The sequence below is a fragment of the Heloderma suspectum genome, chromosome 2 (assembly GCF_057233095.1).
Source record: "Heloderma suspectum isolate Gila_16-S chromosome 2, 16-S_ref, whole genome shotgun sequence".
NCBI lineage: Eukaryota > Metazoa > Chordata > Lepidosauria > Squamata > Helodermatidae > Heloderma > Heloderma suspectum.
This window is the reverse complement of record NC_139459.1, coordinates 66,406,597-66,550,775: the sequence shown is the minus strand read 5'-3', so window position 1 is coordinate 66,550,775 and position 144,179 is coordinate 66,406,597. Positions and strand designations below refer to the sequence as shown.

Genomic DNA, 144,179 nt, shown 5'->3' with positions numbered 1-144,179 from the left:
GGTCCGTCTAATCAAAGCTATGGTTTTCCCAGTAGTAATGTATGGCTGTGAGAGCTGGACTATAAGGAAGGCTGAGCGCCAAAGAATTGATGCTTTCGAACTGTGGTGCTGGAGAAGACTCTTACGAGTCCCCTGGACTGCAAGGAGGTCAAATCAGTCAATCCTAAAGGAAATCAACCCTGAGTGCTCATTGGAAGGACAGATAATGAAGCTGAAGCTCCAATATTTTGGCCTCCTAGTGCGAAGAGAAAACTCCCTGGAAAAGACCCTGATGCTGGGAAAGACTGAAGGCAAAAGGAGAAGGGGACGGCAGAGGATGAGATGGCTAGATAGCATCACGGATGCAATGAATATGAACTTGAGCACGCTCCGGGAGAGAGCGCAGGACAGGAAGGCCTGGCGTGCTATGGTCCACGGGGTCACGAAGAGTCGGACACGACTGAACAACAACAACAACACCTTGCAAGATCTTGAGCATTACCTTACTGTCATGTGAAATAAGTGCCACTGTTCAATAGTTTGAACATTCTTTAGTGTTTCCCTTTTTTGGTATGGGGATATAAGTTGATTTTTTCCAATCTGTTGGCCATTCTTGTGTTTTCCAAATTTGCTGGCATATGGCATGCAACACCTTGACAGCATCATCTTGCAAGATTTTAAACAGTTCAGCTGGGATACCGTCATCTCTTGCTGCCTTATTATTAGAAATGCTTTTTAAGGCCCATTCAACCTCACTCTTCAGGGTGTCTGCCTCTAACTCACTGACCACACAGTCAAATCTATCCCCGATATTATTATCCTTCCTATACAGATCTTCCGTATATTCTTGCCACCTTTTCTTGATCTCTTCTGCTTCTGTTAGGTCCTTGCCATCTTTGTTTTTGATCATACCCATTTTTGCCTGGAATTTACCTCCAATGTTTCTAATTTTCTGGAAGAGGTCTCTTGTCCTTCCTATTGTATTATCTTATTCTGCTTCTGCGCATTGCTTGTTTAAAAATATTTCCTTATCTCTTCTGGCTAACCTCTGGAATTTTGCCTTTAATTGGGCATCTCTCCCCCTATCACTGTTGACTTTTGCTTTCCTTCTTTCTTGGGCTACTTCCAAGAAGTCTCAGCAGACAGAGACAGCCATCTTGCCTTCTTGGTTTTCTTTTTCTTGGGGACGTTTTTTGTTGCCGTCTCCTGAACAATGTTGCAAACGTCTGTCCATAGTTCTTCCAGGACCCAATCTGCTAAATCTTGTCCCTTAAATCTGTTCTTCACCTCCACTGCATATTCCTTAGCAATATTAGTGAGCTCATATCTAACTGATCTGTGGGTCTTCCCTATTCTCTTTAGTCTGATTCTAAATTGTGCAATAAGAACTTCGTGATCTGAACTACAATCAGCTCCAGGTCTTGTTTTTACCAACTGTATAGATGCCCACCACCTTTGGCTACAAAGGATGTAGTCAATCTGATTTCGGTGTCGACCATCTGGTGAAGTCCATGTATAAAGTCGTCTTTTAGGTTGTTGGAAGAGAATGTTTGTTATGCACGGTGAGTCGTCTTGGCAAAATTCTATCAGCCTTTGCCCCGCTTCATTTTGTTCTCCCAGACCATGCTTGCCTGTAATTCCAGGTGTCATTTGACTACCCACCTTAGCATTCCAGTCTCCTGTAATGAAAATAACATCTCTTTTTGGCATATTATCCAGTAGGTGCTGCAGATCCTCATAGAACTCATCTACTTCTGCTTCTTCAGCATCTGTGGTTGGGGCGTATATTTGGATCACTGTGATGTTAAATGGCTTACCCTGAATTCGAATTGAGATCATTCTGTCATTTTTTGGATTGTATCCAAGCACTGCTTTAGCCACTTTATTATTAAGGCTACTCCATTTCTTCTGTGGTCCTCTTGTCCACAGTAGTAGAACTGGTGATCATCTGATGTGAAGTGGCCCATTCCAGTCCATTTCAGTTCACTGACACCCAAAATGTCTATATTTAATCATGACATCTCCCCAATAACCACATCCAATTTGCCCTGGCTCGTAGATCTTACACTCCAGGTTCCTATGGTGTGTTGATCTTTACAATATCAGATTCGTCATTCACCACCAGCACCGTCAGCTGCTAGCGGCCCTTTCGGCTTTGAGCTAGCTGCGTCATCACATCTGGGGCTAGTTGAACTTATCCTCTGTTCCTCCCCAGTAGCATTTTGACCATCTTCCAACCTGGGAGTCCCATCTTCCGATGGTATACCGACATATCTCTGGTTGTACTGATCCATTTAGTTTTCATGGCAAGAATACTGGGGTGGGTTGCCGTTACCTTCCCTAGGGATCATATTTAGTCTGACCTCTCTGCCATGACCTTTCCCTCTTGGGTATCCCTTCACTGTTTAGCTCATGGCGTCATTGAGGTGCTCAAGCTCCAGCACCATGACAAGGTAACAATCTGTTGGAGCATCTAAAGGTTTGTTGTGTTCAGTCGTTCAGTCATGTCCTACTCTTTGTGACCCCATGGACCATAGCACGCCAGGCCTTCCTGTCCTGCGCTCTCTCCCGGAGCGTGCTCAAGTCCATATTCATTGCATCGGTGATGCTATCTAGCCATCTCATCCTCTGCCATCCCCTTCTCCTTTTGCCTTCAATCTTTCCCAACATCAGTTACGTAGCATAAAAGCAGGAAAGGAAACACTCCTCGTATAGTGTCCAGATCTCAATTCTGCGCTGAAATGAAAGTAGATGCAGTGGATTAACAACCTCATGTAAAAAAGCCCTGAGAGCACTCTGGAAGCATCCTTACTCTAAAAAAAAAGAAAAAAAGAAGAAGTTTGAAATAGTTGTAAGCTTGGTTTATACATCAAAGTTTATGGCCTCGTAGGCCCCTTCCAACCCTACTATTCTATGATCAAACAGAATTAGGTAGGAATGAGGAGGTAGGTGATATAATGGACTGTGCAACTTCAGACTGCTTCGACATATACAACCCAAACCAAAACTTAATACAAGTATAACATTAGCAGAACAGGGAATGAGCTGGGATCTTTCATTTCTCCCTAATATGGTAAGGGTCAAACATGAAAACAAAACCCTTGGGGAGGTTTTTTTGTTTAAGTAAGGGAGCATTAAAAATATGATTCACCTATACTCTGAAGTAGTACAGTCTACTCCTCAGGAGAAAACCCCATAATTGTGCTGCAGGTATAGACTTTATGTAAGCTGTTGGGTGCTGTTTTTATTCTTTTAGGGCGCAATCCTACCGGGATGGGCAGCCGTCTCTGAACTCGGAGGCAACCGCCTATCCAATGCAGGGCAGGAGCAATGCGGAGGGGATCATTCCCTCTGTGCTTCAGCCGCCCTGCATTCATGGCTAGACATGGGAAGGTGGAGCGGGGGGGGGAGCGGATGCCGGCCGACGCATAGGAAGCATTGGAATAGCACTTTCGCCCTTCCTGCCCTGGCATGCCCCCCAAAACGCTCCATTTTCGCTGCTCTGCACTCCTCTTCCGAGCGCAGAGTGTGGGGCAGTTCCATGCTGCTTATGAGGTAGGGATGGGCAGAGTCCTTACCCTTCATTCCGGCCGGGAATCTGCCCTTGGGGGGAGGCGATCCATCCCTCCCCCTGGAATCCTAGCCAGCCGGCTACACTCCGCAGCGATTCCGCGGAGCCACTGGCCAGATCCATATCACTGGCTGAGGCTGACTGTCTCCAGACACAAATGGTGTCTGCTATGCCATTTGTAGCCATAAAGCCCTTAGTTTAAGCTAAATGCATTCATTTGCATCCAGAGACATTCAGCCTCAGCCAGCGATATGGCAATGGCAGCCGTATTGCTGGTGCTCCGGAGCCGGTGGCAGGGAGGATCCGGCCAGCAACGACTTTGCAGGGAGGCGAAGGTAAGCAATCTGTTCCTCCACAGACTCCGGAGGCCGGATTCTTTTGAATCCGGCCTCAGTGGGGTCCATGGAAGAATTCTCCCCCATCCCCACTATGAGCCAGTGCGGGAGGGGGTGGAGGTCAGTTCCTGGGAACTGACCTATCCTATGTCTGTCTAGCTGCTGGCTAGCAGCCATAGGATTCCCCCTTACTGTTGTGCTTTTTAATTGTGTTTTTAATGTATTTGTTTTATGATTGTTTTAATTGTGTTTTTATCTTAAATTTTGGCTTTTATTGTTGTTAGCAGCCATGAGCACCGTTTTCTGGTAGAAAGGCCAGGTATAAAATAAATAAATAAATATTTGCTGATACTTCCGCTTCTTCGAAAACATTGCTTCTCCTGTTCAAATCAACGTATAGATTTATTGCTGTCATCTGTGCAGCACCCCTTTAAATAGTTCTCTTCCAGTATTCGTTAAAAGCCTATGCTGGGTTTCCTTTTCCTAAACTATTTTGCCCCCCTCCATTGGAAGCAGAGTGGAAATGTATTCATCACGTCTGTGAGACTGGAGTCTCCAAGTAGGGATGTCAGAGAATTCCGTGATGGATCTCGGTGAGGCCGAATGCCAGTGCATTCGCCCCCCCCCCGAAATCCATTGTGGAACGAAGCCCCCGCCCCCCCAACCCATGAAAGGCATGCGAAACGAAGCACTTACCTGCTCCCATCCACGCTGCTTTGTGAATGGCCATCCTGCGGCTGCCATTCGCTTCCTCTTCATAGCCGTGATAGGCTATGTAAATACTTACGTAGCCTATCACGGCTAACGCAGGGATGCCATTTGCGTACCTGCAGAGGCCGTGATAGGCTATGTAAGTATTTACGTAGCCTATCACAGCAGGGGGGAAAAAACCCAGCGTACGCAAATGGCAGCGGCTACTGCCATTTGCGTATGCTGGTTTTTTTCCCCCCTGCCATGATAGGCTATGTAAATACTTACATAGCCTATCACGGCAGGGAGAAAAAAACCCAGCGTACACAAATGGCGGTGGCTACCGCCATTTGTGTATGCTGGGTTTTTTCCCCCCTGCCGTGATAGGCTATGTAAATATTTATGTAGCCTATCACAGCTAAATACAGGGACTCAAATGGCAGCGGCTACGACAGCCACCATTTGTGTCCCTGCAGGGCTGTCCAGTGGCCAGATGTTCGGCTGTGGGCGGCCGGAGCCGGCCGGCGGCTCTGCGGCTTGTCCGCGGAGCGGAGCTGGCCAGGCAGGATTCCGGGGGGGGAGGACCGGATCGCCTCCCCCCCCTGTCGAGAATTCCGGGGGGAGGGACGGAGCGCCTCCCCCCCAGCGGAAACAGAACAGAACGGAAGGTAAGTGTTCCATCCATCCCTATCTCCAAGACTTATTAAGAATTAATAATGTGGTGCCATCCTGTGGTGAGTGATGGAAATTCAAGCATCTGTGTTTATGATGGCAGCACCCTTGCTTCACACCAATTTGTACTTAAAAGAAAAACTGAGGTGCTGTAAATACCAAACAACAAGAAAAGCCTAAATTGCTTCCTTTCCCCTAAAAGGAAGCTGGCCCCTTTCTCACTGGAGAAGGCAAGTAGCAAAGGTCTGCCCTCACCACCAGCCATTCCAGTTTGCTCCCACTTGGGAAATTACCGCTGGGACACTGGTCACAGTTCTTTGACTTAGGGATGCTTACGTGACATAGTTAGAAAACCCCTACTCTAGACTGGCACAGATGATTTTTATAAAGTCAAGCAGGAACATTAGAGACCTAAAGATCTTGCACTGAAGAAAGGTGATTTTATAGCACCTGAAACTGGGACTTTATTCTCCTGCTGCAACGTAAAACTACCCAGTTTGGCTTCTATTGACTTAAAAATAAATAAATCTAGCACACCATCTAAAAGCATCTCCAGCTTTGTTTGTATAAAAGCCTAGATTCTGTCTTTGTTTAGATAAAAGCTGCCTTGTTTCTGTTTTCTATTGTCAAGGAACACATGCATTTTGCTGAATTATTCACTGGACAGGGTTGCACTGCCTCTGAAGGAACAGGTATGTAGTTTGGGGGTGCTCTTGGATCCCTCCTTGTCAATGGAGGCCCACGAGACCTCAGAGCTCTTCAGAGGAGGCCTTATTGGCTGTTCTGCAACCAACACAATGTCACCTGGTAATACCTTGAATGTGGTTCTTCTCAGTAGTGGTACCCACCCTCTAGAATTCTCTCCCAGATGTGGCTTGACAGGCAGAAACTGTGGCAAGTTTCAACTGCTCTTTGAAAACCTATCTATTTACACAGACTTTAGCTAGCTTACAATGGACTATGACACTCCCTTTAGAGGGAAGCTTCCAATCTTGGAGGCTTCCAAGCATCTAGTACCCTGCCAGCCTGTTGCCAGAAGGGCAGGAGGAGGACAGAGGCAATTTTTGCCTCTCCATCCTCCTTTTTACATTTTGCTTTCTAGACAGGCCTTTGAGGAGGCATGCTGCCAGGGGCTGCTGGAGAGACCACATGATTACTTATGTCCTCCTGGCCTCCCCTCTCCTCTCCTCTCCCCTACCCCTGGAACATGGCATGGCATGGTTCTTTCCACGGTGGCTGCGAGGGGGCAGGGGAGGGGGATCAGAACTCAAGAGTCCCCCTCTCAAGGTCGTAGCAGTGTCTAGAACCTTGGGATTGCTCTCTTCACTGTTTTACATTTATTGTTTTTGCTCTAACGGGTTTTAAAGTTATTTATTTTGTTAATATTGTTTTATATTGTATTATATATGTATTCTAATGTAAGCCATTTAAAGATTTTATTACATTAAATTGCATGTAATAGATAATAAGGATTGAGATAGTTCTGAGTAACAGCTGGATTTTACATTTTCAAAAATGGGGGAAATTAACCATTGTTTATGTCTTCTTCCTTGTAACTTATAGGAAAGTCCCAGGTGCAACCTGACACCATCTCAGTAACTGGTAGAGTCTCATTTGAATGTTTGTAGCCTCCTCCGATTTTCCATCTCAAGAGTGTAACCAGAGGCAAACTCCATGACTTGAACTTCAGCCATGGTCACTGAGGAATCGGATGCGTGTAAGCAAAGAGCCCAGAATTGCAGAGATGGTGCCAGGAAGGCTAAAGCTCAGAATGAACTGAGGTTGGCAAGGGATGCTAAGAATGACAAAAGGGGTTTCTTCAGATATGTTCAAAGTAAAAGGATGGCAAAAGTAATGGTAGATGAGCAGCTCAGCAATGATGGCAAAATGCTGGCAGGTGTCAAAGAAGAAGTGGAACTGCTCATGTCCTATTTTGGCTGAGTCTTCTCCCAAAAGAGGCTGTCTGTCCCATGCGGCATATGCGACAAAACAGGCTGAAGGGGGAGGAGCACAGCCTGAGGTTGACAGAGAGATGGTCAGGGATCTAAGCACCTTAAATGGGTTCATGTCCTCAGGTCCAGATGAACTGCATCCCAGAGTGTTGAAGGAGGTGAGCAGATGGACTCTTGGACCAATTTATCTATTATCTTTGAGAAATCCTGGAGAACGGGTGAAGTACTGGAGGAGGGCATGTGTTGTCTCTATCTTCAACAAGAGCAAAAAAGAAGATTTGAGTAATTATAGACCAGTCAGTCTGACATCAATACATGGGAACATTCTAGAGCAGATTATAAAGCACTCAGTGGCCCGATTCACATGACAAGATGGTGGTTAATGAGCCATGCACTGTTGTAGGGTTGCTGGGTGCTTTGTTACCACTGTCAGGGTTGGATCGGAGCCTAGAGAGCCCCAAAGCAGTTCTGATTCTGAGGAAGAGATAGAAACCACGGGAGAGGAACCCGCACGCTGTTCAGAGGAGCAGCCGGGGGAGAGCCCCTCCCGGTTCACATTCCTGAGAGCGATAGTGACCCTGGCAGGGAGAGGGAGGTGCAACAGCAGTTTCTGGATGCTAGGCACCGGTGCAGCGTCAAGCAGGAGATGGCGGGCACTGAGAGGAGGCGCTCAGCCCGCTTGGCACAACGGCAACAGTGGCGCCCCGATGCCCCACAGGAAAAGGGTGGACTCTCTCCTCCTAGCCCATAAATACAGACATTTCCCGCCTTCCCCTCCAAATGGAGATCAACTGATACCTAAGCTTAGAACCCCCGAGTAGGCAGCTCTCTTAAGTCTCACTCGTAGGATCAAGCAATTAGCATCTGTAAGCGTCATTAGGTTGAATGGGAATAAAGCCTTTGAAAAGAACCCTATTGTCTGCATGTTGATTCTGGCTACTTGAGGATTTCAGAAGGCAGCAGGAGCTAGCAAATGGAGATCAAACTGTTGGGAGGTTGCCCCTGCTACCTTCTGAAATCCTCAGGTAGCCAGAATCAACACGCAGACAATAGGGTTTGTCTGTGCTTCCAAGGGCCCAATTGTGAGGAAGAGAAATGGTAAAAGAGAGAATGGGACATGGTTGACTTTACCAATCTGGCAAGCTTGGGATTTTGCACTGCTGCCTGAATACTAGCAGGAACTGCTGCCCCCTACAGTGTTTCAGAGAGGGGGAAGATTGGGTGGGAGCCAAGCTAGGATTGTGGGTGCTGTACCAATGACTGAAAATTTGGCTAAGAGTCATGGCAGGATGCAGAACTCAGATGACCACCACAATATGATGGCTGACATCATTAACTGCTGGAAGCTTGCACCGGTCTTTGGTGGTCATGTACGCATGGTGGCGCAGTCCAATCTTGCTCTTCAGTCACTTGAAAGAAACAAGAGCCCACCCCTTCCTTTGGCACCTATGAATCGGGTGTAGTGGTAAATTCTGAAGTGCAGACACTCATCATGACGGTCCCCATAGCCATGACCCCAAGCAGAATCCTCAAAGTCAGGCAGCTGAATCCTCAAAGTCAGGCAGCTGTGTCCATATCAACAAATCAGTTCTAGCTGTTTTCATTTCCACCAGAAGGAGTTGGTTTTTGGGGGAGTAAAGCTAAAGAGTCATCAATGACCCATTCCAGATGAAGCCACCACCAAATACTTCACATTACAACAGCAAACGATACACTGTTGCTAGAAAAATCTATTTCCCATATCAACTGTACAGATTGCAGCTAAGCTCAGTAGGAAGTGGAACAGAAATCCTGACGGGTGGTGGCGGCAGATGACATCAGCATCCCTGATAATCAGAAAGTGATGCTCCTGTGTCCTTGCAAGGCTTGGTCCTGTTATACCACTGGAGTCAGGTTAAAGGGGTGGGCATGTGCATGCTACATTGTGGGACCAAGCTTGCATAGTTATGGCTGAAAAACATACAGTTAGGTAGGGATGTATGAATCCCTTACCTTGTTCCGGTCTGGGGCAACCGTGGTGGTGGGGAGATGATCCGTCCCTCCCCTTGGAATCCTCCCCAGCTGGCTCCACTCCACGGCAAAGCTGCGGAGCCGCCGGCCGGGGCCGGCTGCAGCCAGACTTCTGGCCACTGCCGGGCTGCTGCAGCTGCAAATGGCATCCTTGCATTAAGCCATAAATACTTACGTAGCCTATCACGGCAAAAGACAGGGACGCAAATGGTGGCTGCTATGCCATTTGTGTCCCTGCCTTTTGCCGTGATAGGCTACGTAAATACTTACGTAGCCAAATACGGCAAAGAGCAGGGGCGCAAATGGCGTAGCGGCCGCCATTTGCTCCCCTGCTCTTTGCTGTGATAGGCTGCATAAGTATTTATGTAGCCTATCATGGCCTAATGCAGGCATGCAAATGGCGGCCGCTACGACGGCTGCCATTTGTGGCCACAGCAGCCCGGCATCAGCCGGAAGACGATCCAGAGACGCGACTGCATCTGCCGCCTCCGCCGCCAGGTAGGTTTGTGCCGAGGGGGGGGTTTCGGGGGGTGGCAGGGGGAAGGCCATTCCGCCACAGACTCCAGGGAGCCGGATTCTAAAGAATCCGGCCTCACTGGAGTCCGTGGCGGAATTCTCCAACATCCCTACAGTTAGGGGAAGTAAGAGCTTTAAGCTAAAATATGCTGGTGCTTTAGGGTCTGCTCTTTTTCCATTTGGCCCTGTTCATTTCTGGAATGCAGTCCCTGGGAGGGTGGGCAGCGATGGACAAGGCGGTGGTGGAGAAGGCGATGGCTGTGGTGGTGGCGGAGGAGGCGGCCCAGGTAAAAAGCTGGGGGGTTGTGCGGGGCCCCCGAAGCGGGTTTGCCATCCGAATCCCGCTTCAGGTTTGGGGCTGAGTTGGGTCACCCCCCCAATCTGCCTGAGCTGAATTGGCCCTGCCTCGGAAGCCGCAAAGCGGCTTCTGAGTTGGATCGGGGGTGTGTGTGTCCCTGCACAGCCCTACTGTAAATCTATTCTGGGTTGTGATCAGACCCAGCCAGAATTCTAAAGGAGATATCCAAGGTGCTGAACCTATTTTATGGAGAGGGTTCAGCAACTTGGACAGCTCCTTTAGAGTTCTGGCTGGTTCTGGCTGACACCCACAACAGATCACAGCGCCACTGAAAGCGGAGCCCCCAGCCTCCACTGCCTCAGGATGAAAGAGGTTCTGCACCCCTGGTGTAGGACAATACTGAACTAGACAAACCAATCATCTGACTTGATATAGGGCAACCTCTTGTGTTGCTTTAGTTAACCATTCTGTAAGGAGTTTTATTAGAAACATCAACTTAAAAATCTAATCTAATAGATAGATGCACCCTTCCCCCTTTATCCAAACCTCTATTATTCAATTTCACTAGGTGCTGCTCATATTACTTTAATGTAAATAATGCTTCTGATTATCCAAATGTTTGACTCCTAGTACAGTCAGCTACATCAGGACAAGCTACATACGTTTAATTAAAATTTGAGGTTTGTAGTTATTAATTGTATGGTTTATATGTTGTTTTGCAACTCAGGCTACAATCCTAAACACACTAGTGAGCAAGGGCTCCTTCACACTGGGCTTTTATCCTGCGATTGAGATGGCTCCTTCAAGGAAGTTTGCGGCCTTTTTACATGACGCCGTGATCATTCAAGGTGTCTCCTGCACTAAATGCCCTCTGTTCCATTTTTAAATAGATCGCAGGTAATGAGCTATCAAATTACCCCGTTGTGTTCCGCTTCAGTTTCCTCGGTCAAAAGAGTTAAAGCGGCAAGAAGGGGAGCGAGATCAATGACGGATAATGGAAGACTCGGATAAGGGGGCGGGGAGGAGGGGGAAAGGGGAAGGGAAAAAGGAAGCACATGTAAAGGGAGTCAGTGGTGATCCTGCATTTAAAACGGAAGCAGAAAGCCCCATTTTAAATGCAGGATTTTAGGCTGGTGTAGAAATGGCTTGAGTCTCATTGCATTCATAGGGACTTACTTCTGAGCAGACATGCTAAGATTGCAGTGCTAATTATTAGTGCATACCATGATGTTCTCCCGAGGCCTGCAAATTGCACGTACAGTTAAACTGATCCGCTTGGATAAAAACAGCAAAGTAAGCCCCTAGACAAGACATGCTACTACCTCTGGGTGTTAGCATAAACAAACAAAAAAACCCACTGACACATGCAAATACTCATAGGGGGTATATATTGTGAGCTAAGAAGAATGGAAATAACAGAACAAGAAAGCACAAATAATCACAAAACAATGGCCTTGTGGGCTTTTTCTATCAGTAACTTCTGTGTCTTGTCATGGGCTGTGGAATTTAATAAGTCATGACAGTATCAGTCTGGATTTATAAGTACAAGCCACAGTACAGGAGACTGTGTTTCTGGTGCCACTGCATCAGTGAACCGGCAATTTAATTAGATCTTGGAGCACTGGTTCTGCCATCCTGTAGCTTGAGAAACCTAATTAATATTATCTGTTACACACACATAACGCATTTGAAAACACAAGCCGGAAAAAATACTAACCTGGAAAACCCAGGTGTTGTTGTTGTTCATTCGTGTCCGACTCTTCGTGACCCCATGGACCATAGCATGCCAGGCCTTCCTGTTCTGCGCTCTCTCCCGGAGCGTGCTCAAGTCCATATTCATTGCATCGGTGATGCTATCTAGCCATCTCATCCTCTGCTGTCCCCTTGTCCTTTTGCCTTCAATCTTTCCCAGCATCATGGTCTTTTCCAGGGAGTTTTCTCTTCACATTAGGTGGCCAAAATAGTTGAACTTCAGCTTCAGGATCTGTCCTTCCAATGAGCACTCAGGGTTGATTTCCTTTAGGATGGACTGATCTGGCCTCCTTGCAGTCCAGGGGACTCGTAAGGGTCTTCTCCAGCACCACAGTTTGAAAGCATCAATTCTTCGGTGCTCAGCCTTCCTTATAGTCCAGCTCTCACAGCCATACATTACTACTGGGAGGAAAACCCAGGTGTCTATATCTAAATTAGGGTTGTACGAAAGGTACTTACCTTTCGGGGATTATGCTGATGGTGCGGGGGGAGGTGTTCCGTCCCTCCCCCCAGAATCCTTGCCGGGGGGGGGAGGCGCTCCGTTCCTCCCCCCCCCGGAATCCTGGCCGGCTGGCTGTGCTCCACAGTGATTCTGCGGAGCCACCAGCCGGCTCCACCAGCAGCCGGACATCTGGCCACTGGCTAGTAGGGATGAAAATGGCAGTGGCCGTAGCCGCCACCGTTTGCGTCCCTGCAGTCAGCCGTGATAGGCTACGTAAATCTTTACGTAGCCTATCACGGCTGATTAAAAAACACACACACGCATGTACGCAAATGGCGGCGGCCACGGCCGCCGCCATATGCGTCCCTTATTTTGGCACGTCTTAGTCTACGTAAACATTTACGTAGACTAAGATTGCAAAAATAAGGGGAACGCAAATAGCGTAGCATCTATGATACTTTTAGGAAGTATCAACATCTATTTGCTTACGTGCATTTTTTTTTTAAAGTTGCTGTGATAGGCTACGTAAAGATTTACGTAGCCTATCACGGTGTTTTTTTAAAAATCTAGCTGTGATAGGCTACGTAAATCTTTATGTAGCCTATCACTTTTTTGTTGTTGTTATTTGATAAACCTAGAAATGGCAGCGGTGGCAGCCGGTCGGAAGACCAGCCGCCGCTGCCACCGCCGCCACCGCCACTGCACTGCCAGCGGAGCTGCCGGCAGAGCCGCCGCCACCAGGAAGATCCGCCCCAGGTAAGTCCCGTCGCGGGGGGGTTGCGGGGGGGTGGCGGGCCATTCCGCCACCGATTTCGGGGGGCTGAATGCGCTGCCATTTGGCCTCCCTGAGATTCATGGCAGAACTTTCGTACATCCCTAAAAATATAGCAGAAAGGTAGGATGAATCCAGAAAATCATGAGAAAATAGTGCCTTCAGTTAGGGGTGGACGAAAGTCACTTACCTGTCGTCGAAGGCCGTTCGCTGTGGGGGGGAGCGCTTCGCTGCTCCCCCCGCGAAGTTCAGGCCGGGGGGCGAGGCTTCCCGCCTCGCCCGGCCGAAATTCAGGCCGGGGAGAAGGCGCCTCGCCTCGCCCGGCCGCGAACGCGAAAGTAAAAAAAAACACCTATCTATTACGTAGACTACGGCGAAAATAAGGGCAACGCAAATAGCGTTGCCCTTATTTTCGCCGTAGTCTGCATAAACATTTACGTAGACTACAGCAACCAAATAAGGAACGGGAATGGCGGCTCCCTATGGGGGCCGCCCTTATCCGTACACTCTTTTTTTTTTTTTTTAAGTCACCCGTGATAGGCTACGTGACGATTGACGTAGCCTATCACAGCTGACTTTGCAAATCTAGCCGTGATAGGCTACGTGAATCATCACGTAGCCTATCAGGGGGCGTTTTTTTTTTTTTTTTCCTTTCATAGCAATGGCGGCGGCGGCAGCTCGAACACCCGCCGAACTGCCAGCCGGACCAGCCACCGGGAGGGACATTCGGTGAAGGTAAGTCCCGTCCCAGGGGGGGTGCGGGGTGCGGGGGGGTGCGGAGGATTTCTCCACGAAACTTGTTCAGGGGGCCGAACACGTTGGCGCTCGGCCCCCCGAAGTTTCGGGGAGAAATTCTCCGCCATCCCTACCTTCAGTAACTTTCTGTCTCTGTGTACTTGGTGGTACTGGAATAGTCTCATATATCATTAAAACATCTGCTAAACAAGATAAAGCAATGCGAAAGAACAGACATTTTCTTCAGTGCCTGTATCAAATGTGTTTGAATATAACTAGGGATGGTGGAGAAATTCTTTCTCGGGGAGAAATTCTCCGCCCCCCCGCCCCCCCCGGGACGGGACTTACCTTTGCCAAATGTCCCTCCCGGCGGCGGGTCCAGCCGGCGGTTCGGCGGGTGTTCGTGCGGGGCGGGAGCGGCAGCCGGTCTTTCGACCAGCTGCTGCCCCCGCCATTCCAATAAAAGAAAAAAAAAACGCCCCCGTGATTGCCTACGTGACGATTAATGTAGCCTATCACGGCTAGATCTGCAAAGTCAGCCGTGATAGGCTATGTTAATCGTCACGTAGCCTATCACGGGTGACTTTAAAAAAAAAAAAGCGCGTACGGATAATGGCGGCCCCCATAGGGAGCCGCCATTCCCATTCCTTATTTGGTCGCCGTAGTCTACGTAAATCTTTACGTAGACTACAGCGACCAAATAAGGAACGCAAATGGCGGCTCCCTATGGGGGCCGCCATTTGCGTACGCGCTTTTTTTTTTTTTAAAGTCACCTGTGATAGGCTACGTGACGATTAACGTAGCCTATCATGGCTGACTTTGCAGATCTAGCCGTGATAGGCTACGTTAATCATCACGTAGCCTATCACGGGGGCGTTTGTTTTTTTTTAAAACTTTGGAGGTCGCGGCTGGGCGAGGCGAGGCACCTCCTCCCCGGCCTGAATTTCGGCCGGGCGAGGCGGGAAGCCTTCCCCCCTGGCCTGAACTTCACGGGGGGAGCAGCGAAGCGCCTCCCCCCCACCGCAAACAAGCTTCGAGGACAGGTAAGTGACTTTCGTCCACCCCTAAATATAACATCTGACTGAAAAGAGAAATTATTTTGTTGTTTTCTTTCTTTTAGGAAGTATCAACATCTATTGCATTCTTTTATAAGGTGATCCTATTGTTGGAAGGAAAATAATTAAACTTGCCCTACAAAATGAATTAAAACCAGATAATCAAAATAATATTTTTTGCCTGCAGTTAAAAAGAGTCATTCTTTCCCCCTATTGTGCATGTACAATATGGGTATGATTGTCGAGGATGGGTGTTTTATGCCATCAAATGAAAGCATCAAATTCCTACTTACTACGGTGACAAATCTAACCTGATAGGACAATTTCTGCTAGAGGTTGGATAATGCCACATTTCATTAGGAACTTAACACAAAGGGGAAAGTGGGACCTTTACAAGCATGGTATAAAGTCTGGGATCAAGAAATTTAAAGTCAAAGAGTCTAAAATCAAATAGTTCCTCAGGGAAAAGTGCAACTGACTAGGGAAGTAAAGCTGCATTTGTCAGAACATCTAGAAATTACAGCACTGTTTAGATGACATACCCATGTATAGGGATGTCAGAGAATTTCGCCACGAATCTCGGGGAGGCTGAATGCCAGAAACGGTCTGCCCCCCTGCCCCCCCCGGGACAGGACTTACCTTGTGCGAATGTCCCTGGCGGCGGCGGCTCCGGCGGCAGTTTGGCGGCGGCGGCTGTGGCGGCCGGTCTTCCGACCGGCTGCCGCTGCCGCCATTTCCAAGTTAAAAAAACAAAACAAAAACGTGATAGGCTACGTAAACATTTACGTAGCCTATCACGGCTAGATTTTTAAAAAATACCATGATAGGCTACCTAAATGTTTACGTAGCCTATCACGGCTAAGTTTAAAAAACAACAACAACAACAACCGTACGTACGCAAATGGCGGCGCCCATGGGCGCCGCCATTTGCATTCCTTATTTTGGCACGTGTAGTCTACGTAAACATTTACGTAGACTATGGCGAAAATAAGGGGAACGCAAATAGCGTAGCGTCTACGCTATTTGCGTTCCCCTTATTTTTGCCGTAGTCTACGTAAATGTTTACATAGACTACATGTGCCAAAATAAGGAATGCAAATGGCGGCGCCCATGGGCGCCGCCATTTGCGTACGCACGGGTTGTTTTTTTTAACGCAGCCATGATAGGCCGATAGGCCACGGACACGGCCACCATTCGCAAAGCAGCGCGAATGGCAGCAGGTAGGTGTCCTGTTTCGCATGCCTTTTGCGCAGCGGTGGGGCTTCGTTCCGCCACAGATTTTGGTGGGCTGAATGCACTGGCATTCGGCCTCACCGAGATCCGTGGCGGAATACTCTGACATCCCTAAACCATCCATATATGTATGGAGCGTATGAACCTACAGTTCATATGTATCTAGGATTGGTGTTCTGATGCCCAGCTGAAGGCATGTAAATCAGGGGCGGTGCCTGCCACCGTGACCTCACTCCCCCCATTTATGCCCATTCAGAGCATCTCTACACCAGCCTAAAATCCCACATTTAAAATTGGGCTTTCTGCTTCCATTTTAAACGCAGGATCATGACGGACTCCCTTTACATGTGCTTCCTTATCCCCCCACCCCTTTCCACCTTATCTGAGTCTTCTATATGTTTCATTATACAGCCACTAGATGGTGCTATGGTGTGGCTCCTCTTATTTATTTATTATTAAATTTATTAATCACCCATCTGAATGGTCACCCAGCCACTCTGGGTGATGTACAATAATAAAAACAGTTTAAAACAATAAAATTCTACATTAAAAACATCATATTTCTAAAAATACCCTAACCCACCCCAAATGCCTGCAGGCTTTCCAATTTTCACAGAGGGAACTCAAGCAGAACTCAATCGCTGTAATTTGATAGTTCATTATCTCTGATCTTTTCCAGAATGGAATAAAGGTCATTTAGTGTGGGAGACAACCTGGAGGTTAACAACGTTATGTAAAGGACCCACAAACTTCTGTGAGTAACCAATCTCAATAGCAGGATAAAAGATCCCTGTGAAGAAGCCCTCAGTGGTACATGTAGGGATGTACGAAAGTCCCTTACTTTGACGAAAGTTGATTCACGGTGGGGGGGGAGGGGCTCCATCCCTCCCCCCGAAATTCTGGCCAGGGGGGAGGCGCCCCATCCCTCCCGCTGCGAAACTTGTCCTGCCGGGACTGCAAATGGTGGTGGCCGTAGCCGCTGCTGTTTGCGTCCCTGCAGTCAGCCGTGATAGGCTATGTAAATGTTTACATAGCCTATCACGGCTGAGTTAAAAAAAAAAACCCGCGCGTATGCAAATGTACGCGCCACCATAACTGTGCCACCATAACTGTGGTCACGGGCAGGGGGAGGTATGGCGTTGGGGGATTAACAAGCCAGCTGAGGAGAAGAGGGGCTAGACACCTTACAGCTGTCCCCTCTTCTGGTTCTTCCCCCAACCTGATGGTTCCTGGCAGCCTTACCAGTCTGCCCTCGGGTCTGGTGCTGCTGCTGCTGAATGCCAGGTAGGCCCAAAATAAAATCTCCCTCATCCATGATTTGATTGTGGATGAGGGGGCTGACCTGGCATGCATTACTGAGACCTGGGTGGGGGAACTGGGAGGGGTCACTCTCTCCCAGCTGTGCCCTCCTGGGTACTCGGTGCAGCACCAACACCGACTTGAGGGTCGGGGAGGGGGGGTTGGCGTGGTCTATAGGAATTCAATCTCCCTCTCCAGGCTTCCTGCTCATTCGAGTGCAGATCTTGAGTGTTTGTACCTTGTGTTGGGTACCCGGGACAGATTAGGGATTCTGTTGGTGTACCGCCCACCCCGCTGCCCATCAGACTCCCTGCCTGAGCTGACGGAGGTGGTCTCGGACTTGGTGTTGAGGACCCCTAGGATGATGGTCCTGGGGGATCTCAACTTCCATGCCGAGGCCGCTGTATCCGGGGCGGCTCAGGACTTCATGGCCACCATGACAACCATGGGGCTGTCCCAACATGTTATTGGCCCAACGCATATAAAAGGACACACGCTTGATCTGGTTTTCTCGACTGGGCAGGAGGATGGTGATCTGAAAGTGGAGGAATTAACATCTGTCCCTTTGTCATGGTCAGATCACTTCCTGCTGAGGTTTAGACTTCTGGCGGCCTTTCCCCTCTGCAAGGGTGGGGGACCTATTAAAATGGTCTGCCCCTGGAGATTAATGGATTCCGATGGATTCCAGAGGGCTCTGGGGGATTTTCCTGCTGGTATGGCTGGTGCTCCTGTCGAAGCCCAGGTCACTCTGTGGAATGCAGAGATGACTCAGGCGGTTGACACGATCGCGCCCAAGCGCCCTCTCCCTCTGAGCAGAGCCCGGCCAGCTCCTTGGTATACACCTGAGCTGAGGGCAATGAAGCAAGAGGGGAGATGGCTAGAACGCAGGTGGAGGAAAACTTGTGCTGAGTCTGACCGGACACAGGTAAGAGCCCACTATTGAGCCTACTCTGTGGCGGTGAGGGTGGCAAAGAGAGAGTTCTTTTCCACCAGCATTGCATCTTCTCAGTGTCGTCCAGCGGAGCTTTTCTGAATGGTTTGCGGCCTGTTACATTCTGGGCCAGGGAGAGAGATGGTGGAACCCTCGGTAGCACGCTGTGACAAATTTGCACAGCACTTTGAGGATAAAGTCGCTCAGATTCGTCATGAATTGGACACCACCATTAATGCAGTTCCATTGGTAGAGGCGTTCAGAGCACCGTCTGGTCCAGTTTTATTGGATGAGTTTCAGTTACTGAGGCCTGAGGATGCGGACAAGGTGCTTGGCCAAGTCCGATCGACCACTTGTGTGCTTGACCCTTGCCCTTCATGGCTTATTAAATCAAACAAGGAGAGGTTGTCCGGCTGGGTCTAGGAGGTTGTAAATTCCTCCTTGAGAGAGGGAGTGGTGCCTGCCGCTTTAAAAGAGGCAGTAATTAGACCACTCCTGAAAAAGCCTAACCTGGACCCAGAGGATGTTAACAATTATAGGCCAGTGGCCAACATCCCCTTCCTGGGCAAGGTGCTTGAGCGGGTGGTTGTAGGACAGCTCCAGGCACTGTTGAAACGTTAGACTGTTATCTAGATCCATTTCAATCGGGCTTCAGGCTCGTTTTGGAATGGAAACTGCCTTAGTCGCCCTGTGGGATGACCTCTGCTGGGACAGGGACAGGGGGAGTGCGACCCTGTTGATTCTCCTGGACCTCTCAGCGGTTTTCGATACCATCGACCATGGTATCCTTCTGGATAGGTTGTCTGGGTTAGGAGTTGGAGGCACTGAATTACAGTGGTTCCGCTCCTACTTGGATGGCCGATTCCAGAAGGTGGTACTGGGGGATTATTGCTCTGTGCCATGGCAATTGTGCCATGGGGTTCCACAGGGCTCTATTTTATCCCCCATGCTGTTTAACATCTACATGAAACCGCTGGGGGAGGTTATCCGGAGGTGTGGGCTGAGGTGCCATCAATATGCAGATGACACCCAGCTCTACCTCTCTTTCTCATCAAAACCAGGTGAGGCAGTGGCTGTTCTGAATCAGTGCCTGGGCACAGTAATGGACTGGATGAGGGCCAATAAACTGAAACTCAATCCAGACAAGACAGAGGTACTGTTAGTGGGTGGTTCGTCTGCCCGGCTAGGTGATATTCAGCCTGTTCTGGAGGGGGTTGCACCCCCCCAAAGGATCAGGTTCGTAGTTTGGGGGTGCTCTTGGATCCAGAACTGTCACTTGAGGCACAGGTGAACTCAGTGGCACGGAGCACTTTTTATCAGCTTAGGCTGGTATACCAACTATGCCCTTATCTGGACAGAGATAGCCTAGCTACAGTTATCCATGCTCTGATAACTTCTCGTCTGGATTACTGCAATGCGTTATACATGGGGCTGCCTTTGAAAACGGTCCGGAAACTTCAGCTGGTCCAAAATAGGGCAGCAAGATTGTTAACAGGGACTGGCCTGTGAGCTCATATTACGCCAGTACTTTTCCAGCTGCACTGGCTGCCAGTCCATTTCCGGGCCCGATTCAAAGTGCTGGTGTTAACATTCAAAGCCCTTAACGGCTTGGGACCAGGTTATCTGAAGGATCGCCTCCTCCCATATGTGCCTGCCCAGACCTTAAGATCATCATCAGCGGCCCTTCTCCGTGAGCCCCTGCCAAAGGAAGTGAGGCGGGTGGCTACTAGGAGGAGGGCTTTTTCTGCTGTGGCACCCCGGCTCTGGAATGAGCTCCCTAGTGAGGTTCGCCTGGCGCCTACATTGTATTCCTTTCGGCGCCAGGTGAAGACCTTTTTATTTTCCCAGGCATTTTAGCTTTCTAAATTTTTATCTTTGCTGTTTTAAATCTGTATTTTAAACTCCTGCACTGCTGCTAGGTTTTACTGTGGTTGTATTGTTATATTGTGGTTTTAATGTTCTATATATTTTAAATTGTTTTATTGTGTGTTTGGTTTTAATTTTTGTGAACCGCCCAGAGAGCTTCGGCTATTGGGCGGTATAGAAATGAAATAAATAAATAAATAAAATGGCGGCACCCATGGGTGCCGCCATTTGCGTTCCTTATTTTGGCACGTGTAGTCTACATAAACATTTACGAAGACTACGGCAAAAATAAGGGGAACACAAATAGTGTAGACGGCAAAATACAGGGACGTAAATGGCGGTGGCTACGGCCGCCGCCATTTGCGTCCCTGCAGGCTGCCCAGCGGCCAGATGTCTGGCTGTGGGCGGCCCTGGCCAGCGGCTCCGTGGAATCGCCGCGGAGTAGAGCTGGCCAGAGAGAATTTCGGGGGGAGGGACGGAGCGCCTCCCCCCCCGCGAATGTCACCCTTTGAAAAGGTAAGTGACTTTCATACATCCCTAATGCAGTTGTGGATGGGAGCCCTGCAAAGAGTAGGGTTGGGACAAAACACAGCTAGTTCATCAAGCATAAACAGTTAAAAAGAACTAGTTTAAATCAATGGCCTTCTAGTTCCTGACTCCAGAAAAATAATAATAAAAACATTTAGCATAGGCAGGAAGGAAAATGTTGGCAGTGTTATAATGATGTGTAAACATCATTGTGTTGTGCACATGCCCCATTATCAAACCATACTTGGGAAAGTTGCCATGCAGAAGGGGTGTCTAATTAGACAAACACAGGTTTGCACTGTCAAAAGATTAAAGAGGTGGGGTAGGAGGGAATACCCAGAGGTATATAAATAGGGTAACATTTGATTATAGTGCCACACGCTTCTAATGATCACTGTCAAATGGAAAATGGAAAGGAGGGCTACGTTTACAGTTTTGTTCTTAATATTTGTTTCCTATAGGGACTATTTCAGTATCGTATTACTAAATATTGCTGCAGATACTGAAATGTGAAGTACATTATTTTGTTATACTGTGTTAATGCTGTGAAGATCATATGTATATATTAGTCACTGAAAATTAATTTTAGCCAAGACCCTCCCCTATCTGAAACAAACCTGTGTACCCCCCCCCTCTCACACACACTTGATATTTATTGGAATCATGAGCCCCCTTGGCATTACACACATGAAGTGATCCTTCATGCAATTGCTAGGAAGCAGTTCTAAACAATTAGTGTCTGGGTGTTCTGACTGCTTGGTTGCTTCTATTGTTTTAGTCTTGGACAAATCACTTGCTTTAATATTATTATTATTATTACTATTATTATTATTAAATACATCAGTAATTAATGAAGAAGCAACTCTACTGACAAGTTAACAATATTGTGTTGTGTACTATAGTGGATTGGCTACCAGTAAACAAACAAACATATGACATATGGTATTGTTGAGAAAAGGCAGATCTAATTGCCACATGGCTTTATCAGTCATGTTGTTGATGGGAGTTCACCTATCACATGTCATGGCTCAGTACACACAAAATATTGCAGTTCACAGTACTACCAACTAGGACAGCTGAGTATGAACTTTTATTCCCCTCTCCCTCATGCAGCATAAACCTGTGACACGTTTAGGGATGTACGAAAATTCCGCCACGGATCTTGGGGAGGCCGAATGCCAGCTCATTCTTAACTTGGGCGGATCTTCCTGGCGGTGGCGGCAGCTGCGGCGGCGGTTCGGCGGCGGCGGTGGCTGCGGCGGCTGGTCTTCCGACCGGCTGCCGGCACCACCATTTCCAGTTAAAAAAAAAAAAAAAGTGATAGGCTATGTAAATGTTTATGTAGCCTATCACAGCTGACTTAAAAAAACAAAACAACAACGCGCGTACGCAAATGGCGGCAGCCATGGCCGCCACCATTTCCGTTCCTTATTTTGGCACGTCTTAGTCTACGTAAACATTTATGTAGACTAAGATGGCGAAAATAAGGGGAACGCAAATAGCTACGCTATTTTGCGTTCCCCTTATTTTCGCCATCTTAGTCTACGTAAATGTTTACGTAGACTAAGACGTGCCAAAATAAGGAACGCAAATGGCGGCGGCCATGGCCGCCGCCATTTGCATATGCGCGTTGTTTTTTTAAGTCAGCCGGGATAGGCTACGTAAACATTTACGTAGCCTATCACGGCTGACTGCAGGGATGCAAACGGCGGCGGCTACGGCCGCCGCCATTTGTGTCCCTGCTAGCCAGTGGCCAGATGTCCGGCTGCTGGCGAAGGTAGCCGGCGGCTCTGCAGAATCCCTGCAGAGCACAGCCGTCTGGCCAGGATTCTGGGGGGGGGGAGGAACGGACCACCTCCCCCCCCAGCGAGGATTCCGGGGGGAGGGACAGAACGCCTCCCCCCCAACCATAAACATAATCCACGAAAGGTAAGTGCCTTTTGTACATCACTAGACACGTGCAGCTTTTGGTGCAGAAACATTTTTAAATTAGGTGTTGACTCCTTCCTCTGTGCAAAGTGCAGATGAGACTGGACTTGACTGTTGCTGTTTTAATTAAATGAGGTGTTTTCAAAACACACAATCTTCTTCCCTTTCATCTGCCTATTATTCATCTGAGCACCCATGCTGTTGTTGTTGTTGCTAGATGGTTATTTTCTAGATGGGAAGCTAACTATGCCTCATTGTTGTGATGTCTCCGGCATTCACTTCATTTACACTAATATTCTCCTGGTGATAACATCTACTGTCTCTAGAAATGGAGCATTTGTTTAATTCCTTGTGGCAAGATATTAAAGAGCTGTTTCCAATCTTCTCATCATCAGCAAACTATTTGGTAATTTGAGTCGTAACTGGGAAGGTTCAGATAGTGTATGCGTTTACTTAGAGTAGAAGCTAACACATCCTGAATAAATGGTGTTCTGTTACTGCTTATAAACATTCTAAGCTTTGCTGTTTAGCTTCCACATGCTTACATCTGCCCACATATTAGCTCTATGATTCATCACCTCGCTGCTTATTTTGCACCCACTTCTTTTTCTGTTATGGCGGTAGACATGGTGAGATTGTGACCTTCAAAGAGCAATAATACATCGAACCAGTTATCCTGGCTCATAATAGTTCTGAATCAATTTTGAAACAGTGAGAAGCAATTGATGTTGGCAAGCAAAACTGTTTCGTATCTTCACTCTTGACGTATAAATGATGCGGGGACAAAAGTGTCTCCTTATATTGTCTGTAGCTCCATGCCCTAGACCAGGGGTGCAGAACCTCTTCCAGCCCAATGGCTGAATCCTATTTTGGAGAAACATTCAAGGACTGCATTCCAATGATGGTGGGGGCAGAAGGCAAAGGGACAAAAACCAAAAGGGGCAGGGTCAAAATGCCAGGATATTTTAGCTTAAAGCTCCTACTGCCAGGAACTAAGCCTTAGGAGGGGCATTTCAGCCTTTTCAAAAGGTGGAAAAAACTCCACAAAAACCAGGAATCCACCAAACAATTGGTGGTTGGGAGAAGGGGGTGTGGCCAGGGGAAGGGGGTGTGGCCATCTGGGGAACCCCAGAGAGTCAGATTGGGACCCCAGGTAAGTCAGATTTGGCCCCCATTCCTAAGGTACTGCACTCCTAGACACACACTCCCATGACAGCAGAGCAGAAATGAGAAGATGTTTCAGAAGTTGAGGCTTTGTGGCTGTGGCGCTCTGGCCCTTATTCCTTTTTGGGGAAACCACAGCCTTTGGTGAAGTTGTACCTGGCTCCCAGCATGGTGATCCAGCATAGAATGCTGACAGGCTGTTGAGGGGAAAATTGAAAACCAGGGAGAGGGAATTGGAATGGAGTGTCCTGGAAAAGGACATGGCTGTGTATCAATGTATGTGGAACCAGGCAGGTTTTTTTTTTTTTGAAACTGTATAGTTAGCTGTAAAAAAAAGTTTTCTTTATTAAAGATATAAAAGGAAAAAAAAAAACCCCAATGTATCTGGAACTAGGTAGGAGAGTTGGGTAGCAGACAAGAAGAACAACCCAGAGAGCAATCCTATGGTCCCTTGGTGAGTATCCCAGGGACAATAGGATGGCTTGGAAAACCCCTCTGATGTTGGAGACAACGCTCTGACCTCAGAACCCTGGAAATCCAACCCCAGACCCCTCCCCATCTCAGCTGGTGGGGAGAGAACTGCACTGGCTGCCTCTTTGACTCCAAAAACCAACCTTGGAGGAGGAGGAAAGGGGTGGGCGGTTAGGGGAGGAGACTGGAGAGGCCAGGATATGAGATATCCTGAGCCTCCTCCAGGCTCCTTCCCTCCCACTTTGAAGCACCCTTGCTAGACAGGCCAAGAAGCCCATGTAGCAAAAGTCACCCAGGACGGAGGACAGGAAGGAGATCTTCCCCTCGGCTGCTCCTCCCATTCTGCCAGCTTCAGCCCAGCAGGGCAGAGGAAACTCGGAAGTTCAGAGGCTTCTGAGCAGCATGGGCACAATTGATAAGGATCGTGCCCTCAGTGACACAGAGGGAAAGCTTGAGGGAACTGCCAGGAAGTGACTCAGCACTGGCAGTACAGAGACAGAACAGGAGGGACACGGAGAGTGGCGAGTTAGAAACATGCTTGTTACGTAAAGAAGTTAATTTACATAACTCCTGCCTGATTCTTAAGTAGTTGCAAACACTGCTTGAAACAGGCTGGATGGTTGAGACCCTGAACAGAAGACCTCCCCACCACAGCATTTTTTGCAGGTCCTACTGGTACACCATTAATACCAATATTGTAATATATTCTAAGAACACACGGCCTTGTGCGTTTTTCCTTACAAGAATGATGAGCAAATAGCAGCTCTATGTTGCATCCCTTAACTGCGCTAGCATTTCACACCCCCAGTGACAGTATAATGCACTGAACCGCCAACATAATTCAGCAGATACTGCTCGAATAGTATTACTGCCAATCCCGTGGGACAAAAGATGGCTTTCCACCAATGGTAGGGAGGATATTTGTTCCGTTCCCACTGCCAATGTCATGGTAGGAAGCCAGGCACTTCATTCACTTGGGAATGACTGTCGACGACCTTTTCAGCAGAAAATATTTCCTGAAAGTTTACCATCACAGCCCTCTCTCCCCGCCTGTCTAATATTGCCCTGTTGCGTGGACACTGTTTATTTTAAAATGTGTACACCAGGTCAGGGTCCATGCTCAGGCTATCATGTCTGTTCTCTTCATGAAGATTCTTATACATAAAACATCCTCTCAAAAATCAACCCCTTTGCCTTGCAAAATACTAGAGGGAAAAATATCCCGTAACAAAACATCCCAAATACCTGGGATGCACGGGTGGGGCGGGGGACCTTGAGAATCAAAATCCTGTGATTATGTAAAAAAAATATAACTGTGCTTGCAGATTAATCCTGAACCCTAGATCTGCTGGCTGGCATGGTTTAGGATGAGGCAGAGGTGCTCCTCCACTGGTGGAGACCCCAATTACACCCACAGAAAGCTCTGCAGGCATAAAACCTGCATAAATTCTACCAGTGGTAGGCCCTGAAATGGGGCTCTACAACACACAGCGTCTCTGGTTCCAAGGTGTCTCTGTCCCCCATGTGACCCTAGAATGCAGCTCCTTGCCTACATCAGCCTCTGGCTGGCATAGGCATTTTCACACACATTGAAATCAAAGGGTGGGGGGAACAACCCCAACACAGAGATGTGAGAAGGTAAATCCCCCCTCTGCCTGCCCTGGCTGGCACAAAACAGCAGGGCTTTGGAAGTGGAGAAGATCTGCCACTTCACTCCCCCACCCACCCCACCCACTTTTAAAGCCAAAACAGACATAACTTTAAACCCATATCTAGCAGCTAAGTCTCTCCCCCCATTTTTACTCTAGTGTAGGCACAGAGGGCCCAATACGGATCAGGACCCTAGCATGAGCAGCAGGGTGCTTTAAAGGTCTGGAATGGGCCCCCTGTGCCTATTCTAGAGTAAAAACAGGTGAAAAGACATAACTGCTAGCTGTGGATTTAAAGCAATGTTTGCTTTCGCCCTTAGGATTGTGCTGTTAGGGTGGAATGCTGTGCATAATTTCTTGGAAGAAACACCCACTGAAATACATGCAATTGACCTTTGAGTAAACATGCTTAGGGACAGGCCATAAGTCTGTATAATTGGGAGCCCAATCCTATTCCGTGCTAGCACTGTTGCAGAACAAACTCAAACTTCTGCTACAAAAAGCTACAGCGGCATCTCAGCAGTGGATGAGACTTTGATTATTTGTTGGCTGCCTACTCTGAGAAAGGAAGAGTATGTTAAACAAGCACATGCACACAGCCACACATGTAAGAATAGCATGGATGAAGATGTTATAATCCCACTTTCATCCAAACCTGGCCAACCAACTTCAGACAACATTCTTAGTAAGTGAGCCAACACAAAACACTGGTCTAGCTCTGCTCTGTCTATATAAGCCCTCTCCTGTCCCCTTGTACTCTAATTTGTCAGTGCACATTCACACCAGTACAAAGGGAATGCTCATGTACCTCAATAGTGATGAGATAATTGACAACTGCTATATGAACAACAGATATGGCATTCTGCTTGTGACAGTGAAGCCACTGACCACAGCTGGCTCCAGGTTTGAGGGGCAAAGTGCCTTCTGTTGGGCCCCTTCCTATGCCAATGGCTCCCGGTGGGCTACTTGGCAGTGCTGGCAGTGGCAGCAGGAGTCGCTGGTGGGCAGCACCACGACTGGTGCTCTGACTCAGCTGCCATTTAAATTTCCCACATCTCCTCAGAGTGCTGCTATGTCAGAGGCATTGTGGGAAATTAAAATGGAGGCTCCCAGTCATCCAGCGCTGATTTAGAAGGCTGGGGAAAAATGAAGGGGGGGGGATAGGGCAGGCATCAGTAGTGGGCTTTGCTGGGGTGCTGGTTCCCTGGCACAGGGTGGCCATGTCTCCTCTTTTACAGAGGACACTCCTCAATTTGAGGGGCTGCCAAAGGACCATCCTTTATATGAAGGCATTATCTGTTTGAAAAAACTATCCAGTCCAAGAGCTTCTCTACATTAAGCAAAAAACCCACATTCTTTCTGCTTTCAGTTTCTTTGCAGGATTACAATAGGGAATGGGCTCCTTTACACAGTGGACACATAGTTTGAATTGAGGGAAGTCCTTGCTTGGCAAGTTCTATATGTATCTTGGAGTTTCAATTTACAGCCACTAGATGGCTGTCATTATAGCTCTATGCTGGCATTTCATACAGTTGATAGATTAGAGTAACGTCTGTGTTTGCATTATCTCTGATCTTTTTGAAAGCAGAATAAATGGGGAAAACTGTGGGAGACGAAGTCATGTAAATGACCTGCCAACTTCCATGAGTTACCAGTCATGAGCGTGCAATAAATCCCTTGTATAGAGAAGCTCCAAGTCTCATCTAAAATAAAGAACCATAAGCACAGTTGCCCAACAACAGTTAACACCTGGACAGATTAAACAAGCACACACAGGTCACCTGGACACCATCTTCCACATTATGGTGAGATGTACTGTATTTCTATTTAAATAATAATAATTATTATTACTTCATCAATTAGCATGTACACATTTTATGCAGATCATGCTCCTCTTTTTTTGGTGATTCGTAAGTGGCCGCTGTCCTCCTGCCCAAACATCCCATGTGCTGATACTGGGCCTGCCTCTTACATTACCTTGTCAAGACATTCATTTTTGTACCCATGGAGGCACTGATCAGGATGGCGCTTGTCAGCTTTGCCCTGAGATCCACCTGCTGCTTGCATACAGATTTGTTTCTGTTTTAGCTCAGGAAGGACAGGCAGTCAGAGAATGAGTTTGCTATTAGCATGTACAGTACTGTTTATTTCTGAGATGCCACAGAACAGTGGTTCTTGTATTACTGTTGGTGGTTAAGGCTTTGTTGGAAGACTATTCAACTGGCCAGCCATAAAGCCATTGGGATATGCATTGAGCAGGTGAATACCAGCTTGGTCACCAGTCAGCTTTTTCTAAGAATATCTATTGAGATATCTATTGATATATAGATATCATATCTATAGTGTCTTGATATGGCTCACAGTCTATATACTGTTGGTGCCTGCACTGGTTTCCTATTTGTATTGATGCATTTTGGAATTTTATTTCCCTTTTCTGTGCTCAGCTATGTTTAGAAGAACTATAATGAAAATGGTAAATTTTGGGCTTATAGCCTCCTTATATATCATCCAGGGGGAACAAGGGTGATGAGAATTCAGCCTAAAATTAGACACATGGTTATCATGAAATATTCTGCATCTTAATTGAAAATGATTATTCCAGATGGCTGGCGTGATCCAAGCTAGCCAATACATGCAATTCCTTTTTGTATCCTAGCAGCCAAGATCCCAGGGGAACAGCACAGGCCAAGATTGCTGGGTCAGTAGCAGTTCTGCTATCTAATGCATTGCTGAATCACATGTCTGCATTTTAAAAGCTATTGTTCATCACAAATAGAACCTCTACCAGCTGTGATATTTTAATACAAACAAAAAAGTATTGTATTTATTGCTGACAACCGGGGCCAGCCTTCCCCTTAGGCAGAGAGAGGCAGCACCTGTCCTGCTCAGGCTGGGTCAGGTTTGACATGAAGACCGGTCAATAAACAGGCAAAGGTCAAAGGCAGTTTTACCAGGCAAGGAGGTAGCTTCCAGAAGAGAGGCCTGAGGCACAGCCAAGCTCAAAATCCAGGAGATCAGTCAAGTAGAAACAGCATCCAAAATTAGAGTCAGGCAAGAATCCAGGGGGATCAGTAGCACAGAGGTCTGAATGCTAGGCAACATCAAGAAAACAAGCATACACAGCACTAGAAGCTGAAGTAAGGTATTGGTTCCAACAGCTCTCAAGTTGCGACTGAGAGCTGCTATAGACAGACCTTCCAGAGCCCCACCCAGGGCTCAGCTGAAGCTCTTCACAGGCCTCTGTGAAAAAGCCCTCCTCAGGAGTAGTCTGGTTGCTGTGGTTCTTAAGATGTGTGCTTCAGCTTCACGTGGTGGTCTGTGCCTTTACTTTCTGGTGGCAGTGTGTCCTAGGGCTAGGCAGATGTTCAGCCTCCTCCTCCAATTCTATGGCAGATGGATGGTCCTCTGGGGCCTTGTCCAAGGATTCCACAGTGTCCCCCAGTACTGGAGGATCTGGTATAGCTACCCTGGAGGTGCTAGGAGTGCCAGTGTCAGGATGATGCAGAGTTGTTGGACTCTGCAGTCCCAGAATCATCATCTGATGAGTCATCCTGGCCTAGGGCAGGCAGCCAGGACCCTGACACCACCTCAGGCAGCGGATGTTTGGATTGGGTGTGTGTGCCTGGAGGCATGATGTTGGAGGACACATGGCTTTCCCTGTGCCCCCCTGAGCAAAGCTGAGCACCTCTCCACTGCTGAGTTCTGGAAGCAGCATGCCAGTTGGTGTGCTCCCCACCTTTCCCCAGTGCTAATAACAGTGGGTTAATGGGGAGGGGAAAAGCAATGGGATCTCAATGCATGGGAGGAGAAACATCTCCATCTATGTGCACTGGTGGGAAGAGTGTGTGCGAGTCACAGAAAGAGTGAGTGGGGGAAGGCTCTGTGTGTGTGAGAGAGAGTGAGAGTGTCTCACAAAGCTGTATGTGTGTGTTTGTGTGTGAATAAGAGGGGGGGGATTGTGTGTGTGTGTGTGTGTAAGAAAGAAAGAAAGGGGGGAACCCAGGCCCCAGCCACCACTGGTGCTGGCCCCGGCCACCTCCTTCACATAGCCCTCAGGGCAAAGATGTTGCCTACTCCTGGTGTAGAGAAGGAAACTATAAACAATAAAGTCCAGTGGAAATGAAGTTTTAAGTACATAATACACTAATTTCTGTTATCAACTATGCATTTCATCATCGAAACGACAACAATATCAGCGCATAACAGTTTATTGAAGATGCTAGGAACTTACAGCTTTTCAATACAGAAATTAAACTGCACACAAAATTAAGGGAGTCATATTATTTATTTATTACACTTCTATATTGCCCCATAGCCAAAGCTCTCTGGGCGGTTTACAAAGGAGTAAACAAAAGTTAAAATATTAAAATACAATATACAAAGTTTAAAAACCATTTACATAAAGCATATACAAACAACATATAACTAAAAACAACTTTGAACTAAAAACATTTTTTTTAAAAATCCAACAATAAAACAATGCAGCTTAAAAACAGTACACAAAAGTCAGCAGAAGGAACAAGAGTTCTAAAAAGGGAAGGCCTGCAGGAAAAATAGAGTCTTTAATGCCTGCTTAAAAACCTTTGAAGAGGTCAGCAGGTGCGTTTCAACTGGTGGGTCATTCCACAACTGAAAGGCAGCAAAGGAAAAGGTCCTCTTGCATGTGGCTGCCAATCTCACATTAGGCAGCCGCAGCAGATGGCCCTTAGGTGGTGGACTGGGATGTAGGGCAGAAGGCGCTCCCTAAGGTACCTTGAAGGTAAGAACCAGCACTTTATATTTTGCTCAGAAACAAATTGGCAGCCAGTGTAAAGATTTTAAAACTGGTGTAATATGGTCTCCGCGGGACGTCCCAGAGACCAGCCTAGCTGATTCAATTATTGTTCAATGGCACTTCTGAGTATATACATTTATTCATCTTTCTGGTTTGGTGGCAGCAGGAGCCAATATTTGTTCGAATTTTGCTCGTTAGCATTACAATGCAATCCTAGCATCTACTCAGAAGTTAAGTCCTGCTGAGATCGGTAAGTGTGCATAGGTTTGTAGCCTGAGCCTCACTTTTCTTTTTAACAATTATCTTTGAGAAACGGGTTACAGCCTAACCACACGGACTTTGAAAATAACAGGTACTGACAAGTGGGTCTTAATCCTCATTAAATGTTTCCAAGAACCCTCAAGACAAAAACAACTGACAGAAAGGTTAAGAGGGCTGCTTTGCTAGGCAGAAAGTACAGATGGAGAGAAGGCACTGGAAGGACTTGCTCAATTTAGTAAAAGGGGAGGTTTTTAGATGGTAAAGGCAGAGATGTTCTGACAGATAGAACTACATAGTTCGAAGAGCGGGGGGAAGTAGGCACTGACAGTAGAGACAAGTTCTGGGTTTTGGTGAAGTCATCTCTCTTATATGCCTATGGTTAGGAATGTTGTAATCACAAACATAAGAAAAATGCTATGTGTTTGACTGTAATGTTGCAAAATGAAGCATATTTAGCAGAAGGAAATAAGACCATTTGCTGTAAATATAAAAGTACATTTTCTAATTTCAGTAGTATTCTGAGTGAGAAGTTGAAGATTTGCATAAACTACACAGGGTGGATAATTTCAGGGAACCATTTGATTCAATAAAGCCATTGTGAAATAGTCTCTGAGTGTGAAGAAACTGGACCTTGGGATAATAGTTTCATATATTTGGTATGGTGTGCTTCATCTCAGATTTCATAAGTATTCCATGGTGTTATAAATTCCCATCTTGCCATCCATGCCAAAGTAGGTGAATGAGCACCTTTTCCCCACTCCAACATGTACAAAATTCTAGGGGAATTCCCTTCATTGGCTCTATTACCACACCAGACTGGTATGTGGAATGACTTTTCTCTTCTCCTTTTTTAAATGCAGGCTGCCGCAGCTTGGCAAAACTACACGTACTTGGAAACATAAAAAAGTTTAATCATTTCCAGTACTAAAATTTACTTTCGTTTTTTCCCCTGCACTGATTTAATTGGTACTAGCTGGAAATTCCACTTTTATCACATCGTAGCACAGAAAACTATGGCTCCAATACTATTGCCACTTGAATTCAGTAGGGTTTGCTTCTGTGCAGATATGGATAGGATTGCATTGTAAAGCTCCCTAAACGATTTGGCTTTTCAGATTTGGAAGTGACATTTTGATCAACTTAATACTTGTGTTACAACCTATGGAATTAATTCTGATTGGTTTCAGATATACTGAACTGCAGTGTCAAAAATTCAGGATAGTTTCAGTAGGCCTCAGTCAATAGCCCAATTAAAATAGAGAGCATTCTCATAGACCTTAAAATATTTCTGTACCACCCTTCATCCAGTTTGGATTTCAGGGTTGTGTCCAACAAAGCATAAACAATACATTATTTATACCATAATACAATATAATTGTATTATACTGTATTATGGTATAAATAATACAGTATTTTTACTGTATTATTTATACCATAATACAGTATAAATGTATTTATACTGCATTATGGTATAAATAGCATAATAAAAGACAGCAGATAAATTAATAGCAATAATAGCAATAATAAAAGACAGCAGACAAAAAAAAACTTAAAGCAGACTGAGGAGATAACTCAGATTAAAATGCTTGGGCAAAGAAGAATGCCTTAACCTGGCACTGAAATGATTGCAATGTAAGACCAGGTGTGTTTGATTTTGATTTTTTTTTTTTAACAAGGTCCCTCTTTCTTTTGTTGTTCATGTAGCCTTTTGTGAAGTAAGCTGGTACTTGGAAGAGAGATATATGACATTCTGCGCAGTAAGATGCCAGAAGCTATCTGAGACTTTGTGTGGCATCTATGAAGAGGTCACTTCTCTGTAGACAGAAAATTCAATTCAGTTTAGCAGGCAGAGAAACACAAAAATGAACACTATGTGCTGTTAGAGAAATAAGAATGAATGTTATTTCTATTTAAATAACAAAATCCTCACTCAGTTCTGTTCTAATCACTACATAGGATCACTCTCTCTCTTTTGACCTCTCTCTCTCTCTCTCTCTCTCTCTCAAATGGGCAGAATTTATTAGTGATAAAACTAGGTTAAGAAAATAATATATTTTATAGAGTAGTGTCCTATTTGCCAAAGTCTAGTCACTAGTCAGAGCGAAGGAGAGCAGTATCCAGAATCTCTTCCTGGTCTTCTTTTATACCCCAAAGGTACTGGGGGAAGGAAGATAAGATACAACATGTATCTAAGATGATACAACTTACACAGCTGAAGAAAGTATTTAAACATTATTAGAAAATTTATCTACATGTTAATATTTATGTTTAGAAAATAGCTTTTCATTCTGTTGATCTAATATTTTACTGAAGGGGATTTTAGGTTTAGTATTGAATGGTGTCTTTCAAAGGTTGCCTTTGATATTAGTTTTTTTGGGCTGTATTCTATGGTGTCCTTACACCAATGGAATGGACATTGCTGGCAGATTGAATTCCTCCTCCCTACTGCAACCCCTTCATGCCCCCCAGATCTGCTCCAAAGGATTGGGTGACCCTCTGGAGCAGTTTTGGGGGGCATGCAGGGGCTGCAGTGGGGGAGGGAAACTCTTGATGCATGAGTGGAAGTCCGATTGCATAAAGTTGGATTTAAAATATTTCAGGCAAAATCATATTGGGCAGTATCCAATGCAGCACCAGCGCTAATGTAAATTACATGGCATTAGCGTAAGTGACCTCTAGTGCAATGGCAAGAGCGTTTCCCCAGAAAAACCTGTGGCACCAGCAAACACTACTGCTGTTGTGCTAGAGGTCACTTGCACTAGTGCAACATAATTTACGTGAGCCTTAGTGCCAAATTGGATTCTGCCAATTGTCCAGTATAAGATGTGGCATATGTTGACTTTCATGTCTCATCCCAAATCTATTACGAATAGGTAGCTGCAAGAGGTTTACAGAGTGGATTGCACAAACATATGTATAGCAGCTCCCAGTTCTTATGTTTCGCAAATAGGACACATTTGTCCTGCTACTGCTGTATGTCAGCTTGAAATCCCATCGTGAAATGTGTGTGTGTGTGTGTGTGTGTCTCACTAAATGTTAAGTGTGTCAAGATGAGTCAGAGTAGGTGGTTCTAGTTACCCGTTGATGGTTGCATAAAAAGTCACCTCTAATATTTCCTTCACCATAGCGCTTCCAAATCTCTGCTGGCTTTGTGAAATGCCACTCTGCTGCATCTAGAATGGGGAGGAGACAACATGGGGCCCCTGCTGCTGCCCAGTGTGGTCCCCCCACCTCCCCCACACCCTGAAAGAATACACACACACCTGCCCATAGCACTACAGAGTACCCAAAAGGTCAAATCTAGCTTGTGCTCTGGACACCATTTTTTGGGTAATATGTATATAGTCATTTTCCAGGAGACTGCAGCCCATGGTGGTGGTGGGATGTCTGGGGGGCGGGGGGAATGGCCCTTGTACCTCCTGAAGTTCCCCACCCCTGATCTAGAATGTCGCTGGTATAACAGTGCCAGTCTGCAGGACAGTGAGCATGCTTATGGAGTAGTTGTGCTGTATACACCTCAAACAGTTATTTATCAACATAGCAGCACATGGGACTAGGATTTAAAAAAAGTTAACAATGGGTGCCAGTTTTTCATCTCATATAAACTTTTATTCAAAACAAGCTTGCATTAATTTGTAGGCAGTAGAGGCAGTCCTTCTTTTAAATGTGCTTGCCTAAATGATCAAAACGAGCAATATAGCTACTCAGTCAACAGCTCAGTTAACATAGCCTGGGAATAAGTCCCAATGAACTCAGTGGGGCTTTTTTCTGAGCAGACATGCACAGGATTGCCTTGTAAGTCCAATTGGCTTGCAGCTAAAGTCTGTATACCTCAGTTTAACTAGATAATGGACTGTCCCGTTTTTAGGTTTATTCTTTATACACTTTTTTTGGAGAGCTTTTTGTATTTCCTGCTTTAAAAAAAAAAGTGGGTTTATCTAGAATCATCAACTTGCAGCTTAAGGGGTTGAATTCAGGCTAAACTAGTTGTGCTTTATTCCTACTGAAAACAATGATGGAAGTTATTCGCAACTAACTTCAGTTCCATTGGCTAACTTAGTCTGGATCCAACCCTGTATCTATTCTACTGCCTTTTAAATGAAGATATAATTTAAAAGATTCAAATAAATGTCTTATCATAAGTAGTAAAAGAGAGATCTAAAGCAGACCCCTGCCAGACTAAACACAATGTTATGCATTAACAAGTTTATTTGTATACCACAAGTCCTTTACAATTGTAGTCATTTGTATTTATTATTAGTATCCCTGTGACCAGGTAAATAGGGATGTCAGAGAATTTCACCACGAACCTCGGGGAGGCCAAATGCCAGCGCATTCAGGCCCCCAAAATTGGTGGCGAAATGGTCTGCCCCCCTGCCCCCCCCAGGACGGGACTTACCTTGGGCGAATTCTCCTGGCGGCGGCGGCTCCGTCGGCGGTTCGGCAGTGGTTCGGTGGTGGCGGCTGCGGTGGCCGGTCGTCCGACTGTCTGCTACTGCCGCCATTTCCAGTAAAAACAAAAAAAACAAACACGTGGTAGGCTACGTAAAGATTTACGTAGCCTATCACGGCTAGATTTTTAAAAAATACCGTGATAGGCTACGTAAATGTTTACGTAGCCTATCACGGCTGATTTAAAAGGAAAAAAAAGCGTGTACGCAAATGGCGGCACCCATGGGCGCCACCATTTGCGTTCCTTATTTTGACATGTCTTAGTCTACGTAAACATTTACGTAGACTAAGACGGCGAAAATCAGGGGAACGCAAATAGTGTAGATGCTACGCTATTTGCGTTCCCCTTATTTTCACCGTAGTCTACGTAAATGTTTACGTAGACTAAGACATGCCAAAATAAGGAACGCAAATGGCGGCTCCCATGGGCACTGCCATTTGCGTATGTGCATTTTTTTTCTTTTAAATCAGCCGTGATAGGCTACGTAAACATTTACGTAGCCTATCACGGCTGACTGCAGGGACTCAAACGGCCGGCCAGGATTCGGGGGGGGGGGAGGGACGGAGCGCCTCCCCCTGCCTGAATTTCAGGGGGGAGAGATGGAGCGCCTCCCGCCCACCTCAAATCAAATTTCGTTAAAGGTAAGTCACTTTCGTACATCCCTAGGTAAGTAGCATTCTACTAATTTCATAGATGCTGGAAACTTATAGCTGTTGATAAATTCCATTCTAAATTGCACATCTACGCTTAAATCTAGGGATGTCCGAGAATTCCTCCACGGATCTCAGTGAGGCTGAATGCCAGTGCATTCGGCCTAGGGATGTACGAAACTCACCTTTTCGTGGAACCTTTCGCGGTGGGGGGGGATGGGGGGGAGGCAATCCAGTCCTTACCCCCAGAATCCTCGATGGCTGGCTCCACTCTACGGCCAGGCTGCGGAGCAGCCGGCCAGGGCCTTCCGCAGCCAGATTTCCAGCCGTGGATGGGCTGCTGCGGATGCAAATGGCAGTCGCCATAGCGGCCGCCATTTGTGTCCAGGCAGGAAGCCGTGATAGGCTATGTAAGAATTTACGTAGCCTATCATGGCTACCCCCCCAAAAAAACCCTAGCGTACGCAAATGGCGGCGGCTATGACGGCCGCCATTTGCGTTCCCTATTTTTCGCCGATTTATCTTACGTAAATATTTACATAAGATAAAACGGCAAAAAAAGGGGAACGCAAATAGCGTAGTGGGCGCTATTTGCGTCCCTTTATTTTTCGCCGTTCTAGGCTAGAATGGTGAAAAATAAAGGAATGCAAATAGCGCCCACTACACTATTTGCATTCCCCTTTTTTTCGCCGTTTTATCTTACGTAAATATTTACGTAAGATAAATCGGTGAAAATAGTGAATGCAAATGGCGGCTGCCGTAGCCGCCATTTGCGTACACTGGGTTTTTTTGGGGGGGGTTAGCTGTGATAGGCTATGTAAATTCTTATGTAGCCTATCACAGCTGCAAGGATGGCAATGGCGGTGGCAGCAGCCCAGCTGCGGCTGGACAGGAGACCAGCCACCGGAGCCGCCGCCACTGGAGCTGCTGCCGCAACCACCGCCGCCACATCCACCACATCCGCCCCAGGTAAGTGCCGTCCCAGGGGGAATCCACAGGGGGGTGGGGGGGCCGTTCCGCCATGGATTTCGGGGGGCCAAATGCCAGTGCATTTGGCCTCACTGAAATCTGTGGTGGAATTCTCCACCATCCCTAATTCGGCCCCCCGAAATCCGTGGCGGAACAAAGCCCCTGCCCCACCACCCCGCGAAAGGTGCGTGAAACGGAGCACTTACCTGGTGCCGTTCATGCTGCTTTGCGAATGTCGGCCGCGTCTGCGGCCGCCATTTGCTTCCCCATTTTTGCCATGATAGGATACGTAAATACTTACATAGCCTATCATGGCTAATGCAGGGATGCCATTTGCGTCCTTGCGGAGGCCATGATAGGCTACGTAAATATTTATGTAGCCTATCATGGAGAAAGACAGGGGCGCAAATGGTTGCTGCCGTAGCTGCCGCCATTTGCATCTGCAGGCTCCGCGCGCCTGCAAATGCACCCGGCTGGCGGCTCTGTGTAGTTGCCGCAGAGTGGAGCCGGCTGGGTTAGGATTTCTGGTGGAGGCGCAGAGCGCCTCCCCCCACCATGAATCACCCCCTTCAAAAAGGTAAGTGACTTTCACACATCCCTACTTAAATCCTTTTCTCCGGTCACAGGGCTTTATCGAAACTGGATAGGCTTTCACCAAAGTCGTATTAGTATTTTATTTCAATAGTTACTATAATGTGCATTTGATGATGTGATACTAATATACCTTTAAAATGATTCAAATAATTTTGTTCGGTGCATGAAACATAAAAAACAATATACATGATAGGGAAGACTCAAGGGATTAACTTAGATACACATCCATACGGAATTCTCCTGTAAGGGAAACAACCATTTTGTCAAATGGATTGTAAATGTGACCTTCTGGGATTTTTTTTTTTTTAAAGCTAGGCTTTTCTAGAAAATTAACATTCTCATGCACATTGATATAGATCTAATGTCTTGGCAGATGGGCGGGATTATATCAGGTGACCTGCACTGCTTACCTATTTGCCCTTCTTGCTATCCAGCTGGGTGATTTCAGCTGCATCCTTAATTTATGTCAAGCAGAGTGCCAGTGTAATGCCTGCCCCTAAGGCCTTGGAATGTGATTTGTGTAAACTGGGTGGAGCATGAAATGGAGGGAGTATAAACTGCCCGTTAGAAAGGAAAGGCGGTTGGTGAGAGAAGAGGAGGAGGGAGCATGAGAGGGAAAGAGGAGGGCTGAGGAGGAAATTCAGGGAAACCAGCAGTGTGGTGAAGAAGAAACAGATAAAGCAGCCTTTAGCTAGAAGAAGAGTGAACCTCCACAACAGAGGTTGGCAATGAAAGACTAAGGGCGCAATCCTACCAGGACAGGTAGCTGCCTTTGAACTCGGAGGTGACCGCTATCCAATGCAGGGCAGGAGCAGCGCTTCAGCCACCCTGCATTCATGGCTAGACAGCCGATTTCGGCTGTCTAGCCATGGGGAGTTGGAGCGGGGGGAGGGGCATATGCCAGACGATGCATAAGAAGTGTCGGAAAGGCACGTCCGCCTTCCCTGCCCTGCCCTGCCCCCAGGAATGCCCTGTTTTTGCTGCTCCGCGCTCCTCTTACGAGCACGGACCACGGGGCCAATCCGTGCTGCTATGAGGCAGTGTGGGAGGGGGTGGAGGTTGGTTCTCAGGGAACTGACCTATCCTATGGCCGTCTAGCGGCTGACTAGCAGCCATAGGATTGCACCCTAAAGGAACTGGGACAAACAACCGTTGTTGGCCTAGCAATGGTGATACTGCACTTTACAATGAACTGTGGCCTAAGGTTCGAGGTATTCCATGGCTGAATCTACACATAGCAGTTATACTGTTATCATACAGCAGTGATAACTATTGGTGGCCATTGGTGTCATGCGCAACTATAGTTATCCTTGCAGTATGATAACGGTATGATAACAAACACTCTCTTCCAACAACCTAAGAGACGACTTTATACATGGACTTCACCAGACGGTCGACACCGAAATCAGATTGACTACATCCTTTGTAGCGAAAGGTGGCGGACATCTATGTAGGGATGTACGAAAGTCACTTACCTTGAACGAAATTTGATTTGCAGTGGGGGGGAGGCGCTCCGTTCCTCCCCCCGAAATTCTGGCGGGGGGGAGGCGCTCCGTCCCTCCACCCCCAAATCCTGGCCGGCCAGGCCGCAAATGGCGGCGGCTGTAGCTGCCGCCATTTGCGTCCCTGCGGTCAGCCGTGATAGGCTATGTAAATGTTTACATAGCCTATCATGACTGAGTAAAAAAACAAAAACAAAACCGCGCGTATGCAAATGGCGGCGCCCGTGGGCCCCGCCATTTGCGTTCCTTATTTTGGCATGTCTAGTCTACTTAAACATTTACGTACACTACGGCGAAAATAAGGGGAAAGCAAATAGCGTAGCGTGCCAAAATAAGGAACGCAAATGGCGGTGGCCATGGGCGCCGCCATTTGCGTATGCGCGGTTTTTTTTTTTTAACTCAGCCGTGATAGGCTATGTAAACATTTACGTAGCCTATAATGGTATTTTTTAAAAATCTAGCCATGATACGCTACGTAAATCTTTACGTAGCCTATCGCTTTTTTTTTTTACTGGAAGTGGCGGCGGTGGCAGCCGGTCGGAAGACCGGCTGCCGCAGCTGCCACCGCCGAACCACCGCTGAACCGCCGCCACCACAGCCGCTGCCGCCAGGAGGATTTGCCCAAGGTAAGTCCCGTCCCGGGGGGGGGGGTGGTAGGGGGTGGCAGACCATTTCGCCACCAATTTCGGGGGCCCGAATGTGCTGGCATCCGGCCTCCCCGAGATTCGTGGCGAAATTCTCTGACATCCCTACATCTATGCAGTCGGTAAAAACAAGACCTGGAGTTGATCGTAGTTCAGATCACGAACTTCTTATTGCACAATTTAGAATCAGACTAAAGAGAATAGGGAAGACCCACAGATCAGTTAGATATGAGCTCACTAATATTCCTCATGAATATGCAGTGGAGGTGAAGAATAGATTTAAGAGACTAGATTTAGTACATAGGGTCCCGGAAGAACTATGGACAGATGTTCGCGACATTGTTCAGGAGGCGGGAACAAAAAATGTCCCAAAGAAAAAGAAAACCAAGAAGGCAAGATGGCTGTCTGCTGATACACTAGAAGCAGCCCAAGAAAGAAGGAAAGCAAAAGGCAACAGTGATAGGGGGAGATATGCCCAATTAAATGCAACATTCCAGAGGTTAGCCAGAAGAGATAAGGAATTATTTTTAAACAAGCAATGCGCGGAAGGGGAAGAAGATAATAGAATAGGAAGGACAAGAGACCTCTTCCAGAAAATTAGAAACATCAGAGGTAAATTCCAGGCAAAAATGGGTATGATCAAAAACAAAGATGGCAAGGACCTAACAGAAGCAGAAGTGATCAAGAAAAGGTGGCAAGAATATACAGAAGATCTGTATAGGAAGGATAATAGCATCGGGGATAGATTTGACTGTGTGGTCAGTGAGTTAGAGCCAGACATCTTGAAGAGTGAGGTTGAATGGGCCTTAAGAAGCATTTCTAATAATAAGGCAGCAAGAGACGAATGTATCCCAGCTGAACTGTTTAAAATCTTGCAAGATGATGCTGTCAAGGTGATGCATGCCATATGCCAGCAAATTTGGAAAACAGAAGAATGGCCAACAGATTGGAAAAAATCAACTTATATCCCCATACCAAAAAAGGGAAGCACCAAAGAATGTTCAAACTATTGAACAGTGGCACTTATTTCACAAGCCAGTAAGGTAATGCTCAAGATCTTGCAAGGTAGACTCCAGCAATTCATGGACCGAGAATTGCCAGATGTACAAGCTGGGTTTCGAAAAGGCAGAGGAACTAGAGAGCAAATTGCCAATATCTGCTGGATAATGGAGAAAGCCAGGGAGTTTCAGAAAAACATCTATTTCTGTTTTATTGACTATTCTAAAGGCTTTGACTGTGTGGATCATAACAAATTTGGCATGTTCTTGGTGGGATGGGGACACCGAGTCATATTGTCCGCCTCCTGAGGAATCTGTATAATGACCAAGTAGCAACGGTAAGAACAGACCACGGAACCACAGACTGGTTTAAGATTGGGAAAGGAGTATGGCAGGGTTGTATACTCTCACCCTACCTATTCAACCTGTTCGCAGAACACATCATGCGACGTGCTGGGCTTGATGTATCCAAGGCTGGAGTTAAAATTGCTGGAAGAAACATTAACAGTCTCAGATATGCAGATGATACCACTTTGATGGCTGAAAGCGAGGAGGAGCTGAGGAACCTCATGACGAAGGTGAAAGAAGAAAGTGCAAAAGCTGAGTTGCAGTTAAACCTCAAAAAAACCAAGATTATGGCAACCAGCTTGATTGAGAACTGGCAGATAGAGGGAGAAAACGTGGAGGCAGTGACAGACTTTGTCTTTCTAGGCACAAAGAATACTGCAGACGCTGACTGCAGCCAGGAAATCAGAAGACGTTTACTTCTTGGGAGGAGAGCAGTGACAAATCTTGATAAAATAGTTAAGAGCAGAGACATCACACTGACAACAAAGGTCCGCATAGTTAAAGCAATGGTATTCCCCATAGTAACCTATGGCTGCAAGAGATGGAACATAAGGAAGGCTGAGCAAAAGAAGATAGATGCTTTTGAACTGTGGTGCTGGAGGAAAATTCTGAGAGTGCCTTGGAATGCAAGAAGATCAAACCAGTCCATACTCCAGGAAATAAAGCCAGACTGCTCACTTGAGGGAATGATAAAGGCGAAACTGAAGTACTTTGGCCACATCATGAGAAGACAGGATACCCTGGAGAAGATGCTGATGCTAGGGGAAGTGGAAAGCAAAAGGAGGAGGAGCCGACCAAGGGCTAGATGGATGGATGATATTCTGGAGGTGACGAACTCGACCTTGGGGGAGCTGGGGGTGGCGAAGGCCGACAGGAAGCTCTGGCGTGGGCTGGTCCATGAAGTCACGAAGAGTCGGAAGTGACTGACCGAATAAACAACAACAACAACAATGATAACAGTAAAACTGTTATATGTAGATTCAGCCCATATTTGATTTATAGTTCTGTTAATCATTTTCTTAATATTGTTATTTACCAAAGTTAAGTAAATACTGTTAAATATCTATTTTGTTTGTCTCTGGAGTGATTGCAAACTGTCCCTCCTCATCCTATTTATAGAAACTGGAAACATTATATTAGTACATGAAACATAGACACATCATTTGTCCCTGGAGAGGCAGGCATGTTGGATTGGATCCAGAGACTCAGTGGTTGCTCTTAGGTCCCTCTGAAATCAATGGGACAAGTTAGTTATGATTTTACCTACATCCTATTGATTCCCATGGAACTAAATTCAACTCACTTTGTCTGGATCCAACCCATGGAATACAAAGCCATGCAACAAGTTTGCTCGATCACTCTTCTTGATCTTGGCATTTTCCTGTGCTAATGTCAGTGGGCGCTTTACTTTTGACAGAAAGAGCAACATCATTTGTGGCTAACGCTCAATCCGAATTAGTTTTTAAAAAGATGTAACAATGGTTTTTTCAAATCTTTTCTTCATATACTTTATAGATATACGGAGTCCAGAGCCTCTGTCTTATCACCACGGGGCAAGAGTGCTTCCTGTATCTCCATACAATTTTGAAGAATCTACACCTGAGGGCCCCATATGGTGCCTGTGGGCACCACTGTGTCGCAAAATACCTCTCTTGGCACCTGTCAGTCTCTCTGCCACTTCTCGTTTTCAATACTACTACTACAACGGGAAGGTTGGCATGCTCCAGGACTTTATTTCCAAGGACGCCTTTGGGCATCATAGGGTGGGGGGCTGTAGTCCAGTGCATTCTTTCTGAAGTGCATGCAGATGCCCAGACAAAAGCAAAAGATAAGCTAGGCAGAGCATCCTAGGGAGCTAGGGATTGTGGAGAGCATCCTGGGGGGCTAGTGGGTGGGATGTAGGGAGTAAGGGATGTGTGTTTTGTCTGTGTCAGACCCCACATCTGCTCTCTCTCTCTCTCCCTCTCTCTCTCTCTCTGTGTGTGTGTGTGTGTTTGTACAGTGCCTTTGTTTTTCTTTTTGTTTGGTGTGTGTGTGTGTGTGTGCTTATTTTGCCTGTGTTTTGCCTGAGCACCACCAGTGTGATTTCTGTGATATGGGAATGCTGTGCTTTGTGGGGGCAAATATGTGATTTGGCATTTGGGGCTCAGACCCTATCTCTTTTATTTATTATTACATTTATATTGTGCTTCCCCCCTTTTGCAAGGAACCCAAGGTGGCTTGCATGGTCCTTCTTCTCTCCATTTTATCCTCTGCTGTGTTGTATTCAACTTCTTGGGCAAGTTACTTGACTCTGAGCCCTTTCAGTTTGCCTTGGATGAAATGGGTGTTGCAGCAGCAGAAAACAGTGGGTTCTAAAAGGTGGTTTTGTGGTCTGGGGCTCACACCCCAGCTGTGCCTTGTTTTCAGGTTCTTGGGCAAATTACTTTTCTTTTAGCCTCACCAGTTTGCCATTTGGGATATGGGTATTTTGTGACTGGCCACACCCACAATGGCAGCCATTTTGTGAGAATGTCTACAACAGTCTTCCAAAATTCCAGATGTGCCCTCTGCCCCCAAAAGTTTGAAGACCCTTGATTTACACTTTGCTACCTACCCCTGCATTGAATATTTTGGTTTAGGGCAAAATCCTCTGGATTGTACTGGATTTTCTTGCACAAGTCTCATTAAAGTGAATGGATTTGTGTCAGAGCAGATCCAAGGACAGGAAGGCCTGGCGTGCTATGGTCCATGGGGTCACGAAGAGTCGGACACGACTGAACGACTGAACAACAACAACAACAACAACAGATCCAAGCACCCATGGTTAGGACCAGTGTGTTTGCTGTGTACATGTAGAAGTTTTGTCATATACAGATTGTTGATGTACTGCAGCTGAATTACTGCAACCTTGAACTGGTAAAAATATGGCCATTTTTTATACTGGGGAAAAAAGAATTTCTAAAAAGTAACATTCCTACATCTGGACACTGGAAAATTAGCAGAAATGTTTTCCTTCTTTCAGTGAGAGTACAAATTGCACCATGTCGCATTTCTGGGAATGTCCACGAGCTATTTTTATTCATGTCCTCCACCCTGCATCATTTTTAATTATGTTTTCCACTCTGTGACTTAGACTGTGAATAGATGTGACATTTTCAGTGTAGTATAAAAGTGCCATAATTGCTGGCAGCAGTACATATTTTTCTTTTCTTTTAAAAAAACCCATCTTGCTATTGTCTTTGGTCAAACTAGTTTTTGTAGTTTTCCAGCATGCTTCAAACTTTGGCTGAGAAATTCTGATTCATCTTTTCCAAAGGGAGGTGAATGAAGATCTTACAGAAGTTGCAGGTGCCTCTTGGCTAGTGCCTGTGACATCACTGGGGTGAAGAAAATGACTCCCCTCACCCAGCCATCCATAGAGGAGATTCCGAACCAGTTTATTTCTTTTTAAAGCTTGATTTTTTTTTAGTAAAACTAATAATGAGCACATATGCAGTATGAGTAGTACAAACCTTATATGTCATGACATTTCAAGATCCTTCTTTATTTTTTAAATACTGTGCTGTGTTTCTCTTTTCTTAGAAGGATAATCATGGAACAACAAGTTCTTTTAAATCCTGCAGCTGGGCTATCTGTTTCCCATTTCCTCTCTTATGTTTGCATAGTTATTCAGATACCAAAGCAGAATTGGGGCTAGAGCCCCAATAGAAATTAGATGGAAATGATTCTAACAATGTTTTGTCCATGGACCACACAAGTTTTCCCTGGAAAGCAGTGATAGGTTCAGTTTGCATCTTGTAAAGTTATCTGGCAACATTGTTTATATCTACAGAGAGATTCAGCTCTGGAGCAGTATAGAAATGATGATGATGATGATGATAGTATTATTATTATTATTATTATTATTATTATTATCTTTAAAATGCAATACAGGGCAGATTCACATGACATGCTAAGCTACCCTGCAAATAAGCTACGTAGTGTTATTCACGGGACAACCCATGGTGCACCTGACAAGACCATCGGGCTTACCATGGCTTGTTCTCCCCCTCCTTCCCCCTTAGTTCTCTAGCTGGTATCCCAGTGTCCTTTGAGGTTGAACCCATCTTGTCTTCCCATCATGTCCTTCTCCCTACTCCGATACAACCCCTTTTCATTCCCAGCTTCTTCTTTTTTGGCCCCAGAAATTTGCACAAATGGGGTAATAAATTATTATTATTAGTAGTAGTATTAGCGAAGGAAGATAGATGCTTTTGAACTGTGGTGCTGGAGGAAAATTCTGAGAGTGCCTTGGACTGCAAGAAGATCAAACCAGTCCATACTCCAGGAAATCAAGCCAGACTGCTCACTTGAGGGAATGATATTAAAGGCAAATCTGAAGTACTTTGGCCACATCATGAAAAGACAGGATACCCTGGAGAAGAAAGTGGAATGCTAGGGAAAGTGGAAGGCAAAAGGAAGAGGGGCTGACCAAGGGCAAGATGGATGGATGATATTCTGGAGGTGACGGACTCGACCTTGGGGGAGCTGGGGGTGGCGACGGTTGACAGGAAGCTCTGGTGTGGGCTGGTCCATGAAGTCATGAAGAGTCGGAAGCGACTGAACGAATAAACAACAACAACAAGTAGTAGCATTATTGTCAGTCTTTCACAAGTGCACAAGTGCAGACTTATGTCTGTCCAATATTATAGCCTTGTCTTGTCAATGACCTTGTAAGTTTCAGCTGTCACAGAAAGCAAAGTGCAGTAGGGAACATTAAAGGAAATTGAGAAGGTGAAACGGCATATAAGCCCGCCATTTGCACACTTGCCACTGACTGCTCCAAAAAAGAAGGAAAGATTGAGAGAAGTAGGTACACCAAAAAAAGGGGGGGCAGGATTGGCCACTTGGCTCCTCCCTTTTTGTGGCTCCCAGTTGGAGCAGTTACTGCTGCGGTTACTGCGAAAGGAAGCTGTGAAAAGGGGCGGGGAGGCAAGATCTCCCCTTTCTCGAGGAGCAGGAGACTCGGGGAAGTGTTGAATGGAAGCAGGATCAGTTCAACATTTAAAACCCAGAGGATCACCATGACAAGTTGGTGATCTTTGTGCAGAGCTGCACAAAGACCTGGCCAAAGGCAACTACTTTACATGTGAGGGACACTGAAGCTGGGAGACATGTGATGAACACAAGGCCGTCTATGGCAGGGATTTCTTTTTGTTTGGATTTTTACTTGCTGTAATTAAACTACTGAAAGCCAGAAACTCTGGTGATCTACTGCAAATTACTCAGAGATCTATCAGTAGTTCGCAAGGGATCTTCTGCCCACCCCTGATCAGTGCTATAGTGTGGAGCCAGGGCTCACAGGAACACACTGCTGGCACTTTTTTTAATTAGAAAGGATGGTGGCATCATCTGCCAAATTCAGAATTCCCTGTCCCCCCCTGAGCTTACCTGCAATTCTCACAGTAGCTGGAGGGAAATAAATTTTCCCAGCAACAACATATTGTTCCTTTCTGTAATGCAAAGATGTTTGTTGTAGCTTGATCTGGAATGGGCAGTTAAGGGTACAATTCTATGCACAGCCAGCATGGCTGTCTGGGGAATGCTGGGAGTTATAGGACGTTTTTCTGTCTAAACATGCATAGGATTGCACCCTTAAGACCCTTAGCTTTACCAAAACCTGCTCCTGGTGGAGATGAAAACTGCTAGAACTGGTTTGTTGATATGGAACAACATGACTGGCTGAATTTTTGGGCTCTCCTTGGGGGCACAGCTATGGGGAGTGTCATGATGATTACCTGCCTTTCAAAATTTACCACCACACCATTTACCACCTGGTGCAGTGTCTGTTCCAAAGTGACAAATTGCGGCAAGAGGAAATTGCATTAAATGTAATATACTTTCTGGACTACCCATATTCTCTGCTAGGTGCTCCATGTTCTTGGCAGAAGGGCAGGGGACAGAGGGCAGCTGTATCCACCCATTCTCCAGCCAACATTTTTCTATTATCTGTCTCAAACTCTCTCCTTCCTCCTACTGGGCGGGTGCATGCCATGTTCATGGGAAGTGTACACTGCCACATGTGCAAGGCAATAAATGACAGCATTTCTGTATCAATCCTACTTTGTTGTGTTTGTTTAGAATTTGTTTGGTTTTACTCCATATAAATGTAATTTCTCAAATATGTATATATTGTAGATTCTGTAGAATTCAAATCTATTTTTTCTGGTGCATTCAAATTGTTAGCCAAGTATACTGTGGAAAATATTATAGATATACACATATGAAGGATAGAAAGACTTCCATATTTTATATTATTTTATACTACACTTTGTGGTTTTAATTTTTGTGAACTGCCCAGAGAGCTTCGGCTATTGGGCAGCATAGAAATGAAATTAAATAAATAAATAAATAAATAAGTAAGACTAACAACAGAGTATTCAAAAATATATTTAAGCTAAACATTTTGGCTTCCGCCCCCATCAGTAGCTGTGCTGTTAATTCAATATGTTCTAAATATCAGTACTACCTCAATAATGTATGACTGGCAAACATATTTAATGTTGTGTCATTTCACATTTGCTGTGAAATTTGTCAACTACAATAAAGTCCAAATACAATTTAGCCTTTGGAGGCTTGCTAGCAATTTCTGTCACTTCAAATATTGAAGAGAAGCAATATTATTTTTGTTTTTAACAAACCCGAAAATCCTTCTCCTCCATTGATGCAAACTGGTTTTGCATGCTCCTGCGGCTGCTCATCCTTCCATTTTGTTGGGACATTTTCTGCTTTAGCATTTCAAAGAAGGAAAGAATTCATGTCACTGCCACCCACTGAACTGGTTCGTGCTCCCCATGCCTCTCCTCCTCCAACACAGTTGCGAGGAGAGATAACAAACTTTCAGTTCAGTTTTCAATTAACAGTAGTTTAGCTTTATGTTAAAACCTGAAACTGTGGTTAATCTTAATATTATTTAGGGATATAATGTATCTTCATCATCCAAAGTTTGACGGTGACTTCAAGGGGTTCCCGTAGTGGCACAGGCGATCTCTACAGTCACCACACCCACAAATGGAATGACTCCTCCACAGCGAGGCGTTTTGGCCTGGTGGGCTCTTTGGAGAGTTGTGCCAGCTGTTTTCCCACTGCAACATCTGCTACAGCAGGGAAGTGGCTGGTGTGGCTTCTGAGAGAGCTTGCCCTGTATCTGACCCTGAGGGGTCCTCACAGCTGGGCACTAGGTGGCTGGCACTCTGGAGAACCACTCAGTGTTTTCCAAGAGCCTACCAGGCCCAAATACCTCACTCTGAGGGGGTCTTTCTGAGGGGGCTCTCCAGAGTGATCTCCCACCCTATGCCTTATGCCAGCTACCTTAGCCTGGTCCTGGTGGTGGCAGCGGGGGGCGGGCAGCCCTCCTGGTGATGGTGGTGGAGCAAATATGATCTGCTTTCCTTCCAGATCTGCAGCCTGAGGGAGAGGATTCACCCCACCTCATGGAAGGGCCAACTCTGTTCCTTACACAGCATCTTTAATATTTGTACTAGTGCACAAGCTTGTATCTATGTTGATTTTTTGACTAATTGGAATGTGGAAGCTTAATTCAGCATGCCCTGTCTGATATTTTCTCTCTCGAAGAAGGAATGAATCTTTCAGTTTGGAAAGAGTTGGATGATTCACAGCTCTGTATAATGACACTGATCAACTATTCAAGCCCTATTCAGGTGTTCCTCCCACACACAATTTGAATTCCATGGTGGTAGGGAGAGCAGGGGTGTGCTCCCTGGTCCTACCCCTTGATTACCTCCCAGTCACCAGCCCTGCAGACCTCTGTGTATTGGGGGCTAAACCTCTGCAGCAAGGATCTTTTTCCCTACTCATGCAAGATTCCCATGCATTTTAGAATCCTGATCTTCCAGGGTTCTGAGTCATGCAGGGAACCTATACAAAAACAGCAGGCTCACCACTGGAGACATTCAGCTCCTCACCCATGGAGGGCTGCAGGGCTAGTGACGAGGATGCAATGCAGGGGGGCAGGGCATGCAGTCCTGCTCTTCCTCTCAGACAACTGGAATCCTGTGAGGAGGGAATGTCTGAAGCGGGCTTCAGAGACACCATTATACTGTTTTGTTACCAAGTTGTGAAGTCTTGACTTCTTGGTTTCCTTTGTCTAGAAAAGACTGGAGGTGCTATTGCACTCATGTCCTACTAGTGGGCTTCCCACAGGCAACTGGTTGGCCACTTTGTGAACAGACTGCTGGACTAGATGGGCATGGCTGGCTGGGAAATTGCTGGGAGCTGTAGGACTTTTTTCTGTTAACACATGCGTAGGATTGCACCTTAGTCACTTAATTGCTTCATCCTGCCTTATTTCAGCTGCCTTTTCCACTCATTTTTGGCCACCATCAGTACTTGTTGACATATACTGTGCACTGATCTTTCTTGAAAACATTTGTAGGTCTTGCTTTTGTCATTCTACTTCCAGCTTCTCTATGCATTTCACTTCTTATTACTTCCCAAATGGCTGAAGCTAGACCCTCTGAATAGCCTCCTTTTCTTGAGGTCTTACACTTCCTCTAAAGGAACAAAAATCTTCCCTTGTAGAGGTCCTTAATGGAGCTACATGGAGCACTCATTGTATACTCAGACAACTTTCTGGGATGATTTGGAGAGACAGCATTTTTTTTTTTTTTTACCTATAGAGGTAGGTTAAGCCAAAAGATGGTGATTGACTGAAGAGCACCTGGTGAGCTTCATAGCTGAAGAGGGATTTGAACCCATATCTTCCTTCTCCGAATCCAGCATTCTATCCACTACAACATATTGGCAGTAATAGTGGCTAGGAATAGTTCCTCTACCCATCTTGACTACAGAAACCTATAATTTGCTACCAAAACGAACTTTCTACATGCACTCATTCATGAGTTATTGCATATCTACATTCTCATGTCAGTCATCTTGGAAAATGACAGCTATAGCATTAATGACACAGAACAGCATACCTACATGGCCCTGAAACACATACAGACTTCAAGGTGCTCTGTACATCTGTTTTCTTATAGGGTTCTATGGCAGATTCTAAACTACTACATTCTGTAGATCTTCTCCAGCCTGCTCACACTTCGGATCCCAGCCAAAGAGTTGAAATGCAGGCACATTTCAATGAATGTGAAATGCGGGCATATCCCTATTGTTTCTGTGTGGTCTTCTGATGATCACACATTTAACATGCCCTTTGGCATGGAAGAATAGAGCAGTTAGCAGGGTTATAATCTTCTTCCTGATAGAGGGACTGTTCCTCTGACTGTTGCAATAAGAGGCAGGAATTCTTCAAGTTCATGGGCTTTTATTTTTTGTTTTACTGGAGTCTATGGCAAATCCAGGACTATAGGATCAGTTTTGCAAAATACATCTGCTGAGTCTGCAGAAGCAACTCATCTGCACAGACTAAGAGGCTTTCTGAGGGAACCACATTTATATGGGTACTGTCTCTGTGACAGGTTGTCTTAATTAGTCATTCCAGGGAGAACCAAGATGGCCTGAAACAGCCTGTTAACTGCCCTTGACAGTGTGCTTGGGTATGCCCTAGCAGTATCAGGTTTAGAAATTGTGGCTTTTGACATGTGTACGATCAATGACTCAATGTGATCAGTGACTCAAAAAGATTCCCTTGGAAAACTTGTTACAAACTACGTTTTTGGCTGGAAAAAAACTGGAGAAGTCAGAAACTAGCAGCTTTATTCAATATTGGGGAAATCCCTCTAAATATAAAATATTGGGAAATCCCTGTAAAATGCCAGCATATTATCCAACTTCACAATTTAAAAGTGTCTCATTTACTTTATTAAACTTGTCTTGGAGATGAGGCTGAACTCTTCGAATGCTAGAAATTATTAAGGGAAGAATCCTCTTATTTGTGAAAGAAGTTTCAGGTAAACTTGACTGAACAGGAAATGTATTTTCTTAAATTCTAAATCAGGAGAGGGCAACTTGTAGCCCTCCAGATATTTTGGCCTACGACTCTCACCATTGGCTATAGTGACTAGGGCTGATCAGTTGTGGATCAAAACATCTGGAAGGTGGCAAGTTGCCCACCCCTGCTTTAAATAAAGATAGTAGCACATTTGTCTGGCCATAATACAGTGTGGAATTAATGTGTATGTAAGCTCTGTGTTTTTAATGGGACATGAGCATGCATAACTTTACAAAAGTTTGCTCTTTGTTTCTAGCTAAACTCAGTCATAATTGTTGAATGCTGTATGACTTAGGGCTACAATCCTGAGCAGAACTTATTTCTGCATAAACATGCTTATGCTTGCCCTATACATTAGTCATGCTACTTTTATTCATTGGGACTGATGAATAAGATGTGACCCGATCTTATGCATGTAAGAAAGTTCAACTAAATTAATGGGACTTACTCCTGAGCATTTGAGGTTAAGATTCCATTATCAGTCATGAATGACTTCAGCTGAACAGGGGCTATTGTATTTTTTTATTTAGTTCAATGTTGATCTGAATGCATGTCTATTTGCTAGTAATTATGCAGCAGATGTATATTGTTACAGAAGTTATTTTGACTATTTTGATTGAACAAAATACAGTGACTTGGTTTGTACGATCACTGCAGCCCATAATGGCTTATCATCCACAGTGGGTTGCAGTGCCCGTGGGCCCAGGTTGCTGAACAAAGCCCCCATTGTAGTGGCTTCTTGCTTCATCCAAAGCTGGTAAGGGTGGTTAACAAACCACTCCATAACCCTCCAATAAGCCCTGGGTTAACTACCCCAACAAGCCAGTCTCACTGAGTTTGGATGACATGAGAAGCTGCACCTGGTGAGCCAGCATGCACAGGGTGGTTAACAAGCCACTGTGGCTTGTTAACCACCCTGCGATCATGCAATTCACGCCAGTAGTGCTAGGTATCCAAGAAGTAAGACACCTCATAACCTGCTTCTTACTAGATCATGTGTGTGTGTGTGTGCCGAATTGTCATAGAAATGTCTACTTCCAATCCCCCCCCCCCCCCGCTGGAATATAGGACAGTAAGATACAGAAAAAGTGTTTTAAGACATGTGGTTCCTGGTTTTTAAAGTATTACGATAAACATGTTTTTGCATCGCGTTCTGCTTGATAATTTTCCTTACTGGAAATGTCATCCAAACTCAGTGAGGAAAATTATCAAGCAGATTTTGGCAAAGCATAACATTCCATAGCAGGGATAGTTATTGCCCATAGATATTGGGCACCTGTAGATGTCATTTACAGAGCTGATAATGAATTGTAACAAAGTGGTTTCAAAGCTCAGCTGCTCTTTGATCAGTTTACTAAAGCAGAGTCCAAATACCATCCAACTCTGTCCATGAACTTGGACTATATAATAAAACAGAAACATACATGCAGTCAATGTTTTCTCTCTTCCAGAAGTATTGGCTGGTACATTAAAACAACAGGAAAGTAAAATGTTTGCCCTCATCCAAGTTCTTCATACTCAACAGTTATCTTCTTTCCTAGAACATGTACATTTCTCTTTCCCGCTCTTATCTTATGGAGAAGATTTGAGAGACAGCAGAAACATGGATAGGATGAACCTGTGGTTGATATTTATTCTAAGATTTATTAGTCCTCTGATAGTTAATAGTAGGGATGTCAGAGAAATCTGCAACAGAATCAAGCGAGTTTGGATGTCTATGAATCTAACCTGCAGATTCCTCACTGGACCAGCTTTTCCCGAGTCGCATGGATTCCATGTACTTCTGGACTGTTTTTTTTTTTTTTTAAACAAACAAAAAAAACTTTCCAGCATTTTACACAAATTTAGTCATATAAAAATACGTAAGTTTTTAAAAACCCAGCAAAAAATGTGCAATTCCCCCATAGGCTAAACTATGAAAATACACATGGGGTTGGGCGTGGGGATTTGTGCCATGGGGAGTGTGTGTCTGCATTTTTGCAAGTGTGAATTTGCACAAATTTGGGACATTGGAAAAAATCAGATTCTGTCAATGATCAGACAATGGAACAAAAGGCACCTGACAATCTGTGCAATGCAGATAGAACAGATTTTACAAAATCCATACGTTCCTATTAATAGATCTCAGAATGACATACAGTGAACTACTGAAAACATTGAAAATGGTTGTTGTGTCCATACATAGTTAAAACAGTTCAGACCTCAAGTAGATTAAGGTCCTCATCTCTTTGAGGATACCCGAATTTGGATCAGACTATGTCAACTGGGTAAGAGATATGAGGCAAAACGTTGGATGATAATTTATAACTTTTCTATTTCTAGAGATCAGTTGTGATATTTTCTTTTTTTTCCCCAGAGAAGTATTTTAAGTAATAAATATTAGATTATTTTAGAAGTTAATTCTTGGTTTTACAGATAATACATACTGATACCTTCCTAAACAGGACACACACCCACTTTTAAGTAACGGAGAATAGTGAACATATAATTCATCTGAACAAAATGAGGTGTAGATGCAGGCAACTTTAGATTAAAGGAAAAATAGAGGAGTTTTACACACACACACACACACACACACACAGCTATAGAACTAGGTATTATTTATCATTAGGATTTTATATTTGGCGTACATATAAAGAGAACAGCTAACCAATTAACACTGTGCTATGCCAAATGCTATATGGACATGTCTAGACAAGTTGAGAGACAAAGGTAGTAGAGAAACAGTTGTGTGCCAACATTTTGACAACTTATTTTAACATTAATTCTATTTACATATAACAGAAGTATGTTTAGAGCACAATCCTATCTTTGTGTCAGAGCATTCTGAGGTCAGAGCACTCCAGTGTTTCCAAAGCCCTGATGGAATACTCCTGACAGGGTGGCATTGAAGGATGAGAAGTGTTGTTTGCTGCTCTTCTGCCATATTTTTTAACCATTTCCAGCTCTAGTCTAAATGTATCCCTATGCTGGCTGTATAGTTCAGGGTGTCCTGTTTCTAGAGTCTGAGCCTAGCAGTTACAGGTTCAAGGGTCCAAGACGGTCAGCACAAGCAGGGATCAGGCAAAAGGCAACATCTCAACAGTCCAGATCACAGGCAACAACATCCCAAGACAACACAACAGACACAAGGGGCAGGGAGAAGGAGAATCTGAGTTCAGTTCAGAAATACTCATGCCAGGAATCAGTCAAGGGAAGGGATGCTGGATTCAGGAAGGCCTGGTCAACCTTGTTTCCAACAACTCTCTTAACATAGGGATGTTGGAGAATTTTGCCACGGATTCCAGGGAAGCCGAATGCCAGTGCATTCAGCCCCCCAGAATCCATGGCAGAACGAAGCCACCCACCCCACCACCCCGTGAAATGGGCCCAGAATGAAGCCTACCTTTGTCGGCCATTCTGGTGCTCCTCGAATGGCGGCCGCATCTGTGGCCGCCATTCGCCTCCTTTCGAATGGCCGTGATAGGCTACGTAAGTATTTACGTAGCCTATCACGGCTAACGCAGGGACGCCATTTGCATCCGTGCGGAGGCTGTGATAGGCTACATAAATATATACGTAACCTATCATGGCAATAGGCAGGAACGCAAATGGCGGCCGCTGTAGCCGCCGCCATTTGCGTCCCTGTCTTTTCCGTGATAGGCTATGTAAATATATACATAGCCTATCATGGCAAAAGACAGGGACGCAAATGGCAGAGGCTATGGCGGCCGCCATTTGCGTCCCTGCGCAACCCAGCAGCCGGATGGCTGGCTTCAGGCAGCCCCAGCCGGTGGCTCCGCAGAATCGCCATGGAGTGGAGCTGGCCGGGGAGAATTTCAGGGGGAGAAACGGAGTGCCTCCCCCACACTGTGAATGACCCCGGATGAAACGGTGAGTCAATTTCGCACATCCCTATCTTAGCCATACACTGCTGTTTTTAAGGAAAGGCTTTCAGAGCCACACCCAAGCCTCAGATGTGCTCTGTTAGTAACTGAAGCTGAAAAAGTCCTCCTTGTGAGCAAGCATCCTATGCAAGTAGACTTTTCCTCACAAAGAGGCCTCTGGCTCAGTCTAGCGCTCCTTTTGAGTTCCTGTCTTTTCAGTAGGGGTGTACGAAACCCACTTACCAGTCCACTGAAGGGGTCTGCGGGGGGGGGAGGTGATCCGTCCCTCCCTCCCCTCAGAATCCTCCCTGGCCGGCTCCGCTCCGTGGCCAGTCTGTGGAGCTGCCGGCTGGGCCCATCCACAGACAGATTTCTTTCTGCTGCCACGCAAATGGCATCTGGCATAGCGCACACCATTTGCATCTCTGCCCTTGACCGTGATAGGCTATGTAAATATTTATGTAGCCTATCACGGCCAAGGGCAGGGACGCAAATGGCATCCCCTATGCCGGACGCCATTTGCATTCGCAGCCCGGCAGCAAATGGCTGCAGACTGAAGATGACGGACCCGGACCAGCTGGTGCCAGGTAGGGTCTGTCCTGACTGGACTTTGCGGGATGGCGGGGGGGAGCAGTCTGTTCCGCCATGGACTCTGAGGGGCTGGATGGCGAATTCTAAAGAATCTGGCCTCATTGGAGTCCGTGGCGGATTTCTCCACCATCCCTACTTTTCAGGCATCATCTCCCATGAGGGCTTGGGTGTTTCTCTGCCTCCATCTCTGAGGCAGAGTCTTTGTTCTCCACAGGTGATGCCCTCATGGCAGTAGGGATGTCAGAGAATTCTGCCACGGACTCCAATGAGGTTGGATTATTTAGAATCTGGCCCCTTGGAGTCTGTGGCAGAATGGCCTCCCCCCCGCCACCCCGCGGAATCCCCCCGGGACGGACCTACCTGGTGGCAGATGCAGTGGCAGCGGATGAAGTGGTGGATGAAGCGGCGGATGAAGTGGCAGCGGTGGCTCTGCCCGCTGCCGGGCTGCTGTGGCCACAAATGGTGGCCATCATAGCAGCCGCCATTTGCATCCCTACGCTAGCCCGTGATAAGCTACGTATATATTTACGTAGCCTATCACAGCTAAAGCAGGGACTCAAATGGCATCCCCTATGCCATCTGCGTCCCTGCTTTAGCCATGATAGGCTATGTAAATATTTTCATAGCCTATCATGGCCTAGTGTAGGGACGCAAATGGCGGCCCCTATGCAAGACGCCATTTGCATCTGCAGCAGCCCGGCAGCGGATGGAGGCCCCACTGTGGATCGGCCTTGCTGGCGGCTCCACGGACTGGCCACAGAGCAGAGCTGGCTGGGCAGGATCTGGGGGGGAGGAACGGATCGCCTCCCCCCCATCGAGGATTCTGGGGTGAGGAACGGATCGCCTCCTCCCACCTGTGGACCCCAGCGGAGCCAGGTAAGTGGGGTTTCGTACACCCCTACAATGGCAGTCACCCCTGAGGGCCTGGGGTTAGGGATGTACAGACTGTGTAAAATGCGCTCCATCTGCCTTTCGTGGATTGTCAGGTGCCTTTTGTTCTGTCGTCTGATGGATGTGCATTATTTTTGTCATGCAGAAAAATACGCAGATAATTACGTAAGAGGTTTCATAACAATTTACATAATTTACCTTATTATGTAATGTTTAGTGTATTGTCCCCCATTCCATTCAACTTTTCCTCAGCAGAAACATGCATATTTTCCTATGAATCAGTATGTGTAAATTTCAGGAAAGTAAAAACAAAAACAAACCCCCCAACGTCCACGGACTCCACGTGGCCTGAGGAGGTTGGTCAGCAGCAGATTCCACAGGCTGGATTCTTAGAAATCTGAGCTCATTTTAGTCCATCCCAAATTTCTCCAGCATCCCTACCTCAGGTCTACTGGTGGCAGATCCTGGGCAGGCCTGGTGGTGGGTCATTCCTGGTCCTCCAGATCTCCCTCTGAGGAGGAGTCTTCTAGTGGGGGCTGGGAAGTCTTTGGATCCTTTAGATCCAGAGCCTCCCCCACTCCACCCACACACCCCGAACCTCTCCCTTTTCCTCCTCTCCAATGATGGAGCTCAGATGTCAGAAAGGTGAGGGGCATGGATTTATGGAAGCAGTGGTGGGATTTGAGAGCAGATCTCCTCCTCCAAGATGGGAGTGTTCTCTCCAACCTCAGAGGGGATTTCTGATCTATCCTATGGCCCCTGGAATAGCAAGACGATAGGATTGCTTTGTTAGGGAAGCTTCCTTGGAAGAGAGATTTTTCAGCAGAAGAAAAAAAAAACTGGACTGGGAAGTGTTAAGATGCCTGGTGAATCTTGCAGTAGAGATTGCAGCTTCCCCATGGCTTCATTTTGTAAAAGAACAACTAGAGGCACAGCATGCCAACTCAGCATCGTGTGTAGTTTGGCCTTGAGTCTCTAGAGATGGAGCTTGGAAATGTCTTCCTCTTATTTCCATCTTACGGATGCTGAATTTTCTTAGGACAGGAGTGACAGAGCCTTGCTTGTAGGAAATTGATTCCCCCCCCCCCCATCGATAAGGAAAGTGGTTGTGGTGAATTTGCTTCTTAAACTTCACTGGACTGTTTTTTGTTTCTGTTTTACAAAGAGCTTTGTAGTAATGTGAAGCAGGACAGGAGGCAAAGCGCTCATATCATGAGTCAAAAGGCTCCTTCACATGGAGCTTTTATCCTGCTATTGAGATTACCCACTCATAGAAGTTTACAGGTCCTTTTCAGAGGTATTTCCTGATTATTCCATCTCAAAAAGATCTGGAAATAATGAACTATTTATTTTAAGTTGGATTGTTATGCTATTAAAACAGCCACTAGATGGCACTGTTTCAATGAGTTCTATGGAGCCTTCCCCTCTGAGCAATCATGTGCTTGCTGTCTGGGAGCCTGCTGTAAATGCGGAAAGGCTCCACAACGGAAGGACTGCGGGTTTTTACTTTAATGTAAAGGCGGCCATAGACTGATTGTATCTTAGGAGCTATACTGTTCTCTTGTATTGGTGTCTTGTTGGGACTGAACACAAACCTTGTAAATAGGGTAACTATGTTCCATGTGAAATATCACCATGCCTCTGAGATGTGCAGTGCCATAGCAACTTCTGTGATAGGAGAGGAGGACACATTAGGAGACAAAGAGAGCCTGCAGGATCAGACCAAAGGTCCATCTTGCCCAGCAGGCTGTTTCTCACTGTGGACAGCCAGATGCTTTCAGGAAACCCACAAGCAGCACACCATTCTAGCTTTCTGGTAGCTCTTTTAGGCAACTCCTTAGCAGTTGGGAATAATAGATATTCAGGGACAGAGCCATCTTGGTGGTGGCCCTCTTGTTGAGGAACTCTCTGTCACTTAACATTCACTTCAATTTTGGCATTCAAGAAGAATGTAAAAATATAACTTTTTACAGCTGCATTTCCTTGAGTGAACTGTGAGATCTAAAGCAGCTTTTTCATATGCATCTATTTTGCTGTGACCACTTTACACTTAAACATTCAGCCCCATGTTCCATTTTGTTTCTTTTTTTTTATTGTATGTTGCTTTGTGAGGGCTTGGCCCTAAAAGGTGACTAATAAATTATTATAATACATACATACATACATTCTCTTGCTCTGGTGTTACCAAATTTTGTTGTTTCCAAAATTAATTTAGTTAAAACATTTCTATTCCACTCAGAAAGGGTTCCAGAACAGCTTACAGATCAGTGAAAAATGTTCTCAGGCTAAAAATTTTCACACATAGTACCTCAGAGCATGTGTAGAGTCCCCTCTTCCAAGGCAGTGGATCAAATGGTGCTCTTCCCCAACCCAAGTCAAGGCCAGCCAGGTTATATTGGCACCTGAGGCAGAAAACCCCACAAGCACCTCTCCCCTTCTCTGGTAGTAGAAATACAACAGTAACACGCTAAAAGCACAATTCTATGCACATTTAGACAGAAAAAACAAAGTCCTACAACTGGCTGGGGCATGCTGGGAACTTTTTTTACAACTTTTTTTTCTGTCTAAACATGCATAGGGTTGCACCCTAAATAACTGATAATTTGCTCCACTTTCATGCCACCCAAAATCGGCTTCCTGAGACAGCCACCTCCCTCTGCCTAATGGTAGGGCTGGCACTACCCCCTTCTCTTCCAAATGAAAGAAATCTTCCAAAACCAACCCCTGGGAAAACTGCCCCTGATTTTGTGGAGAAGATCTTTCTCTTGTGAAGGGAATGTGTTTCTCACCTGTCTGTAAACAGTCATCTTGTGCTGTCGAATCTGTTGTCCTTAACATCAGTCTCAGCCTGCTTATGTAGGGATCATCCAGTATACCACAGATCAAGAGTAGAAATGTAAAATTTCTAGAAATTATGGAATGAGGTGGGGGATGAATTGAGTTCCCCCCCCCAGTACATCCCTCCAGAATAAAATTAAAAAATGGGGGAAATTGAAATATATACAACCCTTACTTTCTTATCAAACCTAAACTTATTTTACTGCTTAAACAACACAACACACATCATTTATAACCTAGCATATAAAATTGTATTATTTGCTATATTTCTGCATGTTTACTAAAAGTAAGCCTCATTCTTTTTAGTGAGTTTGCTCCCAGGTAATTTCCATTACAATACATGCGGGTGCACTAAGAACAAAGGTGGCCCAGCCAGGTGGGGTTGCTTACAGCATAGCAATTGGCCAAGAGGATAAAGTTCTGGTCAGGACAATAAACATGTGGCTGGGTGGCAACCCTTGTTTCTATCCTCCAGACAGGAGTGGCAGGAAGAACAGGGAAAAGCACCCTAGTTCTCTCCCTGTGACTCTTCCTTTCAGCCCCAGTCCGCAGAAGGAGACTCAGAAAGAATTTGATGTGCTCAGCCCCACACGCAACTTGCCAAGGTTGTGAGGCAAGATCCCAGCTCAGTCAAACCACACTGGGGGCGTTTCCAGATAACAACAACAAAAAACCACAATAGGTTTTTGCTAAGGCTGTGCAAGGGCTAATCTGATTCTGTGCTAATCTGCATAATACGTAGCAATGGATCACTTCCTTCAGAAAGGATTGCTATATTGGGGAAATGTCACCCAACTAGATCACCTGCTGCTTAGGGGAACTCTAACTGGCCACCTCCCTTCCCTTTAAAGAGCAATTCTACCACCATTTCTGCTGTTCTGGGTAGGGGAAAATCCATAGCCCCAGCCCTGCTGAGCTGAGTTCCTCCCCACCGTGTATGTCAAGGGTTAAAAATTGCTCCAGACACCAAACATAGATAGATCTTCCATTCCCATCCTGCTGGTGTGGAAAAGGACAAGTTGGGCGACCCTCTTTTTTCATCTCATCAAAAGCAATGTGGTACCACCAGTGCTGGAATGAAACCGCAAATATTACTGATTTTATTTCAGTGAAAAATAAGCAAGTACTCCCCCCCCCCCCGCCTCATCCATAATGCTTCCGGTGTTCATGCAAAATGAAGGGGGCACTGGCAAATCCTTTGTTAATTCCAGCACATTTGGGGGTGGCGGTGGTGGTGATGGTCATGGTGGTGTGGAAGACTTGAGACTGTAGGACCATCTCCAGGGGGATCATGGGAATTGTAGTCCAACACATTTGGAGGGCACTAGGTTTGGGGAGGCTGACGTGGGAAGACTTGGCACAGTTTCAGCTCCAGGAACTCCATAGCAGGTTGAAGCAATAGCCATGTAGTGGGAAGAGGCAGGGTTGCAGCATCAAAGCAGCTGAGACAATAACATGAGTCGAAACTAGCATTTGGAGAGGCGGAGCGGGGGCAGGAGAAGGACAATTTAGGGGAAAAAAACACAGCCGGGTGAGCTGGCTTCTCATGAATAAATGAGTGAGCATTTGATGTCAACAGAGAGAAAAAGGCTAGTGTTAGATGCATAGGACTTTTTTCAAGAACCAATATTCAGTCAAGCACTCCCTTCCCCATGGCATTTGCAGCCTAAAGTGCTGCAGCCCAGAAATAGTTTTACCCCCTCTTCTGCTGTTTGCATATAGAACTGGTGAATTACTACGCATTGATCAATAAGGAGGAAAGGGTTGGCATGTTGTGTTTGACTGCATGCACGTGGTGTTAACCAGCTGGATTGTGAACTCGGCTGAGAGATTAAGGGGTGCGGATATGTGGTGAGTGGTCTTCCCATGTTAACATCAGCTGCTTGGAGAATTATAAATGGGGTAGACTCCTGCCTTTTAGCTTTCCTATTGGCAGGAGGTGGGGAGAAATCCAGTCCCGACTCCCTCGATTAAAGTAAGGATAGCAACAACACAACACACATGCTATGAAAAGGAAGGGGTCTCAGGAGTGGTGTGATCACTGCTGCTGCTTGCTCACGGAGCTTTGTAAGCAAATTGTACCCTATGTACCATTGTCTGTGTTCAGAGTAATTTTAACATATCCAAAAGATCAGACAAATATAGTTCAAGATTCAATCAAAACTTGCCGTCGCTTTAAACTGAATGGGATAACTCATATAATGGGATAACTGCACAGGAAAAAAGAAGGCCATGTCTATGATTCTTATCCTGTTGTAATATTACATATATTATATGTAATAATATTCTTTTATTACATGACTTTAAGAACATAACAGCAGCCCTGCTGGATCAGACCAAAGGCTTTTCTAGTTCAACATTCTGTCTTCACAGTGGCCTACCAAGATGCCTGTAGGAACCCCACAGCAGGACATGAGCACAAGAACATCCTTCTACTCATGCTCACTAGCAACTGGTATTCATAGGCATACTGCCTCTGATACTGGAGGTAACGCAGAACCATCAAGGCCTTATCCTCCATGAATTAATCCAGTTGAAGGTGTATATCCATAGTGTAAGGCCCTCATTCTAACTTAGGGAGCAATCCTATGGCTGCTAGACAGCGGCTAGACAGCCATAGGATATGCCATTTTCCGGGAACCAACCTTGGATCCCACGCTCTGAGGTCGGTTCCTGGAGAACCGACCTCCCCCCACTTCCACACTGCCTTGGAGGCAGCGCGGAACAGCCCCGTCCTCCGTGCTCACAAGAGGAGCGTGGAGCAGCTGGAAAGGGGCATGGCTGGGGGTGTTCTGGGGTGGGGAGGGCGTAGCTGCCTGTATGACACATCCAATGTGTCATACAGCAGCCTCCTTCCCTGCTCCGTGATCCCATGGCTAGACAGCTGCAATTGGCTGTCTAGCTAAAATAGCAGGGCAGGAGAAGCGCGGAGGGAATGACCCCCTCCGTGCTTCTCCTGCCCTGCATTGGATAGGCGATCGCCTCTGAGTTCAGCGGCGGCCGCCTATCTGCATAGGATTGCGCCTTTAAAGTCATACAGGCAATGTAGCATTTATACCGCAAGGTCAGGTATGGAAGGAATGTAATTTTGTAGGGTCATGTCATATCTTCATTTGGGTCCATATCAACCTGGTTACCATGGTGTCACCGGCCAACGGTCACTCTTAACTGTCACAAAACAGTTTGTCCGCAACATTCCAGCTGATTCTTAGAGGGCTCAGTGTCCTGCAATAGTAATGGTCAACTTATTTTACCAGTTATATTCGACATAAGCTATAGCAGTGATGTTAGATTATAGTTTTATGTGCTCATAGAGTTTATTTGTTTAAATGTGTGCATGGGCGTGAAACGCATAGACCTGGTCCAATATCTTTTTTTTTTTTTTTTAATTTGCACTTAAATACGTAGCGGGAGAAGGGGGGAATTCCCCACACTTGAAATTCAAATCATTTCTTTTTCTTTTTGTGATTCCTTCCAAGACAATCCTGGGAGCAGAGAGTCGGCTCTAAAACTGGAGAGGCAGGCAAGCGCAACGCGCCGCGCGCAACCCCAAATTTGGCATGGACATTTGGTGACACCTGCTGGCTCTCTTTCGTTCTGTTTGCCTTCTTTCAGGGGAAGAAATCCCATGATTTGAGGGACAGGGCTTGGTGATGAACCCTAAGGAAGAAAGTCGTTCTGTTCTTGTTCGCTGGCAGCTGCTAGCCGTGCGGCCGCTTCCTCAGCCCTTTCTCCTCTCGGTCGATGCGCAGGACGATAAGTGTCTTCTCTGCCATGTGAGCAAACTGGTAATTCCAGTAAACAGAGCTCTTCGGCAGTCACGCGTGACATCCCTTCAAAGGTCCCTCCCCGCCGCCGGTGCTTCACCGTCGCTCAGGAGTTCTGCCGGGGCGTGCGCGCGAGAGCGTTTCGCGCCAGCGCCTTGAACCGGCGCCGCTGCCGCTGCGAGGGCGCCACCCCGCCGGGGCGCCCCTCTGCCTTCCGGGCTCCAGCCGAGCCAGCCGGCGGACGGCAGGCGCTTGGCGGCTCCGCCGGGCCGACCCCGGGCTGCGCCATGAGGAAAGGCGGCGTGGACAACCCGGCTTTCGAGCTCCCCAGCCCGGATCGCGCGGACCCCTGCGGAGCGCCGCTCGCCGCCGCCGGCGCCCCGGCCAGCGACGCCGCCTCGGCCTCGCCCGCTTTGGAGCCCGGCGAGGAACTCTGCGGCATCGGCGCATTCGCGCCCCCTGCCCTGCAGATCTGCAACAGCGCCAAGGGCTACCTGGTCTTCTACAGCCTCCTCTCCATCTTTCAAGGTGAGGGGCCGGCGGCGAGCGAGGGAGAACGATTTCGCACGGACCACCAGGAGGTATCCTGCCAGGAGCCAGGATATCGCCCCGCCCTCTCTGCGCGGCACCTTTCGGCGGATCTCGCTCGGCTCCATACGGAAAAGGCTGTTGGGTGGCTTGAAAAGGGGGTTCGGCAAATTCCTGGAGGAAAAGGCTATCAGTGGCCGCTGGCCCTGAGAGCGCGATGTGCTACCTACCTCCGGGGCCAGAGGCAGTGAGCCTATGTGCACCAGTTGCTGGGGAACATGGGCGGGAGGGTGCTGTTGCGCTCATGCCCTGCTTGTGGGTTTCCCGTGGGCAGCTCGTTGGCCACTGCTTGAACAGAATGCTGGACTAGATGGACCCTTGGCCTGACCCAGCAGGGCTCTTCTTCTGTTCTTCTGCTCTTAAGGCTCCCCTAGGGCAACGATGGGGGGTGGCAGGGGGGAGGGGCGCAAGATGATTATGGGTTACTGTCAACTTCAGACATTATTATTACTTATGAAGATAAGGGTATAGAAAAGATAGATCTTCCCCTCTTTAATAACTTTATTTATTATTATAAAGATAAGGGTATTGAAAACATAGATCCTCCCCCCTTTAAGGATTTATACTTAGTGTGCTGTAGTGGTTAACAGTCTTAGACAAGGACTGGGGAGGGACCCGGTTTCCCATTAAGTCCCTATCATTTCAATGGGTCTACTCTATGTAGGACGAACTGACCTGGTGTGTGAACTGCTGAACTAATCTTACATACTGTTCTTACATGCCTGTCAACAAGGCTGATTCTGGGCTTTGGTAGCCCTTGGCCACATCACATGCCCTTAGGAGTATAGGCAGCTGCCTTATACCTAGTTGGAATATTAGTCCATTCAGGGCAGTATCAACTGCACTGACTGGCAGCAGCTCTCCAGCGTTTTGGAGAGGAACTTTTCCTGGCTCTACCTGGAAATGTCAGAAATTGAACCTGGGACCTTTAATGCGCAAAGTGTACACGCTTACCACTGAGTTCGCCCCTCCCTTTATGCATGCACCCCCTCCTCCTGACCCAGTCCTCCCCACAATGCTGCTGGAGGGAGAAGGTGCATGAGTGCAGCTGGCCTGGCCCTTACAGCGACTTCTGTTAGAGCAGTGTGGACTGGCTACTCTCCCTTGCCAGTGCAGTGGCCGGAACTGGGCCTGTGAGTGGAGGCAGTGGCTGTGTTCCTTTCTTCCCACAGCAACACTATGGGGTAGGTAAGGCTGAGCGATAGTGATGGGCACAACGTCACCCAGTGAATTTTATGGCTGGGTGGGGATTTTTGAACCGGGGTCCCTCCCCAGTCTTCTAGCACTCTTACCACTGCAGCACACTGGCTTTGATGATGATGATCATAATAAATGGGACATTAAAATAAGGCTGCAATCCTAAAGCATGCTTACTTCAAAGCTCATCAAAATCAGTGGGGCTTGTTTAGGGACAAGATGATTAGGATGGAGTTTTAATGGGAAATGAATGGTTGTTTCTCTGTCACAGAGCTAACAGTTGGGACAAAGCTACCCCACCCTTGAAATGCACTTTGCCCCACTTACATTTTTTTTCTGGTGCCGCCACTGAGAAGCAGGGCCCAATCTGCCATGCTGTTTAGGGGGATATAAGTGGGCCAGTGGAGTCCGTGGCTGCTCCTTCTCACCACCCCCTGCTTGCTTGCCCACTCCAAGAGCAGCCATCTCCCCATTCCCACTGCCATCCAATGAGAGAGGTCAAGGGGGTGGGCAGAGGGCTGCCCTTTTGAACTGCCACATGCGCGTCTGTTTTGAATGGAAGGGGGAGGAGCCAGGGTTGCCGCCACTAACAATGGCACAGCGCAGAGGAGGGCCCCCAGCCACTCAAAGGGGCCCAAACCTTCCAGGGGGTCACAGTACTAGCTAGTCACGGCTTGGTGCCAGTGTGCCCGCCCAAGCTGTGGGGGCCATGGCAGCTGCCTGATGGTGCCAACCTGTTCGACCCACTCTAGTGCTCCATGTTAATTAGGCTGATAATTCAGGACTGGGCTCCTGTACCTTTCTTAGTTGTGTAGAAGAAGATAATTCTGGTAGGTGCAAGTTCCCTCCTACCCATCCCTGCATGACAAGCCACAACTGCCAAGATGCACTCTTCTGTGCATTGGTTCAAAGTACAGGAGGCTTGGTCCTCTGTGGTTATGGCCATCGCAAGTTCATTGATTCAGAGGAACCATCTTCCCAGTTTGACAGTCATAGCTGGAAACATCTACACTTTGGCCATCCTTTAGGAGGCCACCTTTTCTGGCTGGTTGTAAATTTTACCCAAGGTTACCTCATGATCTGGAGTATCTACTCTCAATTGATTGTTTCTTGTCTCTCTTTTTTTAGCTTGAATTACAAGGCCTGTTCTGGACTGGTGTTATTACAGCAGGCTGCTTGCTGTTCCCAGTGGCTCCATCCTGTACCACTTTGGTAACATCTGCATGGAGAACATCATATGGGTAGAATAGGGTGAAGATATGTTTGCTTCGAATGTCAGTGCTCATTGGCCTTGTGATTTGATTTCCTGTATGCAGACATGACTGAACTAGTGTGGGGTGGAGCCATGGAGAGTACCAACCACACCACAGATACAGAATGGTATTCTGGGAGGAGAATCCACTTCCTACTCATTTTGCCAGAGGGAAAACAGGTTTGGGAGCTTTTGTTCCTTGGGATCTGAGGGAACTGGAGCCTTCCTTTCACCCTCTTCTCTAGTTTTGAGTTGATATTGAGGGTTGGACTCTTTTCTTCACCCTGCCCCTCCCACCTTCTCTCCTGCTGTGAGGGTGATGAACCCAAATCTTGCTACCCTTTGCTGTGGGAAGAAGCTGCCATAGCTCAGTGGTAGAGCACTTGTTTAGCATTTAAAGGCCCCTAGGTTCAATCCCTGGCATCTCTAGGTAGGACTTGGGAAGACTCCCATCTGAAACCCTGGAGAGCTGTTGCCAGCCAATGTGGATAACACTGAGCTAGATGAATGAGTGGTCTGACTCAACATAAAGCCTATTCCTACGTTCCTAAGTTATGTTGGAATTTGCTTCTCTTCGGTGCAGAATGGCTTTTGGTAGCAAACACCATCGTCGCTACTCTTTTGCCATATGGTTGGGCAGCTGTAGTGTGGAAAAAGACTTTAGACTGTACAGCCTCATTCGCATTTTGGAAGTTCATTTGGTCAAGGACATGGTCTAGACTAGGCTTCTCCAACCTGGTGCCCTCCAGATGTTTTGGAGTACAACCTTCACCATTCATGACCATTGGCCTTGTTTGCTGGGGTTGATGGGAGTTGTAGTCCAAAACATCTGGGTTCGGGAAGGCTAGGTTAGACAAAGTGATTCTAGTCTGCTGACCCAAGTTCCTATACAAAGCTGTAGGCAATGTCCTCCTCTTCTAATGCACAGATCTCTGTGTCAGAATTTTACCTCAGTGATCTTGTACAGTTGTTTTGTACATTAGGGTGAGGGAGGTGGGTGTTAACTGATGCTCATGTGTAGCTAGCTGTTCATTTGTCTGTGAGTATTCATGGCTCCATTTTTATTGTGATTTCTGCATGAAGACTGGCTGACATAATTGCATGTTCCTACTAAAATATATATGGGGTTGGATCCTGATTTAGCCACACTTAGAGTAGACCCATTCAAATAAATGGGGCTTAAGTTAGTTGTGACTAATATAATCCCCACTGATTTCAATGGGTCTACTCTAAGTATCACTAAATTTGGATCCAGCCCATTGTACTGCAGAATTGGATTAAGTGCCCATTTGTGGCTTATTTTAATTGCACATCTCACCTAAAATTAGGGGTGTACGAACCCCACTCACCAAACCGCCGGGGGGCATCTGCTTGGGGGGGGAGGCGATCCATCCCTCCCCCCTGGAATCCTCCCCAGCCGGCTCCACTCTGCGGCAAGGCCGCAGAGCCGCTGGCCAGGGCCAGCCGCAGTCGGACTTCCAGCCGCTGCTGGGCTGCGACTGCAAATGTTGGCTGGTGTAGCGGCCGCCATTTGTGTCCCTGCCTTAGGCCGTGATAGGCTACGTAAGTACTTATGTAGCCTATCACAAAAAGAGCAGGGATGCAAATGGCATAGCGGGCGCCATTTGCGTCCCTGCTGTTTGCCGTGATAGGCTATGTAAATACTAATGTAGCCTATCACAGCTGCTATGCCGTCCGCCATTTGCATCCGCAGCTGTGGCAGCGGACGGCTGAGGCAGCTGACGATGGACCGGACGGCCGACGACCAGTTAGGGTCTGTCCGGGAGGGGGATTCTGGGGGGTGGCGGGGGGTAGTCCGTTCCGCCACGGACTCCGGGGGGCCGGATTCTAAAGAATCCAGCCTCACTGGAGTCCATGGCGGATTTCTCCCCCATCCCTATCTAAAATCCAACCTTCTCCCAAAATGTGAGTCATACTTCAGTTTCTTCCAGGATAGCTAATGTTCCATTCATCAATAGGACTTATTTTGTGATTTTTCTTAGCAACACCTTTAGCAGGGGCAGTAAGCCCATAGCTGGTGTGTGTGTGCGTGTGCTAGGGGGCCTGCCCCCCAAATTTTATCTGCCCCCCAATTTTTTTACAAACAAATAATTAAATTTATCACAGAAATTTTAGAAAACCAACAGGAAAGCCCATGTTTTTCTTCTTAAAAGTAGAGATGCTAATATTTTTGGGCGGTGCCATGGTGGAATCTGCCCACAAATTCTGAATAGTACATGCAATTGAGGCTATACCTGAGAAGATGAAGGAATATTTTGATTTATGCAAACAGTTTTGCATATTTTAAAGAAGCGTTCATAGAGTCATAGAATCATAGGGTTGGAAGGGGCCTATAAGACCATTGAGGCCAACCCCCTGATCAATGCAGGAATCCAAGTCAGAGCATCCCTGACAGATGGCTGTCCAGCCTCGTCTTGAATGCCTACAGTGTGGGAGAGCCCACTACCTCCCTAGGTAATTGGTTCCATTGTCATATTGCTTTAACAGTCAGGAAGTTTTTCCTGATGTTCAGCTGGAATCTGGCTTCCTGTAACTTGAGCCCATTATTCCATGTCCTGCACTCTGGGATGATTGAAAAGAGATGCTGGCCTTCCTCTCTGTGACAGCTTTTCAAGTACTTGAAGAGCACTATCATATCTCCCCCCAGTCTTCTCTTCTCAAGGCTAAACATGCCCAGTTCTTTCAGTCTCTCTTCAGAGGGCTTTCTTTCCAGTCCATTGATCATCTTTGTTGCCCTCCTCTGAACCCTTTCCAGCTTGTCTGCATCCTTCTTAAAGTGCAGTGCCCAGAACTGGACGCAGTACTCCAGATGAGGCCTAACCAGTGCTGAGTAGAGGGGAACTAGTACTTCATGGGAGTTGGAAGCTATGCTTCTCTTAATGCAACCCAAAAGAGCATTTGCCTTTTTTGCAGCCACATCACATTGTTGGCTCATATTCAGCTTGTGATCTACAACAATTCCAAGATCCTTCTCGCTTGTAGTGTTGTTGAGCCCAGTATCCCTCATCCTGTAACTGTGCATTTGGTTTCTTTTTCCTAGGTGCAGAACTTGGCATTTATCCTATTAAATGCCATTCTGTTTTTTTCTGCCCAGAGCTCCAGTCATCATTACTACAACATTAGCCCTCCTCCAGTCATCTGGCACTTCACCTGTGCCAGATGATTTCTCAAGGATAATAGATAGTGGTTCTGAGGGTACTTCTGCCAGTTCCTTTATTACCCTAGGATGCAGTTCACCTGGCCCTGGGGAATTGAACTCACTCAAAGTAATTAGGTGTTCCTTGACCATATTTCTATCAATCTCAAGTTGCAATCCTGCCCCTTCAGCCTGTACTTTGACTTTGCAGGGGGGTGGGGTCATAGACCCTCTTTCAGGAGAAGACTGAGCCAAAGTAGGAATTGAGCACCTCTGCCTTTTCTTTGTCATCTGTTATCATTTTGCCATCCTTATTTAGTAGTTGAACCACCATTTCTTTCCTCTGTCTTTTACTGTGCATGTACCTGAATAAAGCCTTTTTGTTGCTTTTAGCATCCCTTGCTAACCGCAGCTCGTTTTCTGCTTTAGCCTTCCTGATGCCATCCCTGCAATTCTGTGCTACCTGCCTGTACTCTTCCTTTGTAGCTTGGCCTTCCTTCCACTTCCTATATGTGTCCTTTTTTGTTTTCAAGTCATCTCTAAGCTTTTTGTGAAGCTACATTGACTTCTTTTGTTGTCTTCCACCTTTTTTTCTTGTTGGAATTGTTTGTAATTGTGCCTTGAGAATTTCCTTTTTAAAAAAATTCCCATGCATCTTGGACTCCTTTTCTCATTAGAGTTGCTTGCCATGGGACCTTACTTATCACTGTTCTGAGTTTATTAAAATCGGCTTTCCTAAAATCCAGGGTACATGTTTGGCTGCACTCGGCTTTTGCTTCCTTTAGAAGAACTCAAGTATAACATGGTCACTTTCCCCCAGAGTTCCCGTAACTGCTACTTTTCCCACTAAGTCATCTCTGTTGGTTAGGATCAAGTCAAGGATAGCTGATCCTCTAGTTCCTTCCTCTACTTTCTGTAGGAGGAAATTATCTGCAACACAAGTCAGGAATTTCTTGGAGGGGCCATGTTTTTCAGAATTTGTCTCCCTACAAATATCGGGGGAATTGAAGTCCCCCATTACTACTACATCATGCCTCCTTGAAACATTGGCAATTTGCTTTTCAAAAGTTTCATCCTTGTCTTCTCCTAGTAGACTCAAACCACCAGGTTCCTTTTACTCTGCTCCTTTTATTTTAACCCGGATGCTCTCGATGGGACTACCAAGCTCATCCTCCTGTATTTCTGTGCAGAGATAAATATTTTTAATATATAGTGCAACTCCACCTCCCTTTCTGTTCCTCCTGTTCTTTTTGAACAAGTTATATCCTTCAATTGTTGTATTCCAGTCATGGGAGTCATCCCACCAAGTTTCAGTTACACCTATCAAGTCATAATTTCCCTCCTGAATTAAGAATTCAAGTTTGTTCTGTTTGTTTCTCATACTGTGGGCGTAAGTATATAGACATCGAAGACCATGTGCTTTATAGTCTGGCTTTCTTCCTACATGATTTTGAAGACTATTATTGGGCACTGTTAGAGCTGTTCTCTCCATTGTGGTGCATGAGTCTTTGTCCATTGTTACCCCCAACTTTACATCTCCCTCCCCCGTAGAATTCAGTTTAAAGCTCTCCTGATGAAGTTCTTCATGCTGTGGCCAAATACATTCTTCCCAGCCCTTGTGAGGTGCAACCCATCTCTTGCCAACAGCCCATCTTCCAGGAAGTATAGCCTGTGGTCCCAAATCCAAATCTCTCATGTTAGCACCAACTTCCTAGCCAGTCATTCACCTGGAGTATTTTTCTTTCCCTTGCTGTCCCTCTTGAAACTACTGGAAGGATGGATGAGAAAACTATCTGGGCCCCAAAGTTCTTGAGTTTCCTTCCCAAAGCTTCATAGTCTGATGTGATTTCTTCATAGCTTCACTTGGCAGTATCATTTGTTCCCACATGGATGAGAAGAAAGGGATACCTGTCTGTGGGCTTTATGAGTGTAGGCAACCCTTCAGTCACGTCTCCAATCCATCCTCCTGGGAGACAGCATACCTGGCGAGTCCATGGGTCTTCGCGACATACTTGGGTTTCAATCCCACTTAGCAAGGAGTCTCCCACAACTACTACTCTTCTTGTTTTTGAAGGCCTTGGTTTCATTGCCTCTGCTTGACTGCCCTTCAGCCTCTTGCTCTCTGTCATGTGAGGTCCCCTGTAATTCTTCCTCTGCAGGCTGTCCTCCAGTCTCATCCTCAAGAACCTGAAATGGTTCCATAGTTCCACTGCTTCCACTGGTGCAAACTGGCTTCTAGTTGTTGTGCTCCTAACTGTCACCATTTTCCAAGAAGTATCCTCTACTTCACTTTTCCTTGCCTCAGCATTTTCCTTTTCTGCCTCAGCTTGCCGTTGCTCTTCTAGCTTCTGTACTTCACTTTGCTGCTGTAGTTCCACTGTCCTGACTAAGAACTCTTCGTCTTCTCTTATTCCCTGGAGGGTTGACACTCGCAGCTCCAGTCCTCTTACTTTTTCTTCCAACAGTGTAATCAACTTGCACTTGTTGCATGTGTAGGCCATGTTGATCTCAGACAAGAAAACGAACATTGCACAGACCTTGCAGGTCACCACCAGCCCCTAGACCAGCTGGAGCAGCTTCCTCTGCTCAGCTCGGAGACAGGAAACAGACTGAAACTCCCCGCCCACACAGCTGCTGGGAGTACTCAGGCCACGGCCCCTCAATTAAATTGGAGCTCTCAGGAGCACATGGTGAGAACACAGCAACTCAGAATGGAAAGTACCCTGGGCTTACTCCAGCCCACTCACCGCTTTGCCTTTGTCTCCTCTTCCACTGCAACTCCCCTGCCAAACTCCTGTCTGCTCTCTCTGTTCGCTTGCTCTGGTTGCTCTGGGAGCTTGCTTGCTTGTATAGCCCCTAGATCAGCTGGAGCAGCTTCCTCTGTTCTGCTCAGCTCGGAGACAGGAAACAGGGTAAAATAAAAGACGTTTAAAATTTTGTCTTAAAAAGGCCTGCAGACCAGATAAACTGCCTGCCCTTTTTTAGTGCCCCCTGAACTTTTAGGCTAGGTGTGGGCTTGAGGAGCAGGCTGCCTGGAGCCCTCCTGATGTTTTGGTCTACAACTCCCACAACCCCTGGCTATTGCCCATGCTGGCTGGAGCTTATGGGAGTTGTAGTCCAAAACATCTGGGGGATACGAGGTTGCCTGCCCCTGCCTTTAGTAAGTTTCTCATTTTTTTTTTTAATTTCCCCACATTAAAACTATAAAACCAAACGTGTAACCATTTTTGTAGCATACTGTATGCATTGGATCACTTACAATTTTATTTTTAAAGACTACTGCACATAATCGTATCCTAAGGTGCTTACAGATATGACACAGAAAGGGATAGATATGACTTAATTTCTAAGAAAAGCTTTTTCAATTTTATTTTCCACACTTCTTTAATGGCACAATCCTATGCATGTGTAGACAGAAAAAGGTCCTACAACTCCCAGCATTCTCCAGCCAGCATGGCTGGCTGGCAAATGCTGGGAGTTGTAGGACCTTTTTCTGTCTACACATGCATAGGATTGTACCCTAAAATATAGTACCAGTAATGTTAAAGGATTGGGAGAAACAGCTGAGATGACCTTATCTCCATAACTATAGCCTATAACCCCCGTAACTTACTTACTTACTTACTTACTTTATTTATTTATTCCATTTCTATACTGCCCAATAGCTGAAGCTCTCTGGGCGGTTCACAAACTATAGGGTTAACAAGGCTGTATCTCTTATTGACCTCTGTCATTTTGCCTTTCTCTTAAGACTTGTGCAGGTATTCTTCTTTTATGCTTGAGGGGAGGAGAAGTTATGACTGTATCATTGCCCCCCACTCCTAATTGTCTAATTGTTGCACTTTGGTCAAATGTGTGCATAATGGTCTGCTAATACAAAACCCTGTGCACACTGCACATAGGTCTCAATCATGTATTCTGGACATACACCTTCCCAGTGTATGGTTAGAGCTCATGCCCCTAGGTGTGTTTTATAGAAATAACATAGAAGGGAGCAATCCTACCGGGATAGGCAGCTGCCTCCGAACTCAGAGGTGACTGCCTGTCCAACACAGGGCAGGAGATTGTCCCCTCCACGCTTCAGCCACCCTGCATTTGTGGCTAGACAGCTGATTTCAGCTGTCTAGTCGCGGGAAGACGGAGAGGGGGAAGCGGCTGCCGGATGACATGTTGGATGTGTCATACCAGCATTTCCGCCTTCCCCACCCTGGAACGCCACCCGGAACACCCCGTTTTCACTGCTCTACGCTCCTCTTCCGAGTGCGAAGTCATTCTGAGGTGCCTGCGAGGCAGCGCGGGATGGGGGTGGGGAGGTCAGTTCTCAGGGAACCGACCTCAGAGTGCGGGCTCCGAGATGGGTTCCTGGAAACTGACAGGTCCTATGGCTGTCTAGCCGCTGACTAGTGGCCATAGGATTGCTCCCTTAACCTGTTAAGTGTTAGGGAAGTGAAAAACACATGGTGCTGCATCTAGACTTAGGCAGAGTGGATCCATTGAAATCAGTGGGACAAATTAGTCCTGACTAACTTGATTCATTCATTTATTGTATTTCTATACAGCCCCATAGCCAAAGCTTTCTTGGGGATTCACAAAACAATTTAAGTCCAATTGATTGCAGTGGGTCTACTCTAAGTATGATTGCCTGGGTTCAACTCATGGCCAGGTTTATGTTCATGCAGGAATCATGCTCAACATGAGTGAGCAGTGGGTGGATGGCCTGAAAGACACGTTCCTAAGAAGCCATTCGCAAAGATGGGAACTGAACACACACAAGCAAATGCACTTCTAATCCATCTACATCTTCAAAAGAGTTCATTTAGAATTGGGCAACTATATAATAGGCTGACTACTATGAAGACTGCCAACGCCTAATATTTTGCATGAAAATGATTGCCCAAGGATTGTTGCTGGAATGATACTGACTTGAAAAGTAATAATGCTAGAGGTGCCTGTGGAAGCATAATTAAGTTACATTACAGATCTTGCTCTTTAAGAGGGAGTGAGCCATCTTTGGGCCCTTGATGGCCCAAAGTTAGATAGTTATGCATATACCTGAAGGCAAAGGAAACATTATTTATTTCATTTCGTTTCATCTTTATACCATCCAATAGCTGAAGCTCTCTGAGCAGTTCACAAAATTAAAACCACAAAAATACAACAGAAAATACGATAAAAATATAATAGATTAAAACTACAGAATAAAAATACAACCAGAGTAAAACCTAGCAGCAGTGCAGATATTTAAAATGCAATAGCAGATTTAAGACAGCAGAGCTAAAAAAACCTGGAATGCTAAAAAGCTAAAAATGCCTGGGAAAATAAACAGGTCTTCACTGGATGCTGGAAAGAGTACAACGTAGGTGCCAGGCGAAACTCTCTAGGGAGTTCATTTCACAACCAGGGTGCCATAGCAGAAACTGCCATTTTCCTGGTAGCCACCTGCCTTACCTCTTTTGGCAGGAGCTCCTGGAGAAGGAGATCTTAGGGTCTGGTCAGGTACATTTAAATGATCCATGTAATGTAATAAAAGCTGCAGTTACTTGGGAACCCAGTGGGACCTATTTCTGAGTAAACTTGCACAGGATTGGGCTGAGACTGTAATACTGCAAGCCAAAAACTATGGCATACAAGGAGCTGTGGACAGGGGGAAAGGAAAGTCTATCCATTTACTGTTTCAGTAGAAAACAGCTGCTGAATAGAGCAAATGGGGAAAGAATGGCATGTGGATAGTAAATGAGTCACAGTGGTAAAAACTGAGACATTCTGCTGTTGTCCTTTGCTTTGGAGTCTATTGCCTTCCATTGGAGGGTAGTTTTGGCATGTTGGCCTTCATATGCTTCCTTATTAGGGGGATAATATGCACATGAAAACCCCATGGAACGTATCACAAGGCTAAAAGATATGACGCCGGAAGATGAGCCCCTCAGGTCGGAAGGTGTCCAATATGCTACTGGGGAAGAGCAGAGGGTATTTCCAAGTAGCGCCAGAAAGAGTGAAGCGGCTGGGCCAAAGCCGAAAGGACACTCAGCTGTGGATGTGTCTGGTGGTGAAAAGAAAATCCGATGCTGTAAAGAACAATATTGTTTAGGAACCTGGAATGTCAGATCAATGAATCAAGGTAAGCTGGAGGTGATCAAACAGGAGATGGCAAGATTGAACATCGACATCTTGGGAATCAGCGAGCTAAAATGGACAGGCATGGGCGAATTTAATTCAGGTGACCATCATATCTACTATTGTGGGCAAGAATCCCTTAGAAGAAATGGAGTAGCACTCATAGTCAACAAAAGGGTGGGAAAAGCAGTACTGGGGTACAATCTTAAAAATGATAGAATGATCTCAGTACGAATCCAAGGCAAACCATTCAACATCACAGTAATTCAAGTCTATGCCCCAACCACTGAGGCGGAAGAAGCTGAGGTTGATCGGTTCTATGAAGACCTACAACACCTTCTAGAACTAACACCAAAAAAAGATGTCCTCTTCATCATAGGGGATTGGAATGCTAAAGTAGGAAGTCAAGAAATCACCGGGATAAAAGGCAGGCATGGCCTTGGTGTACAAAATGAAGCAGGACAAAAGCTAATAGAGTTTTGCCAAGAGAACATGTTGATCATAGCAAACACTCTTTTCCAACAGCACAAGAGGCAACTCTACACATGGACGTCACCAGATGGTCAATATCGAAATCAGATTGATTATGTACTTTGCAGCCAAAGATGGAGAAGCTCCATACAGTCAGTAAAAACAAGACCTGGAGCTGACTGTGGCTCAGATCATGAGCTGCTTCTTGCAAAATTTCGGCTTAAATTGAAGAACTTAGGGAAAACCACTAAACCGTTCAGGTATGACCTAAATCATATCCCTGATGAATATACAGTGGAGGTGAGGAATAGATTTCAGGGATTAGACCTGATAGACAGAGTGCCTGAGGAACTATGGACGGAGGTCCGTAACATTGTTCAGGAGGCAGCAACGAAATCCATCCCAAAGAAAAAGAAATGCAAGAAAGCCAAGTGGCTGTCTGATGAGGCTTTACAAGTAGCTCACGAAAGAAGGGAAGCGAAAAGCAAGGGAGAAAGGGGAAGATATACCCAACTGAATGCAGAGTTCCAGAGAATAGCAAGGAGAGACAAGAAGGCCTTCTTAAATGAACAATGCAAAGAAATCGAGGAAAACAATGGAATGGGAAAGACTAGAGATCTCTTCAAGAAAATTGGAGATCTCAAGGGAACGTTTTGTGCAAAGACGGGCATGATAAAGGACAAAGAAGGCAGGGACCTAACAGAAGCAGATGAGATTAAGAAGAGGTGGCAAGAATACACAGAAGAACTCTACAGGAAAGATCTGAATGTCCCTGATAGCCATGATAGTGCGGTCACTGAACTTGAGCTGGACATCCTCGAGAGTGAAGTCAAGTGGGCCTTAGGAAGCATTAGTAACAACAAAGCTAGCGGAGATGACAGTCTTCCAGCTGAGCTATTTAAAATCCTAAAAGATGATGCTGTTAAAGTGCTGCATTCAATATGCCAACAAATCTGGAACACTCAACAGTGGCCACAAGACTGGAAAAGGTCAGTTTACATTCCAATTCCAAAGAAGGGCAATGCCAAAGAGTGTTCAAACTACCGCACAATTGCGCTCATTTCACATGCCAGCAAGGTGATGCTCAAAATCCTACAAGCTAGGCTTCAGCAGTATGCGAACCAAGAACTACCGGAAGTACAAGCTGGGTTTCGAAGAGGCAGAGGAACTAGAGATCAAATCGCCAACATTCGCTGCATCATGGAGAAAGCAAGAGAATTCCAGAAAAACATCTATTTCTGCTTCATTGACTACGCTAAAGCCTTTGATTGTGTGGATCACAACAAACTGTGGCAAATTCTTAAAGTGATGGGAGTACCAGACCACCTTACCTGTCTCCTGAGAAACCTGTACGAGGGTCAAGAAGCAACAGTAAGAACCGGACATGGAACAACCGATTGGTTCAAAATTGGGAAAGGAGTACGACAAGGCTGCATATTGTCACCCTGCTTATTTAACTTATATGCAGAGTACATCATGAGAAATGCCGGGTTGGATGAATCAGAGGTCGGAATTAAGATTGCTGGGAGAATTATCAACAACCTCCGATATGCAGACGATACCACCCTAATGGCAGAAAGCGAAGAGGATCTCAAGAGCCTCTTGTTGAGGGTGAAAGAGGAGAGTGCAAAAGCTGGTTTGAAACTCAACATTAAAAAAACGAAGATCATGGCATCTGGCCCCATCACTTCCTGGCATATAGAAGGGGAAGAAATGGAAGCAGTGACAGATTTTACTTTCTTGGGCTCCAAGATCACCGCAGAAGGTGACTGTAGCCATGAAATTAAAAGACGCTTGCTCCTTGGGAGGAAAGCTATGGCCAACCTAGACAGCATAGTAAGAAGCAGAGACATCACCTTGCCGACAAAGGTCCGTCTAATCAAAGCTATGGTTTTCCCAGTAGTAATGTATGGCTGTGAGAGCTGGACTATAAGGAAGGCTGAGCGCCGAAGATTTGATGCTTTCGAACTGTGGTGCTGGAGAAGACTCTTACGAGTCCCCTGGACTGCAAGGAGGTCAAATCAGTCCATCCTAAAGGAAATCAACCCTGACTGCTCCTTGGAAGGACAGATAATGAAGCTGAAGCTCAAATATTTTGGCTATCAAATGCGAAGAGAAAAGTCCCTGGAAAAGACCCTGATGCTGGGAAAGATTGAAGGCAAAAGGAGAAGGGGACGGCAGAGGATGAGATGGCTAGATACCATCACCGATGCAATGAATATGAACTTGAGCATGCTCCGGGAGAGAGCGCAGGACAGGAAGGCCTGGCGTGCTATGGTCCATGGGGTCACGAAGAGTCGGACACGACTGAACGACTGAACAACATGCACATGAATCCTTGATCAGAGCCAGCCCAAGATGCTTTGAAACCCGAATCAGAACATCCAGATGGCATGCTGTCCTTCACAATAAAAATATAACATTTCATAGAATCGTAGAATCATAGAGTAGTAGGGTTGGAAGGGGCCTATGAGGCTATCGAGTCCAACCCCCTGCTCAATGCAGGAATCCCAGTCAGAGCATCCCTGACAGATGGCTGTCCAGCCTCATCTTGAATGCCTCCACTCTTTGCTTTTAATGGTGCCCCAAAGGTGCTCCCTGATTCTTAGTCTATCACACTTTGCTCTGATTCTCAGAATACATTTGAGTTCACTATGAAGTCATGCCAGATTTTGGTGGTAACTTTGCATGCCATCCTGTACCAAGAGGTGATATTTCCCACAAGCTGTTTTTCATGATTGAATCAACCTGGTGAAATCACCTAATGGAGCCTTTATAACAAAACAAAAAAGTGACATAAGCACTGGACCCAGGCAACACAGTGGGATAACAACTATTAAGGCCGAATCCTATGCACACTTGTCTGAGAGAAGGACCCATTGAATGCAGTTGGGCTTACTTCTGAGTAGACTTGTATGGGATCGTGCTGCACATACTTGTGAATGCATTAGCTTTTCCTTCCTTCCTTCCTTCCTTCCTTCCTTCCTTCCTTCCTTCCAATATGGGATCGTTTTTTCTTTCCAATATGGGATCGTGCTGCACATACTTGTGAATGCATTAGCCTTCCTTCCTTCCTTCCTTCCTTCCTTCCTTTCTTCCTTCCTTCCTTTCCAATATTTGTATATCACTCCATATCTAAAACAGATTTCGGAGCGGTGAACACAAAAGATAAAACCGGAAAAGGAAAAAGAAATAGTGGCTATGTTTAAAACTTGCAAATGATATACTACATGGATGTCTAACGTAAGATTTTTTTCAGCTCACTGAAACTACCTTATGTATATTGTAGCTTAAATTACGATACCATTGCATAATAATTGGGCACTTTGGGGGAATAATATTGAAATTTTAAAAAACCCAAAAGATTTCCCAGCACATATAGAAAGATGTTATTATGAACAACAAGAACAGAATAGCTATCCATAAGTTGACTGTCTAATCGTATGTCTCTTTTTTTCTAGGTATTGTGGTAAATGGATTAATAAATGTGAGCATTTCCACTATTGAGAAGCGTTATGATTTGAACAGTTCTCTCACTGGTGTAATCTCTGCTGGCTATGACATCTCATTCTCTGTGTTATGCCTTTTTATATCCTTCTATGGTGAAAGAGGGCACAAACCAAGATGGCTGGCCTTTGCATCTTTCCTGATAGCATTAGGATCACTTGTATTTTCCTTGCCACATTTTACTAGTGGAATATATACCTACGGAGAAAAATTGGAAGGTAAGTTCATCGTACATTTTTAGTTGGCTTATTAAGTTTCTTTTAATGTTATTTTAAAGCAGGAATGGGCAAGATTTGGCAGTTGGCGGGGGGGGGGGGGATTGTGCTCCAGTCCCCACTGTGGGCTGCCTCCTGTCCCTACCACCACTGCCATACTGCTGAATTTCAGCAGTGTGGTGGAAGCAATCCACCTGGCAATTTTCCTTTAAAATATGACATGTGGGAAGCACATACCTTCTTTTTCAGCAGAATTGTGTTCCAAGGTGGCTTCCAGGAGCACATTTTTGCTTGAAAATGAGACACTAGTTCCTGCGGGCCTTCTTTTAAAGGAAAATCACCCCCCCTTTTGCTACCACCAACATGACCCAGAATTTCAGCAGTAAACCACCACTTTTTCCGCTGCCACTGTCATGGCAAATTCATTGGCGGGTGGATGCAAAAAGGATCAGGGGGAGGCTGCATGTGGCCCACTCCTGTTTTGAAGGTATGGTTGCAGAATATATATGAAACATAGGTTGAATTTATACTATCAAAATATGTTTTATTTTCTGTTGTTTACTGGGTATTGGCAGTACTCATCTGTGGATTCCATTTTTTGATGTGCCTTTTCTCTTGAGGCGAAGAACATATGTGCAGTTATGTGCTTCTGATCTCAACACATATGCGCTTCTAGTCTCAATGCAGCATGAGAAAGAATAGCTCTCTAGGAGCTACTTAGGAGCAAAATATTTTAACAGCAAGTAGTAGCACCTATTGATAGAACATAGCACTGCAGACCTTCCTCCCTATGACAAAAATCAAATGGCAAATAGTGACACCTAGTGACAGAACACAGCATAATCTCTCCTCAGAACAAAGAGGTCAGAGGCTAAATTTACACTACTGCTTTATAATGGTATTGAAGTGCACTGATAACTGTTGGGCCACATTACACATTTGATATACCGCTGCTGTAGTGCTATTTCCTACTTTTTATTCCATGTTATCCAAAATGCTGCAACAAATGTTATTGTATGTCCTTCAAGGTATAAATACACAAGAGCGATATAGCATTACCATGATGGGGTGAAAATGATATGACACAAGGTGTAGATCTGACCAGAGTCTCAAATGCTACCTTCCCAAACAATTGTTCCCTCCAAAACGATTTATGGGAAATCCTCTCCAGTTCAGTGCTGGTCAAACTAAAAAAGTTTTGGAGGCTGAATCTGGCCTTTGCTTGTCAACCCTGACCTAAGTAGTGTGTGTGTGTGTGTGTCTGTGTGCGTGCGTGTGTGTATGTATATGTATATAGTGGCTTGAGAAAAGAGAATTGTCATTTTGCCATGTCTCAGGGCACAATCCTATGGCCGCTAGACAGTGTCTAGATGGCCATAGGATTTTTCATTTTCTGGGAACTGACCTCGGAGCCAGCACTCTGAGGTCATTTCCCAGAAAACTGACTCCCTCTCCCTCAAAGGTGGTGTGGTTTGTCCCCAGCTCTGCACTCGTAAGAGCAGCATGGAGCAGCCCAAAAGGGGGTGTTCCTGGGGGCACGACAGGGACAGTGGAAGCACTGTTACAACACTTCCTATGCACCATCTAGTCTCCCAACTCCCACTCCAAGGCGCCCTGGCTAGACAGCTGAAATCAGCCATCTAGCCGCAAATGCAGGGTGGCCAAAGCGCAGAGGAGAAGATCCCCTCTGTGCTTCGCCCACCCTGCATTGGATAGTCGGTTGCCTCTGAGTTTGGAGGCAGCCGACTATCCCCATAGGATTGCACGCTGGCAGAAACAATCCTATAGCTGCTAGTCAGTGGCTAAATGGCCATAGGATATCTGGTTTTCCGGGAACCAACCTTCCTCCATTTCTGTGCTGCCTTGCAGGCAACGTGGAAAAGCCCCATGCTCTGCACTCACAAGAGGAGTGCAGAGTGGCCAAAATGGGACATTCTGGGGGGCATTCTGGGGTGGGAAAGGCGGAAATGCCAGTATGACACATCCTATGTGACATCTGGCAGCTTCCTCCCCTGCCCTGCCCTTCCGCAGCTAGACAGCTGCAATCAGCTGTCGAGCCAAAAATGCAGGGCAGGAGAAGCGCAGAGGGAATGATCCCCTCTGTGTTTCTCCTGCCGTGCATTGGATAGGCGGTCCAAGTTCAGAGGCGGCCGCCTATCTGCATAAGATTGTGCCTTAAAGAAATTCCATGGTCTGAATCTGGCAGAGACAGCACAGAAAGAAGGCAGAATTGGATTCCTTGATTTTGAATCTCCTAAAATAGAAATAGTTTAGTACTGTCCAATCTTCCCTGTCATATGCAAAGCCCAACTACATATAGGAAATTGATTGATCAGAAACTAAGTATAAGATTAATTACTTCATGGTAACAATAGGCTGGATCTTAGTTCCACTTATGTCCCATTAAGATCACTGAAAAATCAGTCATGACTTAAGTCCCATTGATTTCCTTGGGAGCCAAGTGGAATTAATGTAGTCTGGCTCTAACTCAATAGCTTTTCAAAGTATTGCTATGGCTGCTACCTGCCTACCTGTTAGGCTAATAGCTCCAAAGGGGTGACTGATAGGAGCTTATACTTAGGAGAAGGTTCCCTGATAGGTAGGAAATCTCTTGCTCCATTCAGGGATGTTGAACATCTTTCAGCCCAGAGGCCAAATTCCATTTCAAAGAAGCTCTTGGGGGCTGCATTCCTGTGGTAGATGGGGCCAAAGGCAAAAGAGGTGGGGCCAAAGGGACAGGGCCAACATACCAGCATCTTTTAACATAGCACTCTTGTTGCAAGTAGCTAATAGGGCTGTGCACCACTTTGGCCTGAGGCCCAAACCCTGAGTTGAAGCGGGCCGCTTTGGGCCATTTCAGGCCCCTTCTGAGGCAAAGTGGAGGGGACACAAAGTGACCCAGAGCGGGTTGGGGGCTGTTCGAAGTGCTCGGTGTGCTTCGGAGCTTTGGCACCCTGGCCCAGCCGCACCAGAGCCTCCAGCTCCTTACCTGAGGGGACTCACAGGAGTTGCCACTTCCATTGTCTCTGCCGCTGCCACTGCGCCACTGCCTCTGCCTCCACCACCACCAATATCACTGCTGCTGCTGTTGCCGCTGCTGCCTCCCGGCACCAGCTTCTGAGCCCTGGATTTACAAATGGCGACTCCTGCCAAAAAGAGCCAGCGTGTGTCCAGGGCTCAGGAGCTGGTGGTGGCATGGAGCAGCAATGATGGTGGCAGCAGCAATAGTGGCGGCGGCGGCAGTGGTGGCGGTGGCAGCGGCGGCAGCAGCCCAAGCAAAGAGCTGGGGGGTTTTGTGGGGGCATCGGGGGGGCTGAAGCGGGATTTGTATGGTCAGGTTGGGGGCCCCCTGAATCAGCCCGAGCCGAATTGGGCCCACCTCCAAAGCTATGGCTTGTGAGTCGGATCAGGGGGTCCCTGCACAGCCCTGGTAACAAGGAGAGGTATTTCAGCATTTTACAATGGGGGAAACTGCACCAAAGCCAGCAAATGACTGAATGATCATTAGTCAGTGGAAAGGGGAAGGAGATGTAGCCATCTGGGAAAACCTAGAAGGCTGAATCAGGATTTCAGGTGGCCAGATTTGGCCCCTGGGCTTAAGGTTCTGTACCTCTGCTGCATTTGAATGAGCTTAACCATCAGAGGTTGCAGAAGGTGGAAGGGATGGGGACATCCTGTCTGTGAAAAAACAGGCACTAGCAGTTTGGAAGACGGATACATATAGTGACAGAGAGTTTCTATCCAATATGAGCTGAACCTGGAGGTGCAGTTTGGGAGCTGTCCAACTTACTTTCAATGAATCTGCCCTGTAGGAGTGCCTGTTTGCCTTCCTTCATGCTCTGCTTGTATGTTTGTAAATAAAGCAGATGTTATGAAGATGCCATATGTCTCCTGTGCTCTGTCATCCAAAGGCAAGCAAACCCAAGTACAGCTGCCCCTGAACCTTCTCATTGCTTGAGGAAGCAGAGAACATGTAACAGTATCACCCTAGTGCCCACTGGGTGGGGAAGGACAAACTAACTTTTGACAAAGAATGCCTGTGTTTGGACAATGCACGAGATCCCATTTGGACATAACAGTGGAAGTCTTCCTTTTACAGCAAGGTTGCACTGAAACAACCAGCACAACATTCTTTGCTTAGAGCACAATCTGTCTATATAACAAGAAATGGGTGAACTCCTCCCCTTTGTGTTTTGGACATCTGCCTAGAACACTAGCAGCATTTCTTAGGAAAAGATTTCCTGGCTAAAGTGGCACGTGGCAGCAACATAGCCTGCCTCAACTAGAAATGCAAGTTTAAATCTATTTTGTATCCTACTACATGAAATGCAGCACAGCTGATGCAACAGGAGGTTTTCAAAACAGGTCACCTGCAAGCATGACATTTCAGCCAGCCCTGAATTACAGCGCAATTCTCTGTAAGGGTGGTATCATTATTACTGAATGCCCGCTGTGTGGGTAGTTCAATTTGTTTCCAGGGAAATAGTCTTTAAGGAGAACTTGCTCTTATTCTAATAGTGGTTATGCAACAAAACAAACACTTCACGTCACAGTCCTCAAGAGGAAGTATGTGTGAACACATCACCACTGCTGATCTGCCCAACAAATTGGATATCCTTAAAAAAATAAATAAAAATAGCTTAACAGTAATGTTTTAAGTGCACTTCCTCATGAGAGGCAAACGAGAAATTAGAAGGATATGGGAGAAGCTCTTGGGTAAGAGGTGAAATGCTGGGACGGATGTTTATTGAGAAATGGCTTCTGCTGGAAACTTTGAATCATGTTCCTGTGAATTTGTTACATGCAAAGCATTGTGAATAGCATAAGCCTGCATTATAGACACAGAGATAGATAGGTAAGGAGATATAGATATATCCACAAGCATTACATACACGTCTACATCTAGTTCAGGACACTTTTGAGACATTTCTGGCATCAACCCTGAATTGCATGCATGCCTTCTTTTCTTTGTGTGTGTGTGTGACCTGTTGGCTTCTGTAGTTCCCTTCCATCACACCTTCAAAACATATTTAAAAGTGCTGAAAGGGAAACAGGCAATGAAACAGGGTGCATCTTTGCTTGTAGGCATTTTGCATGCTTGGTAAACCCTTTTTGCTTATTGAACAACCATTTTAAAAACATAGAAGTTTGATACCGTAAACATCTCAGTCATGTCTCACTAGTGCTTAAGAGTGCCTTGCTCAATTTTTAATTTGTTCTTAATGTAACAAAGTACACATGATGTAATTGTATTATAACAATTGTACTATAATCAGCACCATTACTTGAATCAAATCCACAAGGTCTCCTTATGCTATAACAAAGGAAAGGGAATATGTACAGTTAGAGCAGTTCACTGCAGGCTACATACGATGTTAAGAAGAGCCCTGCTGGATCAGACCTATCTTGTTCAGAATTCTGTGCCTATAGTGACCAGCCAGCTGCCTGTGGTAAACCCACACGTAAGACATGAATGCACAGCACCTTCTTGGCTGTGTTCCCTAGCAAGTGGCATACACAGATACTCTGGGCTGGTTTCCATGAACACAGTGAAGGAAAAAGCCATGGTGGCTTATTTTCCCACCATGCGTGTCAGTTGCGTGCCAGCTGCATTTCCCTAATTACCCTTAGGGATGCTGCAGAAATCTGCTGCAGACTCCAGAGAGGCTGGATTCCCCAATCTAACCTGCAGAGTCCGCAGTGGACTGGCCCCATTCACCACCAGATCCTTTGGATTTCCTGTGGTCTCTCTCTCTGGCATTATAAACATGTGGTAGGCTAATAGCAGCTGCCATTAGCCTATTGTGGGAGAATTACGGCTGTGATTGGCGTATTTTATGCCATTTGTGGTTGTAAAGCACCTACTTCTATGTAAATTGCGGCCATTTACTGCTCTGGGGAAATCCATGGGGCCCAAGTGGCCTGGATTTCCATGTGGCAGGCCCCTGCCCCCTGAACCGGACGTTGGGGGGTTCACCCATTCTTAATTACCCTTGCTGGTGCTGTTTGCCATATCATAGAAACCCAGGTGGCATGGCTTGTTTGGAGGCGGGGGGAGGCAGCAACCCTCAAACAACCCAGCAGCAGCCCACCGTGTCTTGTTAACCATGCCACGATCATGTAAACCATGTCACTGTCTCTGATAATGGGGGTAATATATAGCCATCATGACTAATAGCCATTGATAGCCTTGTTCTCCATGGATTTGTCTAATCCCCTTTTAAAGCTCTCCAGACTGGTGGCCATCACTACATCTCATGGTAGCAAATTCCATAGTTGATCAATGCACTGTGTTAAGAATACTTCCTTTTATCTGTCCTGAATCTCCCACCATTCACCTGCATTGGATGACCCCAGGTTTTAGTATTATGAGAGTACTATACATTTTCTCCACACCATGCATACTTTTATACACCTCTATCATGTTCTCCCATTCTCACCATTTTTCTAAGGTAAACAACACCAAATGTTGTAACCTTTCCTCATAGGGGAGTTGCTTCATTCCCTTGATCATTTTGGTTTCCCTTTTCTACACCTTTTCCATCTCTAAAATACCTTTTAAGAGGTTTAGTGACCAGAACTATATACAATATTCCAAGTGCGATCACACCATAGATTTGTATCAGGGTAGTATGATATTGGCAGTTTTATTCTCAGTTCCTTTTAGGAATCCTGATTCATGTTATTTAGAGGCCATTAAACTATAATTTGTTTTTGGCTGATTTCCAGAAAACCAAAGCTGCCAGTGTAAATGAAAATTAATCTGCTTTCAGTTACCGTGACATATTGTTTGTGGAAGAAGAGGTCCACATAAGGTTTTAGCTCTCATTTATTTTATTGTTGGTTCTTATTACAAGTGCATTGTCATGCAACTGTGTAATCTTCTTATTCTGCGAGATTCTGGCAAAAGCAAATATAATCCTGTTACTCTTTATCGCCAGTGGAGTTAATGAATACTGGAAAAGATTACATACTTGGGATGGATCCAACTTGTTTGAACAGGTACTGATAGAGAATTACCAAACAACTCGGCAATCAGCCTGCAACTTGGGAGGATGCCATTTTCAGTTTTACACCATTATACATACTGCTTTGAGAGCCTTATAGGCCGAAGAGCAGAGTAAAAATAATGAAACTAAAGTAAACTAAATAATTACCACAACTAATGGCTGAAATGCAAGACTTAGGCATTCTGGTTTATTCTAAGCACTGTCCGTACTTGATACACTGGCTTCTCAGTAGGCACCAGCTAGTTACATACATTTCAGTAGACAAGGAGCTTCTGTTACTCAGCACTCCAAATAAAGTAAATGAAGTGTGATAACATGAGATTTTAGGAGACCTTCAGCAGGGAGGGATGAAGAGTAGGCTCACATAATGCCTTGAATTGTAGTTTTCCTCTTTCAGGCCTATAGTCCAGCCCTCTGCAGGCCAAATGACATCAACCAGGTGTGACTACATTCCCGACATCAGGAGGTGGGGCCACACCCCTTGATGTCATTTGGTCCCCTGCCCGTGCATTGGGAAGATGCTCCTCCCAGCACATCCAGTGGGAATCAGCTTCACCGCACATGGGTCTTTTCCCACTGAACAAGGCCCCCACACAGTGAAGCTGCTTCACCTGCCCCATGCCTTCTCCCATGTGGAAGAGGACAGAGGGCAGGCGAACCTGCCTAGGCCAGCTCATTCTTCATTTTCCCCACATGAGTAAGGTGATGGACCAGTGAAGCCCAGTTGCCTGGCACTTGCAGGAGCTCCTGCAAGCACTGGATGAGTTCACAGCCATCGCTCCCCTCAGTCCCTTTATTTCTGAATGTTGATATATAGCCATGGATAAGAGATTGCCCATCCCTGGTCTAGCTGTTCTTCCTCTCTCTCGCTCTCTCTCTGGCAGAGAATGCCATAACTTACTTTTTATTATTGTATGAGATGTTGGGTGCTTCCAGATGAACAGCACCTAGGGCTATCCATCAAAAGAAAGACATTGTCCAGGTATTCCATTTCCTCTTCCTTCATGGATTTTCTGTGGTGACAAAAAAAAAAGGTTGGAAGATATGCTGGGGAAAACATGGGAAGGTTAGAAGTGGAAGACGTTATCGTCTGGATCATCCCCAGGCCCTGTAAAGTTATGTGAATGAGGCATGGTGATCGCACAATGAAAGCCTCTCCTGGAAGCACCCAAAGTGAACACATTCCAATTGGCAAGACTGTTGGGACGACAGAGATTAACCACCGCCCCGCCCCGCCCCGCCCCATAGACTGATGTTAAGAGAGGCAGGACTAGACCCCATCCCAACGGTAACCTGAGGGGCATACTTTAATTTTCTCCTCAGAGTGAAAGGTTTCCATGCATGCTCCCATGGGAAAAGGTGAAAGGATATTGTGGCATCGAGGGCTGAAAACCTGGTTCCTCACCCTTGACACTGGATGGCCTGCTGCTCTCCCCACCTGGAATTCTTGCAATATTAGGACCCTCCATCTGCTTTTTGCTCACCATGATGACAGGCATATCACCACTAAATATCAAGTTTTACTTTGTTCAGCTAACTTGAGTTACTATCTTATGCTATTAGGAAAGTTATAATGAATGGTAGTAAGTTGTGAACTCATTTGAAAAACAAGATCATGTGTGTAAAAGCTTGAAGCAATCACTTTATTGTCTCCTTGTAAAAATAAAATAAAATCCTTCATCTTGTCAGACTGACATTGTTTTGATTCTCACTGTAGATAAATTATTTTTATTCTTCAGATGAATTAAATGGGAGCTCCCTCTAGTGGAGTTTATCATTATAACTCTTTCTCCTACTGAGCTCAGGTGGTGAGGGCCACTTGGCTTGTGGCCAAATCAGGGCTACAGAGAAACAAGAGGGGAACAGCTGCATACTTGGGGGAGGCAAAACACCTTTAGAAGAAAAAAAACAACAACTAACCTTGCCCCCAACAGCCCAATAAAAACTGAGCATGCACAGTAGGCAAAGAATATAGAGCAACAGTAGGGTAAAAATGAACCCAGGGTGGGAGAAGAGTAGAATGTCCAGCTTAGAGGGAATGACTGCCTGAAACCTTGAACTGGAGTACTTCTTTTAGGTGGGTGGGAGGATACACTGCAACATTCTGTTGCACGTCCCACTTGCTATGTCAATAGCATAGACCATAAACTTATGTTTACGGGATTTCTTATGACTTGAAAGCTTCAATCTTTGAAACATGTTGGGCCAATAAGTATGTAGTCTCACATCACATAAGGTCTGCTTATGTGATGTGAACACACCTATCAAAACTCTTCTATTTTTCAATTCAGCAATGTCCTGCATGTGTTTAAATATCTCAACATGAAAGCTCAGTGATCTTCATGCAGGCATAATTACACTATGGACAATTAGTATTTTGTAGCCCAGTGTCACAGGTGCTTCACACCTTTATAGTGTTTAATTCATGGTGTCAAATCATAATGGAATCTTATAATTGTATTTAATAATAACTGTAACTTAGTATTTCTGTAGCACTTTTTGATATTCAAAGAATATGGCATACAATATTAACTCAGTAATCCTTACCACCACTCTGTAAAATGGAGGCCAGTGTTATCTCTATATTGCAGATGAGTATTGGGGGTGTGGAAGCACAGAAGCTGAAAGGTAGTTCCATTGGTCTATGAACTTTTAGTTGTTTTGTTCTCACTAAGCTCCGGTGTGCTGGCTTTCATCTTGTAACAGGCTCTCACCTGCTATATGCTCTGAGGGGCACACCATCTGAAGGGATACATTATCCTCAATAGGATGCTTCTCAGCATCTGTCAGTTTCCTCCCTACTGGTTGAAAAGCCACTCTGTCACTTCTTCAGTGTTGTGTGCCAGTTGTTGGGTTCTGGGATAGTTTGAACAGCTGGGGGTTTATGATCGTTCATCCTAAAGGGAAGAGCTTTCATTGTTGACTTAACAATCCTGCATTTCTAGACACCTGTCCAGTGCCTAATTCTGCTGTCTCCAATGCCACATGCACTGCTGGCTCAAGATCTAAACTCTCCAACTACTTCTACGTCTTCATGCTGGCACAGCTGTTACTGGGAGCAGGTGGGACTCCACTTTACACACTGGGAACAGCTTTCATTGATGACAGTGTCCCCAAACACAAAGCTTCGGTCTACATAGGTAAGCTTGGCTAAATATTATTTCTAGACATTTCTATGACCTTGATGATCCCCCAGGTTTTGGAAGTTTGTGCATAGTATCTCTTCCCATTTCTCTTTGTTGACTTAGTTGGTTTATAAGTGATTTGGAACCAGGGGTTTCTATCTGTAATTGCTTGTTGAGTGCTCCCTTTAGCCCACTTTGGGCATTCAGAAGATGTGCATAGGGGCTGTGCTGCTCAGGGCCGTGCATGCCAGCCCCAGCCCCAGCCTCCTCACCCCCACAGGAAGGAGCTTCAGACCTCCCAGATTGAATGCAAAGGTCTGAAGGGGGTCTTGTAAGTGCATCCAACTGAACTGAACATGCTTTGAGTCCCCCTCAGACCTTCACGTTGAATGTGTGAAGCTCAGCAGTGGAACCAGCATGTGTGGGAACATTGCGGGGAGCACTTGCATGCGCGCCCTCTCCCCACTTTCAGCTCACATGCATTTGGCCTGTGTGTCTTGCTGAACAGGGCTGACATTATTCAGAGCATCATCCTTCCAGAATCATATAATAGTAGGGTTGGAAGGGGCCTATTAGACCATCTAGTCCAACCCCGATTCATGGTCTGATTTCAGGTGCTCCTCCTCCTCTGTCTGAATCTTGAGACAGGAGCCCTACAATATGCTCTTGCTTAGATGGGCATTGCTTCCCTAGTGCTTGCACAGGCACAGGTTAGCCACTCAAGTATCTTAGGTTTCTTCAGCAGCAGTGCAACAGCATGAGAATGTCATGAATGCATAACAAGCCAGGATAACAAATGCATCAGAGTCAACCAGTCACATTGAGTCCCCAGTAGTCTGTCTACTGGTCCCACTTGCAGAGAACTTCCCCTGCAGTAAAAAGCAGGTCTCTAAAACAGGAAGGGAATAAGCATGGCAAAGGAACCATTGCAAAAGTGAGGCTGCAGTGCTCTGTCTTGCCATCTCTGAGCTCTTGAAGCGGGAGTTTTAACCTTTGGTTTAGGCTAGCCTTCTCCAACCTGGTACCCTTCTGGTGTGTTGGACTTTAACTTCCATCATTCCCAGCCAGCATGGACATTGGCCATGGTGGCTGAGAATGATGGGAGTTTTAGTCCAACAAATCCAGAGGGTACCACACTGGGGAAGGCTGCTTTAGGCCTTCTTCATGGTGATTCATTGAGAACTTCTTACATCCCTGGAGCTTCCCTCCTAGCAGATGATGAATCCCAGAAAGAGTTGCTTCTTTCTCTCCTTTCTATCAAAGGCAGGGAAAGTGGCTGTTGGAGAGAGGTGTGCAGAACCAGAAAGAAGGGTTCTAGTGTCCAAAACCATTTCCCTACTCTGAACAGCATGCTTTCTTGGACAATTCATCTGCCAGTTTTGGAAAAACTTCTCAGATCAGATTAGGAGCAGATGTCAGTGTCGATCAGCTTGTATAATATCTGAGAGAGGGACATGACACCAAGGGTGAATGGAAAGCACATCCAGGCTGGTGGAGAAGGAGTGTATTTATTTATTCAAATTAAAATATGTGTATGCCTTTGCCGGACATCACTCTACGTTTTGCCTGGAAGGCATTTTGAGTGAGTTGGGGTACAGAGGGATCATGGTGGTAGGTCCTACTCCTGACCTACACACAATTACTGCAGGTGTATAGGGATATTGGAGAAATCTTCAGATTTCTGTGAATCTGACCCATCGATTCTGCAGTGGATCAGCTTTTCCCAGCTTTTTTTTTTTTACATTAATGCAGTTGTAGAAAAAAAACATAAAATAAAAAAATCACCGGCCAAATATGTGCATTTCCACCACAGACTAAAGCATGACAATGCACATCTTATGGGGGATTTGTGGATTGGAGGTGGGATTTGTTCATTTTTGCAAGTGCAAATTTGTGCAAGTGCAAATTTGCACAAAATTGGGAAACTGGAAAAAACCCGATTCCGTCAATATGCGGATGATGGAACAAAAGGCACTTGACAATCCATGAGATGTAGATGGAATAGATTTTACAAAATCCCTACATCCCTACATGTGTATACAGTCCCAATGCACAGGTGGAACCCTGCAAAAAGCAGTTTGTATCCAGTAAGTAGGGATGGCACGGGCGCCTGATTCAGTCTGGGAATCCGGCGGACCTGCTCCTGCCTGCACCCCCAAGCCCCGCTCGTTGAGCCCCTGATCACCCCCTGCCTGTGCCCAGTGAATGGCTTGCACTTGCCCTGGCAGCCTTGTTGAGCTTCGTGGTTGCCATTTTTTGAGAAATAAAATGGTGATAGCAAAAATGCATAAATTTGCGCAAACACGAAGATGTGCATTTTTGCGAATGTGCATATCTGCATGTACGAAAGTATATTTTTCCATGCACTAATGTGTGCCTTCACAAAATGTGCATTTCACACATGAGAATATGCACATTCTCAAAAATGTGCATTTTCGTGCATACAAAAATATGCGCATTTTTGTGATCACCACAAAATGATTTTTTTTAGAAATGGCGACCGTGGTGTTCAATGAGGCCACTGGGGTGAGTACAGGCTGCTCGCCGAGTGTGGGAGGGGCTTGAGTGCGGTCCTGGGACTGGCGAGCAGGGGCAGGGGCTGGGCACGAGTCTGGAGAACCCGGACGGGGGTGAGTTCGCATATCCCTACCAATAACTCTTATACCAGGGGAGTTTAAGTTCTTTCAGCCTGCATTCTGTTTCAGAAAAGCTTTTGGGGCCCACATTCCAGTGGTGGGTGGGGCTGAAGGTAAAGGGGGCGGGGTGTAGTTTAGCTTAATGCTCTTACTGCTGGTAAATAAGTCTTAGGAAAAGCATTTCAACCTTTTAAAATGGGGAAGAAACTGCACAAAAGCCAAGAAACCAACAAATGGATGGTGGCTGGTGGAAAGGGGTGGGCCAAGGGAAGAGGTCATGGCCCTCTGGGGAACCAAGGAGGGATGGATTTGGCCCCTGGGCCTGGAGGTTCTGCATCCCTGGCTTATACCCCCAATGGATGAGTGTGGATATGCCTGGAGTTTACTGCTATGATCCTGATCTTCCCCCACTTCACATCACTTTACATACTTTTAATGGGTTTCTGTGGAATCCAAATGAGGTTAACCTATGTTTTGGTATCTCAGTTCCATGCATATTTGAGATCTGAAATACAAACTATTATCCTTACCTGCAGGAATTGGTTATGCCATGTCGTTGTTGGGCCCTGCTATTGGCTACGTATTAGGAGGACAGTTGCTTAATATCTATGTTGATTTCAATCGTCAAGTAAGGCAAGGAAATTGCTTTTTCCCCCCTTTACATCCGTTGTGCTAACCCTAGAATTCCATTTTTCTTAACAGTAATTTTACTAAACCTTGTATCTCAGGGCAGTATCCAATGGGGTGCTGCGCCCCTGCAGATTCCACTGCACTCCCACTGATTCTGTTCTGCAGGTGAGACGCGCAACAGAGATTTAGGGCTTCTAGAAGAAACTGGAAATGAGTGGAAAAGCTCATTTCTGGAATGGGGAAGATCAGCAGAGCTTGCATAAGGGAGGTCTGTTGACCTGTCCCAATCCAGAAATGAGTGTTTCTGCTCATTTTGGGACTTTCTATAGGAAGCGTTAAATCGCTGTTGTGCAAGCAGTGGGTCCTGCTGGTGCAATGGAATTGGCAGGAGGGGCCCACTTGTGCGAACAGCTCCATTGGATACCGTCTTTGGTAGTGGATATGTTGAATAATGAAATGGATATTCACTGGGTGAAGTGATGAAAATAATTTCTTTGTGGTCACATGTAATAATTTTAGCTGTTTTGGTCCATTGTTGAACTGGACTTGGGAGACCTGGGTTAGAGAACCCCAGAATGGTCATGAAGTTGAACAGCTTTTAGTCATATAACTGTTTGTCTGACTGTGGTTTTGATCAATAAAATAGGAAAATAAAACTTAGCTGAAGCTACTGCTAACTGCCTTTGAAACTTTAAGATAAAGTAATTGCCCCAGCTGTTGAGACAGGAATACCTGTTTTATATAACTGCTATTGGTAGACACTAAAGATGTGACAAATAAGCCAAAGATGTATAATTTATGAAGCGGAATAGCTTGGCAAAATGTACTGTTAAGTGACTCAGTTAATCATGTCTGTATTAAATCTGTGTTTGCTAAATTAATATCTTTCTAGAATAGACATCACTCCAGAAGATCCACGCTGGGTTGGAGCTTGGTGGGTAGCCTTTGTTGTATGCGGTTTTGCTACATGCCTTTTGGTCGCACCATTTTCATATTTCCCAAGGCAATTGCCAGGTAAACACGTTTTTTGAAGCAGGAGATCACTGTGATTCTGACTGGTTAGAGGCTTGGATATACTGTTGGAACTCCTAAAATTCTAGTATGAAGTGGGTTTGGAAAAATATACACATGGAGTACATATGGCTTCAGTGTCCCTATTTTAAGGCCACCTCGATAACGCAAGAGGCCTCAGAATCAGTGATTTAATTTTCATTATTAGCCATCATGGCTTCCAAGTTTATTTTGAAAATGAACTTGAAGTACTGAACAGAAACCCCAAGGCACCAGTTTTCTAGAGTGCTGGCAGCAATAAATCTCACCAAAAGAGTACACTCCAAATGCAGACTTTCCACCTTTAGCGTAAAACGTAAAATGTGCATTTTTAAAAATGTATATTTTTTTCCACTGTGAGTTGGGGAATTTGCAAGCATTTTTGGAGAACATGCTCTCCTGCTCACATTCAGGTTTAGGATTGCAGTCATGACATGCTCACATGATTTGTGAACATTAAGGAAATTCATCCCTACCTCTATGTAGTTTATAGTATCTTTTGATCATTACAGCACTGCTGTAGTAGTACAATTCTCTGTGGAGGATTTGGGTTCAAAGTGAGGTTACAGGGATTCCCCCCTCAAGGCTTCATAAAACAAACTTAAGGGGTAGCCACTATCTACCATTTCTCAAGCAGCTAGAATACACGTATAAAATAAACCCAATATTTAAGACTTGTTCAGACCTGTCATAAAAGACTGTAATAATTATGGCTCTTGACAGCACATTGGCCAAGCAGGTGTAGAATAATACATGTAAATAAACCCCAGGAACATATATTTATAAGAAGAAGAAAGTAAAATGGAATTCATTTAAGGAAATCAGAGTTTATAAAACAATAAAAAGGTGAAAAGATATAAAGAAAGAAAAGGCTCAAAAAGATAAAGAAAACTTCTCACACATTTAACCTGTGATAGTTTTGGCCAGGTGGATCCTCATTCCTTGGTTGCAGAAAAATAGTCCTTTTCTCTAACTAGTCACAAAAATGGACATATGTCTCTCGGATAAAGGACAACGAAGAGTTACCCTTATGAATTCCTGAGCTGAGGAGGAAGTTCCCTCTAGCATACAAAGTCAATTCCCCCCCTTTTTTTAAACCCCTCTCAGCTCTATTTTTAATAGACAAAACCAGTTGAACTAGAAGAGGGAAGGACCACCCCATTTTTGGATGTGAGCCAGCCCCTGTTGACTACAGCAGGCAGGAGGAAAGGCTTGTTTGAGGCAGTCAGAAATGATTATGTCATTCTAAACTCTGCTTTACAGGAAATGGAAATTGAATACTTTCTTAGTTCCTCAAATGATAGACTGATTAACTGAGACTTCCTGTAATCACTTACACTTGTTAGCAGCATGCAACCAAGAGGACAAAATTATTTTGAGGGGAGGAAGAGTTGGGAAGTATCTGGCAGGAAGACAAACTCCAATTCGCAAACAGAATTACATGTACATGTACACATAGGCTGAATACAAATGAGATTTTAGGCCTCAAATATGGAGCTTGATAAATTTAGTTGTCCAAACTTTAAAAACTGCAGCTAATTTCCATCATAATTTCTGTCCTCTAGTGCACACTACAGTTGTTAATCGTGATCTTTTGTTTTAAGGAGAAATGTACCACTTTTGATGAGATTTCTCTCCCCTTCCGCTTTTAGGTACATGCAAAATACGAGCTGAAAAGATTTCTGAAGCACATCATACTGGAAAAATCATGAGCGATGAAAATGCTGGGAGGAGTATTAAGGACTTTCTCCTGACTCTCTGGGTAATATAAGCAGTAATCTAAAGCAATGTTTCCAGCAGTTTTAAACTACTTTTGGTTTCCCTAATTTAATGTCTGGTCACGTCTTTGAGTTGAATGTGCAAGTAATACTTGTGTACATAACATGACCCTGTGCTCAAACTTCAGGAGTAACTGGGTTTTAGGCAAGACTGAATCAGGATGGTGATGGGTCTGGTGTAGGGGAGGGTGGAAGGTAGTTCTCCAGATGTTTTGGACTTCACCTCCCAGAAGCCCTTGCCAGCATGGCCAATGGTCAGGAATGCTGGGAGTTGAAATACAAAACATCTGGGGATGTACTTTGTGCTCACCCTTAGTTTAGGGCAGGGGTGGGGAACCTTCAGTATGCAGGCTAAATCTGGCCCTCCTGAGGTCCCAATCTAGCACTCTGGGGTTCCCCAGATGGCCATTATCTAAGCACTGATCATTTGGTGGTTTACCAGCTTTTGTGCAGTTCTTTCCCCATTCTGAAAGGTTGAAATGCCTCTCCTAGGGTTCAGTGACTAGCAGTAAGCTCAAAAATGCTGGTATTTTAGCTCTGCCCCTTTTGCCTTTGGCCTCACCCACCACTGGATTGTGTCCCTTGGGCTGAAAGAGGTTCCCCACCCTGATCTAGAAGAACAGTTGAAAGAGCTGGGTATATTTAGCCTGGAGAAGAGAAGGTTAAGGGGACACATGATAATGGTCTTCAAATATCTGAAAGGCTGTCATGGAGAAGACGGAGCAGACTTGTTCTATGTTATTCCAGAGGACAGGACTAGAACCAATGGGTGGAAATTTCAGGGAAGGAGATTTTGGCAAAACATTGGGAGGAACTTCCTAACAGGGAGAGGCATTTAACAGGGGAATAAACAGCCTTTGGCAGTTGTGGGACTCCTTTGCTTGAGGTATTTTATTTATTTATTTATATTGTTGTTGTTGTTGTTGATGTTATTTGTGGGATTTATATACTGCTGAATATAATAAAATCCCTCAGCGGTTCACAATAAATATTAAAATACATTTAGATACAATATTAAAACACAACATTAAAACAACTACAGTAAAAACCATTCAAGGAGCAGCTATCAGGGTGGAAACTGAGCCCATAGAGCCCCAGAGCAGTTCTGATTCTGAGAAGGAACAGCAGTCCGTGGGAGAGGAGCTCACTTATCTCTCACAAGCACAGCAGCTGGCAGAGATTCCTCCTGCCAGCATTCCTGGGATAGATAGTGACCCTGGAAGTGAGAGAGTGCTGGAGGGGGGCTTGCTGGATGCTCGGCGCAGATGCAGGGAGCAACGACAGATGGAGGGCGCTGAAAGGAGGTGTACCGCTCGTTTGGTGCTCAAACAACGGTTGCGTCCCGAGGACCCAAGGGAAAGAGGGAGGATCTCTCCATAGCCCATAAGTTCAGAGTCTTCCTGTGGTTCCCCTTCAAACGGGGACCAACTGCCTTACCTGGAGCTTAGGCTACTCTGCTATCTTTCCCCAGTGCTGTTCCTTGCTTAGTCACTAGTGATTAGTATCTGAAAGAGTCATAAAGGAATAAAGCCTCGGAAAGAATCCTCGTCATCTGTGTCCTGTGTTGGCTATTGGAGGGGACTGCAAGAGGCAGCTAGGGTGCTCCTGACAGCTAGGGATGTCAGAGAATTCTGCGACGGATCTCAGTGAGGCTGAATGCCAGTGCATTCAGCCCCCTGAAATCCATCGCGGAATGGCCTGCCACCCCCCCACCCCCCGCAGATCCCCCCCGGGACGAGACTTACCTGGGGCGGACGTTCCAGACAGCGGCGGCTCCAGCGGCTGCTTCGGTGGCAGCGGCGGCAGCAGCTGGTCTTCCGACCGGCTGCCGCCGCCGCCATTTGCAGTCTGTGTGTGTGTGTGCGTGTGTTTTTCCCCCATACACGTGATAGGCTACGTAAAGACTTACGTAGCCTATCACGTCTGGGTAAAAAAAAAAAAACGCGTATGCAAATGGCGGCGGCTACGGCCACCGCCATTTGCGTTCCTTATTTTTCTTCGTCTTAGTCTACGTCAATATTTACATAGACTAAGCTGAAGAAAAGAAAGGGGAACGCAAATAGCACCCACTACACTATTTGCATTCCCCTTTCTTTTCTTCGTCTTAGTCTATGTAAATATTGACGTAGACTAAGATGAAGAAAAATAAGGAACGCAAATAGCGGGGGCTTTTTTTTTTTTACCCAGAGCCCTCTGTGGCCGGAAATCCGGCTGTGGACAGCCCTGGCCTGGGCCTGGCTGGCTGCTCCGCGGAGCCGCCGCGGAGCACAGCTGGCCATTGAGGATTCCGGGGGGAGGACTGGATCTCCTCCCCCCCGTCGAGGATTCCGGGGGGAGGGATGGAACGCCTCCCCCCCCCCATGAACAGAATCCGCAGAAAGGTAAGTGACTTTCGTACATCCCTGCTGACAGCAGCAAAATGGAGCAGCATGATTACTGTACTTACAGCCCTGGGTGAAAAGGTGTGTTTTTAGGAGGCGATTGAAAGATTTTCTGCCTCCTGAAGTACACAAGGGAGGGTTTTCCAGAGGGTGGGTGCCACTACAGAGAAGGCCCACCTGTAAGCAGAAGCTGGATGACCATCTGTCAAGGATGTTGTAGTTGCAAGATTCTTGAATGAACAGGGATTGGACTAGATGACCCTCTAAGGTTCCTTCCAGCTCTGAAATTCGATGATTCTAAACTGATACGTTTTGTTAATTGGGACAAGATAATTAACAGAATAATCAAAAGCAAGAAGGATAAAATGCATTAACCATGAATAATACAATTTATTACTAAATACAGTTTTCCAATTCAAATAACAGCTATCCTTACCTGCAGTTAGCCTGCTTGCCAGTTTACAGCCACAGATGATTAGCTCATGATACTGTTTCATGCTCACCACTTAGCTTAGGGCTGAATTAGATGCAATGTTAATTCTACTAGGGATGGGGGAGAAATCCTCCACAGACCCCAGTGAGGCCGGATTCAAAAGAATCTGCCCCCCCCCCCGGAGTCTGTAGAGGATCAGAAGACTTACCTCCACCTCCTGGAGGAATCCTCACCAGCTGGATCCGCCCTGCCGGCCAGCTCCAGAGTGCCAGCGATACGGTTGCCAGTGCCGTATTGCTGTCTGGGCAGATTGACTGCAGACACAAATGGTGTCTGGGACATCATTTGTGGCTGTAAAGGCCTTAGTTTAAGGTAAATGCAGCCATTTACGGCATGGTGGCCGTATTGCTGGCACTTTGGAGCCGGCTGGTGGCTCCGCGGAATCGCCACCAAGTGGAGCCGGCTGAAGAGGATTCCGGGGAAAGGAATGGATCACCTCCCCCCCCCCGTGGACCCCGCCCTGGACTGGCAGGTAAGGTATTCGTACATCCCTAAATTCTGCAGATGCAATTAAAATGCCTGGCTTTATCCATAGAAATAGCAGGTGGACTGAGCCACAGCAGGCCCACAGGGGTTTGCGAAGGGGGGCTTGTCCTTCCCTCCCACCCCCTATGGCCCCAAGAGAGGTCCCCACTCTGGAACCTGTTATTTGCATCGGGAGAGAAGCCTCCATTGGCACCAATGGCAGCTTCCCTCCTGATGCTTATAGCAGCTTCAGGGGGATGGTTATTAGTGGGGGACATGATGTCCATATTGGGTGGCCCCATCAAGATGATATGTTAAAATTGTTTTTACTGCTGTAATGTGTTGTGCAGATTCTTTAGATAAAAATGTACGGGTTTAGCATTGTTTATTTTTTTACCATTTGGGAGGGGCTTTGAAAAATGCCCCACCCCTGCCAGCCTCTGCCACTCCCACCAGCCCATTCGTCCCAAAATGCACTCCTTCTCTTACTCTTCCCTTCCCTTCCAAGCTAGGTAGAGGCAGGACAAGCAGCAGGAACACATTGGAATTTTTAAAAGGAAGTTCCCCCTTTCTCCTTCTTCTTCCCACATACTAATAAGCAGCATGTTACAAAGTAAAGCCCACTGTCTGTTGGGAGATGAGTTTCCCCTAGGGTTGCTGCAACTGCAGGAACCATAGGAAAAACTGTTTCTCCCAGCAACCACTGGGATTAGCCTACTTTTGTTAATGTAAGTGCTTAAAACAAGATTAGAACTTGCCCATCTGTATCTTGGAATCTCTATCTCTTGAAGGCATTAAGGAAGACAGAACAATGGCTCAGATAAGCAAAGTCAGCAAAGTCAAAAGCCAGCAAAGATGCTAGTTAATTTAGTATAGCTTCTAAAATTATCTCCAGCTTTGTTAATATAAAAACTGTCTCATTTCCCTCTGTTTTCCATTGATTACAGAGCCAGTATGTGCCCAGGATGGAGTCAGTTCTTATACAGTCTTTTATATTTTCAAAAATGGGGGACCAAACTGCCTTTCTTGCCTCCAGCAAGAACTTTAGGTCAATCCTGAAACCATTTCACATCACCAGCTAGAGCTTTATAGACAGTTTTCACATGAGGCTTTTACTGTGCACTTGTGGTTGGTCACTCACAGTTTTTTGTGGGTCCTTTACATGATGTTGTCAACCTCCAGGTCCCCTCCTGTGCTGCCTTTCTGGCCATTATAGCAGTGTTATTCTTAATGCGAAGAATGCTATAAGAGATTGTATCGCATAATGCATTTCCAGTGAATTTCCAGAATCCCGCTATATCATAGCAGCATCTAGTGGCTGTATGATGAAAAATGTAGAACTTGCCCAGAAATACCCCCCCCCCCAAAAAACACGTTTGATCCCTGCAAGGGATCTGGAAGCAGAAGCCCTGGTATGGGTATGGGATTTTAGCCTCATGTGAAGAAGCCTTATCTGAATGTCTGCGGACTCCTCCTCCCCCATTTCATCTCAAAACTGTGCTTATGCAGATACCATGACTTCTACATCCAGTCAGCCTTTCTTCTTCCCTCCCCCCACCTTTTTGTAACATCTTGCCTGCCCGATGAAGGTATCTAGAGATCTCGAAAGCTTGCACATTTTTTGTGACCTTTTGGTTGCCTCAATAAAGGTATTACGTTTATATGGACTCAAGAAACAATAAAGGAATGTTTCTGAAGTTCAAGCCAGTTAATATTATATAAAAAAGATGGAGACATGAAAATATTAGTTCTAAGTGGGGCGTGCATTTGCTTCTGATCAGTTCTGAATCCTGAGCAAAATCGGTCCAGTTAAGAGAGATTCAAGGATCTTCCAGGGTAAAGCAGATGTCTTCTTGTAGCAGCCATATCGGGGGTCAGACTAAGTAGCCTCATGCAGTCTCATGCTTCATGTTCTTGCTGAGCTCTTTCTCCCTTGAATATATTGTTGTAAGCTGACGAGACACAGGAATTCCTTGTCTTGTCAAAGGTCATACAATTGTATATCTTGTTCTCTGCTGTTCTCTTCTGTTCTCTCCTTATCATGGCTACCCTATAACCCAGTTCTTGTATTATAAACAATGGTGCTAGGAGAAGAAATGTTGAGGACTGCAACCCCACACGGGAGGGGGAGGAGGAGCCATTTCATATGTGTCACAATGTCTATAAAAACAGTGTGCTGATGTATTTCGGGGCTTCTGGCTCTTTGGAAATGATTCCAGCCTTAAGCCCGCGCGTTAAATAAAGAATCTCTTTTTCCTTCACTCCGTGGTCTCTCTGACTCTGGGTTCTGCAACATAAATGGTGCCGTGACTCGGATGTGGCAGGCTCTGAGACAGAGAGGTGGCAGTTGCCTGCTGTTGATCGCCGCACCGGGAAGACGAGCTCGGCGCATGCCTCCCTTTCTTGGCGCCACCGACCTTTTTGTCGAGTGAATGGGAGAAAGCCTGCACCGGGATCGCCCAAACGGCAGCGAGCAGCAAGAGAACCTTGGGAAGCGGAGGAAGGAACTTGAGCCCTGCCTGTATCGCAGCTGCAATTGAGTTGAAACCCACATTGGAAGCCTTCAGGAGAAAGGCAAGTATATGGGAAAAAGAGGGCCCCGCCTTTAGGGAGAAAGGCCACTGGGCAGAAAAAAAGAGGGCCCCGCCTTATGAAGAAGGTCAGTGTTGGTGGTATATGTATACAAAAAGAACCTACTCCTTGCGGGTAGAAGGGGGGCCTGATCACACCCCCGAGTGGGCGCCAGTACCCAGCACGCCAGTACTCAGTAGGAAGCTGAGGAAGCTGGGGAAGCCGCTTTCTGCTCTGGTAAAAAGTGGGAAAAGTGGGTGGCAGGGACGTATGGATGCAGTGGAGAGATTGATGATTGTGTGAGTGGCTACTGCGGTTTCTGACACATACCGTTGACCGTCTGGGTGCCCAGGCCAGTAGCAAAGTGCGTGGTGTGTAAAATCCTCTTGTGTCGGCCAGTGAGACCCCTTACTCACTGACCAATTCCCATTCCCTAATTGTGTCTGTCTTCAATTTAGGAGGGAGGCTATGGGTGGTGGGGGAAGCAAACCTTGCACCCCCTTGGGATGTATGCTAGAAAATTTTAAGAAAGGTTTTAGTGGAGATTATGGGGACCCCCCCATGAATCCTCAATGGTTGCAGACTTTGTGTGAAATAGAGTGGCCGTCTTTTGGTGTAGGATGGCCTACTAAAATCAGCCGTGTATATGCCATTGTGGTTGGGAGACCTGGGCACCCCGACCAATTTCCCTACATAAACTCGTGAGATTCCATAGTCCGTGCTTCTCCTCCATGGCTAAATAAATGCCTAGAATGATCCCAGGCAAAAGTTTTGGTGCTCAGAAAAGAAAAATTGGCCAAAAAGAAATTACAACCAGTGTTAGAAGCCTCGTGTAAAGATCTGGCAGAGCTAACAGCGTTTCCACCTGCTTATGCCCTGCTTCCACCACGGGCCCATGTTACTGTAAGACCACCCCGTCGAGATCCAGATCCTGTGGCTCCTGAGCCCCTGAGCCCCCTACAGAGGCATTGCCCCTCGCTTTGACTTAGAACTGTCGCCATCAGTTTCAAGCCCCACCGGCAGTAATTCGCCGATTTCAGCTACGGTCCTCAACCCCCAGATATTGTCTGCCGAGACTTTCATCTCTACGGGATCGGGAGGTTTCCCTCTTACACCTCAATCAGCATTAATAAAAGAAACTGAAGAATTGAAGTGTTGGGCAGAAGATTTAATAAAATCGGCAGTGACCCTTAAAAAGATGTGTTCTCACAAAAAAGGGGAGGCAAGCTCGTCTACTGCTCAAGACTTGCACCCCCTTGAGATGTATGTCAAACAAAGAAGGAAAAGGGTTTTTTTTTTTTAAAAAAAGATTCAGAATAGAGAGAGAAAACAGCAAAAAGCTCAAGGTCGAGCTGAGAGAAAAAAAAGAACAAGATCTGAGGCTGTTAATGTTGCAGGACAGTCTGGCTTTTAACAAAGTGTGGGAGCATGAGAGTGTAAGGCCGAAGAAGTAGCTGTTAGCCTAGTGCGCTGAGAGGGGGGGCAGAAAAATTGCCCACAACGTTCTGAGTTGTGCAACATCATCACCTCGCCTAATTGAGATGAAATCCCTAAGAAATGGAAACTGAAAATGAAGATCCAGAAGATGAAGGCAAAATAGAAAATAAAGGTGAAGAATCAGCCCCCAGAGCACAGGCTAGACCCCTCTTCGAGTGAAAAGTGTGCCATAAGACTGTCCCAAGGCAGAATGAAGCAGAAAGACCATGATGAAGATCTCTGTCAAGGTAGCCATGTTTAGCTTTGAACTGTGTTAAAATTGCATAGAGCCTGTAGCTACTGACCATCGGCTATATGATTTCTGAAGAGCGTAACCATTAAGCTTTTGCCGTGGGATTCCCTGCAATGACGAAATCGCACTGATGTAAGTGTCCAGTGTTACACTGCCTGAGTGTGTGCGCTGAAGAGACCGAGAAACCAGACAGCATGTTCCTGGCCAAGCCAAAATCACGCTACTACCATGCTCCTGAAAGCTGCAATAAACTGTGTAAGCTGGGAGATCCAACCTGATTGAGAAGAAAAGAAAATATTGGAGCAACTGTCTTAAAAAACAATGAGATCTGTGTAGCTGGCTGGCTGACGCTGTCAGTGATGTTACAACTTTAAATTAAGACTGTTTTCCTGTTTGAGACCCCAGTGAAGAAAGCTGACCCAAGTTATTTGTTGCCCGTGCCAAAGCAAAGATTTAGCTGCCCTGTACCTCATCATGTCCTGTTTTGAGCTTGAGATTTACAAATACAAACAAACTGAGAAGCTTGCCTTTGAAGTACTGCAAATCACCCCACCGCCTCCCCGAAGATTAATGGCTGCCTGAAAAATGCAAGTATAAGGCGATGCCCATCACCCCCCAGCGTCCTGTTTAGACAGAGGCCTTGCTAAAAAGTTAAAGGCCCTTGTCTGTCAGAAGGGGTGTAGGGCCACACTTTCCCTTTTTAAACTGATGCAAAAGTGGAGAGCCTTTGCTGGAAACATCTCATCTTCATTGCCCAGAGCCTTCTCTGTTTGCCTCCATCATCATCTGGGCTTTTTAGAGACACTCTGCACATGGACTAAAATTTTAAATTGTCAAAGACTTGCCATGGACAGTGCTGTGAAGCTTTTGATAAACTCGAACTCTCATCGCTGTAGACTGTGTGTCTGTGTTTGCAGTCAGCTCAGTGTACAGCAGGCTGAGTTTGATCAATGATTTTTAGATTTCCTTCTGCTAAAACTCATGCAGCATGGAGTTGCTGATGCAAAAATGGTGACTTAGAACTCTTTGCGTGTGTGAGTATGCCCGTCCCTTGATTTTAATGGGCCCTGAGCATGCCAGAAGAGCAGTATAATTGCTGGATCTGCTCCATCATGCCTTACTGTGCTAGAAGTGCTTTCCATTCATTGTGTTAAATTGCAGAAAAAAGTTTGTTGTGTATATTTTATGATTTCTTAAATATCATAAAATCTATGTGATATTTGCAGATTAGTGTTAGTTGCAACTCCAAATAATACTGAGTGTGGTTCCCAATGGATGACAAGAAGAAGAGACAAAAGGCAAGTCGAGAAAGAGAAGAGCCTATCCCAAATGTGTGTCATTGAGACTAGTGTAAGGCAGAAAGGTTTAAGTAAGTGAGTTTAACTTGAAAAAGACAAATAAAGAGACAAGGCTGGTGCATGGAGCAGAAAGTTTTATGTAAAAAGTTTGAAACATGATCTGCAATACAGGCAGATCAGCAAAGAAAAAGAAAGCAAAAGAAAGAGAAAAAAATTGTCTTCCCATACTAATGAATAAAAGTGTTATCAAGCACTTTGGGAAGTGAAGTTGTTTACAGGAAGCTGTGCCTGAGAACCAAACACTTCTAGCCTATGCTGAAAATGCTTGCTAGTGTTGTGTTGCCTCATGGGTAACATGTATGGTATAAAACCCATTTAGCCCAATAGCTTGTGGTTCAGAGAAGCTGTCTGATCCAACCATTAAGTACACCTGTGTGCTGTAAGTTACCCAATAAAGTCTCCTTGTAAGTAACCGCCCCCCCTGCTGGAATCCCAAAACACAAGTGGGGCTAGAGCGCCTCACCCAGTATCAAACCCTGCTGTTAGAAGCCATGAAAGCAGGTATGAAGAAGTCAATTAATATGACCAAAGTGTCTAAAGTACTGCAAGGTGCCACCGAGGCCCCAGAGCGTACTTGGAGCGTCTTTCAGATGCCTATCGCCAGTACACCCCCCTCGACCCAGAGGCCCAAGAAGACGTGGACGAAAGAAGAAAAGAAGAAGACCCGGCAGAGGCAAAAGATTCTTAAAAAAGAACCAGTGTGCCCAGTGTGGACAAGATGGACATTAGTGGCATGAATGCCCAAATAAAATAAATCAAATACAAAAGAGAAAACCAAAGGGGCCAGAATGGGCGAAGAGGGAGACAGCTTGTGAGGGGCCGTGACATTGACTTCATAATTGACACTGGAGCGGCATCAAGAGCAAGCAAACGTTAGCCTTAAACAAGAAGTCCAAACACTGAGCGAAGTTCTTCAAGCCCAGAGTCACTGTCTTAGAAAATAAGCCATTCCCATCACAGAAGTTCATCCTTTCCAACCAAGAGTTAAAGTATGAGTTAAAGAGGGAAAAATAACCCTTTGACTCCCAGATGGAGAGGACTGAAAACTGTCATACTTTCCACCCCCACAGCTATGAAAGCAGCTGGAGTTAAACCCTGGATACATTGGACACGAGTCAAGAGAGCGAGAGGGGGAGAGTAGACTGTAAACAGAAATCCTGAAAATCCTTTAAAAATCATTCTGAAAAAGCAGTAAGAAGACTCAGGCTAGACCTTACTGTGGACACACCAGGAGACTGTCCCCCTGCGTACGGTCAGACCTGCAACTGGAGAATTGAAGAAGGGGACTAGACCCTACTGCAGCTTGCCAGGTGAATAGCTGCCCAGCGTACGGTCAGATCCCAAAGAAGATCAAACATGCGTGTTGTAGTGGTAGTAGTGTTGCATTGTGTTTCCTTAATAAGGTGCAAAAAGGGGGGTCTGCCCCTGGAAAGAGAAGTTTGTCGCAGTGATTTGCTGATAATTACTGGCTTCACCTGGCTAACATCACGAGAGTAAAACATTTTTGTTTGCCAAGAGATATACCTGCAAACAGGCTTATTAGCTCTTGCCTAATACCTGTCTGTAGACATCCTGGGAAAATTCAAAAAGATACCATGTTAAGAGTTTATGGTGTAAGTTTAACTTATTCCCAAAATGCTAATTGGGGTGTGGTTGCAAAGATCCTACCCCCTACAGAGTTCACTCTACGCACCCCCATCGTTGCTGAAACAAATGCTACGTGTGCATGAATGCTTAATTGTCAAAAATTTTCCAGAAAATATAAAGCTATCCCTGGCCCCCTTCCACTGTAATAAAATTCAAAACCTATCTTTTAATGATGCCCACATGCTTTTGCCTCATGGATGGTTTTAGACATGTAGTTCCCGCACTTGGTCATTCATTCCTGCCAACTTGTCTAATAACCACCCATGTTGCCTCAGCCGCCAATTGAACTGGTGCCAATTCTTCCCCTGTGGCCCGAAAAAATCCATCGACAGCAGCCTTGAGCACTCCAACTAACTAAAAATTGTAATAGTCATGTGCAGTTATATTCTGACTCAGAAAAATTGGCCTTAGCAATGTCACTGGTTGGGGTTCCAGGTTTAGCCTTGGCTGATGGTCTGGAGATCAACCGGTTAGCTTGCAGCTTAGCCAAAAGCATAAATGCCACCTCACGAGCATTGTCATTGTTAAATAAAGAGTTGCGTGATCTATGAGGTGCAGTTCTAGAAAATAGAGCTGTTATAGATTACCTCTTCCTTCTTCATCATTTAAGTTGTGAGACACACCAAAAGCTCTGTTGTTTTAACTTAACTCATAATGGCAATGCTGTAGATGAACAGATCAACAAGCTGCACAGTATAGTAGCTAACAAAACAATAAGACAAAACAATTAGCTCAATTAGTTAACCCCTTGGCTTCCAGATCTTAGCTGGCTTGAAGCATTGTTCATCCTAATTCTACCAGTGTTGTTCATAAAAGTTCTGTTATGTCTCTGCGTTCCTTGTCTTATGCACTGTTTAACCAATCTGTTTTATGTCTCAGCTAGTAAAACTGCTGCCCTCTGCGCTCTAATAGCCCAACAAGAGGCTAAGTAATATGTATGTCACAAAAGGCTTTGTATGGTTATCAGAAATGCTATAATTGTAATGAAATTATGCATTTAAGGGGGGAATGTAGCAGCCATATCGGGGGTCAGACTAAGTAGCCTCATGCAGTCTCATGCTTCATGTTCTTGCTGAGCTCTTTCTCCCTTGAATATATTGTTGTAAGCTGACGAGACACAGGAATTCCTTGTCTTGTCAAAGGTCATACAATTGTATATCTTGTTCTCTGCTGTTCTCTTCTGTTCTCTCCTTATCATGGCTACCCTGTAACCCAGTTCTTGTATTATAAACAATGGTGCTAGGAGAAGAAATGTTGAGGACTGCAACCCCACATGGGAGGGGGAGGAGGAGCTGTTTCATATGTGTCACAATGTCTATAAAAACAATGTGCTGATGTATTTCGGGGCTTCTGGCTCTTTGGAAATGATTCCAGCCTTAAGCCCGCGCGTTAAATAAAGAATCTCTTTTTCCTTCACTCCGTGGTCTCTCTGACTCTGGGTTCTGCAACATTCTGAGGTGTCCCAAACCAAATGGGACTTCTTCCAAAGCTTCAGGACCACCTTGGAGCTTCAGAGAACTCAGACAGACTCCGACTCGAATAATTAATAGGGTTTATAATCAGCACTGTCTCAGGTCCTTTTGAGAACGTGGGTCTTGAGTCTTCTGGCAAAAAGGAGTCTGCTAACAACCAGCCCTTTTCTCCCTTCATTGTGTTCTGATCATGTTTTTCAACAATTGTACACCGAGATCAAAGGTATTGGGCTGTTGCAGTAACTTGAATTATTGCTCAAGTTATATGAACCATATTCACACTTTGGAAGCATTATTAATAGTATTTTGGGGGAAGGACACAGGATTTGGGAGGAAATATAACAGTATAAGAAAGAATAGACTGAGTGGCAAAAAGGGAACTTAATTGTGAAAAGTCATTCTGAAAATTAGTCTAGATTAGAAATCACACAGTCAGTACCATATTTGCATTATTGGACCTGCTCATCACAAAAAAGCACACTGATAGTGTGTTGGAAGAACTCAAATAACCCTTTCCCCTGCTCCCCTTTCTAGATGCTGCTGAGAAACCCTGTGCTGATGTGTCTCGTAATAGCTGCTGCATTAGAAGCTTTGGTTGCCACTGGTTTTGCAACGTTCTTGCCCAAATTTATAGAAAATCAGTTTGGATATACATCAAGTTATTCAGCTACGTTAGGGGGTAATGTATTTATCTTATTTCTTTTACAGAAACTGTCTTAACGTGTTTACTTGGGGTGGCCGCTTATGAATCACCCCCCCCCCCAAAGGAAATGCATCATCAAAAGAGAGGCCAAATAGGATGGTGATTTGCAGAGCATTTGCACATGCTAATTTTTATGTATAGATGCAAAATTAGAAATAATTGTTAGGATTTCAATAGAAATGCAGTTCATCTCTCCATACTGTTTAAGACTGTGACTGGATGACTTGTGTGCCTGCCTGATCAGTCTGCTGGTCAGGTGCTAACCATTTTTATGGTTCTTTATCTTTAAACCAGGACAGCCCTTCAAATAGGAGGCTGCTTCAAACAGAGGATGGTGCTCTGGCAGCCCTTCAAATACAGGACTGTCCTCTGTAAGAGGACACCTGCCCACCCTATCTGCGCGTATTTAATAAGAGTAGGGATGTCAGAGAATTTCGCCACGAGTCTGGGGGAGGCCAAATGCCAGTGCATTCGGCCCCCCGAAATTGGTGGTGAAACAGTCTGCCCCCCCGCCCCCTCCCTGGGACGGGACTTACCTTGGGTGGATCTTCCTGGCAGCGGCGGCTCCGGCAGCGGTTCAGCGGCGGCGGCTGCAGCGGCCGGTCTTCCGACCGGCTGCCGCCGCCGCCATTTCCAGTTAACCCCCCCCCCCAAAAAAAAAAACGTGATAGGCTACGTAAAAATTTACGTAGCCTATCACGGCTAGATTTTTAAAAAACACTGTGATAGGCTATATAAATGTTTACGTAGCCTATCACGGCTGATTTAGAAGAAAAAAAACAAAAACGCATATATGCATTTGCGTTCCTTATTTTACACGTCTTAGTCTATGTAAACATTTACGTAGACTAAGACAGCGAAAATAAGGGGAACACAAATAGCGTAGCATCTACGCTGTTTGCATTCCCCTTATTTTTGCCATCATAGTCTACGTAAATGTTTACGTAGACTAAGACGTGCCAAAATAAGGAACGCAAATGGCGGTGCCCATGGGTGCCGCCATTTGCGTACGCGCTTTTTTTTTCTTTTAAATCAGCCGTGATAGGCTACGTAAACCTTTACGTAGCCTATCACGGCTGACTGCAGGGACGCAAACGGCGGCGGCTACGGCTGCCGCCGTTTGCGTCCCTGCTAGCCAGCGGCCAGATGTCCGGCCGCTGGCGGAGCCGGCCGGCAGCTCCGCAGAATCCCTGCGGAGCGGAGCCGGCCGGCCAGAATTTCGGGGAGAGGGACGGAGTGCCTCCCCCCCACCTCGAATCAATTTCGTTAAAAGGTAAGTGACTTTCGTACATCCCTATTAAGAGCAACAGGGTAAAACTGGCTCTTGAATCCAAAGGCTGCAATTCTAAGTATACTTAGAATTGGGAAATAAGTCCCATTGAACTATAGCCCTATTCAGGCATTTGCCTGCTCATGCGTAAGGGTAAACTGTGTAGGGGAAACATGGCCGCACATGTAAACCCCACCCGCAATGCCCCCAAATGCCTGGCGTCCATGTAGACCTTCACGTGCTGACTGTGAAAGTCTGTATAAGGTTCTGTAAATGCATTCAGCTGAATACGCTTACAGAACTTCTTGCTCAATGCATGAAGATATACATGGAAACCAAGCTCATGGAGATTATGGGGGCAGAGCTTACATGCCCTCCCATGTCCCTCTACACATTTCAACCCTATACGTGAGCAAGCTAATGCCTGCCTAGGGTGCATGTGGGATTTATTTCTGAGTTACTTTCCTCAGTGAATGCATCAGAATCAGGCAGGAATTGAACGGGCTCTTCCTAGTCTGCATGCTGCTGTCCCTTGAGAAGAGTCAAAGAAAGCCACAGAGTGAAGAAAGTATGGATCCTCTTTGGGCCCTGTCTGGCTTTAAATGCTTTGAGTTCAGGCCTGGATAAGTCAAACTCTAGCCTTGGCTGTGTGGCTTTCTTGGCTTGTCCAGTTTTTCCAGGCCTCAGCAAAAAACGGCCTTTCTATGTTTGTCATCAGGCAATGAATTGAGGAGGGGGCATTTTGACATATTTTTTTCTTGCGGGGGGCTGTTGAAAGCTCACGAGTGTGTGGCGGCACCAGGTTTTTAAGCTGTTACATGTCCTTCCCCTTCTTTTGCAGCCACCATTCTCCACTCCAGGGACATTCTGAGATGGGGGCGGGGGATGTCGTCCATAAGGATGAGACCATCATGCAAGGAATTCTGCTTTAGCTGCCACCTGTGTTGCCCCTCCCCAAAAAACAAACAGGGAAGGTTTATCACCACTTTGAAAATGTTCCCCACTCCCTAAATTGCCCACCCAGTTTCGGGGTCCCCCACACCTCATTTTAGATTGCGAGATTTCAGTTCAGCCCTAGATATTTGTGCCAGTCCATCAGCCTACAGCTAGCCAACCAGGCAGGCAGGTGCTTGCTTTCCTCCAAGTCTGCCAGCTTCCCTGCATGGTCACTCCAGCCCCAGCTCCCTCCAGTCAAGGCTGGGCTCAGACTTTAGTCTGCAATCAAGGTTATCTCGATCTGTCCTGTTGTCCCCCACCCCCTGTGAAGCTCATTCCACCAGCTCTCCACCAGCTCACAAGCTTCCCACAAGGTTCACCTGGCTGAAAGTGGGACTTCTTTTTCAGTGAGTGTAAAGTTATTGTTTTTCATGTGCTCAGCTATGGTAAACAAGTTCATCTATGGGATAAGTTTGTTGAGAAAGGTTGAAATAAAATCTGGATTGATAAAGTTGAAAGCGTGATGAAGTTGTATAAATCAACCCTAGGTATTGCCAGCTGCAAAGTACATGGCTTTTCTTTTTCTGATCAGAATTTAAATAGACAAAAAGGAGAGATCTTCCCTGGCAATGGTCATGAGCGATCGTGCACCTGACCACTTCACTTGCTCCCTTTTGAGCAACTGATAGTGAATGAATCAGCTTTTTGAGAAAGCTACACCTTTCTACTGCTCTGGTTGCCCCGAGAGCCCTGGTTAATAACTGTTTTCATTGGGTGGAGGGTTTCTAAAATCTCTGCTAGTGCTAGCAAGCTCAGCCTATGCTGCTGACTCTGTTGTGCTTCAAATAAGGGTGGTGGTGGTGAGTAAGAGACCATGCCAGTCAGCCAGGGGAGAAAGTACAGGTGTATAGACTTTGGCTTGTGTGTTATAAAGCTGTCCATCATAGACGATAAGGCTATCAGTCATAGATGATAAGGCTATCAATAGATACTAGTAATGATGGCTATATATTAACTCCAGTATCAGATGCAGTAGGCCTCTGAATACCAGTTGCTAGGTAACACAAGTAGGGGGATGCTATTATACTCATGCTGTGCTTGTGGGATTCCCATGGGCATCCAGATGACCTCTATGCAAACAGAATGCTGGAACAGATTGGCCTTGAAGCACAGCTCTTGTTATGCTCTTATCTGATCCACACGTACACAATGCCATGAAACAATCCAGTTGGGTGAACTGGCAGAGTTCTGTGCAACAAGAGCTGACTTGCAAAGCACGCGGGAACAAAAAATTAAATGATCTGAGGCAATACGTAAACTGTGAACAAGGGATTGAATAATTATTTAGAGATAATTTCACCTTCGAGAAACTCTTGCCTGCTTTTTGAGCATTGAGCATGTAGGCCTTGAAGAGGACCCTGGGAAAGAAAAAGCTGCCTTATATCAAGGTCAGATCCACAATTCAGGTCATATCAATATGATCCCATCAATGCGATCCCATCATGGTGACGCTATCTCCCTCTTGCACATTTATACCTCATAGCACACACAGTGACATCTGTTGCAGTATTTTGGATAATATGGAATAAAAAGCAGGAAATAAAACTAGAAAAGCAGCATACAGAAAGTGTAATGTGCCCCAACAGTTATCAGTGTACCAATAAAAAGCTCTAGTGTATATCCAGCCCAAGCCAAACCATTAGTTCATCTAGCCTAGTATTGTCAACACTGACTGGCAGCAGTTCTCCAGGGTTTCAGGCAGGACTTTTTCCAGCCCGCCCTGGAGATGCCGGGGATTGAGCCTGAGACCTTTTGCATGCAAAGCATGTGCTCTACCACTGAGCTACATCCCTTCAAAAATGGAGCCTGGCCCTGCCCTGACATCTCATCCTCCACTGGCCCTGCCTCCTTGATATCTGCTTCAGCACAGATGTAAAGGCGTGGCTATGTATGAACAGTTGCTCATATGTAGGTGTTCCATGCAGTAGAGATCCCTGTTCAATAGGGGATTTTGATAATGTGGAGTGCCTACGTGTTTGCATGTAGCTTATCCTTTCCAGATGTCCATGCTCAAGTCGTGGACATCGAGGGAACAGAGGCATTAGGACAGGCATCCTGGCTCCACTTCCTCTTCTAAATATAAAAGCCTTATATGCACATAACATGCAAAAAATGACTTCTTGAGGCCTGTTACATTCAAATGTGATTCGTCTCCCCCCCCCTGTTTTCATTTGGAATGCCTTCCCTGTTTGTTTTGTCTTTGAATTAATTATTTGGATTATTAATGGAATTAATGGTTGTTGCCTTGTTTCCCCCACAGGACTTGTGTTAGTCCCAGGAGCAGCAATCGGCCAAATCATAAGTGGTACCTTAATTTCCAAGCTCCAAATGCATTGCAAAAATATAATCAAGTTCATTATCGTTACTTGTTCGACGGCACTTGTATTAAATATGGTGTTTGCAGTTGCTAAATGTGGGAATGAACCATTTGCCGGTGTTTCTGAAACATATAATGGGTAAGTTTATTTTAAAGAATTATTTGCCTCATTAAAGACTGTTCGAAATAACAATAACCACAACAATGTACTATCAACACATGAGACAATTTACAGAATAATAGAGACAGTCATGGAGCTTACAATATGAATTCTGACACTGGGTGAGCTAATGGGGAGGGGAGGGAATAAAGAGACAAGGCAATGAGAAGAGAAAGGAGAGAGATATGGGAGATGCAAGAGATCAAGGGATCAAATATACTTGCATGAACTTCAACTGGGGATGAAAATGGGCTAGGTCAAAAGCTCCTTGATGGTGATATGTGGAGGTGAAGGAAAAGAGGAAAGTGGCATCACATTTATACGCTAGGAAGGAGTTCTGGGCAGGTGAGAATGATTAGACATGCTTTGTTAGATTAGACTTGACTGGACATGCATGAGGCGGGGTGTGTGGCAAAAGCACTTCTCTTTGAGTTTGTAATTGCATGTACCCCCCTTCATTCATGATAAGCATAACTTTTCTTAAGAAGATTTCTGAAGTATTTTAATGTGAGTCCAATGGGAGCTGAGCTTAATGGAAACTGATAATAATGATGTGGAAGTATGACCATGAGAATCAGGTCACTGGCTGCATTTGGACGATTGTGCAGGGGGAAGAATGATGATGGCTTTTCCCTCTGCCCCCAAGTGTGCCATGCACGTAGCCACCATTTGCATAATCCCCCATGATGCAGTGTGGGTTGATGTGTCATCCGAACCCAGCGTGGGACATGGGGGGGGGGAGCTTCGTACTTACCCTGCAACCTCTGTTGCACATTGTGGCTTGTAGGGTGTGTATGAAGCCACCCCCACTGCGCCCCACTCCAGGTTTGGACAATATGCCAGCCTGCGCATTGTGGGAGAATTATGCAAATGGTGGCCACGCGTGGTACATCTGGGGGCTGGGGGAGAAGCCATAATGGCTTCTTCCCCCTGCGCAATCATCCGAGCCCAGTCACTGTTTTGGCAATGCAAACATTATGTGGCTAATATGACTTGGGACCAGGCTACTTAAAAGACCACCTTCTTCCATATGAGCCTGCTAAGGTTTTAAGATCTTTGGGGGAGGCTCTTCTCTCGGTCCCACTGCCATAAGAGGTGTGTTCAGAAGGGACACGAGAGAGGGCCTTTTTGCTGACTGCTTCCAGGCTCTGGAAGTCCCTGCCAAGAGAAAGTAGGGTGGTCTCCTCTGTTGTACTTCTACCGGCGAGCAAATACATTTTTATTCAGGCAAGCCTTTAGCGTATACCTTGGTCTGTTGCTGTAGGGGTCTTTAATTGGTTGATGCTGTCTATTTCTTTTTATTGATGCATTTTACAGTTGTTTTTTTTAATCTGTTTTTATGTTAGGGTTCAATCAGGCTGTTGCTTTTGAGCCGCATTATAATATTGTTAGCTGACTTGCATGCCATTTTTGGTGGAAAGGTGTGCTGTAAATGAAATAAATGAAATAAAATTCAAAGGGTGCTGAAAATCTGTCTGAGTTTGTGTCTGATTTAAACTTAAATAGAGATATAAACAGGACAAAAATAACACCAAATCCTGTTTTCAAAACTGGAGGACACCCACTAACACTGGACACTTACTGAAAGTGATAGAAAAATAACACATCAGCATTGTGACATTTCTACACTATAGGCAAGAACATGTTGTAAAGTTTCTAGACTTTGCTATAGAGAAACAGTTATCCATATACACCCTAATCCAGGGAGGGCATTCCATCCACAGAGCTTGGTTTTTGCCCCAATAGTCTTTACTGTGTGTACATAAAGTTGTTATGGGAAGAACAGTTCAATGGATCTAGTTCTTGGGGTTAGATGTTCTGCTGCTAATTACGATGCATCACTTGACAGCTGATGAGGGCTGTCACAACATACAATGTGATTCATCAGGAGCTTATCAGTCCTGACATTTGACAGGGTTCCTCATTTTATTATTTATTTATTACATTTCTATTCTGCCCATTAGCCGAAGCTCTCTGGGTGGTTTGCAACACAAAGCTTAAAACTCTAAAATACAATAACACAGTAAAACACCATATAAAAACCAGAAGTTTAAAGAGAAGGAAAAGCAAAGTAGTAACCAAGATAAAAGCCTGCAGCAGCCCCCACATGTTGTAATCTTACTACAGCCCCCTGATAATTTTGGCTGCCCTTTCCCCCAATTCTACAGGTGCTTTTTTCCCCCATGTGGTGTAGTGACTAGACCCAAACACAGTATTTGGTTGCACCATAGATTTGTATGAAGGCATTATGACATTGGCAGTTTTATTTTTGATCCTTTTCCCCTTGGTCCCTAATGTAGAATTTGCCCTTTTCACAGCTGCTGCACACTGGCTCAACATTTTCACTGAGCTATCCACCATGACACAAGATCCCTTTCCTGGTCAATCACTGCCAGCTCGGATGCCATCCATGTATATGTGAAGTTATGATCCACCCCTGCCGCCCTCATGTGCATCACTTTACACTTACTTACATTGAACCACATTTGCCATTTTAATGCCCATTCAACCAATCTGGATAGATTCTTTTGGAAGTCTTTGAAATCCCAGTTTATTTTAATAATTGAATGTCATCTGTGAACTTGGCCACCACACTGCTCACCTCACACTCCAGATCAGTAATTAACAAATCAAAATGAATTGGCCCTGGTATAGATCCTTGGGAGAACCCACCTTATATCCCTTTATTGTGAGAAGTCCCAATTTATTCCTACCCTCTCCTAAGGAAAGGAAAGGTTCCTCCTGTGCAAGCACCGAGTCATTGCTGACTCCTAGAGGGACGCCGCTTGCGCTGGCATTTTCATGGCAGACTATAGCGGGGTGGTTTGCCATTGCCTTCACCAGTCGTGACTACCTTTCCCCCAGCAAGCTGGGTACTCATTTTACCGACTTCGGAAGGATGGAGGGCTGAGTCGACCTGAGCTGGCTACCTGAAAACCAGCTTCCGCTGGGATCGAACTCAGGTTGTGGGGAGAGTTTCGGTTGCATTACTGCCACCTACCACTCTGCGCCACATGAGGCTCACCCTCTCCTACCTGTTACTTAACTAGTTACCAGCCCATAAGAGGACCTCTCCTCTTATCCCATGATGCTAGCTGTGCTGAAGAGCCTTTGGTGAGGGACTTTGTCAAAAGCTTTTTGAAACCCCAAGTACACAGTGTCTAGTGGATCATCCCCTAGCCACATGCTTGTTGAAGCTGACACTCCAAGAATTCTAAAAAATTGGTGAGACAGGATTTACTTTTGCAGAAGCCATGTTGATTCTTCAGCAAGAATAGTTCTATATGCTTTTATCATTAATCATGTGTTACACCAATTTACCCAGAACCGATGTTAAGGTAACTGATTGGTAATTTCCTGAATTCCCTCTGGATCCCTTTTTAAAAAGGTGTTACATTGGTGACTTCTGAGTCCTCAAGTATGGAGGCTGGCCTTAGGAACATGTCACATATTTTGTTAGAAGGCCAGCAATTTTACATTTGAGCTTTTTAAGGCCGCTTGGGTGGATAGTATCTGGACCCAGCCCTGGTGAAGGCTTTGTAGTACAAAGCACTGGGTAAGACCAATGTTCTGGCCCTGTATAAAGCAGTTTCATACTTTCAGAAATGGTTCATTGAGGTTCATCAGAACCAAACTATTTTTTGCCCCAGTGTGCATTGGGTAATAATTCACGGTGCTAACACCAAAGGTTAGCTACTTACGTTCCCATCTTTACTTTATGAAGATAATGAATATGAGGTGTTTTTTTTAAAAAAAATCCTGCATGCCTATTCTATTGAAAATATAAATATACAGTGCATGTACTTAATATGAGTGAAAATATATTCTTAGGGAATACCAAGAAGTGCCTATGTTTAGCTAATTTAATTCTTACTTCTCTTTTTCAGGACAAGCACGTTATCGAACTTAATTGCACCCTGTAATGCACACTGTAGATGCATGCGTTCAGAGTTTTTACCGGTCTGTGGTGCAGATGAAGTCCAGTATTTTTCTCCATGTTATGCAGGATGTACATCTCTGTCTGTTCACAAGGGTTCAACGGTATTTTTATTTTATGTCATGAACTGAAGGCACACAATTTATCTGAAGTCTAACTTCTGGATGTTAAAAATATTTAGATGATCACTATTTGCCATTTAAAAATGTACATTAATTCAATAATTTGCTTTGTTATCTAGCAGGAAAAGCTCATTAGCTAGTACTTCAAGGATACATTTATGAATAAAATGCACTAGAACTCTTTTCTTAAATATGCACTGGAGGAAAACATACTTAAAATGTAACATTTCAGGTGATTGTTCTGATAATATAACTAAGGACTGGCCTATCATTAAATTTAGTGCAGTATACAGTGCAGTATATCACCATGTAAGGATTTTTCATAAGATTCTGTCTGGTACACTTATTTGGATTAGTATATTGGGAACTCAGTTTAAATGGGAGATTTCCCAAGCTTCTTTTACATTCAAATCTAATAAGGAAGCTATATAGTTTTCAACAAAGCAGGGATCTCTCATTGCATACACATACTCCCTGCAATCCTAAGGTATAAAGAAATGCAAAAAACAAAACTTTAAAACCCCAAATAGACCTAAAGGTTCCCCCAAAAGGGAAAAAACACCCATCCACCTCAAACATCCCAAAGAGGATTAAGCATGCTCAGTAGCCAGGGACTTCTGACTTTCAATGCCTTTCAAGGACATTTTGACTATCATTTAAAAAGAAAAACAGAAAACGGGGTGCAGGGAGGGATGGGGTGGACTATCTTGGAGGAAGACATGGCTGACTGGCTGTAACCCTGAACAGGAGTGGTCCTGCTAGGAGAGGTGGGAAACATATGGTCCATGGGCTGCATGCATTTCCCCAGCCTCTACTGCAGCCCCTGCTGTCATGATGCTGAAATGTGGTGATGCGGTGGCTGCGGCAGCCATTTCTGGTTTGCCACCAAATTTCAGTAGCAAACCATGATGGAGGCTGAAAATGGGCAAATTTGAAAGCTGAAAATAATTTTCTTAAATTGGAAATTGATCCCCAGATCTCTGCAAAGTTGTGTTAGGAGATGAGGATACACTATAACATTTTGTTGCATGACTGTGATAAATTTGTCCTTGACTAGGGATTTTATGAGATGATATTTTTCTATTTAGCTTGATTGTGGATCAGCAGTTAGCATTGCCTATTCCATTTCCCAAGAGCAAAGTGCCACCATGGAAATAGTAGGTTCATGGAATTCCTGGTTTTTGACACACAGAAATTATTTTATACAGGACTCTGAGATCAGGCATTTCTTTTACTTCAAAATTTTAAGCAATCTTTTACAAAATATGACATAAGAGCACAGATCACATACAACAATGCAAAGTTGTTGTAACAAGAACATTTTAAAGGTTTTCCAGAAACAGTTTCAGGAGCATGTCTTCCATAAAGATGATTAAAGTATCTTACCTAATAACATTTCTGAGCTATAGCAAAAGGAATAGAATAGGTGTTTTTTTCTCCCATTTTGTCAGCTTTGCTTCCTATAATTATATGATTTTTTTCATGAGCTGCTTATGTGATAATTCACAAAGAACAGAACTCAAGCTCAAGCTATTTTTTCTCTCCAAAATTCCCATCTATGACTGAAAGTAATTATTTATTTTCATATTCTTGTCAGCACTGCTGCTCAACACATTTCCTTAAGTATCCAAAGGATATTTGATTCTAAGTCCCATCTGCACTCTTTTTCACCACTGCTGTTGTTTTGGACTTCCTCTTTTCTTTTCTTTTCTTTTCTTTTCTTTTTTTTAGCTCTGAGCTGTTTTCCAATTCCATTCACTTCCCAGAACCTTTCATGTCATCCTTTGCTTTACATCATAAGCAGAACATAGGAATATTATATGTAAGCAGTCATCCTTCTTTCAAACCTCTTATCTACAGCATATGTTGCTTTTTCTGACTTTTAGGTGGGAAAATCATTCACTCTTGGTTTTCCCATGTCACCTTAACAAGGGCAAGCTCAGAGGTCAGTGAAAAGTTACAGCATGTCAGCATGAATACCTTCTGTTAAGAGTGAAACTGAATTTTTCTTTATATAATAATGCATTTTAATATTAAATATGCTTTTTAATTAAGGTTCTAACTTATGGGAAAGGTAGAGACTTTGTTCAGGATGAATAAGGTAGCCTATTATGCAGGTTGATGCAAAAGCCTTGCAAGATGCTTAAACAAGAGTGCAAAGGCTTCTGGGGAAAATATTAATCACACCCCTCATCATATTCCTAATGCACTCTGTTGAAATAAGTGCAAAGGGTGATGAATGGAAGTACAGTTATGATTTTAAATACATTTTCACAGACCTTCACTGCAATTCACTAAAGAAGATCCATGTAGAGAAGTGCATATGGCTGATGCCAATGTGATGCACTTGGTCATTAAGTGCCATTGAACTTACTGAATGTGTTTTTTTGATCTGAATCTATGTTCATTAATTGTTGCACACGCATGTACACATTAGAATCTGAATGGGGCAGAATGTATTTCAAGAAAACATATAGATTGATGAAGGAGTTGTGCCCTGCACAACTATTGTCTTTTCTGTGCTGTAATTGGTTGAGAACTTTTCAATATTGTTAATATGGGATATATGTTTTATGTTTACATTTTTGAACAAATTAACAAACTATAGTGATTATGTCCTCCCCCTATTAATATTCTTATATACACTGTTTATAGGTCTACAGCAACTGTTCCTGCATTGTGAATCCCAAAATAGAAATTGAAAATATCACCAATGGGGCCATTTCTGGGAAGTGTAAATCTAAGTGTACAGTCCTGCCTTGGTTCCTTGCCTTCTTCTTCTTAACTGTGGTTTTTACTTTTATGGCTGTTACACCAACAACTGTGGCCATTCTCAGGTAGCTGTCATGCTGCTACTATCTTATTTATAGAGTCCTGTAAAATATTGAAAGTGTCATTTTTAGGGGTGGGTTTGTTTGTTTTTTACAAAAATTAAACATGACTTGCTATGTATTTCTGATTTCAGTGGTTTATCCAGCAAATCAAAGAAAATTATTTAGTGGCTGGGCCCACCTTCCTAATAACCCTAAACTTGAAGTATATTTGCCAGTTCTCTAGGCAAACTGTTGTGCAAAAGAATTTAAGTCTTGGATAACATATTGGGAAAGAGAGATGAGATAAGTCTCTTCAGGCATCCCAGTGTGGTAGCAAGTTATCAGATATTCTAGAGGGCACTATTGAGTTACATCAGAAATTGGGGTTTGTTACAACTAGGTGCTGAATTTACAAACTTAGGACGCAATCCTATTCAGAAAGGTGGCCACCTCTAAACTCCAAGGCAACCCTCTATCCAATGCAGGGCAGGAGAAGCACGGAGGGGATCATTCCCTCCATGCTTCTCCTGCCCTGCATTTTTGGCTTGACAGCTGATTGCGGCTATCTAGCCGCGGGAGGGCTGAGTGGGGGAGGAGGCTGCTGTACGACACATTGGATGTGTCGTAAAGGCATTTCCACCCTCCACCCCGGAACGCCCCCCAGAACGCCCCTTTTCGGCTGCTCTGCACTCCTCTTGCAACTGTGGCAACCATCAACCAAGATGGGGCTGTTCCATGCTGCCTCCAAGGCAGCACGGAAGTGGAGGGAGGTCAGTTCTCTGGGACCCAACCTCGGAGCGTGGGCTCCAAGGTTGGTTCCTGAAAAACCAAATATCCTATGGCCGTCTAGCCGCTGTCTAGCAGCCCTAGGATTGCTCCCTCACAGAATCAAAAAATAATAATAATGTCATAGTCCTGACTAGGAAATAACGATCGGAAACATGAGTTCAAAATGTAAATGTATGGAGGAAATATTAGAATGGAAAATTACATTGTTGATATTTTCTTAAACATCAAACATTTATACCTTTTATTAACAACTGCTATGTTTTTAGTACCAATTCTGTTTTCATGCTCCTTTTTTTCTACTGTTCTAACTGATGTTGTTTGTATGTTGTTGTATGTGTGTGTATATAATATAATTATGTTTTTTTTTAGTTGTCAACCACCCTGATAATTTCTGTTGAGGGATGGTATATATGTCTGTTAACAATGAAACAAACTTTGGCTTACAGGTGTGTTCCAGAAAGACACCGATCATTTGCTTTGGGTGTTCACATGCTGTTTCTACGAATTGTGGGTATGTTCTTTCTTAACTTAAAATAGGAATGATGCTTACTGTTCTAAGGATCACAAGTGCCCAAAGGCACTATAGTTATCTATGGAAAATAAAGGATTAGTATGTGTCCTGTGCAAATTCAGATCTTTCCTTTTCCATAGATGAATCTGGGAAAACTCAAACTCTGCAGCTATAATACTTTGGGTCATGGTTGACATGCATCATCATTAGTTTTCATTTTTTGGAAATGAATGGCTAGCAATAATTTTGTTGAATGAAAGATTTTTCTCTCACGAATGATGCTACATGATACAATGCCATTGTTCTGATAGGGGCTACTGAGTAAGAAAAAAAGGTACCCTCAGTTAGTGGCTGCTGGGAGGAGCACACTGTAGGGAACCCCACCCTAGCTTTGCCTTATACCACCAAAAATTGATGGGGGCTTGTTGCCACACATTCGTGTTCGCACAGACCCAAACCTGACATTGTTGAGGTTCTCTGAATTCCACCTTGAAGCTTGTTTTGACTCATGTCTGTTTCAGATTGGGATGGTGCAATCTTATGGGGATAGTTGCTAGCTCCGAACTCAGAGGTGGCTAACTATCCAATGCAGGGTGGGCAGAACATAGGGATGTACGAAAGTCACTTACCTTTTCGCAGCTTGGCTTCGCGGTGGGGGAGAGGCGCTTCGCTTCTCCCCACGAAGTTCAGGCGAGGGGGGGAAGGCGTCCCACCTTGCCTGGCCGAAATTCAGGCTGGGGGGGGGAGGCTTCCTGCCTTGCCTGGCCGAAATTCAGGCCGAGGAGAAGTGCCCCGTCTCCCCGGCTGCGAAACAAAGTGTAAAAAACAAAACACCCCCCCCCCCCGTGATAGGCTACGTAACGATTAACGTAGCCTATCACGGCTAGATTTCCAAAGTCAGCCATGATAGGCTACGTAAATCATTACGTAGCCTAGCACGGGTGACTTTGAAAAAAAAAAAAAGCACGTATGCAAATGGTGGCGCCCTATGGGCGCCGCCATTTGCATTCCTTATTTGGTCCCGGTAGTCTACATAAAGATTTACATCTTTACGTAGACTACCGGGACCAAATAAGGAACGCAAATGGCAGCGCCCATAGGGTGCCGCCATTTGCGTATGCGCTTTTTTTTTCCCCCAGAGTCACCCGTGATAGGCTACGTAATGATTTATGTTGCCTATCACGGCTGACTTTGGAAATCTAGCCGTGATAGGCTACGTTAATTGTTACGTAACCTATCACGGTTTTTTTTTTTTTTTTACACTTTGTAATGGCTGCCGCCCCTGCCCCCGACGAAAGGCTGACGAACCGCCGGCGGGACCTGCCGCCGGGAGGGACATTCGCCAAAGGTAAGTTCCATCCCGGGGGGGGGGCAGAGGGGGCGGAGAATTTCACCGCCGATTTCGGGGGGCCGAATGCGTTGGCGCTCGGCCCCCCGAAGATTCGGGGAGAAATTCTCCTCCATCCCTAGCAGAACACGGAGGGGATCCTCTCCTCTGCGCTCCGGCCGCCCTGTATTTGCAGCTGGATGGCTGATTTCAGCTGTCTAACTGAGGCATCTTGGAGAAGGGAGTAGGGAGGCCAGACAGTGCATAGGAAGCAACGTAACAGCACTTCCATGGTCCCCTCCCCACCCCCAGGAATGCCCCCTTTCCCCCCGCTCAGCACTGCTTTTCCAAACACAGAGACAGGGATGAACTGTGCCTCCTATGAGGTGGTGGGGAGTCGGATTTCTGGGAACCGAGCTTGGATTGCTGGCTCCAAACTCAGTTTCCAGAAACTGAAAAATCCTATGGCCATCTGTATGCTATCTAGCGGCTATAGGATTGCACCCTTAGCTTTGTTTGTTTGGGTTTTTTGCACAAAAATCCATGCATAGTTCTGTGCACATTTTCCCAAACGTATGCATCAATTGTACACATTTTTTTTAATGTACGCAGTGTTCCCATTGATTAAAGCATGTTTGCGTGGTATGGAAATAACACAGACGGGACTGGAAGGAAGGTTATATAACCAAGGAAGGTTGGGTGCTGATGGCAATAGTGAATGGCAGGGGTGGAAATGAATAGGTTTAGGAGGAAAGGAAAAGAAATAGAGCAGGAGTGGCTAGAATTATCTTACTTCAGGGGAAGGGAACCCCCAAAAGTTAGATAATGCTGTGGGCATGGACTACCCTCAGGTTTATCAGCTTGAGTTTCAAACTAAAAAAATAGGGCAATTGTCTCAATATGCTCTAGGCTGGCCTTGTTTGAAATGGGCAGCATCACATTGACCACAGATATCCAAAAGAAAGGCTTTTGGATGTGTGACGATGGGAAGACTGAATAGAGGCTAAGCCATTATTAAGGACCTCAGAGCTTCACAATGTGGTTAAAATAGATTTAGATGGAGAGCCGATAAAGATTCCAAGAAATAGAGTTTCCAATAAATTCAACTTCAGACTTTTTGGTAGTTACTTTCCAGTACCTTAAGCTCACTTCTTCACTTCTCATTTCTCGGTCTCAAAGCAGACAACTCACATGGAGCTTACATAGAGTCTGTGTTCCCTCGCAGATCTTGAACCTGGCTTTAGGACTCAACAGGCACTTGATAAAGCTCTTTCTCTGGGTGTACCAGATAGCAGATCTCTCTGGGCAAACACAGGAAAAGGGTAGTTCTCCGGAAAGTGCCTGAGAGGCACCATAGCAGGCACCAATTATCTGGGACAGGCACCATAGTATAACAGTGAACTATGCTAGGAAAGAGTCATGTCTAATGATATTAAAGCCAGTTGGATCCCAGGTTATTCTCAGAGTGGAGATGCCCCAACGTGAGGGACATGCGAGCAGAAAAAAAATGAATGACTGGTCAAACTCCAAGGCAGTTAAAGGGTTAGGAACAAAGAGCTCAATGGTTTAGAGGCTGGACCAAGGATATGTTAAAACAAGGCAAGCAATAGCTTCTGGCAACTGAATATAAGGTTCAAGGAGGTTCCTTGCCTCTTGATTAACTTGCATCCAGCTAGCTATACAGAGTGGTATAATATAATGGTCAAAACAAAAATGTGTAATCAAAGGTGCTCAAGTAGTGCTTGAGCTTCAGGATTGGGCCACTTTTTTCTCACCAGAGCTTTTAACTGGCCAATTCAAAGGTCGTCTCATGAATTAGTCAGCTGGGTGGTGGCATGGGAATCAGGCCGGAATTTGGATGTTTTTCCTGGCCCTAGGGAACAATGCTCTTTAATCAAGGAGGGAGCAAATATATTCCATGGTTCCTGTGCCCCTGTGGTGGTTTCAGAGCCTTTTCAGGCTGTGCCTTCCAGATTCAGAACAAAAATGAATTTTGAGCCAAGGAGGCAAAGCAGTGCTAAATATATCTGTAGTGTACAATACACATGTCAGATAGCCAGTATGTCTGAAGCTCCTCTGTAATGGGGGATTTGCCCCCTTCTGCTTCTACAATCCCAAATTTGTCCAAAATTATTCCTATAAGGATATCTGGGCCAGCTTTATATTAAATCTACAGCAAACATTTCCCATCTTTGACAACTTTCTTTTTAAGCTAAGGATGCAATCCTATACACACTTACCTGTCACCAAGTCTCATTGAACTTGTATAGGATTGCCCTGTATAGGATTTAGGGATGGGCAAATCTATCAGTGTTGGTTTCTCTCACTTTCTAATTTTTCCACTCTTAAATTCAGTTCACACTGATCTTTGGGAAATGTTCCATTCTTACGTTTGGTTTGCCCCAGACTTTGAGAAAAACATTTCCGTGAAAATGTGTATAGATTTTTGTGCACATTCCTCCTAATAAATGCATATTTGTATGCAATTTCACCTAGTATACACATTTATGCAGCAGTTTTCCTAATATATTGCATTTGTGCACTTTATTTTCATTAATATAGGCATTTTTGTGTGCACTTTTCCCTAATATACAAATATTTCTACACAGTTTTTGATTGCAAACTTCCATTGCAAAATTAAGAGAAGTGCAAATTTCAAAGGATATCTAAGTTTCAGTATGTGTATTGGTTCAAAAATGCAAAATTAAAATGTGAACCAAATTAATTTATCTCCCATCCCTAATAGAATTGCCCTCGAAGATCATTTACAATAAACTACTTAAAGGGTACATTACATTGGCTAATGTGTATATTCAGCGGGTATGATCTAGAGGTGTGTACATACAGAGAATCTGTGTTCTTGTTTTGGAGAAAATGCTCTGTGCACTGGTAAATGAGTAGAGAAAGACCTAGATCATAATCCTATTTTTTTTTAAATGACAATTTATGTGTCCCTCCCCACCTCCCATACAAGTGTTACTTTATCTAGCACTTTGATAAATCTTGCAATTATGCCACTGTTTAGGTAAAACTATATTAAAAGATTTGTCTGAAGTTTTAGCAGATGCCTTTTTAAATTTGGTATGTCAGTACATTATGCATTTGTATGACATATCTGGACATCCCATTTTCTGTTTTACAGTATGGCTTCAACCATCTAAGTTTGCATTTTAAATCAATATAGCACCATCTTTTATATATTTTATCTTTTATAGGCACTATACCTGGACCAATCCTGTTCGGCGTCTCAATAGATCATAGCTGTAGTCTGTGGTCTGTAGATAAATGTGGAATTAGAGGAGCATGTTGGACCTATAACAACATCAAAATGGCCTATGTGTTAATGGGTATAAGTAAGTGTCTCTCGAATGCCCTATTCTCAAAATAGTCCTGGTCTGAATAATTTCACTGAAAACTCTTCAAAGGAAAAATGGAAGGAAATATGGGGAATGGAGGCAAACGTAGCTGTTCTTATAATTAACTTTTTTGTTCTCATGTGTCTGCTATTCTAAGCAAAGACATTCAGAGGTTCAGTACTTCCTGATTTCCATTAGTTGGAAAAGGGAACCCAATACCATAAATAGACAAATACTGACTTAATATGAATGTAGGCAGTGCTGAGTTTGAAAACAGCAGACCATAGTTCTAATGGAGAAAGCTCAAGAGTGAGAAACTGGCCATCATTCCATGTGTCAGTCACAGGGCAATCTATACATACCTACTCAGAAGTAAGCCCTGTGCCCTGCCATTTCTCTGTGGTCAGGATAGGAGGTGATGTGGGGGGGCTTTTTCCTTTTCCCTTCTCATTGATGGCAATGCAGTCCCTTTGGAGCCCCTGCCAAAGGAAGTGAGATGGGTGTAGGCATGGCGGAGAATTCCACCATGGATCTCGGTGAGGCTGAATGCCAGTGCATTCAGCCCCCCGAAATCCGTGGTGGAATGAAGCCCCGCACTCTCCCCGCAAAATGGGCCCGGAACGGAGCCTACCTTGGTTGGCCGTTCCGGTGCTCCTCGAATGGCGTCTACGTCTGCAGCTGCCATTCGCGTCTTTGGAATGGCCGTGATAGGCTACGTAAATACGTAGCCTGTCACGGCTAACGCAGGGACACCATTTGCATCCCTGAAGAGGCTGTGATAGGCTACGTAAATATTTATGTAGCCTATCATGGCAAAAAAAAGGGAACACAAATGGCGGCGGCTACGGTGGCCGCCATTTGCGTTCCTTTTTTCACCATGATAGGCTACATAAATATTTATGTAGCCTATCACAGCTAAAAATGGGAATGCAAATGGCGGCCATTGTAGCTGCCACCATTTGCGTTCCCTTTTTTTTTGCCGTGATAGGCTACGTAAATATTTACATAGCCTATCACGGCTAAAGCGGGAACGCAAATGGAGTAGGGAACGCCATTTGCATCCCTGCTTTAGCTGTGATAGGCTACGTAAATATTTACGTAGCCTATCCTGGGCCGGTGTAGGGACGCAAATGGCGTCTCCTACACAGGACGCCATTTGCGTCCACAGCATCCCGGCAGCGGCTGGAGGCCCCGCTGCGTGTTGGCCTGGCTGGCGGCTCCGCAGCCTGGCCGCAAAGCGGACCCAGCCGGGCAGGATTCTGGGGGGAGGAACAGATCGCCTCCCCCCACCTGCGGAACCTGGCAGAGCCAGGTAAGCAGGGTTTTGTACACCCCTAGATGGGTGACTACCAGGAAGAGTGCCTTTTCTGCTGTGGCACCCCGGCTGTGGAATGAGCTTCCTAGAGGGGTTCACCTGGTGCCTATGTTGTACTCCTTTCGGCGCCAGGTGAAGACCTTTTTATTTTCTTAGTATTTTAGCATTCTAGTATTTTAGTTCTGGTGTTTTAAATTTGTATTTTAAATCTCTGCATTGCTGCTAGGTTTTGTTCTGGTTGTACTTTTATATTGTAGTTTTAAGCTTTCATATTTTATATTTTTTATGCAGTACCTTGAGGTTTTAATTTTTGTGAACCGCCCAGAGAGCTTCAGCTATTGGGCAGTACAGAAATGAAATGGAATGAAATATATACATAAATAAATAGGAGGGGAGTTCCTGTGTCAGCTGCAGGGTTGTGTTGGAGGAATGAGGGGACATTGGCAGATCCACGTCTACCCACAACACTCCTTGGTATACCCTGAACATGCCCAGATTTCCCTTGCAGTGCTGGTGGAGCCCCCTCAGCAGATCTATGGTGGTAGAGCTTTCCATGAGTGTACCGGAGGAGTGCCGGCAGAGTGGCACATATGTCACATGCTAGGGCCCTTTGGACAGCTTTCAACTGGCAATAGGATTGCACCTGAAGCTGATTTACCTATAAATTTAACCAATTAATGCCTGTAGACCTGATTATTTTGAAGCTTCTGTTGAATTTGTTTAACTGGCATATTAATCAACAAAAGCCTTACTGGATCAATAACTGGTGGGCCAATTTTAATCACTGACCTCAGATTTTAATTGTTGGGGTTGAGAGATCAGACACATATCTTTGCATTTTGAAACTTGCTTGTTATTGCTAACATCCACACTTCTAACCATTGGCTCATCTCATATCCTAATTCCTAACTAATTTATGAGTTATACTGTTCAAATTGTAAATAAAGTTATGGTGATGGTTGGGAATAGTTTTTCTTGTAAAGAAAAAAGGTGATAAATAACTTTTTTTTTAAATTTTACAGGCGCATGTTCCAAAGCCGTTTCCATAATATTTTTTGTTATAGCATTTATCTTATACAACCCTCCACCCAGCTTGACTCCAGCTTCAATGAAAAAAGATGAAACAGAGTTTTCTGTACATCTTTAACATGCTGAAGAACTAAACCTTTCAGAGAAACGCACAGCAATATCTCATACTCAAGTGACAGCTTTCTAAGCAGATGTCAAAGCAGCTGGACCGTCTGGAAATGAATGATATCTGCATGGGAACACTCCTTGAGCAGCCATTTCACTTTTTTTTTAAAATAACATAAATACAGCTTTTCAGATTTTCGTTCAGGCAAAAATAACATGGAAAATTTCAGAATACAAACCAGCACATCATCTTCTTTTAACCTTTTGATCAACGGATCAAATATTAGGAGGATCAACTCAGCAGCTCTCTGTGCAATTGGCGGCAGGAGCATGTCATCAGCAGGCTTATGACATGGTAGCGATCCCATGGGGGCACTTTTGTATTGAGCAGCACCTCCATATTAGGCCTATGCACCCGACTAGTGCTGTTTTGCAAATCACGGAAGCTGCATGCATAGCTCGGGGGGTTTGTTCATACAGTTGGTGCCTCAATGTGATCCTGCTGGATCACAAGCCCATCAGCTGCCCATGGACTCCGAAGTGTCTGACCTGGCCTGTCAATGGACTGCAGTGGACTAGAATGCATGAGCCACTTAAGTGCTAATTTTACTTGTTTAAAGTTCTCATACTATTTTCTACAAACCAGCAGGAATTATGCAACAATAATTTTGGCTAGTAAACCACAGACTCAAAAGTACTGTAAATTCAGTCACACCTCTTTTTTTCCTCCAAGGTTTTCTCAAATGTGGAACAATGTTTACAGAGCTTCCTAGGTTACAAAACTGAATGTGTGTTTTCTGAATTGTTCAAATTTCAGTACAGTGACTCGATAAAGACTGTATAATTATATGATAGTAACGGGTCCTGTGGGCTTTGTGTGTGAAAACCATTCTAGTGGGTCATTGATCCTCTTGAATCCTGTATTTGCAGTTGATTCACATGTACTCAGCTGCTCTGGCAAATGTTTCTTTAGTGTCATCAATATGAGAACTGGAAGTAAACCAAACTGAAAACTGGAAGTAAATCAACAGTCTTGCACTCATTTTTATGTGCCTTAACAGTGAATCTCTAAAATGTGGTGAGTGTCAACATTCATATATGAATGAAGTCAATCTCAGATTAATTTTGTGAATGTCTAAACACTTATGAGATACACTGTGAATGTAGATGGTCACCTAAGTGTGGCTGGCAATATTCACCTAGGTATGCCTGAGAAATGGAGAAAGGATATGTCTATGTTTTTATATTGATAAAATTCACCTAGGGTTAGCATTCACCCATCAACATCACCATTCACCAAATTGCAGATATTCTCATGATAATATGTACATGCTGAATACTAGTGCCATAGAACAGAGACTTTTGGGTTTAACATTAAACATGCTCATAAAACTAGGGTAGGTGGAGACTTTGACTTTTTCCACCTCTTTCTTGATCTTCCCATTATTTCTAAAAAAAACCAAAAAGTGAGAAAGGGCTTCTTAGGCTGTATTTCAGCTTTCCCCAACCTGGTGCAGATGTATTGGACTGAAACTCCCATAATTCCCAGTAGGCCATTAGCCATGCTGGCCTGGCTGGGAATTATGGGAGTTCCAGCCTAAAACATCTGAAAGGTATCAGGTTGAGGAAGGCTGCTGTATTTATACAGCACTTCATGCCCCAGATGTCATGAAGGAACATGACTATTTGCTTATATGGGTTGGATCCAGATATATGCTGGATCTCCCCCTTCCTTCCCCTGGCAGCCCCTCTAGGTCTCTGGAAATGCTACACAGAAAGTCAGGAGACCCTATGAACGTGGTGAGCTGTGTGGGGTGGGACCTTTTGTGAACTGAGCATCAGAAAGTGCTTTTTGGGATCAGCACCAGCCAAAGGGTACTGTAATTTTACCCTAAAATTGCCAAACACAAAGCCAGCATGAGTTAGAAACGCTGCGGAGTAATATATTTTACTGCAGTGTCTTCACAGTTCTGTTCAGTTGTACAATTGTTCTGTTTTTTCACAACTTTTTGATTACTTAAAAGTAAAGAATTCATAAATGAATCATAATCTTTTCTTGCATTGCTCAGAGCAGACTAATCAATGCTGCTGTATGTGTCTTTATACTACAAAGACACCTACAAGGTAAGAAAACACTGTCCTTAATGGCCTTGGATTTCTTATGTGTACGTTGTATTATTATATTAAAGGACTTAAGCTGCCCATCATCTTAGGACAGCATAAGACCTTTATCTATTTATCCATAGCTATCAATCATTTTAGGACAACCTAAGTCCTTTATCTATTTATCAGTGGATAGATAGATGGTAGAAATGGTAGAAAAAATGAAACTTTTTAAAACAAGCCATTACATTTATGATTCTAACGACTTCTGTTAAACAAATGCCTTAGGGTGCAATCCTATGCTTGTTTAGACCAGGAAAATGTCCTACAACTTGCATGCCCCATGCAAGCCCCAGCCAGCATGGCTGGCTGGGGCATGCTGGGAGTTGTAGGGCTTTTTCCTATCTAAACATACATGGGATTGAAGAGTGAAACTACAGTTCACCAAGTGGGCACTCAAGGCACTAAGCATTCATCATCATCAGTTCAAAGGTTTGCTTTCTTTTTCTAGATACAGTCCACATGATTTGCGTGATGATTTGTGTAGATCCTTGTGATTTATGAGAAGTATTTTATTCTGTTGTGCAAAAATAAAGAAAAGGGCCCAGTTGCTTACATGGATCTGGCATGCATGTTTCTCCTAGTTTCAGCCAGTTGACTACAATCCTGGGCCCAGTTATGCACACCTTTCCTGAACACAATAGTGGGTTCACTTTCTTATACCTTTATATGCATACAGATATTTGGGTGCAGGATTGTAGACAATGCTCTTCAGATTACATCCCAAAGAATGTATCAGTGTGTGTGTGTGTGTGTGTGTGTGAGTGAAAATACTGGGTATTCTCCAATACGACACTATTGCTAATGTCAATTGTCTTGCACTAGCATAAACAACCTTTAGTCCAATTCCAGCAGCGCTTACAGGCACAACAGCTTTCCCTGCAAAATCTGTCATACCTGTAGGTGCTATTGGCCTTGCACCAGAGGTTGTTTATTCCAGCGCACTGTAATTTGCCTTTGCAATTGTGTTGCTTTGGATACTGCCCACTCTCTACCAGTGCAAGCCATCTAACCCAGAATTAAGCCTACTCAAGCTCTGTCTATTCTTTGCAAGCTGCTAGTATGTTATTCTAGATTGCCATTGAGTGCCAGATTGTTTCACTATCTGTTGTATCAGTGAATGTATTTTTTAAGTCGAAATCAAATACAAAACTATGCAAATATCCTGAACATTCCTGAACAGACTGCATTTCTGTTATGTCTAAACAGCTTTGCACAGTGTTTTAAATGAAAGAAGTATTTATTTTAGAGAGTCACAACGAGATGTAAACAACTTGCAAACTTCATTTGTTGAAATAGCTTATATTTAAATATATCAATTGAAATAATGTCCCCCCAAATTAGTATGGTTATATGTGGTCTCTGTTCTCTTTTTGAATGACTGAATAATTTTGTGGATTTATTATTTATTTCATTTATAAACTGACCAATAGCTGAAGCTCTCTGGGCAGCTCACAACAATTCACAAACATTACAAAACCACAACATTATACAACATGACATGATATAATGTTATAATAAATACATAGTCTGAAAATTTTAATGTACAAAATTTAAAACAATATAAACAGATAAATACAATTTCAATAAACAATTTCAATAACAGACCTGTTCAAGACAGCTGACATAAATGCTCCATCATATGCCATTAAATGCTTGGGAATAGAGTGCAGTCTTAACTTGGTGCTGAAAAGATGAAAGTGTTGGCACCAAGTAGGTCTCAGTGGGGAGCTCATTCCACAGTTGAGGGGCCACCACTAAGAAGGCTCTCTCCCTTCTGAGGAGGCAATTGGAAGGAGGCCTCAAATGTTGATCTTAGTGTCTGGGTAGGTTCATGTTGGGAGAGACATTCCATTAGATATTGTGGCCCTGAGCCATTTCTGGCTTTATAGGTTAAAACCAGCACCTTAAATCAGGCTTGGAAACATATAGGTAGGGATGTATGGACAGTGTAAAATCTGCTCCATCTGTGTTTTGTGGATTGTCAGGTGCCTTTCACTCCATTCCATCATCCACCCACAGACAGATGCAAATATTTTTTTCTCATCATGAGGAAAAAGATGGAAGAAATTACGTAATATTTACTTAAGTATTTACGTAGGTATTTACATAATTTACCCCAGTACGTAACATTTAGTGTATTGTCCCCTATTCCATTCTACGTTTCCTCAGCAGAAATGTATGTATTTTTCTATGGATTTATATGTGTAAATTTCGGGAAAGTAAAAAAAAATATCTGAAAGTCCACAGACTGCATGGCCTGACGGGGTCACTCCACAGCGGATTCCGCAGGTTGGATTCTTAGAAATCCAAGCTAATTTTAATCCGTCTTGAATTTCTCCAGCATCCCTACATACAGACAGCCAATGCAAGCAGGCCAGAATTGATTTTATATGCTCAGACCTTCTGGTCCCAGTTATTAATCTGGCTGCTGCATTTTGCATAAGCTGCAGCTTCTGAACAGTCTTCAAGGGCAGCCCCACACAGAGCACATTGCAGTAACCAGAGCATAGATTACTAAAGACAGGTTATCCTTGTCCAGATAGGGGCACAGCTAGGCCACCAGCCAAAGCTGGTAGAAGGCACTCCATGCTACTGAGGCCACCTGAGCTTCAAGAGATAGTGATGGCTCCATAAGAACCCCCCAAGCTATGAACCTGTTCATTCAAGAAGAGTGCAGGCCCATCCAGAACAGGTTGAGCACCCTCCATCTGCTCAAAGAACCACCCACTAACAGCATCTCAGTCTTATCTAGGGATGTACGAAACACCTATCTGGCTCCGCATCGGGCAATCCATGGTGGGGGGGAGGCGCTCCGTCCCTCCCCCCAGAATCCTTGATGGGGGGGAGGCGATCTGGTCCTCCCCCCCGGAATCCTGCCCGACTGGCTCCGCTCCGCGGCCAAGCTGCAGAGCTACTGGCCGGCTCCGGCCACCCGCAGCTGGACTTCTGGCCTCTGGGCAGCCCTGCAGGGATGCAAATGGCGGCTGTTGTAGCCACTGCCATTTGCGTCCCTGTATTGAGCCATGATATGCTACGAAAATACTTACGTAGCTGCCGCCATTTGCGTATGCTGGGTCACCCCCCCCGCCATGATAGGCTACGTAAATACTTATGTAGCCTATCACGGCCTCCGCAGGGACGCAAATGGCGTCCCTTCATTGGCTGTGATAGGCTACATAAGTATTTACGTAGCCTATCACTGCTATGAATTGGATGAAGTGAATGGCGGCCGCAGGACGGCCGCCATTCGCAAATAGGGATGTACAAAAGTCACTTACCTTTCCGTGGATTCTGTTCATGGGGGGGGAGACATTCCATCCCTCCCTCCGGAATCCTCGACGGGGGGGAGGCGATCCAGTCCTCCCTCCCGGAATCCTCGACGGCCGGCTGTGCTCCGCGGCGGCTCTGCAGAGCAGCCAGCCAGGCCACAGCCATCCGCAGCCAGATTTCTGGCCGTGGTGGGTGCTGGGTAAAAAAAACACAAAAAACGGCGTATGCAAATGGGGGCGGCTACGGCCACCACCATTTGTGTTCCTTATTTTTCGCCGTCTTAGTCTATGTAAATATTTACGTAAACTATTATGGCGAAAATAAAGGGGAACTAGGGATGGTGGAGAATTTCTCCCCGAATGCATTTGGCCCCCCGAAATTGGTGGGGAAATTCTCCCCGGCCCCCTGCCCCCCCCGGGATGGGACTTACCGTGGCCGAATGTCCCTCTCGGCGGCGGGTCCCGGCAGCGGTTTGGCGGCGTTTCGTTGGGGGCGGGGGCGGCGGCTGGTCTCCTGACCAGCCGCCGCTGGCGCCATTGCAAAAAAAAAAAGTAAAGTAAAAAACACACACACACACCCATGATAGGCTACGTAATGATTTACGTAGCCTATCACGGCTAGATTTCCAAAGTCAGCCGTGATAGGCTACGTAAATCGTCACGTAGCCTATCACAGGTGACTTTGGAAAAAAAAAAGCGTTGCCCTTATTTTCGTTGCCCTTATTTTCGCCGTAGTCTACGTAAAGATTTACGTAGACTACAGCGACCAAATAAGGAACGCGAATGGCAGCTCCCTATGCGGGCCGCCATTTGCGTACACGCTTTTTTTTTTTTTAAAGTCACCCGTGATAGGCTATGTGACGATTAACGTAGCCTATCATGGCTGACTTTGCAGATCTAGCCATGATAGGCTACGTAAATCGTCACGTAGCCTATCACGGTGGCGTTTTTTTTTTTTTAACTTTTTATTTCGCGGCCGGGCAAGGCGAGGCGCCTCCTCCCCAGCCTGAATTTCGGCCGGGCGAGGCGGGAAGCCTCCCCCCAGGCCTGAATTTTGGCCGGGCGAGGAGGGAAGCCTCTCCCCCCCGGCCTGAACTTCGGGGGGAGCAGCGAAGCGCCTCCCCCCCACAGCGAAGCAAGCTGCGACACCAGGTAAGTGACTTTCGTGCACCCCTACCTGAATGCACTGGCATTCGGCCTCACCGAGATCATAGAATCATAGAATCATAGAATCATAGAATCATAGAATCATAGAATAGTAGGGTTGGAAGGGGCCTATAAGGCCATCGAGTCCAGCCCCCTGCTCAATGCAGGAATCCAGGTCAGAGCATCCCTGACAGATGGCTGTCCAGTCTCGTCTTGAATGCCTCCAGTGTGGGAGAGCCCACCACCTCCCTAGGTAATTGGTTCCATTGGTGTATTGCTCTAACAGTCAGGAAGTTTTTCCTGATGTTCAGCCGGAATCTGGCTTCCTGTAACTTGAGCCCATTATTCCGTGTCCTGCACTCTGGGATGATCAAGAAGAGATCCTGGCCTTCTTCTCTGTGACAGCCTTTCAAGTACTTGAAGAACGTTATCATATCTCCCCTCAGTCTTCTCTTCTCAAGGCTAAACATGCCCAGTTCTTTCAGTCTCTCTTCATAGGGCTTTGTTTCCAGTCCTCTGATCATCTTTGTTGCCCTCCTCTGAACTCTCTCCAGTTTGTCTGCATCCTACTTAAAGTGTGGTGCCCATAACTGGACACAGTACTCCAGATGAGGCCTAACCAGTGCTAAGTAGAGGGGAACTAGTACTTCCCGGAATTTGGAAGCTATGCTTCTCTTAATGCAGCCCAAAAGAGCATTTGCCTTTTTTGCAGCCACATCACATTGTTGGCTCATATTCAGCTTGTGATCGACAACAATTCCAAGATCTTTCTCGCTTGTAGTGTTGTTGAGCCACGTATCCCCCATCTTGTAACTGTGCATTTGGTTTCTTTTTCCCAGGTGCAGAACTTGGCATTTATCCCTATTAAATGTCATTCTGTTTTTTTCTGCCCAGTGCTCCAGTCTATCCAGATCACTTTGAATTTTGTTTCTGTCTTCCAAAGTACTAGCTATCCCGCCCAATTTTGTGTCATCTGCAAATTTGATCAGCATTCCTTGCACCTCCTCCTGCAAGTCATTAATAAAAATGTTGAAGAGCACTGGGCCCAGGACTGAGCCTTGCGGTACCCCACTTGTTACCTCTCCCCAGTTTGAGAAGGTCCCACTGATAAGCACTCTTTGAGTCCAATTCTGTAGCCAACTGTGGATCCACCGGATCATTGTTTCATCTAGCCCACTTTGAGCTAGTTTGATCATCAGGATATCATGGGGCACTTTGTTGAAAGGTTTGCTGAAGTCGAGGTATATGATGTATACAGCATTCCCACGGTCTACAAGGGAGGTTACTTGATCAAAAAATGAGATCAGATTTCTCTGGAAGGACTTGTTTTTGACAAATCCATGTTGGCTTCAAGTAATCACGGGATTGTTTTCAAGGTGCTTCCAGATGGATTGCTTTATCATCTGCTCCAGAATTTTCCCAGGGATTGATGTCAGACTGACTGGTCTGTAGTTCCCAGGTTCCTCCTTTTTACCCTTTTTGAAGATTGGGACAACGTTAGCCCTCCTCCAGTCATCTGGCACTTCCCCCGTCCTCCATGATTTCTCAAAGAGAATAGACAGCGGTTTGGAGAGTTGTTCTGCCAGTTCCTTTATTACTCTAGGATGCAGTTCATCTGGCCCTGGAGATTTGAACTCATTCAAAGTAATTAGGTGATCCTTGACCATATGCCTATCGATCTCAAGCTGCAATCCTGCCCCTTCAGCCTGCACTTTGCCTTTGCCAGGGGGATCATAAACCCTCCTTTGGGAGAAGACTGAGCCAAAGTAGGAATTGAGCACCTCTGCCTTTTCTTTGTCATCTGTTATCGTTTTGCCATCCTTATTTAATAGCTGAACCACCATTTCTTTCCTCTGCCTTTTACTATGCACGTAGCTGAAGAAAGCCTTTTTGTTGTTTTTAGCATCCCTCGCTAACCTCAGCTCGTTCTCAGCTTTAGCCTTCCTGACGCCATGTCTGCAATTCTGTGCTACCTGCCTGTACTCTTCCTTTGTTACTTGGCCTTCTTTCCACTTCCTAATGTGTCCTTTTTTGTTTTCAGGTCATCCCTAAGCTTTTTGTGAAGCCACATTGGCTTCTTCTGTTGTCTTCCACCTTTTCTTCTTGTTGGAATTGTTTGTGATTGTGCCCTGAGAATTTCCTTTTTTAAAAGCTCCCACCCATCTTGGACTCCTTTTCTCGTTAGCGTCGCTTGCCGTGGGACCGTACTTATCACTGTTCTGAGTTTATTAAAATCAGCTTTGCTAAAATCCAGGGTATGCGTTTGACTACACTTGGCTTTTGCTTCCCTTAGAACCAAGAACTCAAGTGCAACATGGGCGCTTTCCCCCAGAGTAAGGATGGACGAAAGTCCCTTACCTGGTCCCGCAGCTTGCTTCGCGGTGGGGGGGAGGTGCTTTGGTTCTCCCCCCGAAGTTCAGGCCAGGGGGGGAGGCGCCCCGCCTGGCCTGGCCAAAATTCAGGCCGGGGGGGAGGCGCCCCATCCCTCGCCGCTGAAATTCAGGCCGGGGAGAAGCGCCCCATTCCTCGCTGCCGAAATTCAGGCCAGGGAGAAGCGCCCCGTCTCCCCGGCCGTGAAATAAAAAAGTAAATGTAAAAAAACCAAAAACCACACACGTGATAGGCTATGTAACGATTTACGTAGCCTATCACGGCTAGATTTCCAAAGTCAGCCATGATAGGCTACGTAAATCATTACATAGCCTATCACGGGTGACTTTGAAAAAAAAAAAAGTGCGTATGCAAATGGCGGCGCCCATGGGCATCGCCATTTGCGTTCCTTATTTGGGCCCGGGTAGTCTACGTAAAGATTTATGTAGACTACGGCGAAAATAAGGGCAACGCAAATAGCGTTGCCCTTATTTTCGCCGTAGTCTACGTAAATCTTTACGTAGACTACCCGGGCCCAAATAAGGAATGCAAATGGCGGCGCCCATGGGCGCCGCCATTTGCGTATGCGCTTTTTTTTTTTTTTTAAGTCACCTGTGATAGGTTACGTAACAATTTACGTAGCCTATCACAGCTGACTTTGGAAATCTAGCCGTGATAGGCTACGTAAATCGTTACGTAGCCTATCACGTGTGTGTGTGTTTACATTTACTTTGTAATGGCGGTGGCGGTGGCAGCCGGTCGGAAGACCAGCCGCCACCCCCGCCCCGGCCGAAACGCTGCCAAACCGCCGCTGGGACCCGCCACCGAGAGGGACATTCGCAGGAGGTAAGTCCCATCCTGGGGGGGTTGCGGGGGGGTGGCAGAGAATTTCACCGCCAATTTCGGGGGGCCGAATGCGTTGGCATTCGGCCTCCCCAAGATTCGTGGAGAAATTCTCCGCCATCCCTACCCCAGAGTTCCTGTAAGTGCTACTTTATCCACTAAGTCATCTCTGTTAGTTAGGATCAAGTCAAGGAGAGCCGATCCTCTAGTTCCTTCCTCTACTTTCTGTAGGAGGAAGTTATCTGCCACACAAGTCAGGAATTTCCTGGAGGGGCCATGTTTTGCAGAATTGGTCTCCCAACAAATAGCGGGGAAATTGAAGTCCCCCATTACTACTACATCATGCTTCCTTAAAACATTGGCTATTTGCTTTTCAAAAGTTTCATCCTCGTCTTCTCCTTGATTGGGTGGCTGGTAGTAGACTCCGACCACCAGGTTCCTTGTATTCTTTGCTCCATTTATTTTGATCCAGATGCTCTCGATGGGGCTACCAAGCTCCTCCTCCAGTATTTCTGTGCAGAGATATGTATTTTTCACATACAGTGCAACCCCACCTCCCTTTCTGTTCCTCCTGTTCTTTTTGAACAAGTTATATCCTTCAATTGCTGTATTCCAGTCATGAGAGTCATCCCACCAAGTCTCGGTTATACCTATCAAGTCATAATTTCCCTCCTGTATTAAGAGTTCAAGTTCGTTCTGTTTGTTTCCCATACTCTGGGCATTAGTATATAGAAATTGAACACTATGTGATTCATAGTCTGGCTTTCTTCCTACATGTGTCTGAAGACTATTATTGGGCGCTATCAGAGCTGTTCTCTCCATTGCAGTGCATGCGCCTACGTCCATTGTTACCCCCAACATTACATCTCCCTTCCCCGTAGGATTCAGTTTAAAGCCCTCCTGATGAAGTTCTTCATGCTGTGGCCAAATACATTCTTCCCAGCCCTTGTGAGGTGCAACCCATCTCTTGCCAACAGCCCATCTTCCAGGAAGTATAGCCTGTGGTCCCAAATCCAAATCTCTCATGTTAGCACCAACTTCCTAGCCAGTCATTCACCCGGAGTATTTTTCATTCCCTTTCTATCCCTCTTCTAAATACTGGAAGGATGGATGAGAAAACTATCTGGGCCCCAAAGTTCTTGAGTTTCCTTCCCAAAGCTTCAAAGTCTGACGTGATTTCTTCGTAGCTCCGCTTGGTGGTATCATTTGTTCCCACATGGATGAAAAGAAAGGGATACCTGTCAGTGGGCTTTATGAGTGCAGGCAACCTTTCAGTCACGTCTCTAATTCGTCCTCCTGAGAGACAACATACCTGGTGAGTCCACGGGTCTTCGCGACATACTTGGGTCTCGATTAGGGATGGACGAAAGGGACTTGTCCCGCAGCCTGCTTCGCGGTGGGGGGGAGGCACTTCGCTTCTCCCCCCGAAGTTCAGGCGAGGGGGGGGAGGAGCCCCGCCTCGCCCGGCTGAAATTCAGGCCGGGGGGGAGGCGCCCCATCCCTCGCCACCAAAATTCAGGCCGGGGAGGAGCGCCCCGTCTACCCAGCCGCGAAAAAAAAAGTAAAGTAAAAAAACAACAACACATACCACCGCCATTTGCGTACACGCTTTTTTTTTTTCCAAAGTCACCCGTGATAGGCTACATGACGATTTATGTAGCCTATTACGGCTGACTTTGGGAATCTAGCCATGATAGGCTACGTAAATCGTTACGTAGCCTATCACGGGTGTGTGTGTGTGTGTGTTTTACTTTCCTTTTTTATTTTGCAATGGCGGCGGTGGCAGCCGGTCAGAAGACCGGCCGCTGCCGCTGCCCCCGCTGAACCGCTGCCGAACCACCGCTGGGACCCACTGCTGAGAGGGACATTCGCATGAGGTAAGTCCCATCCCGGGGGGGGCCGGGGGCTGGCAGAGAATTTCTCCACCAATTGCGGGGGGCAGAATGCGTTGGCATTCGGCCTCCCGGAGATTCGTGGAGAAATTCTCCACCATCCCTAGTCTCGATCCCATGCAGCAAGGAGTCTCCCACTACTACCACTCTTCTCTTCTTGTTGTTGCAGGCCTGGGTTTCATCACCTCTGTTTGACTGACCTTCAGCCTCTTGCTCACTGTCATGTAGGTTCCCCTGTGATTCTTCCTCTGCAGGCTTTCCTCCAGTCTCATCCGCAAGTACCTGGAATTGGTTCCACAGCTCCACTGCTTCCACTGGTGCAGAGTGGCGATCCGTCGTGGAATTCTCTGACATCCCTATTTTATCTGGACTGAGCTTATTAGCTCTCATCCAGTCCATTGTCGCAGGAAGGCTCTGATTTAGCATATGCACAGCCTCACCTGATGTGGATGAGAAAGAAAAGTAGAGCTGCATGTCATCAGCATACTGATGACATTGCACTCCAAATCTCCAGATGACACCACTCAGTGGTTTCATGTAGATGTTAAATAGCATCGGGGACAAAACCAAACCCTGAGGAACCCCATGCTGCAGAATCCACGGGGCTGGCAATATTCCCCAAGCACCACCTTCTGGAGCTGGCCATCCAAGTAGGAGCAGAATCACTGCAAATAGTACCCCCCCACCAGCTCAGATAGGTGCCCCAGGAGGATATGATGGTCAATGGTATCGAAAGCCACCAAAAGATCCAGGAGTATCAACAGGGTCACACTCCCCCTGTCTCTTTCCAGACATAGGTCATCATACAGGGTGACAAGGGCTGTTTCCATGCCAAAATCCAGCTTGAACCCTGACTGAAATGGAGCCAGACAATTTGTCTCATCCAAGAATATTTGAAGCTGGTTGGCCACCATCCACTCAGGGACCTTGCTCAGAAAAGGGACATTTGCCACTGGCCTAAAGTTATTAAGAACTTCCAAGTCCAGAGGCGTTTTCTTCAGGAGTGGTATCACCACCTCTTTCAGTCGGCTCAGGATCACTCCCTCTCGCAAGGAGGCATGAATTACCTCCCTGCCCCAGCTGGCTGTTCCCTCCTCACTGGTTTTTATAAGCCAAGAGGGGCAAGGATCCAGTATGGAAGTGGCTGCACAAACCTGTCCAAGCACTTTGTCCACATCCTCAAGCTGTACCATCTAAAACTCACCCAAGAAAACTGGACAAGGCTGTGCTCTGGACAGTGCACCAGATTCACCTGCTGTATCACTGGAGTCTAAGTCCTGGCAGATGCAAGAGATTTTATCCTGGAAGTGCGTAGCAAGTATATTACAGCAGGCCTCAGATGAGTCCACAGTATCTTTATGGCCAGTGTGTAATAGGCCCCGGATGACCCTGAAAAGCTCCACTGGGCAGCACATGGAGGATTCAATAAAGGCAGCGAGATGTTGCTTCTTTGCTGCCCTCACTGCTCCTGAATATATCAGTTATATTGGAGAGGAAGGCCAGCTAGTGCAAGACTCTGCCAGAGATGCCCGGTACACCTATGGAAAGCTCTGTGGATGTGAATATCCTGCTGGTGGCATTCTGTTGGTGGTGGGGGCCAGAACAGGGCATTCCTGGGGTGTGTTGGGCACAGCTGGAGATCCACAAGATCTTAAGCACTCTTGATCTCAGGGCACACCTCTGAAAAAGGCCTCAGACTATGATAGCCTTGAGCTAGCATAGTAATTTCTGTCCTATTGGAGTCAATGGCAGGGAAAGAAAATTAAAATCTTCTCCCCCTTCCACAGAAATCTGGCAGGATTTAGGAAGCTGCAGTCGCTCTGGCAGTAGCTCTCCCTGCCCTCCGCCCGCCTGCACAATGGATTGCTGTGTTAACGATGCACTCCACTGAGGCAAGCTTCTGGATCTTTCATATTGCAACAGGGAGCTGATTAAAGAGCTTAGGGGCACCACTGAAAGAGAGCTCATTCAGCAGTGAGGATTAGCTAAATTGATGGTGGGACTGAGTATGCCCAATCAGTAATAATAATAATTTTTAAAAGCTAATTTAGCCCTAGTTAGAGTAGACCCATTGAAATGAATGGGTCTACTCTATTTAGAATTTATGGTGAGTTTTACCTATAGTCTCTCTTAATTTTCAACCACTGTAACGAAGCAAACAATAAAGTGAGTATGATAAAACATCAGTCTTGCACAGCGTATTGTTATGATTTTGTTTGAGCTATCTGTGGCTAGATGCATCACTGATGCAATGAATATGGACTTGAGCACACTCCGGGAGAGAGCGCAGGACAGGAAGGCCTGGCGTGCTATGGTCCATGGGGTCACGAAGAGTCGGACACGACTGAATGACTGAACAACAACAACATCTGTCTATAGTTCAATACTTTGGGAACCTTTGGCTGCTTGTTTACTCTTTATAGCAGATAAACACTTTGAAACAAAGTGTACGCCTAAGTTTGTTCGATGGGTTGCAGTCCAAGTTTAGTACTAACAATAACTATAGTACAGGAATCCTTGGATCCATTTTTTTTCTTTTATTGATGCAAATATAAATTCCAAGTTAAAATACAAGTAGAAAAGTATTCAAAAGCAATTAAAGTTGTAAGCCCTTTTTGCTGTTACAAAACAGAGCATTGCTGAGCTCATTTTACTTACCAAGACTTCTCTTTAGAGTTGTCTGGCAGTATCACAAGCAAGGAGCTTCTTCAATCAATTGTTATATATGTCTTTGTCAAAGCATTTACTTACTCAAAGTTTACTAATTAAACCTAAGTACATAATTTTTTCTACACATCTATATATTTGACAATATTTATATCTTACACAATATTTTTTGTTCATTTATTGATAAACAAATACATTTAAGTTCTCTGACTCTGAATAATACAGTCATCCTTCCATTTTTTACATAACCCTTTTCATCTTTAGTGATGAGTTATAATTCAGCATTTTCTCTTTGGATATTATCCAAACTGCTTTGCCAGTTACATTCTGATAATGATTACTTAAAGTTCATTGTGAACTCACTTCGTATCTTCTCTATTGGTATCAGTTACCTTATTATTTATTTAATTCTCTGGATTCCTAATGACCTTTTATGCAACATGCTTAATTGCCTGGGGCTTGCAGGTCCAAAACAAGACAGCTTTTGCTTTTTTTTTTTTAAGTGTGTGTGGGGAAATACGGCTTTTTTACATGAGGCTTTTAACCCACTACTTTACTGAGGCATCTGTTTCTAGATTCTTTGCAGGATTAAGCTCGGCTCCTTTACATATGTTTTTTCCAGTATTTTTCTTCTTTTTTTCCTTATGTTCCATTACACAAGCACTAGGTGGCACTGTGGTATAGTGGAATTGTGCAATGACACTAGGCTTTATCCCACCATTCACTAATAATACCAGACTTTCCTCATTAGAAAAAACACCAGCTAAAATTGTTGCAAAGCATGGGAGAGGCCCTGGAGGATGATGATGTCATGTAAAGGACCCACAAACTACTGTAAGTGAGGAATCACGAGCGCACAATAAATGCCTCATGTAGGAAGGCTCATAGTCACTTTCTTCAGTAATCATTTTGAGCACACTGAGGATTGTGCCACCAACCTTTTGTGGCAGATCCTCCATGACAGTAAGTTTCAGGTGTACAAGTTCATAAAATGACAGAAAACTTGTTTGTTTGTTTGTTTGTTTATTGCACAGATCTGAATACAACTTCCCAATAAAATTATCGAAGTGGTTAACATAATAACAATTTAACAATAAAATGCAAGGAAATAGTCAGTGCTCAACACTAAAGCTATAATGATACTGGCTGGGTCAGAGAAAGCCTGCATAAAGAGGTAGGTCTTGAGCAGGCATCTGAAGTAGGGATGTCAGAGAATTCTGACATGGATCTCAGTGAGGCCTAATGCCAGTGCATTTGGCCCCTCAAAATCCATGGTGGAACGAAGCCCCCCGCCCCACCACCCC

The 144,179-nt window shown here is 45.3% G+C and overlaps 1 protein-coding gene across 1 annotated transcript; it reads left to right on the top strand.

The window, feature by feature from the left end:
• The first annotated feature begins 62,552 nt into the window (after positions 1–62,552).
• SLCO4C1 (solute carrier organic anion transporter family member 4C1) lies at positions 62,553–132,283 on the top strand. The gene is made up of 13 exons (XM_084833803.1): positions 62,553–63,454; positions 79,167–79,430; positions 89,383–89,577; positions 92,735–92,831; positions 93,721–93,842; positions 95,531–95,640; positions 108,307–108,451; positions 113,002–113,197; positions 117,106–117,259; positions 119,933–120,114; positions 121,326–121,390; positions 125,933–126,070; positions 128,411–132,283. Exons 1-13 carry the CDS (start codon positions 63,214–63,216, stop codon positions 128,533–128,535), a joined length of 2,034 nt encoding a protein of 677 aa, XP_084689929.1. The 5' UTR covers positions 62,553–63,213; the 3' UTR covers positions 128,536–132,283.
• The last annotated feature ends 11,896 nt before the right edge of the window (positions 132,284–144,179 follow it).

Coding starts and splice junctions, on each gene's coding strand:
- SLCO4C1 (XM_084833803.1), top strand. CDS start 63,214: ATGAGGAAAGGCGGCGTGGACAACCCGGCTTTCGAGCTCCCCAGCCCG. Junction 95,641..108,306: donor ACTTTCTCCTGACTCTCTGG/GTAATATAAGCA, acceptor TCCCCTTTCTAG/ATGCTGCTGAGAAACCCTGT. Junction 120,115..121,325: donor ACAACTGTGGCCATTCTCAG/GTAGCTGTCATG, acceptor TTTGGCTTACAG/GTGTGTTCCAGAAAGACACC.